We start from the raw sequence: 144179 nt of genomic DNA, 5'->3' as shown, positions 1-144179 counted from the left end.
ATTCCCTCATTAGCCCAGAAATGTGGGAGTGTGATCACTGGTAAATGGGTTTGCCTTCTACAGAACTTAAATATTCCTTGGGTGGGCTATTCTAATTCTGGAAATGGGAATTAGAATGGCTATAAAGAAAAGAGGGCATTATCGAATCCATTTGGCCATCTCCTTAACCACCATCCTCCATCTAGGTTTTATTGGTGATAAAGCTGACATGAGTGGCCCATCTCTGTATCTTCTATATCCAAGAGGAGTTCTATCTGTGACCCCCTGAAAATTCAATACCCCTTCTATTCAGAAATTCTGGATTCACTCTCTGGTTTTCAGCTGGGACTTAAACACAGGCCTGACATCAAAGGCTTTATTCTTAACTATTAATCATCTTTGCCTACATGCTACAATTATCATACGGCTTAATTCATTTTATAAGCCAACATCTCACACATAACAGATGTTCAATAACTATAAATTCCCCCTCACTGTCCTATGAATAGGGAGAGAATCAAGCAAACTAGAGGTTTTAACCAGTTATATAAGGTAATTATTAGATGAATTAGCTCTCAATATGTAGGGCAAAATAATTTTTAGTTTAATAGGTGGTTCATTTGTTCATTATGATTGGTCCCTTCATTTATATGTACAGCTATTTTTACTTCTTCAAGAAAATACAGGTAAAAAGAATAAGAATGAATTTGGTTTTGAGTATGGCATTCATGTTTTAAAATGAATAACATAGAAGAATGGAATTCAACTACACCCCCGTATGTCTTGGAGCTAATGCTTTCTTTTTTTTCCCCTGATGCAGAATAGAATAACTAAAGGAGATGGAACTGCCTGGACCCTCTAATAAAAATGCCAGTTCAGCTGATAGCCATGATTTTTACTTCATTGTTCCCAGCATGAATTCATACTTGTATCTTAAAACAGTTACATATAATATTTTGGCATAATTCTAACAGACAGCATCTAATTATTATATTCCATATAATAAATAGTCAAGGTTAAGATAAAATTTTACTTGGTTTAAAAAAAATAGTGGACAAAATACTCTCCAGTGTTATTAGGCTTTCCTGGAAAAGATAACTACTAACACTTACTAACTAATGACAAATTCTCTGTTATAGCTGGTGATAAATTTTACAGATCAGTAGATATTTCTCAGAACTTCAAATGCAAGAAGAGATCAGCCTTCCCTAAAGGGATTAGTCTGCACAGCTATTGGTGTTTTTGAGGAAAAACAGTGACAGATGTTGTATCATTTACTCTTTTGTTGTTGGGCAGATTTACATAGGCTTTGCACTACCACGTAGCTAATGTTAAAACCAGAATTTCCACATGTAAAAATATACACTGTGAATTTAAGGAGCATGAATACCTGCTGTATCATCTTATGCTGTAATAGTTAAGCATAATGTGGAAATTTTATGCTTTTGGAAAAATAATTTGAAAAGCCAGTCCTGGTTTGATTTTCTCAACTACAAATTTTTCTAAGCCCTTTCATACGTAGATTCCTTTGATATTTGCTCAGGGGTGCTATGATTTTTGAGGTAGGATCGTGTGATCATTAAGAACTAGGCTCTGGCATCAGAAAATTTGAGCCTGAGTCCTAGTCCATCCCTAGTTCATCCATATGAGATGCATGACCTTGGGGACGTCATTCAACTTCTCTGAGATTCAGAATATTCATCTGTAAATAATGTGTATAATAACTGAGGCTGCTCAGTTATTACAAGCTTTTGTGAGAAAAGTCATTTTAATTTCTTTACATAATACTTGGTATAGAGTAATATTTATCAGCTATTATTATTACCTTGTATGTGTTAGGATTTGAGCAGAAATAGCACATTCACAGTGTTGAACTGAAAAGCATTTAATGAAGAGGCTATATAAAGGCGTGGTCAGGGAATAAAGAAACCAAGAGAAAATGGTTGATCATTCAGTAACCAGCAACAGCAGCTAATAATGACCATCCTTGTAGGGTAAAAAGGAAGGACCAGATATTATTAGCATCCAGGGAAAATGGTAGTCTTGGGGGTCGAGGGAGGTGGTCACTGAGTAAGTGCTGTGGCACATGCAGGGGGACACAGCCAGGGACATAGTCACACAGGGACGTAATCACAGTTGGTGGGAGGGGAGAGAGAAACCTATAAATCCTCCTTCTGCTCTGTTAACTTGTTTCAGTATATCCCATTAGTTATACCCAATGGAAGCCAGATACTAAGAAAGTGCCCTAAGGAAGTCCAGAAAAGTCAGCCCTCGGGGGACAGGACAAGACAGAGATGGGTATAAAATGACTAGAAGGGACAAAGAGAGAAAAGCCACCATAGGTGTAAATTTAACAGTTTCCTGAGGCCCTGTATCTCCCCATGCACAGATTGGGACAGGAGGGCCTGTTTGCCAGGCAGACACTCACTCTGTCCTGTCGAGGACATGGCTGCAGCCTCCATTCAGCCTCACGGCATCAGACACCGAGACTCTCTCAGCCATTTGGAATTCTTCTTTGAAATCAAAGGTCTTGAGGTCACAAGTCCACACAACTTCCCTGTACAAGAAACCTCAGCCTGGCCTGGCAGAGGAAAATCATTGCCAAGGGTGTTTTGGTGTGAGGACAAGGGCATAGGCCCACTTGTGTGATTCTCTTAGGTCATTTCCAGTTCCTGCAACTCTGAGACCAGCAGCCAGACCATTAGCACATTTTCCCTCTCCACAGTCTCTCCCAAAGACACGCTTTTGCAAACACAGTAGTAGTAGTAGTATTCAATTTTCTGGGTCCTTAACAGAAAATGCTGAATAGAAGAGGATGAATTTATTAAGTATAAAATACTTGTCAATAGTTGCCCTCTACCTCAGTAAATCTTATTTAGGAATGCCTTTTATGTGAAATAATTGGTAGTTTTAAATTGTTTCATTCACCAAAGTGTTTCATAGGCAATAAGATAAAGCATGATATGTGATTAAACAGAAAAGGTATTTTCATAACGTCCCTTATTCATTGCTTTAGAGCAGCTAAGTATCATTTAAAGCAGAAGATTGAGGTGAAGTTTTCAATCTAACACTCACCAGCTCAGAGAGTGCATTTAACCTCTCGGAGTGGCCAGGCTTTCATTTGTGACATTATGATATTAATACTTGCCCTGCTCAAGTGATGAAATCACATGACAGATATGGGCATTTTTATGTAAATTATAATTTATTTGGAAAGCTCATTCTTTTGACTTTCTTTCTTTTTTTCTGGTAAAATGTACTCTTCTTTCCTTTAAGTAAGGAGAGACCTGGGGTTTTTGCATACAAACACACACATGCATAGAAGAAGTTACATAACACTAGACAGGTAATAGATATACTCTTTTAAAAATATATTGAATAAAAAACATTTAATTTTTTCTTTCACTTTTAACTCTGAAAATTTACTTAGCTATGATATGCATGCTAATCCTTTTTCTTGAGATATGATTTTATAGTTCCTTGCTGAGTTAGTAAAGAATAATATTGTTTCAAATAATTTGATTGATAAAACTAAATAATGTTATGCTAGTGGTATAATTTATTTTTTAACATTTTGCCCTCATCATAGAAGGAGAATGATATAATACACCAGGTGGAAATCTACTTACTCCTTAGGGTTCAGGAATGCAAATAAAATAGCTATGCAATAATATAGTCCAGCTGTGCTTTGGGGTTTAGCAGAGGCCCCAGTGGGGTGTGACATCTGAATAATTTCTAACAACATATTTTTCCAGCTGAAATTTGTCATGTCCAGATACAGGATCTGCCAAATTACAAAACTTTACACAGATGCTAGATTTTTTTATAAAAGGGATTTATACAAGTTAGGAATTGTTCAGTTACTGCCACTCCCTGCCCCCTCCTAAAAAGCAATCTAGCAACTGAAAGAAATATTGTCCAATGAACCTACAAAATAAGCATATTCCTTTAAGAGTTCATCTTAATTTCTTTACATGAAACTCACCAAAACCTCCTAATAGCAGATATTTGCCTATGTGAGTTTGTATGCCCAGTGCATATGCACATGTGTATGCATCTGTGCGTTTGTGTGTGTGTTTTCAAAATATGGATAATTATTAGGAAGACTGAAAGCATTTAGGGCATGTACATTCACATTTTCACCACTGTTCAAAAAATCTCATGCTTGGTGATTCTGCACCATTGATTCTTTCACACCACTGCCTCAGACAGTTCTGTAGTGTAAGGTGTTATGAACTGTGAGTCAAGTGGACTGGGTTCAAGTCCACAGTCTCCCTCTTGCATTCTTTGTGGCCATGTGGACAGTCGTTAACTTTTTGAACTTGAGTTTCTAAAATGAACAAAGACATGTATAGAGAATCTTCAGTGCCTTCTGAATTCTAAAAGGTATTGAGACTTATTCTAATTTTAGTATCCAATTATCCTTGGCTTACATTGCCAAAAATCTCTCTCTCTCTCTCTACATATATATATATATATATTTAATTTTAATAGACTTCATTTTTTTAAGAGATGTCGTCTGGCTCTGTTGCTCAGGCTGGAGTGCAGTGGTGCACTCATAGCTCACTGCAGCCTCGAACTCTTGGGTTCAGGTAATCCTTCTGCCTAACCCTCCCAAGTAGCTGGGACTACAGGCCCATGCCACCATGCCCAGATAATTTTTTATTTTTATTTTTTGTAGAGATGGGGGTCTCACTACATTGCCCAGGATATCTCAAACTTTGGCCTCAAGGGAACTTCCTGCCTCGGGCTCCCAAAGTGCTGGGATTACTGGCGTGAGTCACCAAGCCTGGCCAATAGACTCCATTTTTTGGAGCAATTTTAGGTTACAGAAAAACTGTGCAGAAAGTACAGAAAGTTCCTATATACTTTCTATCTCCCCTAATAGTTTCTCCTGTGATCAACATGGGTTTTAACAAATGCATATTCATGCATCCACCATTACAGTATCATACTGAATAGTTTCAACACTCTATGCTTTATGAATAGGTGAAGATGTCTCCACCTATTCATCCATGTTCCCCTTCCCCTGAACCTTTAGAAACCACTGATCTTTTTGCTGTCTCTATAGTTTCGCCGTTCATAGAATGTCATATGGTTGGAATCATTTAGTACATAGCCTTTTCAGATTGGTTTCTTTTTCTTAATGATATGCATTTAAAGTTCTTCCATGTCTTTTTGTGACTTATAGCACATTTCTTTTTCTTGTGAGTAATATTCAATTGTATAGATGTACCACATTTTATTTATCCACTATCCTATTGAAGGACATTTGATTGCTTCCAATGTTTAGCAATTATGAATAAAACTGCCATATACATTTGTAGGCAGGTTTTTGTGTGGACATAAAATTTTAACACATTTGGGTACTTACATTGCACGATTGCTACATTGCATGTTAGGCCCGTGCTTTGCTTTGTAAGAGACTGTCAAACTGTGTTATGAAGTTGTTATAACATTTTGTATTCCCACCAGCAATGAATGAGCATTTCTGTAAACAAATGTTTTCATTTTAAGAAATATAATCTAAATAAAGTCAGTCAAAATTGCTTCTGAGTATGAATGGTTTAATAGATAAACCAATTAACATAAACTTCCTTTATATTATAGGAATTCTTGTTTATACAAGAAAAAAGTCATTTGATATATGTCCACTTGTGTTGTTTTGCAGACTTTTCCATCCATTAAAATAGGTATCTAAGATATTCCACATGCACGGAAAAGTTTGTTTTTGCATAAGATCCTTTAAGAACACTGTGAGCTGTGTGTGTGCTAATGTTTAATACATTTCACATATATTTATATTACTGCAAGCTGTGTATAAAATTGATGAGCCTCCAGAATTTCTACAACACTTTTGAAATAATCACAAATCATGTTGATAATATTTAATCTCAGTACTTAGCCTGTACTTGATATGGATGTTTTCGGGTGGTCAGATTTGTCTTAGAGAGATCCAAGAATTATAATTTAGGATTCCATTTTGTAAGAAATTAAACTTTAAAGCCTGAAATCTAAACTTTTAAACATAATACCCTTTTACAACATAGGCCTTGCTTTTCTCCCTATCTTCATTTATTTCTGCTCCTCCTCATATCCAAGGCTCCATATATAAAGAAATACTTAACATTCTCCATGGATAGAATGTTTACTTTAGTCTTAAGTTCTGAAAGCCAGAAGTACACAGTGCATTTGAATCTGGGTCCTAGAGTTAAAGAGCTTTCTTGACTTCCCACATCTGCAGCTACTTTCATATTTGAGATTGGGTAGGTTATTTAACTTTTATTTGCCTCAGTTTCCCCATTTGTAAAAAGTACTTCATGATGTTGTTGTAGGGATTAAATGAGACAATATCTTCAAACATTGCAGCACAGCAGAGAGATACCAAACAGTAAGTGTTAACAGGTATTATCATCATTAATAGTGTTGCACCTGTTTCTATTGACTGACTTCTCTTTCTTTGCCTTACTCTTTTACAAAAGGCACTCAGGTATCACCTCCTCTCAAGAAATTTTCTTTAGCAACCCTTCCTTATCCCCCACTAACAGGGTAAGTAAGTTCTTATAAGGTGGACCCTTCTCTTTCCCTTTATCCTAAAACTCATCACCCTTTATCTCTCTTGGTAGAATAAAAAAACTCTTTCCCATAAGTCCTCAGAAAACATTTCCTTCCATCACTTTTGCCTGAATTAGGTCATATATTCATCCCTGAAGGACAGGAGTACACATTGTATCTATTAGATTAGTTCAGCTGGGACATATTCTGGGCAGGGATTATCTTCATTTCATTCACATGAGCTCCACAGAGATAGAGGAAACCAAAACAAAACTAGAATTACCATTACTATTTTTTTAAAAAAAAGATGAATGAATATGCTAAATATAAAAATAATATCCTCATTTTTCAAACTCTCAAAACTGGATCTGAAAATATCTTTGACCTTGGATGCTATGGCATCTATGAAAGAGGGTGACATGCTTAAGCATTTATCCCATTTCTACCTCTTTGAAATAAAATCCAAATTATGTCCATGAGAGCTAGCCTTCTATATGTACCATGTACGTCGCATATACTACTTTGAATTTCAATATGAGCTTCATGAAGGTCCAGCTTTTATTGTTCACTGCTAAATCTCTAAGCCGTAGAACAGTGCCTGACACTTAGTGGATGTTCAGTAAACATTTGGTTAATGCATTAATATTTCCAATGCTTATGGTTTACCAGTGCAGAGACCACAGATGAAGAAATTGGGGTAAAAAATTTACATTTTCTGTCTTGAGTACTAGGATGTCCAAAAGCTCTTTGTTTATGACTAATGTACATGGTATTAGAAAACATGGAGCAAATAAAAACTATGTGTTCCAAAGAACTTGTTCAAATCATGTGAGCAGCTGCATCATACGATGACTAATGAAGAAACTGGAAGCAGTGAGGCAAGGACTTTATACCTGAGTACTGGAGAACAGGATTAGTCCATGCAAGGCTATTCTTAATGCAATGATCTTGGTGTTAAAACCTAACTCACAACATAGCACTCCTCTGCACAAAACCCTGCAATGACTCCTCATGCACATTAAAAAAAAGTTCTTAAAAGGCTTATGAGGCCTTCAGAAACACCTCCACCACCACTGTAACTTCTGGGACTTATTTTGTACTACTCCCTCACTCACTGCCCTCTCATCACAGTTACTTCCTGGTTATGCAACTTGCTGTTGCTCAAACAAACCAGGTATTCTGTCATCATTTTACATTAGTGATTGCCTTTGGCTGAAATACTTTTCCCTTACATCATGCAAAACTCTTTGTTCAGTTACCTCTACAGAAACCTTAATGTGGCCACCCAATTGAATGCTGCATCCTATTCCTCCTTCTACCTTAATTCTGAGCATCCCTTACTGCGCTCTACCTTTATTTCCACAGAAACATTACCTTCTCTCAAATTATTTAATGCATTTTTACCATTATTATTCATTTTCTATCTCCCTCATCAAAATGTAAGCTCCAATGAGGTATTAATTATTATTTTACTCACTGATTTGTTCTGAGTACATAGAACAGGACATGACATATATAATATCAATAATCTCAATACATATTTATTAAATGAATGATTAAATGAGCTTACACTGTATTAACCGTTTATTCACACCAGTATCTCAGGCTTGTCTTATAACAGTAACCCAAAAAGTCAAATTGAGTCTCCTTTATTTTCCCATATGCTGACTATTATTTACCTAGGTCTCTTGTATTGTAGAAAACATGTATGCCAAACAAAATGTATTCTGAGTAATTTTTAATACTCTGATAATTTTCCTGCATTCTAAAGGAAACCCAACTGTCAAATGGAATTAAAAAATGCTATAATAGGCTACTTCATAGCCACTTTGAGTTTCTGAACATTTGCCCAAGTTCAGATACATAAACAATTTTGAGTAGAAGCTCAGATGTATGCTTGATTACGTTATTGTATGACCCATGATGGTTGAAACGAGTTTTTCCAGCAGGACTCTGCTAGGAAGGACCGTTTGCTTGACTGCAGAATGGTATGTCTTTATCTGAAGAACAGGAATTTCTAACAACTTATGATCCTATATTTAAATATATTTTTTAAAAAAGCACCATAGTTTTGTTCTGAAGAGCTTCATTCCTTAAAGACATTGTTTTGTTTTGTTTTTTTAAATTCTTCTTTAATTTATATCTGTTTACTGTATGCTGAAAGAAAGAATATTGACTAAAGTCTCGAATGTCATAACTTTGAACTGCTTAGATAGCTTGATTTTCCTTAGACCAGGCCATGTATGTTCACTGGGTCAGGCTCTCTGGTGGCCTCCTGTCCTCCCTGTGACATCCCATTATCTCTCAGAAATCTCTCACCTGAATTCATCCAAGCTTGCCTCCGCAATGTTGGGAATTTTTAATTGTCTCAGTCCTCTATTTAATTCTTCCCCTCTTTAATTAACCAATTTTTTCTTATTCCTCATATAATTTATTCATTCCTTTACCCAATCATTTCACTACATATGAAAATATATGTAGAGCAAATCCTATTAAGCAACAATCATGAATAAAAATACTATCCACCTCCATGATACTTTATTTATCCATTTAATCTCATGTATAACCATTTATTCTTTAATCCATTCAATATTTATTTTAATAATAATTGAGTCTTCGTTTTGTGCCAGACACCAGGCACAGGAAATACATTCATGAATAGGACATATATTTCACAGAAACTATGTATTTGTAGTGTTATGCTACTATGTTGTGCAATTTGTCTCTGCTGGTGGTGACAGTAGCTAGGGTGACTCATTTGGGAGGCACCAATTGAACATCCATTTTCCAGATGGCCTCACTCACATGGTCACTTTATGTAGCTAGGTTATCTTTCTCACAGCATGGTGGCTTCAGGATATTCCAAAGCCTTATATGGTGGGTAGCTTTTTCCAGAGCCCAATAACAGAATCTCTCAGCCTTCTTAACTTTTAGACAAACAATGGCATGGTGTGACTTCTTTCTACCAAGTCTTGGGTAATTTGTTACAAGCAATAGGTGACTAATTCAAGAGCTGTATTTCAGACTATTTCCTCTCAATCCCAAACTCATATTCCTGCTAGTTCCAAACCCCACAGAAACATGGTTGCTCATAAAACATGAAGTCTGAAATAACACAGACTTGATTTGTAGTCACAGATCCGTAACTTCCTCATCACATGTCTTTGAATGAATCAGTGGGTGGTTTTGAGCAATCTGTTTCTTTATCTCAGGAATGTTGGGCTAATGACATTTATTTCATATGGATATTGTGAGGATCAAAGGGGACAATCATACATGTAAGCTTCATTGTCAACTCTGTTCACGTCATCACATATCCCTTTAGAGGAAAATCACTACCTGCTAAATTGATAATGGAATTGGGGAACAAACGGGAAGCCGAGCAGCTATAAGGAGACAAGTGATTAACTGCTCTTGAGGCCCAGACAAGTCAGGATGGTGGCAGGGAGAGAGAAGGATTAATAGAAGACCTATTAGAAAACTAAGAAAGACAAATTCTTCTTGAAATCCACCAACATATCTTTAAAATTTTTATATTCCTCTTCATAAAGTGCCGTATCTTCAGGCTAAATATTTCTACTTCCTTTAAACATTTCTCATATATAATTTTGTGTTATTCTTCTGTAAATATAAGTTAATTTATCTAAATGTTTCCAAATAAAAATACTCAGAACTGAAAGTAATAGTCTAAGCATTTACTAATCAGTACAGAATTGGGCTGTTGCCTCCCTTGTTTTATCTACAGTAGTTTCCTTAATGAAGTTTGAAAAGACTTCATCCTCTTGGTGATAAAATCAACCTGATCTTGAATGTACTGATAACCAAAAAGCTGCTAAGGCATTTCCTCCTTTTTTTGTACAGTGAATTCTGCTGACTGCACATATGAGAGAAGGTCTCACATTTATCCTTGCTTAGTTTCACCTTGTAACGCATGCCCATCTCCTCAATTTATAAATATCTTCTTGTTTTTGTGTGTGTGTGTGTCCAGATTTCGTCCACAGACATATTTATTCTCTTCTTTACGGCTTCTCATTCTTTTTAGTTTACTTAACTTTACCGAAAATATGGTTAGATGCATGTAAGCCTGTATCCGTATGCAGATAGGGAGATAAAGGCAGCTTTAATATAATCAGCATCAAAAATGTATTTGAACGTGTGTAAAAATCATTTACATAAGTCTAAACCAAATAATCATACAAGCATGATTCAAATTTGTTGTATTTATGTTTCTTTCATAGCATGCACTGATCTAAAAGTCATTCATTCACTTGTACTTTTTTAAAAATATTGCGCTATGGACTCTGCCAGATGCTGGGGATACAGCAATGAACAAGCAGACTGGCTCTGTGTCATTACAGAGTTACTGACAAGCAAACGATGGCAACTCATGACATGGGGGTGATTCTATCTCACTGACTTAAACTTCACATGGATTCTGCATGTGTAATCAATTTTAATTGTTAAATTAATTGAAACCTCATCCCATTAAAATAAATTTCAGAACATTTTGTTCCATTACCAAGATGGAACCATTTATTTTTACAACTTTAGGCTGTTTCAGAAATGCCATCAGTTTATTTCAGAATGTTTATTTTTATAACATATAGATGACATTTTAAGTTTTATTTTGCATAGTTCATATTTATGTAAAATATATAATCAATTTAAATCTAGCCTGTGCCTCTATTTTGTACATCACCACTTTTTAAGTGTTGATGCCATTGTAATGATTGCATAGCTATGGCTGGAAGAACTATTTCATTGTAAGTTCTATTTTCTTTTTCATGTTGGTTATAATTTTGCCTTTGTGGTGTAGGTAGATTATATCCAAGTGTCTACTTAGAAAGAGAAAGGTCACTGAAGATGCAGGGTGTGTTCATTGGATTACACTGACTCAAAATATACTATATACTACTACAGCTGAGTGTATAAAACAAGACTGCAAAGAGAGCTTAAAGGTATTTGGTCATATGTGCTTCATGTTGTTGTAGAGGAGGTAAGTGAGTTATGGAGATACTAGAGGATTTCTCCATGGTAGAGCAGAGACTTGGACCCAGATTTTCTGCCTACCATTCAGTGGTGTTTCTACAGTTTAATTTTGATACTAGGAATGCATACAATTAAGGGTGTGAAAAGGTACAGATGAAACAAAATTGTCTGTGTGCAGGTCCTAAGTGATGGTTTCACGGGGTTCATTATGCTGTTCTCAACTTTTGCCTTTATTTGAAAATTTCCATATAAAAGTTTAAAATATAAGTAAAAAGAGCTCATTTTTCATTTAGTGTGCTATAAGAATATAGAGCTAACAGAGTATTACATTTTTGAGGAAATTAAGTACAGATTACAAAATATTTACCAATTTAAAACACTCACTCATAACCATTCTAGCAATGAGAAACTAGAAGCTATAGTTTCTACAGCATGCTATAGAGTTACCATTTCTGCTTTTGTAGAAAGTTATCTTTTGGTTTTGTTTTTATACTAATGGAATTTCAGTACTGTTAATCAAGTATTATTTCTATGAAGCCCAAAATATGAACATGTGATGTTTTATAGTCCATATTGGTTCATTTTACGTTCAACCTAGTAAAAGAATAATCCAACAGAATTATCCAGTTGAGACCCTACATTAAAATCTTAGAGTACAATGAACCCAAATAGACTGATAGAAAAGATGTATTTATTGAAAAGTAAATTCTAGGATATGTCTTCTGATTTCTACAGATTTGGTGCAATCTCTTACAAAAACTTCTAAGAACTTATTGCAGAGATACATAAAGATTCTGTATGTCTGAAGGAAGATTGGGCTATTAGTTACACTAAATGCATTAAGGCCATAAAGAAGGTTAATGCATTTTAGAAAGTTTCTAGGTCAAGGACAACAAGAAAAAAAAAGAGACTTTCCTGACATACTTTAACCAACTAGAAAATTTAATAAGCATAACTAATCATTCTCCATTGAGTTAGGGTTACTCAATTAATTTCAGGACAACAATACTATAGAATAATTTGTGTAAGTCAAGTGAATCCGAAGCTGATAACAGTCTTGAGTGCTGATAACAGTAACAGCATCTTCCTCATGTCTTATCCAATATCTACCGCAAAGAACAAAGGAATGAAAAAATTTCACCAAGAACCCTAAAGACAGTGGATTGCTAAACTCTTTTTTTCCAGAATCAGGACTATTTTTGTAGTTTAAGGCACCAGCAATTCATATTATTTTAATTACTCACTTTTAAGAGCATGATGTGTCATGAAACCTGTGGCTGTAACTTTGCAGACTTCTTTTTTCCCCAGAGTTTACAAAATGAGCAAAAATATACTAAGCCACTGAACTTTACTGACTTGGACTTTCCAGATTTCTCCTTCAGAACCACAAACCCTCAGTATGTCATCTGAAAAGATCCAAAGGTTGCCCACCCAATATACACATCCCCAAATTCCCAGTCTGAGCAAGCACAGATACTTGACGAGGAGCCAAACCCAGGACAGCATTCCTGGGCTCTTTAGAACATGAAATTGCCTAGAATTACAAATAACATGCAGGGACCCCAGACCAGGGTTCTTTCACTCTTTACTGGGCTCTGCAATGCACAGGGAAACAATTGTGTTTATTCATTCATCTGTTCATTCACTTAACGAGTACTTATTGAATACCTCTTCTATGCCAGGTGCAGGGAATACAGCACAGATAAGACAGAAATCAAGGTCCCTTGTCTTCATGGGATTTATATTCTGGTGGATGTGAACAAATAAACAAACAAGATTTTAATTAGCAATAGAAGAAAATGTGATCCCAGCTCTGTTCTTACCAGTTGTGTGAAATAGACAATGTTTCTTAACTTTTTTGATATATTTATTTTTATAATGTCGATAAAGCAACATTTATCCTAGGCTTTGTGTGGGGATTAAATTGGATTATGCAGCAAAGTGAAAAATAACCAATTCTTCACTTGCATGTTTGGATAGGATATATGCTAGGATGCCTGCAGTGCATATTTGTAATGTGAAAAAGATAGAAATAACCCAAACTTTTTCGGCGGGAAAGGGATCAATAATATATATCACATTCACGGGGTACAATGCTGCCCAATTGCTAAAAGGCAGATACTAGATTTTAAAAATATAATTTGAGTTTAAAAAGTGGTAGAAAATATACAGTATAATGCTATTAACAATGTGACATTTGTGAACATATATGTATGTGTGTAAAGACATTTTAAAGGGATAGGAAAGATATATATCAAATTTCATGATGAATTCTTTCAGGAAAGAAAAGGGCAATAAAGAAAAAGAGGATCGAAGACTACTACTGCATCTTAACCTATCGTGGACTAATTATTTTATTTTTAAAAATAAGGCATATGATAAATCAAATTGAAAATAGCGTGAAGAAATGTTCTAGGGAGATAATATTCATGGTATGAATAATTGAGATTCTATATGAAAAAAAATAGTCTTGTGAAAGGAAAGCTTTTTGTGTATTTGTGGACAACGTTTCCGCATGTCTCTTATTCTGAGTTTGACAATTCATTTTCCCCTGGATTAGCAAGGTTTTGTGCAATGGATGTGCTATTGTTATTTTTTGTTTGTTTGTTTTGTTTCGTTTTGTTTTGTTTAGCTCTGGTTTTTGAGGTAAAATACATTTACTTAGAATAATCAAGTAGATTTTCTCAATTTTTCATTTCATTGTATTTTTTTCATGTTTTGTTTAGACATTGTTTTCAGCCAGAGACTTCATCACATCTGGGATGCAGAACAAAATTCCTGACTGCTATTCTTGAGCTTAATTCAAGAAGTCAGGGTGTTCCAGGGCATTGTTACAGAACAGTTGACATGGTTTCTCCCTTCCATCTTATTAAAAAGATGTGATTGACTTTTACAGACTCTAAGTGGTTGTTTTTTGTGGGCTCTTTATATTACTAAATATACACATTTTTTCTCATGTCAGCAGCCTAATTTCTTTTTAGTTCTCATAGTCTTTAACTTTCACTGAACATTCACAGTTCATGCACATAGTCACTAAATGAGGTTGTTAAGTTTCCATTTTCCATCTCACATAAATAGCCACTCAAGCAGATGTGGACTGGGATGGGTGTCTCCCAAACCAAAGCTATTTGGCAAAGATCTGTCTTTTCTTTCACAAGCAGAGGGAGAGGCTACCATGTTCCTGTGCTGTATTCACTGCATGAAAACCAGAATACACTTAAAATAGGAGTTACTATTGTGGTCACTAATCCCTGGTTGATGCTGGAAGGTCTAATGAAATATGCAAAGTGTTCGTAGTTTTATCGCAATATCTTTTCCTTGTTGGGTTTTTAACAATTCAATGGAACGTCTTTGTCTATTTTCTTTTGGAACACGTTGCTTATGATATTTTGTTATATCTCATAAGGGAACATCACTAGAGCAGGTTCATTTAATGAAGCAAGTTTATAAGAATACATTCAAGAGAGTTGAAAAACTCTTACCTTCTCTGTTATCTCCCAATGACCAGATGATAGCTCCAGAAGCCTTACTCTGCAGGATAGTTTGCCAAAAATTAAGGGCAATGTTTAAAAGTAGTAGGTTTATTTGCTTGCATGGCTTTTCATTTTGCCTCACCAGGTCACATTTTCCATGCCACACCCAAGCCATGGTTTTGCAATTACTTAACTCTTGATGTAGGAGTTAAGATTACACTAGCCCTGAAAAAGATTCCAGAGCCCTCCTAGACCCCAACAATATTTTAGCCACTGGAATAGAAGAAATAGTTATTGGAAAATACGTAGGACTCTCTCAGCAACTAAAAGTTTTTTTTTTTTTTTAAATCCTATTGAATCAGTAATCCTGATTCAAGAGAATGTTCCAAACTTATACTTTGTAGGAAACTTCTCTAAGTTTTCCTCACTTCTCTAACAAATTCTGTTTTACATTCTCTTAGCATTTTACATGTGTAGATTCCACCGTATTATCTGATATTTCTTCACCTTGTCATTAAATTGCTCTGATGCTTAATGAGCATGTTTAATTCAACCGCTCATACCTTCACTGTCAGCATTAACCTGAGACAGATACCATGTCTTTTTCTTCTATGTCATACCATTCAAGTAACAACTATTGGATACTGACAATGTGTGAAGGAGTCAAAGGAAGAAAACATTGGTTATAATCACCAAGAATTCAAAATCTTACAGTCTAATTGAGGAAACAGTATAATAAGGTATAGTTTTTATTAGAAAAAACAAAATAAAATATTTAAATAATTTCTCATAAATGTAGAGAAGCTATACCATGTTGTTAAACAAATCCTCTTAAAATAATTATTTGGGGGACTCAACATAGGGAGAAATTATTAATAATTCTAGTTGGGGATCAAGTTATACCATTTGAAGAATGTAGAATTTGACTTGGGAGAAGTTTTAATTAATTCATTCAACACATGTTTTTTGAGTAGCTAGTCTTCATGAGGCACCATGATAAACACTAGAATGAACAGAATTTACCAGATGAAGAGAAACGAATGAAAAGTCAATGAGCAGACCTGTAATTGCAAGCATGCTTGAATAACAGTAATGGAGCAAGTCTAGTGTCCATTTATCTGTCAATATATTCAGCAAACAGTTATACTATGTCTATATGTTGGAAAAACTAAATTATAGGAGAAAGAGAGTGTGGCTAGAGACTAGATTACAGAAGAACACAGGGGCTAAGTCAGCGAGGCTTTGTGTGATATCCTAGGACATCTGAACTTCAAGCCATATCCAGTGAGAATCTTTGAAGAATTCTAAATTGGTCAGAGATCTGATCAGAATAGCCAACTTCAACGCTCACCTTTACCCTTGAAGTAATGAAGATGAAGGATGGGACAGTTAGAAGTCCAGGATTCAAAAGGTTGGCTTAAAAATGAGGTTAAAATGGGTCGGAGACTACCACGAACATTAGAATAAGCAACAGAGTCAATAAAAGCTTGCTGAATAGATGATATAATAGTTCTCTCCTAGTTTCTTGACTTAGAGAGGAAAACATGAAAATTGGAAGATTTTGTGTTTTTGTCCAAATTCCACTGAAGAGGAGCAGGGACACGAGAGCCAAGAAAAGCTCCTAGCCACACCACATGGGCACCTGCTGTCTGCAAACCCACGTCCAAAGCTTTGACAGGATGGATGGGGGAAATTGGTTGGCCTGAGGTGAATCTCAGTGAGCCCTGGAACCACTTAGTCAGAATTAAATAATAATTCTCTTTTGGGGAATGTACCTGTTATTATAATTATAAAATAATCGAGTTCTGCAAACAATGGCCTATAGATTCACAGCGGGAAGTTCTGTTCAACGTTCCAGAAAGTTCTGCCTGACTGTTTTAGTACTTCAATTATAGAAAATATTCAGAGGTAATTGAGAGTTGTAAAATTTGCATTCTGAAATTCCCTCTTCCTATGACTTACTGTGAAAACATTGACATCGCAGCCTCTGCAGCCCTTTTCCTCATCTGAAAACTTCTATGTCCCTTTAAGCTCTAATATCTTATGTCTCTTATGATAATATTTCATAACCATTTAATTTGAAAATTTGAGTAATCCTAATGTTTTTAACATCTCTTTTAAGTTCTTACTATGTTATCAACTTGACATCATTCAAATGAAGCAGTCTTTTATTACACTGTTGACACTAGTCTTTGATTGATTCCTTTCCCATTGTTTTGGCTTTGTTTTATTTTTTAATAGTGACTTCTCTTCATCACTGACAAATTCTTCTTATTATTTTTAGTATAGCCTGCCTTGGTCTTAAATCATTCCCTTCTTGTTCTTTAACGCTTAGTTAAATTTTATCCTGTTAAGTAGTTATTTCCTGATTTTTATATGCTCATGTAAAACTACCTGCCAAAACATTCCACCTAAATTCATCCAACTTGACCCAATTAAGCCAAAGGTATTATGCAATTAATCATATAATCTAAGATACAGACATACACAAATATATCCAATATATTGGTACTTACTGGTCTTGTTTATGTATCACAATATTAGCTCCTTAGGAGATTATACCTAACCTAATTTTATTAAAATAATGTAGCATTGATACAGATCCACATTTCTTATAGATGTGAACTAAATATGGGGCGATGGTGATGCTATACCTTGCTACAAGATTTGTGTCCCATTATCAGTTACTGAACTAACTTAAGTTTTTGCTAGATGTCTTCTGTAAACATGAATAGACGGGATTACATTTATGGAAGGAAAACATATACCCAAAGAAATAAATATAAATACACATAAAAAATCTTCGTTACCTAACTTACACCTTTTTTTCCTGATAATAGTATATTTTAAGGGAATATCTGATGAATACACAATGAATGAGATGAAAACATCCAATTTAGCATTTTAATGCAAATATCATAGCACTGAAGAGTTACATAAAGTTTCAATTATAACATTTGAAGAAGCCTCATTTTATTTTGTTGTTCCTTATTGATGTATGAAGGCTTGATAAATATGTGTCTACAGGATGGGGGAGACATTAAAATTTTGTACCAAAAATAGGCTTTTCCCACTAACAGTGGGTCAGTGGAACATGTCAGCACCTATCCCCAACTACAGATCCCATACATTTTGTTTTTTGGAAGATGAGGTTGTTATTGACCCTGGCATAAGTACACATTATTGGGGTTTGGTTTATTCAAAACAGCATATGCTACACTATGCTAAGTGGAGGTTTAACTTGAAAATGATGTTGAAATGCTACTTTGGTTACAGACGTGGGAGAAAAAAGAAGACTCTGTCTTTCCAGTGCCAATGCCTTCCACATCAAGGGGGCTGGGTCAGAGTGGTTACTGGTGTCTTTCCTTTTTTTATTTTGCACCTCAAAAGACTTTCTCTCCCACTCTCCCTTCGTTTTTTTCCATGCTGGAGAAAGGTCAAGAGATCACAAACATTAGGCCAGTTTAGATTGAGAAGGCTTTTTTTTTTGTAGATTCAGGAAGAGGTGTCCTCTCTGGAGAGACACTGCCTAGGCCTGATTTATTCTTGAAGATCATGGTAGAGTTACGGAGTCATACATTAACCTGCTGAGATTTTGTTAGTAATCTGTGTTTGATTCTTGATCTGTGTTTGATTCTTGTTCTATATTCCCTCTATTTGAAGAAACTAGGCTCACACTTCACACTCAGGAAAAGTCTGTGTAGTATATTCGGGCCCAGATTTCCCTTTCTGACATTTTTAAAAATCTAAGCTACTTGAAAATAATATTGTGGGGATCAAAAAAGAGAGGAAGAAGCAGCCAGATAGAGGGGAGACAATTTTGCCCCAATCCAAAGCAGAGGCTCACTGTTTCCATGAGCAGTGCAGACAAAGAGCCTTGCATCACCCAGGGAAATGGACAGGATGCACAAGGAAGGCTGCACCCTTCCCCTGGTACTCCAGCCCTATTAAATTTCACTTTGCTTAAGAAGACACAGAAGGATAGAACTTCTGGGCAGCAAGGCTCCCTGAGATCTTGAACAATGGATGTCTAAGTGCCAACTCAGCATGGATAAAGGGCCCTTGGGCCTTGAGTAATCTAAGTGGAAAGAGGGGAATAACCTAATAACTAAGCCTTAACTTTTTTCCAGTTCTAAGATATAAGGCCTCATTGTCATACTCACTGTGATTTAAAGAGAAACATATTATATGACAAGACTTACATGTCCAGTTTGTGGAAGAAGATTCGCATCAAATACAATGGTCAGTATATGCCTCTATGCTGAACCCATTGGTAAAACCAAAATACTTCTTTCTGGTTAGTAATGAGAAGAATAATTATTATTACAAATAATGGTATTAATTCATTAGTTTAGGCTAATTGTCCTGAAGTTTTGTAAAGAGAACAAACACCACAATATGCCAATTTGTCCCATGTTAAGGGACACAATGCAGCTATAATGTGCATTCCTTATGGTAGGTTCAACACATGTCCTGCCTTGCCAGAGGCAGTCCTGGTTCATGCAGTTGTCCTGGCATAATTTTTAATAGTATCCACTTTCACATTCAAGAGTGCCTTACTTTGAATGATAAATGATTTGGTCATCCTACACATGGAACATTCCGGCTTTGGGATAATTACCAGTTTATCATCATTTCCCTGGACATATATAGTTGCTACTGCTTCTTCATTGTATATAGGCAGTACTTTCTCTCTATTAAGTATGAAATATGTAGTAATCTGTTATTAATAAGTTTAAGTATTTATAAGAAACACTAAAACCAAACAGCCAGAATAGAAATAAGTTGCTATAAATTTCTTCAGCTAGTTTTTAAGTTTAATAAGAATTACTCATCTGGGTCTGCAGAAGAACACAGAAAAATTAATGAGAAACTTCAGCCTGGCTCATTTTCTTATTCTGTACAAAAAAGAGAAAAGCCTGAAATATCATTTGATAATATGCATGAATTAGTACAAGATATTGTACAAATTACTTGTATTTCTCAAATAACAGAACTTTAAATTACTTAAACAAACAAAAAAACTATGGGTGGCTTTTTGATGCCAATGCCAGAAATGTTGGATGCAATGATATATCCTGTATTCATATTGTTAGGGGTGAAAATGCTAAACACCTATTTGTCCAGCATGATAATCAGGCTTCATGAAATCTCTTGGGGAGAATAAATAAAAATTGCAATCATCGGAGGAGAAATTATTTTTTAAAAAACATCATGAAACAGTTTTTCAAAACAAAGTTTTAAAAATAATGCCAAAATATTTTATCAAAGAGTACTGAAAAGGCAAATGGAAAAACCCACTGGTACCGTCAGAATGTTTTTCTCTATCAATACTAAAGTTAAAAAAAATTAATATCAACATGAGTGTGTCATCATAGTCTAGAGTCATGGTTCCATTTGAACATGTATCTATTAAATGAGGAAACATGTTTTGGGGCAAACTTTTAAAATGAGGAAATAAAGTGTTGATTATCGTTGAGAACACTTCAACTGCTCCACACAAAAATGCTTTCTTTAATCATTTATTCAAAATGAAAAATTCATAATTTGGAAGATAGTTTAATAGTCTTGTTGAACTTGTGAGCTAGAGGAACCAGTATCTAGAATAATATATCAAACTGGACACATCAGAAGAGAAACAATGTTGTCAGTAAAATAAAATTATAGGAAAGCCTCATTCAAATCTGTATAGGGGAATGTATAAAACTCTGGAGAAAGTCTGGAGCTTAGTCAAAGTTTGGGGAAAAAATTGATGTTTTAATTTGTACTGACAAATCATTGCATTCAATTATAATGGAATAATGCAATAAAATAAGTAAATCACTTTAGCTCCTTTTTTGTTCAATGAAGAATCCTGTATATGTGCTTGCTATTATACATCAAATAAATGGCAAAGAAAATTAAATAATGTATCTGAAGAGATGGGAATTGAAATAATTAAAATTGGAAGAATATTAAAAAATATGACACTCAATGATCTCTCAGGCTTCTGAACTCTACAGTTGGCCATTTATCTGTTACTAATCATTTATTACCTTGAATAATGCATAATGCATAATATCTTGTTGATTTTATTTCTCAATACCAATAGGGTGAAGTACAATTTATATATATATATATATACACATATATATATATGCGTGTATATATATATATATATATACATATATATATATATATATTTTTTTTTTTTTTGGAGACAAGAGTCTCGCTCTGCCCAGGCTAGAGGGCTGTGGCACCAGCCTAGCTCACAGCAACCTCAAACTCCTGGGCTCAAGCAATCCTCCTGCCTCAGCCTCCCGAGTAGCTGGGACTATAGGCATGTGCCACCATGCCCAGATAATTTTTTCTATATATTTTTAGTTGTCCAGATAATTTCTTTCTATTTTTTTGGTAGAGATGGGGTTTCACTCTTGCTCAGACTGGTCTTGGACTCCTGAGCTCAAACGATCCTCCCTCCTCAGCCTCTCAGAGTGCTAGGATTACAGGCGTGAACCACCATGCCTGGCCTACAATTTATAATATTCATATAAATGCAAATCCTACATCTCTTCTATACGTTATTTTGCAGAATCCTGCAAAATAAGTTTGCTGGCATGATTGTAGCTCAGTAGAAGATGAGCACCATCAAATATTCTGGAAGTCATCCAGGAAATACATACTTTATATAGGTGCTCTTTCACTTAACAGCAAATAGGGAGAATCTTCAATTCAAAGATAATCATGATGCTATTTATAATTGTTAATACACAGACATTGGAAACAACACACATTTTCAATGGTAAGGCTTAGGTTCAGTAAATTATAATTAATCAATACAATAAAATATTAGATGGATGATAAGAGTATTTTATAAAAGTTTTAATAACATGGGAAAATGTTACTCTTGTTACTCTATGACATTAAATTGAAGAAAGTAGGATACAAAACCATATACATTAATACAATATGATGTGTGTATATAATTAAAGGAAAACTTTTAAATGTTAAAGTGATTGCATATAGCTAGAAGTTATTAAGTGACTATATTATTGTGTTTTGCTCTTTATTTTCTCCTTTATTGTCTATGTTTTCTACAATGGATATGTATAATTCCTGATTCTAAACATACGTTCATTGGTCATGGACTCTTTTACACACTTGTTGACAATACTGGAAAATGAGATGCTATGGTCGGCTGCCTCAGGTGAATCCAACCAACAGGCTAAGGTTATAATTAACAATGGAGTTAAACCTATCAACAATTATTGCCATCAGGCATTATCTTATCACCAATAAAGAAAAGCATTTGACCCAGTTTAAAATGTCCTCATGGGATTTGGGAATTTGACACTGTAGTCCCAAAAGTCAACACGTATTTTCTTCATTGGTGATTAGATAATTGTTGGTGGTTGGAATCACACTCTGAATGTTTGGTAATAAACGTGCTGTGCTGAAAAGATTAAATAAGATATTTTAAGAAACAAATTTCACCAGTGGGTGCCTTGTGGTAGATGATAAATAAATGTTAGCTAATCATTGTTTCTCTAAAATTTATACTTAACTGTAGAAAGTTGTCTGATCTCTTAAAGGACTGGGACCTGGGCCTTCAATAGATAATATATTTAGTACATTATTCATTTCCATGGATACAGCCTTGGGGTTCCACTGGATGACAAATATCAAGCCTGAACACTGACTAATCAGCTTTAAGATTTTGTCTATTGCTCTGCCTCAGGGGAAGCGGGGAGCAAGAGCAATATACGTAACCTAAACTTTTGTACCCCCATAATATACTGAGATTTAAAAAAAAGATTTTGTTTATTGAGCGTATCTTACCACAAACCTGCCAGATTGTGTATTTTCTGAGGAGTAACGAGTAGCTGAATTTCCAAGTAACCTCCAGAAAGTAAGGCAAAATGTAACCAAAAGTTGAAGCCAAACTTCTAGCAAAATAAGACAGCAGACTGCATAGTGATAGACTGTGAAAATCAAACAGCCATAGAATACCTTAGCTCTTCATTTATTCATTAATTAACATTCATTCATGTAATCATTAATTAAACAACTATTTGTTCAGTCTCTATTAAAAGTGAGAAACCATTGGGATATATTACTGAACAAAATAGGCACTGTTTATGATCTTGTGGAGTTCATAGTCTAGAAGGTAAATTATCAATAATGAGCTACGATTCTGAGTACCAATAAGACCATTTAAGTGTTAACTTTGAGTCCAACTGAAAATAACAACAAACTCTGAAACAGTAGAAAATAACCTAATGTATTATATTCTGAATAATGTATGGTTGTTTGGACATTGGACTTTTGAGCTGCAACAACACTGATAAAAAACACTTATTCATTCTACAAATATTTATTCGATCCTGATAATCAATGTACTAGCGGTTGTGAACACAAAGAAGAAAAGACAAAGTCCCTCAATATAGACATAATAGGCTCATGAAATAATCTTAATTGCTACTGTTATTTTTAATTTTTTTTTTTTTTTTTTTTTGAGACAGAGTCTGGCTCTGTTGCCCGGGCTAGAGTGCCCTGGCATCAGCCTAGCTCACAGCAACCTCAAACTTCTGGGCTCAAGCAATCCTTCTGCCTCAGCCTCCCAAGTAGCTTGGACTACAGGCATATGCCACCATGCCTGGCTAAATTTTTCTATGTATATTTTTTTAGTTGTCCAGATAATTTCTTTCTATTTTTAGTAGAGACAGGGTCTCGCTCTTGCTCAGACTGGTCTCTCACTCCTCACCTCGGCCTCCCAGAGTGCTAGGATTACAGGTGTGAGCCACCGTGCCCGGCCTATTTTTAAAGATTAGGAATAAAGATGATGTAGAAAAGAAAACAGGAGAAAAAGCAAAGTCGCTATTTGTGGATCACATACCTTGGGCCTGAAACTATGCTCTGCACTTTACAGGTTATTTCACTTAACACCTATAATTGCTAAGTGTATATATAATAATTAGTCTATATTCATGATGAGAAAACCAGGAATCAGAAAGTAAGTAACTTGCTAAAAGCTATCAGCTAATCCTTGGTAAAGCTAGAATTTGAAACTCAATCAGTGTTACTTTTTCACCTATACCTTAAACCATAGCAATGATACTATTTTCTTTGTGTCTTGAAAATTTAAAAATGTCTACTGTAATGGAGTAATTAACTAGGTACATCATCTACACCATGAGTGATAATTGCCCATAGATATTTAATTTCAAAATAATAACTGGGATATACAGGATCTTCTATGAATAAGTGAATTAATGAATGAATGAATACTAAAATTTAGGTAATTTTAAAAATGTCTCAATATCTCCCAGCTTAGTTTTATATGGATTTTCTGTTTTTCACATAACTTTATATAATAGTAAGCAAAGATTTTTAAAATTAGCACCATTTACACATCTCAGGGAAAATCAAGTATTGCTTAATGACCAAGGAAAGAGTTGTGTTTTAAAATCTAAAAAAATGATACCTTTAGGTCATGATTTCTCTTGGGGAAAAGAAATCATGTTAAGTTCTATGTCAATAAAATCTGTGTTACAGTTAGCCTATGATTTCCACTTATTTCTTTTGCTAATATTCGAGGGTTTAAACTGTGTAAATGAAAATGTGTCAGTGATTGAGAGCTTGAAGAAACCTAAAACTTTAGAGTCTGTTGTTAGCTTAGGCGTAGAGCTATGCAAAATAGTTTTTGCTCCTGGCAAAAACAATGGGAAAAAAGCATTAGTCTCCCCAGTGCTCCAGTGTGATTTTTGGTACTTCCCACTCTAGGGAAGTCCAGAAACACAAAGTGAGATCAGAATTTTTCACTAATTTTTGGCCCTTCTGATTTTCTCCATCCTGGCAATAAAATGTGGAAAACATATTTGCTCAAGGGCAATGTGAACTTTTTCTGAACCTCTCAAGATATCCACTTTTAGTCATAGAAAAACAGAACTTTTTGGATCTTTCTTAAGAACTATTGAAGCCACTAATGAATCATACAGTGACTTCTCCCAGTCACGCTCAATCAGAATTCATTCTCCTTTCTTTACTTATCATATAAGTAATATTATGCCAAGGTCTGGATTTACAGAATGCTTAACAGAAGACATGAAATCATTTTTGTTGCCAGAGTGAAATGGCTTATATTCCTAAAACTGTCACTTTTCTGTCTCTCAACCTACTTAAGCCAAAACTACATTGAAATAGAATGAAGTTAATTGACTGAATAGGATAAATGCCTTTTTAAAATGTCAATATCACTTATCATAATTGTTTTCGTTAGCCTCCAGAGTTATTTCATCATTTGATGGTGGCCATACAAAGGAGTTAGATATTATTTTATTTTATGAATGGGGGAAAAAAAAACCCTGAAATGAAGACAAGAGACAATATTTGTTTGGATAAGCGCTGTACTATGTTTGCTAGAGTCCCAAGAGTTTTTTCAAAGATTAAATGCTTCTCCTAATACAGTGCTTCTCAAAGACCAACTTGATTAATAAAAATGTCAATCTGTACAATGTCTAATCACAAAAGAATTTACCCACATATAATGTAAACAGAAAGATCCCTCTAGGAAAGGAGGAAGACGCTGAAGGGGAGTCAACAATATCTCTAGAATGAAGGAAAGAGCAAAGACAGTAAAGAGGAATGACTCTCCCATCCATCTTTCCCCAAACCCTCTGCTTCATTCTTAAAGGGTCATACTGAGCCGTTTCCAGCATTATATCTTGCTGTTATGACTACTCAACTGGGGTTGCCATTCTGGGCTGTGAAAGAGAGCCTTAGATATAGGCACTTTTATTTCTTTCCACTCGATTATCTATGGAAGCCTTAGATTCTCTTTCTGAGAAAGTAATGGGCTAATAGCATTACTCAGTGAATTTATTTGTTTGAAATATCTTCAGAAATATCATCTTGAGATTTATATTTTTCTTTGATTTTTTTTTAAATGAGTTTAAGCTTAACATGATAGAACACAAAAGGTGAGCTACATGATTTGGGCACACATTGATCCAGACCATATGTTCTACCAAGCTTAAGTGTGATGTGTGTGGCTGACTGTTTCCATTGTGCTGTGACTTGAGAAGCATCAGGTTCCCATTCCAATTTCCTTATATATGTTTCAGTTCTTAAAAGTACAAAGATTAATTGCTTCATTTTTATTTTTTGAAAACTCTCTAATTTGCTTCTCTATCTTCAAGAAATCTCTAAATTCATCTGTTCCTAACACAGGAACATATATCCTAGCTTACAATCCATCAGAGAAGATTGTTACACTTCCTAGAACAGAACATTACGAGGTTGAAAATTTCCTTTTTTTTTTTTTTTTTTGAGAGAAAGTTAATTTATTTTGGATAGCTATACTGAAATCATCTTATATGGATGGACTTACATTTTTCCGCTTTGTGTCCAAAACTGTTTGCTTTATGCTTCCCTCTGTGATTTTAGGGATGCTGATTTGGATATAGTTTCTCACTTCACCGGAAACAACTGAAGGTGGCAGGTGAATTAGGCTTGGGCTTAATCTTTTGGTGGGGACAGCCAGTGGCTCTATTAGTTGATCAGATTCTTTCTCTTGTCACAAGAATAGTGTCTTTTTAAAAAAATATGTTGAGCTCAAACTATATATGCAATTTGGTGTTCTACTTTTTCATTTAATATTTTATTATAGAAATTTTCCATGTCATTAAACTTCTGGAACATGATATTGAAAGCATGATTCATTTTTAAATGGCTACATACTCTTCTTTCTGTATTATATAAATATACCACAATTTAGTTAACCATTTCTGTACTGCAGGACATTTAAGTTGCTCTCAATATTTTGCTAGTACAAATAGCATAACATTGAACATCCTTATAGTTACATCTTTACATATACCATGTGTGTTTCACACTACATGGGAATACCCTAGTGCAGGTGTTAGTAAACTTTTTATGTAAAAAATATTTTAAGCTTTGTGGCCCATATAGTCTCTGTTGCAACTAGTCAATTATTTGAAGTTCATACAACTTTCACATGTCATGAAACATTATTCTTTTCATTTTTTTTAACCTTTAAATGGTTAAATATATTGAAATCATTCTTAGCTCATGGGTCACACAAAAACAGGCTGAGGATGGATTTTTCCGTGAGTTGTAATTTATCAGCCTCTGACCCGGTACATTGGTGAGGAACCTAAGACTTGTGCAGCCTTAGGAAAAATGCAAACTCTTGAGCCTCAATGTCTTCTATTTTACAGGCAGAATAATAATGTAAGGGTTAAATAAAGTTAAATTCTTATTGTGTACTCATTAAAGTCACTTTATTACTGGGTAAAACTTTTCCGGGAAGGGAAGAAAACATGTATCACCTGGCTTCGTCTTCTGTATGAACAGACAATAGGCAATAACCTTTAGTTAATAACCTTTCACAAAGCCTGAAGTCTCTTTCTGTCATTCTCTTTTCTACCCCAAACTATGCTGGTTCTTCTAGCTTTGACTTAAAGAGATGTTTTCCTCCAACTCTTTAATCATGTTCTCAAATTCTCTTAAACCCTCTGAAATGTTCATAATCATAATCTCCGAGATTGTGATGCCAAGAATAGACCGATTTTTATGACAAAGTCTGCAGCCATGCATTCAAAGTTTTTGCATAACCACACAAAACATTCCCAGAATAAGAATTGCTGGTTGATATTTTCTGAAAATATGAGTATCATATCTAATGCTTTTTCTTTCCAAGGGGAGTAAGATTTTTACATATTATTAAATATGCATCTTGCTATTTATGATTGTAGTGGTATTAACTGTTTTATATTAACTAGAAGTCCTGTTGTTGTTTTATAGGCTATTCTGTTTGATTTATGTTTCTTTAAGTACTTAGTAATGCTCTCAAGAACAGCCTTTTTACTTTTTAAAATTCTTTTTTAAAAATTATAAACTTATTTATAATTCATTTATAAAATATCACTGCCCATTTTTTGATAGGGTTGTTTGATTTTTTTCTTGCTGATTTGCCTGGGTTATTCATAGATTCTGGTCATTAGCCCTTTATTGGATGTATACCTTGTGAACATTTTCTCCCATTCTGTAGGTTGTCTATTTGTTCTGTTGATTATTTTCTTGGCTGTGCAGAACCTTTTTAATTTAATCAAGTACCATGTATTTAGTTTTGTTGTTGCTGTGATTGCCATTGGGGTCTTCTTCATAAATTCTTTTCCTAGGCCAATATCTAGAAGAGTTTTTCCAACATTATCTCCTAGAATTCTTATGGTTTCATGCCTTAAATTTAAGTCTTTTATTCATCATGAGTTAATTTTTGTGATTGGTGAGAATATGGATCCTGTTTCATTCTTCTGCATGTGGCTATCCAATTTTCACAGCACCATTTATTGAATAAGGATTCTATTCCCCATTGTATATTGTAATCTGCTTTGTCAAAGATCAGTTGGCTGTATGTGGATGGTTTTATATCTGAATTTTCTGTTCTGTTTCATTGGTCTATATCTCTATTGCTATGCCAATACCATGCTGTTTGGGTTACTATAGCCTTGTAGTATAGTTTGAAGTCTGGTAGTGTGATGCCTCCAGATTTATTCTTTTTGGTTAAGATTGCTTTGACTATTTACACTCTTTTCTGCTTCCAAGTGAAGCATAGACTCATTGTTTCTAGATCTGTGAAATATGATATTGGTATTTTGATGTGAATTGCATTGAATCTGTAAGTCACTTTGGATAGTACAGACATTTTAACAATGTTGATTCTACTGTTCTATGAACATGATATATTTTTCCACTTGTTTGCATTATCTGCAAGTTCTTTCCTCAGTGTTTAGTAGTTCTCTTTGTAGAGCTCTTCACCTCCTTGGTAAGTATATCTCTTGGTATTTCATTTTCTTTGTAGCTATTGTGAATGGTATTGAGTCATTGATTTGACTCTCAGCTTGACTGTCATTGGTGTATAAGAATGCTACTTATTTGTGTACATTGATTTTGCATTCATGCTCTAAATTCCCCTTTCAAGAAAGCTTTACTTACATCTCACATATTTTGACATGTAGTTCTTTTTAATTCGGGTCTATACATTTTTTATTTCCTCTGACATTTCCTCTTTGAACCATGAGTTATGTAGAAATGTTTTGTTTAATTTGCAATTGTGTGCCAATTTTCTGCTGTCTCTCTATTATTATTTTTTAGTTTAATTCCATTATGGTTAGAGAACATATTCTTTATTATTTTAGTTCTTTTAAAGTTGTTGAGATTTGTTTTATGGACCAGGATTTGATATATCTTGGAAAATGTTCTACTGGTACTTGAAAAAATGTATATTTAGCTATTGTTCAATGGAGTGTTCTATAAATGCCATATTATTATGGTTGATAATGTTCAAATCTATACATTTCCTGATTTTTTGGCTAGAAGTTCTATCAATTTCTGAGAGAAGGTTGTTGAATTTCCCAACTATCATCGTGATTTTGTCCTTTTATGAAGATCATTTAGATAATGTTTTAATCATTTCATAATTTAGAAGACTTGGTGGAATGTGATCTTGAAAGTTTTTCTTTTACCATTACAAATATTCCTCTCAGAACTTAGAGTGAGGGAGTAACAGATACTTGATATATTTCACATAGCTAGTGACAAAGTCACTTGCACAAATTTGGAATTGGAATAAATAGTAAATTTCGGTGAAGGAAGGAGTGTTTGGAGGCCTAGGAGTCCAAGAGGATGCTGAAGGATTAAGTCCTCTGTAGTTCTTCTGTAACATACACATATTATGTGGAAAATTGCACAGTATCACTTAATAGACAAAATTGACTTGGCTTTCCTAACTTTTACACTCTGTTTAATAGGCCCATTGCTCATATATAAGTCTACCTTTACCCCTTCATCACAGTGATTTCTATTAAATTTAAAATGAGAAGTCTCTTTCCTCAGTTCGAGCCTTTGTGTTCCACAGCCACCAAAGTCCTATTACTAACGGATAACTTAGAGAACATTCTTCCTGACAGTGTTATTATCTAATGAATCACAGCTGATTTTGTTGGCTTAATAGTCTCAGAAGAAAGTTTTATAACGTGTCCAGGGTTCAATAATTGCTGAATCAGTATATCTTTACATAAGAGGAAAATAAGAAAACTCTGCTGTAAGCATGTTGAACAAGGTTTTAATTAAAAGCAGTCATACAGCTGGCAGCAGCCTCTGTCCCAACTGTGTTTTTACAAAACTCTCCAAAATATTTTAAAGTAATCTCTACCTTTACTTATTATAAGAGTTATATTCTCCAGACTAATATGAACGAGAATCATTTTCAGCTCATATAATTAATAGGGTAAAAGATTTACTTACATGTTATAGTCAGCCAGCAATGGGCGTGTGTGAAATAAAAAGCCCACCCCTATCTCCCAAGTGTATGACCTCAGCTTTGGAAAAGATAATAGAAACAGCTTATGTAAGAGATTAGTTCCTGATGTTTATGGACTTAAAATCCACATAATGTGCTGTTTATTCAAAAACAGAAATCGAATTTACTCTCATAGTCAATGCCTTATTTACATGTACACATTATGTCATCTTTTTAAAAATTACCTCAAGTATAAACTCTTGTTAGTAGCTTCCAATTTCCATCCCACTGTTATCTTCTGGCAACATTTTCTTTTTTATCCTCTCTTACCCCAGCGTGCAAGTGGCAATCTGACATTATAAAGAAAAGCCTAATCAAAAAAGCCTGCATCTTTTTCAATTTCCAAAAAGGGTCACTAAGTTTGAGGTTTTATAAGCCGTGTTAAATGTCTTCCATTCTCGGGTGACTTTGATAAATTACGTTAAAGAAGTTTTGTTATAAAGAAACAAATCCCCAGGATATATAGTTCTCTCATTGCCTCATATCCTTATTTTTCACATGATTGTCCTGGGACTCTTTGAGAACATCTGGGAGAGCTCTGATTACAAAATCCAAACTGTTTTGAGCATAGAGAAGTTTGTAATTCTGATTTTCTTTCATGCTGAATTTTGTTGGGCTCTCATCCTTTTTTCACTGTATTCAGATACTGACCATGTTCCAAGATCTTTTTTAAATGGGTTAAGCCAACTTCAGTTCCATGTAGACAGGTTTTCTCATCACTTAAGGGAAAATCTGATATAACAGTTTTCATTACACATCACAGCTGATATATCATAGAGGGCGAGGCAATTTAATATAAAGAAAAACAAGAGACATACTACAGGGATCTTGAGTTGCAAAGGCAATTTCTTTTCTTTTTACTTTATGAATTTTCTTTTATTGTGAGAACACTTACATGAGACCTACCCATTTAAAAAATTTGTATGTGTATAATGCATTATTGTTGATATTGTATAGCAGATTTTTAGAATTTATTTCTCTTGCTTGATTGAAACTTTACCCACTGATTAGTAACTCCCCAGTTCCCCTCCCCCAATTCCTGAAAATCATCATCTCATTCTTCAATTCTGTGAATTTGTCTACTTTAGATCCCTTATATAAATGTAATCATGCTGTATTTGTCTTTCTGTGACTGATTTATTTCACTTAGCTTGAGTCCTCAAGGTTGATCCATGTTGTTGCACTTGTACATACCACATTTTCTTTATTCATTCATTTATCCATGGATGTTTAGGTTGTTTCCACATCTTAGCTATTATGGATAGTGCTGCTATGAACCTGGGAGTACACATATATCTTTGAGATCCAGATTTCCATTCATTTGGGTAAATATTTAGAAGTGGAATTGCTAGAACATATGGTAGTTCTAGTTTTAATATTCTGAGGAACTTCCACACTGTTTTCCATAATGATGCCACTGTTTTGCATTTCCACCAACAGTGTACAAGGGTTCCAGTTTCTCCACAGCTTTGTTGAGGTTTTTCTTTCTTTTTTTTTATGATAGCCATCTCAACAGGCATGAGGTGATATCTCATTGTCGCTCACTTTCTGAATTTCTGAAAAGTATACCTGTAAGGGTAAATCAAAACTGATCAAATTATTATTAATTTTGTTCATTACCCTTTCATTTAGAGACACGTAAGTCCAAAGTTAGGCAAAATTGGGGTAAAATTCCATAAGATTAAAAATTTCACATTTTTTTGTGATTCTCTTCTGTTATTTCAATGTTGCTGGTTGGATCAAAATGGCTTTAAAAGGCAGAGAAACAGACACTTGATAATTAGCAATTTCTCTTAATGGTAAACAACAATATTCACAATTATATTAATAGTTTCAACAGAATTTATATGGCTTTCGTCAACTGGAAGAGAACTTAATCCTAATAAAATGCCATGAAAGCACTTAAGAGGAAGGCATTATAGAATAAAAATTTTAGGCACAGGAGGGCCTCGGCCATTATACAGGCTATTATACAGGTTATCAAACTTTAGTGAAAATCAGAATCACCTAGAAGGCTTGTTAAAACACAGCATCACATTTCCAGAATTCCTGATTCGATAAAGCTGGGCTGAGCCCTGAGCATTTGCATTGCTAATGAGTTCCCAGGTGATTCAGGTGCTGCCAGTTCAGGGACCACACTCTGAGAACCACTGATCTAGGTAGGTAATGCCTTCTCATTTTCAGATGAGAAAATTGGGTCAGAGAGAGCGAAACTTGCCAAGATCTACATAGCTTCTTAGTAGTGGAACTGGGATTAAGATCCAAGTCCCCTGGTTACAGTTGAGTTTTCCTTTTCTTGCTATATACTTCTTTGGAGCAAGACCTGGATGGAAGGAAAAGACTTCTAAAGATTGAAGTTAAGAAGGAATGTTTCCAGTGTCTAAGAAGCAGGGGCTCTGGTGCAGGTACAGCAAGTATAATATATAATTCAGCTTCACTAAAGGGTAGACTACATCAACTAGAGTAGGGGTGGAGCATTGAGCTACGACAGGATCGGTCACTTTGGCAATTGTATATATTGAGTGGAATTGAGGAAGAAGATCACCAAACAGCTAGAATGTTGCTGTAAAATCCAGTTGAAAGGTGAGAAAGGCTATAACTAGTGTTAAGGGAGTAATAATGAAGTAACAAATTGTCTATTTGTCATTAGGAAACTAATCAGTTCCCTCTTTTAAACTAGAAAAGATCCTCAATAATAATTTCAGAATAACAAGCTGAAATTCCTGATTGAAAAAGACTACGCATGTAAAGACATTAAAGATACGAAAACCGGATAGTGTAAATGCAGAACATATCTTCATAGGATATTTTTTGTGGTTGTATTCAATTTTGAAAAAATTTTTAAATTGACAAATAAAAATTGTATATATTTATGGTACACAACAAGATATTTTGAAATAGGCACACAGTGTGGAATGGCTAAATCAAGATGATTACCTTGACATACTTACGTCACATACTTATCATTTTTATTATTATTTTATTTAATTGACCAATAATGGTTGTATATATTTATGTAGTACGATGTGACGTTTTGATATGTGTATACATTGTAGAATGATTAAATCAAGCCAATTAACATAAAAAATATATATGCAATCATATTTTAAATATCAGGATTGACTCTTTAACATTGCATCAGAAATACACTCTCAATATCCCAGCATTATAATGAGTTGGAATGATCAATAATTTGAAAAGAAACATTAATTTCCCAAACTAGGTCTTAACCTTTTTATTAATAACTCAAAATAGGTATAAATCATATTCATGTCATCTGGCTCCTGATATCCATTTTAATAAATTATTTAAAAAGATAAGAAAATTTAATACTGCATTTAGAGATCTAAATATATTCACGGTAAGGAGTTGAAGATTTTAAACTTTAGAGACAATTTTTAATGAATATATAAATCTTCAATTTTAGATTTTGCCAAAACAGCACAAAGGATTTTGTTTGAGAGGAAATTAAAGGAGGGTTTTGCTCAAGAATTTCATTTCCTAAATCTAACTTTTGTTCGTTATTTTTTACCCAGAAAAAGCCAGCACAAGATTTCAGAATTAGATTCATCTGGCATCATTTTCTACAGAAAGACCAGAATCTAAAGGATCCGTTGTGTAACTAAAATCCTGCTGTCTTATTGGGTTTGAATTCATGCCTGTGGGATGTACTTTGATATTCTATCCCGTATTTTGAGAGTGATCAAGGAGTCACGAGGAATCATAAGGTAGGAATAATGTTCCCTGAATTTAAATTGTTTTCAACATTTCTGCAAAATTTGTACAATTTCCACTTGCTCGATGGATTAGTACAGATTTGGGATTTGCCTTTTGTGTCGGTTCAGATCCTCCAGGTTGAATATACCAGCACAGAATTATTTTGAGGGAAACACCAGTGAATGATAAAGGGTAGAGAGAATAGGAGTAGGCAGGTAGAGGAGGCCTGATACCTGAGAAAAAGAGAGTACGAAGAGTTTCAGACTATAGTACATATCCAAGAAGGTCTGATGGAAAGCACCCAAAGGAAAGATTTTCCATTAGTGGAATCCTGCATGGGGCATAAATGGCCTGGCACCTGCCATGCTCTATCACTGGTGTAGCCCAGGTAGATCTCTGTGACTAATCAAGTATGCAACAGCTAAAGCTATGAACTAACTATACTTCTCCCAGCAGGTTCATCTCCTACAGAATGGCCTTAGTATGCCCCTCACTTTATGCAAATTTCCACATGTATTTGGGAAGCAGCTCTTCCATGGTGCTCCTGGGTTTCTCAAACTATAGCACCTGTTGCTGCAGTGATCTCAGGGCTGTGACTAATGTATGTATCATTGTTTCACTCCTCTGCCCTAGAATAAAGTAGGACCAAAGTAGATGACGACCCACCAGTGGCCAGTTAGTCTCTTTGAGGAATAGTGCCATACCAAAATCTCACCACTGGAGGCTGGCTGGAAGGTTGGACAATCAGAGTTATCTGTAGTATTAGTAAATGGCATCCATTGGGTCAGTTCACAGTTTCCATCTTTGCCACCATGGCTACTGTTTTCATGGTGCCCATTGTGCCAGCTCTTGGGTAGCCAAAGACAAAGGCTGGCTGAACCATTTTTTCAACTCAGCTGTTCAGTGCCTCCACTAGGGTGGCTACTGTCTGATAGATTCAATATTATCATGTGATAACAGAAATCTTCACCCTTCATGTCCATTCCCATGTGTCCATTCACATGACTACACTCACAACATCTCTGATCTTCTAGTTATTTTCCTTCCCATGTGTCTGTAATGCAGCCCCTATTTATTTTTGGCTTGCACCCATATGCCATGCTGACCCCTGCATTTAAATAAAAGGCTTTTTCATCTTCTTTCATCTGGTTGTACACTGATATGATCATACATAAAATGGAAAATGAAAGAAGGTCACTGATGCACCTCTGGTGGGTGGCGTAGAGATCTGGGCTACCTGACCATGCAGGTTACTCAGGCTCTCTGTTCCTGCTTGGGCTCAATTCCATTTTCTTCCCACAGCAGAAAGCTGCTGAGCCCTTCTGATATTATGCTTGGCAAGTCAGGCAGAACCTAGCTTACAATGAGCTGTTTCAGAGACACTGTCACTTGGTACCCTGTGATCAATTGTTCTATATCTGCCAGGGCCCAGTAACTTCCTCGGAGCTACTTTTCAAAATGAGTGTAATTATCTGCTGATGGTATGGCCAGCATCCAGAACCCCAGGGGCCTCTGTTATGATTCTCCCACTGGGACCTGTCATAAGGCCACACTGCATCTCTTACAACCACTGACTCTTCTAATTCAACTGGGCTGGATCATATGACCCACGTGGCAGGGATTTTTGCACTGTAGCCTGAAATTGGTGCAGAACTTTGACTTCTCTTGGCTCAACTCGGAGCTGAGGGCTTTTCATGTCACCTGGTATATCAGCCAGAGAAGTAAACCTAGTGGACAAATTTGTTGTTTCTGGTACCCAAGAGCGCTTCCAAACATTGTGTTTCTTACTCTGTAGCAACGGATCAAAATACAAAAATTATCTTCTACTTTGTAGGTGATCAGCCTTTGTAGGTGTATCAGCCTGGTCCTGAAAACTGGTCCTTTTAAAATTTTACTAACTTCTGTTTTCTTGAGTCTTCGTAGGGTTTATCTCAGTCCTTCTGTAGTACTTTATCTGACCAAGCCTCCAGAGTCTTTATAAACTCTTGCTCATCCTGACTGAGCAGCGAAATATCATCAATATAGTAGATCAATGTGATGTCCTGTGGGATGTCCAGATGGACCCTATCTCTTTGAACTAACTTGTGACAGAGTTTGAAAGCGTCAACAAATTCCTGGGGCACAACTGTAAATAAATATTATTATTTTTTCCATGTGAATGTAAATAGTCTCAGTTGTTATTTATTAATTGTGCTATTAATAGAAAAGAATACGTTTGCCAAATCAATGACTACATACCATATGCCTGAGGCTCTATTTACTGGCTCTTGCAAGGAGTATATCCCCAGCATGGCAACTCCGATCAGGGCAACTACTTTGTTGGGCTTTTAGGAGACTACAGTCATTCTTCAGGACCTGCCCAGTTTGTTTTTTTTTCCGGGGACCAGAATAGCATATTAAAGGAATATTATGATGAGGATCATCACCATTGTACCTTTTAGATCTTCAAGGATGGCACAATCTATTTCTCCACTCTGGGGTGATATATATATATATATTTTTTTTTTTTTAAGTTAATAACTCGGTGTGAAGGGGAGGAGGAGTCATAGACTACCATATGGTCTTCCTTGCTATCATAGCTCTTATTGCAAAGGCTTGAGATCCAGTGTGGGGTTACCCCAATTACCAAGCATGGCAATCCCATTTATCCATCCAGTGACCAGGAAAATGAACTCAGTAGTCCTACTGAAAGCTGGAGTTTATCAGGACTACACCCTTTATTACCTGGACTCTGTATGTCATCCCTGTGATGGGTTGGAGGAGAGCACCACAAGGCTTTGGTTTTCATGTATCATAGGCTCTCAGAACCAATGTCCAATACTCTACGAAATGTCTGGATATTTTTCTTACTCTAATGCATAGACACCCAAGTAAATGCCATAGTTCCCTTTTTAGACAAATAAGAAAAGGAAACCATACATAGCAAAAGCATAATAACTATCTTGGCATAGATGGAATAACTTATGTTACTTATGTTATCTACCTTAGGGATTCATTTATTTATGCAAAAAAATATAAAAGCCTGTTTTGGCATAGATCCTGTGCCAGATACTTGAGCTTCCATAAAAATGATGGAAAAGTGTACAGTGGCAAGGCCAGAAGGTTCTGAAATTTGCCAAATTTGACATTTGACAGACATATAAATTTAAGTAACTATTTTTAAAGGTAGTTGTTGGTAATTTGAAAGAATAAGAGCATATTCTATTTCAGACATTAGTTTGTATTCTTTTAAAGAGCATTGAGGTCTCACTTATATGATTATTATTCATTTTCTTAAAATAATTTATGGGTTCTAGACTGTTTATAAAGATTGAGACAAAGACATTTAAGTAAATTAATAAATTAAAACAGTGTGAATATTTACTTGTAGCTATCACGTATGGCACTGCTCAACTACGCAAAGCACCATTCTCGGGACTGTGAAGTGCCTGACATCCTTTCTGGTGTGCAGGTCAGACCCCCACAATTTTATGTAAGGGCCGTGTAATTTTGTTACCTGCAGTCATGGTGTAGTCAGAGCCTATTGTGCACAAAGCAGTGAGAACATTTGCCTCGTTCTCACATTTGGATGATTTGAATTTAAAATTTTGATAAATCCAAACAAGGATATATTTCCCATATATGTAATTTTTAAAATGCAAAATGAGCTTTCAAAACATTTATCTTGTGTTCTATAACAAACAGTACCTTAAAAATAATTCAACAAGAAACAAAATAAACAAAAACAGAAGTGTTCCAGGGTTCGAAACATGCCAGTGAGATACAGCAATTATCATCATTTCCATCTATCATTAAATAAATTAAGTGAATTACAAAAGGCCATATATGCTAGATCACAAATGCAGCTTCTTTAATGTTAGTTGGAGGTCAAGTTACATCTCTCTGGGGAAATGACAAAGAAAACAAAAGAATGTTCTATTCCGACAAAGCAGGTACCAGTGTTTAGTTTCATAAACACTCATTGTGCTCAATCCTAGGGATATAGAAATAAATACAATATCCCCTTTCATGTGCAATTCGTACTCTCGGAGGAAGACCCGAAATGTAGTAATTAATTATAAGTATTTTTATGCATTATGTACATAATATAACATGTATTATATATTCTGTGCAGTACCATGATAATTGTATGTGACTACATAGATCATAAGTCCATGAAACAGGCACTGTACAGGGGACTCTACCCTGAAGAAAGACTGAGGATGAGTACCACTGAGCCTATGGCAGTGGGCATCTTATTAACTCCCAGGCACCCAATCTATCCCATCCTCAGTGTATAGGGTCCATTTGGTTGAGGTGGAATTGACCTCTACCTCAGATATAAGTGGATCCTAATTGGTATGAACTGATCCATATCATCTTATTCCCATCACCTCAGTGATCTCACAATAACCCAGTAACCCAAGTCTAAGCCAAACAGAGTGAAGCCCAGTTTCTATACTAGAGAGATTTGGTCAGACTGTTCTAATCAGACTGAAGTTCAGAACTATTATTTGCATGGGGAATAAGTCTTTTCATAGGTGATACCGAATCTAGAGGTGAGGCGTGGAACCTCTGTATGCCAGTTTTCTACCATGAAGGAAGCCAGCTTGGGCACGTAGCGCTCAGATGTCTACATGGCTGATTCCTTCAAGTCTTTGTTTTAAGCCAATAAAAATCCATCATGATGGCCAGGCTTGAGGAAAGAGGTAGAAGTGTGGGTTGGAATGCTACACATTTTAGAGCAGCATTTCAGAATTCCAGGAAAAAAGAGATGAAAAATCAGAGTACTGGAGGATCAATGTAGGCACAAGCCATGCAGATATAGTAGAAAAAGAAAACAAAAATGTAAGAACAAAACAGGAAGTGTACAACTGCTATTTGGCTGTTCTCAGGCCTGAATATTCGCCCTTTAACCTTTCTTAGAATCTTGGTGAATGTCAACTGCTGGAGAATTTTGAAGAGGGAAAACAGGAAATTCTGAAATTTGGGGCAGTGTGAAAGAGGAGAGGGGAAAATGAAACAAGAATAAAATTAAGAAAGAAACAAACAAGAGACTAGTTATTTAATTATACTTCTGTAATACATTAAGATGGAAAAATGACGTAAGGCATAAAGATAGAAAATATTATAACAAATTTGGAAAAATACTTTCTCTGCTCTTTGATATACTTTCGTTTACATTCTTCCATTAGATATTCCAAATCGCTGCCACCTCCTTAAAGCCCCACTAGCTTGACGAGTTGCCCACTCTAAGGAAATTGTTTCTCCTAACACAGAAATGTGAGATCATTAGAACCAAAAGACTCAACATTCTACAATTCTAACAGTACCTCCAAATACAAGAATCCTGTTTCTCTTCTTTCAAGTTTCTGAAGAGAAGCTTCCTCATCTCTTTCTTGAGGCTAAAATCCTCATTGGTATGCCTCATCTTGAGCTCTTGGTTTATCCATTTTCCTTTCAAACTTTTATTTTCTACAGAATACTCTTTTTCAGCTTAGACATATGCTTAATTTTCACCTTTAAGAAATTTTTCCAATACACTATAATTTTTTCTAGATGACGTTTTGAAAAAAAAAAAAAGAAAGAAAGAAATGCCAATACCTCCTTCTTCTACTCTTACAATACGACTGAAGTATTACCGGAGAAAATAAATGATCTGAGAGCTAAATCTAAAGGACTTGACCTATTATGACATTTGATTTTTTAATTATTCCTTTTATGCCTTTGGTTTCTATGACATTTTCTTTTGGTTTTCTTCTTAAATGTCTGATTTATCTGCTGGAATTTTTGCCTGTTTCAATTTCTGTGTTTCTGCATTCACATCTGCTCTCAGTCTACTCCTCTCCCTTAGGAAACTTGAATCCCCCAAACCTACAACTTTAATCTAATAACTTTCAACTTTGTGTCTTTACTTTAGACTTTCCTGCAAAGTGCCTGACCCATAGAACCTATTGGCCTACCATTAACAGATACTTGCAATAAAATTTTACTGGAGGTATGTTTTCTCCACTCATCACTGAGCTTTGGTCTCTCACTTCCTGCCTTTGTCAGGGGCACATACTCTCCCAAGCAAGAAACTTGGGTTTCAAATTAGCATCTACTCCTCGTTACCTACCTTCAGTTAATTACTAAGCTCTTTTCATCTCTTGCATGTCCTACTGTAATAGCTTCCTGTTCAACTGGTCTTCTTACTCCCAGCTTTACCTTCCTTCATCCTTTTCTTCACATGCTGCCAAGACAGATCTCTCTAATAAATGTAAAATATAAGTCTGATCATGTTATTTTCCTGTTCTAAATTCCCCAACAGCTTCCTGTCACCTGCAGGTGATGGATGGGAAACTAAATTATTGCTAAGCGTCTCCAGCGGGCATACAAGAACCTGCATGCTTGTCCCTCCATAGCTGTCTTGTCACATCTAGCTTATTAAGTGAACTGCTTAAAATTCTCAAAACACTTAAGGCTGCTTGAAGCTTTTGAACTTTTGTGCAGGCTATTCCTTCTGGAAAAACTGACCTTTTCTTTTTCTTTTTGACCTTAGAAAACTCCTATGCATCTTTCAAAACTCAGCTAAAATCACCCCAAAATATGTGATCTCTGTCCACTTTTCCCTTACTGCATCATCACTGTTATCTTAAACCTAATTCTAAACTTGTAGTTACACGCAACATTGCAGTTTTTTGTTCACTTTTTCTCCTGTTATCCCATGACTTTCTTCAAATTAGGGACTTTGTCTTGTCTTGTTTCTATTCTCAGAACCTATAATAGTTTGATTTGTATTTCATCATAACAATTCTTAACAATAGGTTTGTTGAAATAAATTCAATTCCAATGCATTCAAGATTTCTTTAGAAGAAATGTTATATGAATCCACTCTACTTAGCAAAGAAATGAGAGAAACTGCCCAGTAAAAGGTTATATGGATATCTTTATTATTATGTCAGCAATTTGAACCAAGGATCATATTTATGGCTCAGAGACTATTTTATGTAAGCTTCCAAAGGAGATTTTATATAAGCTTAAGATTATGGGAGAACATGGATTTATTTTGGGGCTGTACCAAAGAATTAGGATTTCTTCTATGTGTCTGATAAAGAATACAGGCCTCGTGGCTCATTTTCAGTAATGAAACAGAGGAATAAGGCTCAGCTGTGTCCTGGTAAAAATATATCAAAACATAGTAACAGTTACATGAAAAGTAGCAGATGGATTTAGGGTTTGAGCCAGAGAATAAGTATAGAATAGAGATTTATTATAAAGCAAATGTGATGCCTATAGCATAGATACCATTTATTGGTTTAGTCAGTTGACAGTGAGCAATTTTGGTGGAAACTAGGACTAACCAAAGAAATCCCATAGATGTTGCTAAAGCAGTAGGCATAAAAGAACTTATGTGCAAACACCTTTATTTTGTATAATGAAAGTATTGCCTTTGGGAATAAATTCCAACTGGCTTTTGGTAGAATTTTGATAGGATTCAAAGTGACCAAATCATATACATAAAGGCAAATAGAAATTAAGGATACATATTTCTCTTGGAGTTGAGAAGTTGAGGATTTGGATAATTGGATGAATTACAAGGTTTGAAATATGGAATACCTGTATATGGACACCTGTAATAGTATTTATTTGTACACCCAGCCTCTAAAACCGCTTCCTATTTTTGGTCACTTCTTTACCTGATGAGTCTTGATGGGGGCACAAACTGACTTCCATAGAAACAAAAACTCTTTTCTCTAACTCCCCTTGCAGCTAGAACACAGGTTCTGTTGATAAGATGCAACTTTACCAGATTCTATAATAACTCTTTGACTCAAGCATTTAAAGCAAATAAACAGGGCTAGTGGAAAATCCATTCTGGCAAGAGTGGAGAAGCAAGTAAAACTGCATCAAGTTCTAGAAAGGCAATGGTGATGGTTCTATCAGCCTGTCCACGTTCCAACATCCATGTGTTCCATCATATAACAGCTGCTACTGTACCCTGTGGTGACTGAATAAGGATTTTTATAGGATCGATCCTCTGACATCACTTTAGAGATTGTTCCTGATGATGTGATATTTAGAACACTAGTTCCAAATATTCTATAATAAATTTATTTTCTGCCTACATTAGCCTGGGTTGACTCATGATGCCTAACATTAAGAATATTGCATAGTCATCTACCTTTCTAACAAATCCAAAACTGTAATCTATTGATTATTTACTAAATGCAAAGAACTATGCTACATGCTGGGGTGAAGGGGTAGGGGTGGAGATGAATACCAAAATGTAAGACATAGACCTGCTCTCTAGGGGCAAGAAACAATTATAAACTGTGGCAAGATGATTTTAGTGCTAAATCGAAGTACAAGCCTTAAAGTATGGAAGAAGTAACAATCATTTCTGACTGATGGCATCACAGGAAGCTTCATGGAAGAGACATATTTTTAATTAAGTCTGGAAGGATGAGTAGGATTTTTGATAGGGCAATGCCTGTACTGAAGTAAAGATTTGCACTGAGGAATGCTAGACTTAAGAAACAATATAATCAATAGCAAAGAAGAGGAAGTAAAAAGTATAAGGACATAAATATATACTACTGTTTCATTCAACTATGATGAAGTGCCAAGGATAATGGTCTACTTTAAAGTCAATTATCTAATTAATTTTCAGAAGAAAGAGAGTTCTCCAGCACATTCATAGGAGGATCTGAGCTTCTCCCACAAGTCTGAGTTCTGAAGGTCACATTCCAAGACCTCTGGGAAGTGTAAATATTTGGTTCTTTGTAGACCCAAGTTCCTTGGGTAGTACCAGATGTGCTAAGTTTGCCTCAGTCTGGTCCTTGTCTCATGTTGTCCAGAGCTACACAAATCATAGGTCAAATGATGATTTTCAACATTTTTTTGGCATGAAAATAATTTCTTCAAAATAAATAATACTAAGGATTCCAATATTTAAAACAGAACAAGAGAATCTTCTCTGACAGAAGGACAGAGGATCTCACAGCCTTGCCCTCTGGGTCTCCTCTTCATCGTATATACACTTTGACACTTCCCCTTGGAACTTTTGAGAATTTAGAGAACCAAAGTTCATAAATCACTGGATTATGCAAAAATGGAATCCCATAGCAAAAATGAGAAATTGCCTTCGGAAGAGACATGATGAAGGAATCACACTGACATATCCTCGGTTCCTTAATGGTCCAAACCAAAAACCCTTAGAGTCACATAATCCATATTGTGATATAAGATGCAGAGGATGAGCAACGAAGCTACATATACAAAAAGTTCATTGAGATTCATTAAAATTAAGAAGGAAACAAAAATATGTTATAATTTGGAGAATAAAGGCATTTTTGGATAGAAAGCAAAACCTAATTGGATTAAAGACTGTTCTGAAGGTAAAGGGAAAAAAATATGATGTTATTTAGTTTATTGTTAAAAACCAAGATACAACCATGGAAAGTTTGTTGTCACTGGTTGTGGAAGAAGAATTGAAAATATAGGCACAAGTATGTTTTTCTTGTATTTATTTAAAAAAATCAGTGATAATTATACCTGAAGTAGAGCTTTTCAAGGCTAACGATGTAATACTATAATGAGTGAACCTTTGATGTCTTTGACTTCAGGACACTAGGAACAATACAGGGAACTATCAATGTGACAAATCTAGTGCCAGACCACCCAGGAGTTAATTGGACTCAGCAAAGGGTGTGCTCTGTTTGGATGATATGTGTGCATTTTCTGAGAGAAAGAAGTTTTCAGAGTGCTATACACAAATCTATACACATATGCCTTGAAGCACATAGAGTGCAAGCATGTTTATTCGTTCTTCTGTGCCAACCCAGGGAGAGTAAGACATTTATAAATCTCTTTTAAAGCAACAAATCAAAGTGCTTTCTTGAGAAGGATCCTTTGGGGAATGGTGTTCAAGGATACTAGATTACCACCCGGGAACCACACAAAATTAGCTGAAGATTAATCCATTTTTTTCCCTTTGCATTAAGTCGAAATCATACTTCTGTTTAATTCTAGAAGTCATAAGGAGACTAAAATGTAAGAGAAGAATAGAAAGTGTGCCAAGATATAAATGATGGAGATAAGTGTTTTCATGACATTGAAAGAATTTCCATTTTTAAAAAAAGTGTGTTTTTATTTATTTATGTATTTATTTAACCCTTACCCTGTTGCCCAGCAATGTTTCAGCGGCAGACAAGGGCCTGAGCTTCTAGTAGGGTGAGACAACCAATAAAAAGGGAAACAAATAAGATAACCTTTGACTACAATAGCTGTTACAGAGGAAATGAACTGGGTGATGCAATAGTAACTGGGAGAGGGTTTCCTTCTTTTAAAATGTTTTAGTTACTTTGATTTTATCTTCATTAGAAAGAGGGTTGCCAGGGAAGGCATTCCCAATGAGATGCTATAAAAACACGGTGCTGAATGAATGTAAATTGCTTGTCATGTGAAAGTTCTGGGGAAAGACTAGGCCAGACAGAGGCTTGCACATCTAGAGCTCAGTCTGGCATGTTTGAGAGAAGAAAAAGGGGTGCAGTGAGTCCGGTAAGGTAATGGCATATGAGGGGGAGGGGTAGAGAGCTTGAAAGGGGTCAGACCAGGGGTAACATTTTAGACCATGATAAGGAGGTTGAATTTAATTCTAAGATTATCTGAAAGATTCTTAAGGGTTTTAGTTGGGAAATGACTTAGCCTGCTCGGCTTTGTAAAAGAACACGTCAGTTGCTGTGTGGAGAATGAAAGATGATAGCAGAACATACAGAAGCAGGGAGATTAACTAGAGGCTACTGCTGCAGCCCCAGTGAGAGGTGATGGTGGTTGGGATTGGGAATGGCCACGGAAACAGAGAAGGAAGCCTATTCCAGAAGTACTTTGGAGGGGAACTGGAGGGACTTTCTGGCAGTTTTTATGTGGCTACTGGGATGAGGCTTCACCAGGGCAAAGGGAAGGCTCTAGAATGACCACAAGAATTTTGGCTTAAACAACCATTTGTACTCAGCTTCCATTTACTATTATAAAATAGGAAAAGGTAGGAAGGATAAAAATGTTTGTGGAAGAAATCAAGAGTTCTGTGTTAAGCCTGAAGATGTTTCTGGAACATTTAAGTCAAGATGCCAAGTAGAGTGACAGCTACCCAAGCAGGGCTCCCTCCTATACTCTCACAGCTAAAGCATTGCCAAAGGCCAGCAGCAGCGAATCTGCAGAGAGAGGGAGCACATCTTTAAAACGCCACACAAAGACTCAGGATGTGCTAGAGGCAGTGCTGCCGTGATTTGATTCAGGTTTTAGTGTCAATGCCCAAAGTATTTTCCAAATCTACACGTCATTTACAGTCTCCAGGATTTATAAACATTAGGATTTTCCTCCGTCCATGCATTCTAATCTATAATGTGTAGCATACTTTTGTTATGTCCAATTGAAGATGTTTTATTCCTTACCCTAACCTCAGGTGGCCTGCCTGCTGTTATTTTCCAAAGATTAATCCTGGGGGTTATATTACATAAGACTGCTCTTTGTTTGACCTGTAACATTCCTTCCCTCCTAACAGACAGACAGGATGTAGCCTAAGAGGAAAGGGTTCATGAAGCTCCAGCCCTAGTACAGCTGGCGTCCATTCTCTGCCTGTCGCTGCCAACAGGGCTGGGAGATAGCCGTTCTGAGCACACTGGACTCTGCAGCTGGGAAGGTGCAACTCTCTGGGACTAGCTCTAGTTGGGCCCCACAGTGGGTGGCATGTTTATCTTTCCCCTTGAAAAACAAAAGGTCAACTGGGAACACATGTTCCTATGACAACAAGAAATTCAAAGGGGATGCTAAATCCCAGCAAATGTGGACACAAGGGAAGAGGAAGAGAAACTTTGGCCCGATTTGGGAGGAGGTGACTTGGTAGTACATTGAGTCTCTTTTTATTTCAACTGAATTCCCATTTGAATTTACATGTGATGAAAGACTTTGGTGAAGAAAATATGTGAAAAAATGAACACTGCTCTAAAGAATGTAGTCTGTATACTAACAAGGGAGGTCCTAATTTGGTACAACAAACCAGTGGTCTTATGTTGGTAAATGATACTACTGATTTTCAAAAGAGAGATTTCATTTTGTTAGTATTGGAAATGACTTAATCTAGTCTGCCTTTTGTTCTACTGAAAGATGACATCTGTAAATACTATACTTAGAAAAAAATGTATTTTGTCATTTGCAGTTTTCAATGATCCAATCCATTTTATTCTGCCATGATTCTATTTTTAGTGTGTTACCTAATTTATGAAAATGTGAAAATACTTATCAATATTACATAGTAAATAGAAGGAGGAGAAAAAAACAGAATGAGACAATCAAATGGAAGAAAAATTCTATTCGGAATTCTTAATACTGAAAAGGAACACAGAGTGTGTGAGTTACAATCGTACAGAAGAGTAACACCTCCAGAACAGCATCTTGTGTCATTCCTTTCGATGCATAAAAATGGAAAGAAATACTTCACAAAGTATTAGTAAATATTCTCTTATAAACTATCTTAGACATCAAGTAGAATTTTGTTTTTTGTTTTCAAAGTTACAAATCTAGCATGTGCTTGTTTGTGAATGTGTCAAAGCATACACAAGAATAGGGAAAAGTGAAATTCCTTTCACTGTTGTCTCCTCATTCTCGCTGTAGAAAGTACTCTGTTCAAAATTTGTTGTGTCACTTTCCAGAGTTGTTCCAGTCGCACTTTACAGGACTTGGAGAGGAAGCAGCATGAGGTAGTGGAAAAGTACCAGTAAGAAAAGGTACTTCCCAGGTCTGCCATTCTGTGGCTTTTGGAGAATCGATTAACTTCCTTGGAACTCTGACTCCTGACGTGTAAAATGAAGTGGCTCCCAGGAAGGGTGAGGTACGATTTATCTGTGGCCCCAGGGACTACTGGAAATCTACAGGGATAGTTGGCAATTTTGTTTGTCATAATGACATCAAGAACTACCTGATGTTTGTTTTCCCAGAACAGGGTTGCTACACATCTCCAAAGCACAATAAGGAATTTTTCCACCCCAAATGTCAGGAGTACCTTCTACCCCAGAAAAAGCTAGAGCCTTACTGAGGTCTCTTCCAACTAATAAAACCTAGCACAGAAAAGTTTTTGGTCAGGTTGACCAATATTAACACTGGTTAGCTTATAAAAAGATTTCCTTTTTTAAAAAAAAAAATTGTTTACATCCCATAAATGTTTTATTTATATTAAAATGATTTTCTTTGTGTTCTAACTCCATAGAAAGAGTTGTTTTTAAGTCTAAAAATAGCTTATTATTTTGGTGATTTCTCAGCTTGTATTTTTCCGTAACTTACATTATTAAAGTGTTCTGCGGTAGAACCAGTTTTGATTATTTTTTCCTTCCGTTGTTTTTTCATATTATGTACATATCATTAGTTTTTAATTTTTTGTAGAAGTTTGCCTCTTTTATCACACACACAAACACAAAAGATAGCACTATAATAATACATGTCAATGCATACTACAGCTTAGAAACCTCACAGTTGATGCTACATCCAAATGATTTTTAAATGATTGTTTAATATTCAGTTATTTTCTAAATTGCTCCACATGCTCCATGGGGGCTCAGTAGTCAAACTCTTCCATTAATTTTATTTCAAGAAAGTCAGGTTTATAAATTGACCTAATAATAATACTGATAATAGGCAGAAGGAAGAGAACTATATTTTATATTTGTGTACTGAAATCTATAGCTTATGTCCTCTGATGCTTTCACAAAAAGCATCTTCTGTGATCTTTGCAACAAATTTGAGAGGCTATGTAGGCGAAATAGCATTACTTTCATTTTGTAGATAAGGAAGAAAAGGAACCCTGCAGAATTAACTTGGCTTCCAGAGCATCGTCTTATACAAAACTCATTTTCCTTGGGGGTTTAAAAAACACCCATGTAAACTTTATTTTTTTCAAATACACTTAATCTGGCAAGTCTCTTTGACACAGCAATAAATAGCATTTGCTATCTTTGAGAGACAGCCAGCTGGTCTCCTTCCTAGTCCTGAGGTAAACAGAAGGCTGTCTGCTTGCCTTGATTCTGCTCCGCTAATTAGAGGATTCCTGTCCTGTGTCACTTTGTGAGGACCTTCTGCAAGATGGCAGTTCCCTTTCTTCCTCAACCTTCTCGCAGCCCACTGTTCGAGTCTCCTCCTAGAGTGCCCTTCTCTCTTCCATGGGTTGACACTGAGAAAATCATAAAGAGCTACAGAGGAAAAGCAAAGGAATATTTGGGCAAGGAATTAATCCACACATGCAATGAGAGCCACGGGGAGTTTTCATTTCTATTCAAATTTAAACTAAAACAAAGATCCAGCAAACTCCTTTGACTTTAGAGGCTTCAGTTAAATACTGTTTACTAGTTTTTTAGTTAAAAATCCTAAAGGTCAAATAGATTTCTCTCTCTCACCACTGCCACCCAACCTCCACTACAACTTACTTAGTCAGGACTAAAATATTAAAGCTTGAGTTTTCACAGCCCCATTTACTCCCATTTTAGCTAAAGAAGATTTGATCTTACTGAGAGATTTCTGGACATTTTTAGGTAAATGGAGGTTGCAGCAGGTCAGGGGATAGAATAGTGGCCATGGAGACAAAATATAAGGTCAGTAAAACCAAAGGCCAATGGAGAGTTTAGGGTAGTTTAGAAAGGAAGCAGAGAGAAATTTAGAAGAGCCACTTCTTTATGGGAAATGTATTAAAATAAGAGATATGATGAAAAGGCATTTATTAGAAGTTTTTCTAAGTGTGAACAATATATTCTTCATCTCACCTTCTTTGGTAATTTTAAGAGAGGCTCCAGTAAAGATGCAAATTGCTTTCAGCTACTTCTTGGATGACAGGCTGTTGTTTGTTTGAAAGTCATGTTGGCACTAGACTATGAAAAAAACTAATTTTTATGTGTATTACATTTGAAGGTTGAAATTTTCTTTGTGGAAGAGTCATTAGTGCATTTATTACACATTCAAAAACATGAATGGCCTGCTCCTCAGAGTTGGATGTTTTTGCATGACTATCAGGCAAGACTAAGAAGTAAAAGATATATGACAATGAGACACAAATATAAACCACAAACATGTCTATAGTCATTTTTGTTTGATTTTACCTTGGATAGTTTTTTTTTTCTCTTTTTTCCCTTGAAACTTTTCTGGGTACTTATAATCACTTATGTATTAAAAAAATGGAAAATTTGGAAAATAATTGTTCATGTTTTTCAAGCTTATTCAATATTTGAATATCCATTCTGTTTCCAGAATGTGGGGATTATAAAGGTAAACATGAAACTTTCTCAGCCTTTAATAAGGAAGTAGTACAAAAATTCACTAGCACATATCGTATAAGATTAAATAAGGAAAACGCCTGTTTCACACACACTAATGTAAGTCTACACAAGTAAAAGAGCTAAAATAGAAGTTCTCCCTAAATCAGCTTGTTAGCTTCAATAATTATTCACCGAGTTCAAGTTCTGAAAGAGCCTAGGAAAACAAGACATATGTCCATTTCCCTCTTACCCCATAACTTTACTAAAAACTCATCTTTTGGTAATTAGGGTTTTTCCAAAATATGAATTATTTATTTCTCCCTACAGTCACATATGCAGACCAGAAGTCTCTACCTTCCCGGAAATGAAGTGGTTTTCAAGCATCACCATTTCTACTAAGAAAACTTCCTGGAATTTAGAAAAATTGGATAGAAACTCCCCAAAGTCTTCTTAGTATCATTTCTTATCCTGTCCAGATAGATATTCTTGATCAGCATTTTTTACATCTTTTCCCTTTGGGTAGTTTGATAAATTGCTGCTATTATGCCTGCTCAAGGGCCCTGTTCTGAAAAATGAAATTAAACTTAAAAGGATATTTACAATGATTTCTACAATGGTAGCAAAGCCAAGGATCTATGTATTTTACATTCAGACTAGTTCTGAAAACTTGGCATCATCTGTGTCTCTACCTCTAAATCTGAACAAATATGATAAGCAATTAGCGCCTATGGCTTTAAAAATAAACCTTGGAGGCCAAACCACAAAACACCTTTTTTGAAATGAACATATCATTGAGTATTTTGTAACTGATTTGCTGTCAGTCATCAGCTAAATCTCTTACCTCACCTTTGACTCTCTGACTTCATTTGGTTGCTTTAGTTGAATTCTGTTCTCACCCCTGGGGACCCTCTGCTGCCTTCTCGAGTGACGACTGTTCCTTTCCACACCCTCAAAATCCTAGACCTGGCTCTTTTCTCTCCTGATCATTCTGACCAGGTATCCTCTCTGCTCTTCCAGACTTTCTCCTCCATACAAATACCTTTCTTTGAATGTCGTTTCATCAAAATACAAAAACATACAGTTAGATAACAGGAATAAGTTCATATAGGGTGACTGTAGTTAACAATGTATTATATATGTCAAAATAGCTAGACAAGAGGATTTGAAATGTTTGCAACACAAAGAAATGATAAATGATCCAAGCGACGGATATCCTCAACGCCCTGACTTCATCGTTATACATTCTATGCATGTATCAAAGTATCACATGTACTCCATAAATAGAAATATTATGAATTAATATATATTTTTTTAATTTTAAAAAGTCAATTTTCTGTTGCTGTCATCTACCAAACCCTAGGCCACTCCATTCATTTCTTAAAGTTTAGCTCCTAACTCAGCAATTGTTTCCAGCATTGCTCATGCGATAATTCCTGATGATTTCAATATCCACACAGACCTTTCCAATTTTCTGCCTCTCTGTTCCCTGATATCCACCCCTCCACTGACATCGCCATTCACACTATTTCAGCTGATTACTATCATGATCACACACTAGCTTCCTTACCATTCCCTAAGCACTTAAGCACAATCTCATCTCTGGGTCTTTGTACTTGTTTTGCCGCACCCTTAGAAATGCTTTTCCTCCACATATCTGATGGCAACCTTCTGGCCATCTTCAAGTCTCATGCAACCTAATAATGTGCCTCATTAAATGACCATTTCAATAGATGAAACAAAAGCATGTGAAAAAGTTCAACATGCATTTTTGATTTAAAAACTCTTAGCAAACTATGAATAGAAGAAAATTTTCTTACTTTGATAACAGTTATGTAGTTAATGGGCGAATGTTGACATCTTTTCCTTTACAACTGGAACAAAAAAATAAGAATTTTTTAACATCATTTTGGAGGTCTTGGCAAATGCAGAGAGCAAGCAAGAAAATGGCAGCAATAGTGACTAGAAATGAAGAAAGAAAACTTTCATTATTCATGGAGGACAAGATTGCATTGTAGGAAATCCAAAATAATCTACAGAAAAACTATCAGAATTACTAAGAAAATTTGGTAAGATTACCAGATACAACATCAATATGCAAAAATCAATTGCATTTTTTACTCCAGCAACAAACAGAAAAAAAATGGTATAAAAAAGATATTTGTACACTCATGTACACAGTATCATTTTCAAAATAGCTAAAACATGGAGGCAATCCAAGTGTCCATCAACAGACGAATGCATAAGCAAAATGTGGTATATGCATATAGTGGAATATTATTAAGCTTTAAATAATGAAATTCTGAGATATGCTACGACATGATTAAACATTAAAAACATTATGCTGAGTGCAATAAGCCAGTCACAAAAAGACAAATACTATATGATTCCACCCCCATGAAGTACCTAGAGTAGTCAAAATGATAGAGAAAGAAAGAAGAGCGGTGGTCGCCTTTCCAGGGGCTGCAAGAAGTGGGTAATGGGGAGTCACTGTTTCGTGGGTATAGAGTTTAAGTTTTGTAAAATGAAAACAATTCTGGAAATGGATGGTAGTAATGATCACACAACAACATAAAAATGGTTAAGATGGTAAATTTTATGTTCTGTGTATATTACCACAATAAAAAAATATGAAGAAAAACCCACAATGAAATAACAGTACACATTTTCTAGAAGAGCTAAAAGTAAAGACTGAGTGAAGTAAAACAAATACATGCTACTGGTAGTAGGATAAATGGGTTCAAAATCTTAGAAAAAATATTTGTCATTAACTTTTCAGGTCAATAATGATCATACCCTTGGACCCTGCATTTCCTTCCTCATGCATATATGCAACAAAAATGTGTACACCAGGAGATAGCAAAGGATACTTCATGGCACTATTGTAGGTATCCTCCACAGAATGTCTTTGAGACTAATATTTTCTCATGTACTACTTCTTGGTCAATAAAATGAATTTTATCCAGTGCTTGTATAGGTAAATTTATAATTCCCTCTGTATAACTCTACAATATTTTAAACAAGAGTGTGTTTGGGAAAAGCCTCAAGTTACATTGTCAATAGAACTGGTAAAACATCAGAGTCACTTGTCAGCATTTTGAAGTGTACATGGTGTCAACAAACGGAAATGCTTCTCTGATTTTGCATTCGCTGAGCAGCATCCCAACATAGACTGTAATGAGCCATTCTCTGCCAGTGTGTATTTTACTGAACATGTTTGGACAGTGTTTTCACTGGAGTCTTTATATTTGTAGAGGAATGTACAATGGTTCTCCTCCAAAGTAAGGAGGTATTGATGAAAATTGTGGAAAAGGAAGCAATGGAAAATGAACAAGTATATTTATTTACAATGGCAGATAGTATTGCCTACAAAACAATTAGTTTGGGGCTGACATATGACACATAAAATTCTCACTTAAAATAATGAGAAATACCCTTCTAGTTTGTGTTTTCACACAGCCTGTGTGATATGCAGGAATGGATTATTGAGGTTAAGCAGATAATAACTGCATTTGTAAAAGCTCCAAACTGGAAAACATCTTCATGTCCATAAGCAATAGAATGAATAAATAGAACAAAACTGAAGTAACAAGATACATGCAATAAGTATAAATCCAAAACAATATTGCCCCCAAACACCCAAACACAAAGGAACAAATGTATTATTTACTTTACATATTGTTCAATATACCAAAAAAAAACCATAAAAAGAAAAAATATATAGTGTTTGAAGTTAGGAATGTAACTAATTTTAAGTAATAAGGAGAGGAAGTAATTTGGAGGTAGCATGGCTAGGGGCCCAAAAGGGTGCTGGCAATGGTCTGTTTTCTGACCTAAAAGTGGTTGCTTGAATGTTTAGTTGATGCTAATTCGTTGAAGTGTATATTTATATAGTCTACACTTTTCTTTAGGTATACTCCTAAATTAAAAATGAAAACATCCTGATTGCAACAAAACTACAAATACCTCGTAACAAAACTGGTAACATAAATAAATTGCCAATATGAAATTAACTATAAGACAAAACCAAAATAAATTAAAAGATGACCTAAGTCCCAGCATATATAAAGGCATCCTACAAATTGATGAAAAATGACCAAAAAGGAGAGTCCATGCAACTGCCAAAAGAGACAGATCAGCAATTCACAAAAGAAACAATGCAAAGGAAAAGAAGTTATTTAGAAGCTGTCAACCACACTTCAAAGTCACAAAAGTCAGGAAAATGCAAAATAAAACAACAGTAACACATTTCAGTAATCAAATTTGCAAAATTTTATAAAATGCCTGTAACATGCAGGTCTAGTTATATGAGGAAACTTTCTTACCCACATTGGCAATGGGTGAGTGAATAGCCAAAATTTATCTTAAAAATAGTCTGACACTATCTAGTATAATTAAAATTCCATAAGCCTTTTGTTTGATTCTACTAAAATGACAGCACCATATATAAAGAATAGGTACAAGATTTTTGTTTGTTTGAACCATTGCTTACAATGACAAACATTGGGAACAATCTGAGTGCTCATAATTAATGGAGTAATTTTTTGTCTACTCATCTCATCTGAAGGGCTGGTCATAAAGTGGTCTCTAAAAACATTGCCACACAAACCAAATCTATCTGTATGATGGTTTGTAAATGACGTTCTTCATCTGTTACTCTCAGCAATATTGGAGTGGAGGAGGTTGGGAGTCAGCCGGAGAGGTTTTCAACTTGCTTTTTACCTCTTTGATTGCTTTATTTGTTACAATGAGTATGCATTTATATTTTTTAAATCTAAGAATTTTTTTAAATGTTTCCTTCATGGATCAAATATATGGTACTTTTCTTTTCCATGTAACCTCATTCTTTCATCTTCACTCATTTAAAGCTCCTAGTACCAGTTGTTACTTGTCCACTTCATTAACTTCCCTTGAAACTGGTCTACCTATGCCAGCTTTTCTGTTATTATAATGGTTATTTACATCCTACAAGCATTTAAGGCAGTGTTAAGATGGCTCTACAGCCCAAGTTTAAAAGGGGATTCTGGTAAATCCTTCCCACTTACAATACTTTTATCTGTTAATTTGCTGTAGTTCACTTCTCTACTTTTATTTACGTCAAGATTTTATCTAGGCTCTTTATGCTTTGCCAGCACCCAAAGGCACACTTTTCTCTTGATGCATTCCAGTTTCCATAGTACTATTTGCTGGCTTGATTTTCTAAGAGACGATCCTTTTATTGAATTACAAAGACTCTAGATTTAACCCAAGATAAATTTTGAATATCGCTTGGAGTCATGGAAAACATTAGACACTGTGAAAGGGTGGCCCTACCTCTAAGTTAAAAGCAGCCTGTTTGAACTTCCAAATGTACATTCCACTTCAGTGTACTCTGTCACCATAAGATTTCTGTACCCTGGGCTCACCTTGACAACCTAAATTCTATTCTTCCTAGATCAGTTTCTTTCTTCTGGGAATTCAAGTAGAACACAGACTTTAAGAGCACCCATTTTTCTCTCTCTAAAAGCAATATTCTCATTTTAAATTCCAGGCTTTCAAAATCACAATGGTTCCAAAGTGTCCTGACAAGTCAAGCACAGATTCCTTTTATGGCCCTCCATATGCAACAAAGATAGTTTAAGCCAGTAAAATTTCATATGAAAAACTCAATCCAACAGTTGTCCAAAGGAATCTGCCTCCTGGTATTCCTAAACAATGATTAGAAGAATCCTATAGAAAATGGCCAATCTGTACCTACCATTAAATTGGAACTAATCAATCAACACTGAAGTGCACATATGGAAATAACATTCATTGGAAATCCAGCAGGTGGGAGGGGGGAGGAGGGTATGGGTAAATTCACACCTGACAGGTACAATGCACTCTATCTGGGTGATGGACACACAGCTTCAACTCAAATGGTACCAAAATGTTTGTACCCCCATAATATTCTGAAATAAATATATATTAAATAAATAAAATAGTCATCAACTTAAAAAAAAAAAAAAAGAAAATGACCAATCTGAGTGTCTCCCATCTCTCCTTCTCAGTGCTCACTAGCTTGCTTTTCACTAGCTTGCTTTGGTTATTTTCATGTCTTTCCTGGTTAGTACTGTAGCCTTGTCTCTGAGCTTTTACCTCTAGTCTTTCTCACCACACTAATCCTTCCATCACATTTCTGCCAGTTATTTCTCCAAAAACAACAACCCAAGCTTCTCATTTCCCCCCTTAAAAAATAATTTTGATGTTTCCCCAACACCTACAAGAAAAAGGGAAAAAATCTTAATGTTAGGAAAGTCTCTCTAAACTCATTTCTGCCCATCTTTCTGATCTTGATAACAATATTCAGGCAGCATTGCTCTCCCCAGACGATGGCAGGCTTCCTCACACGCTCTTGCATTTGGATATACTGTTTCCTTTGTGGGAATGCCTTTCTGACTCTGTTCTGCTTGGTGGATTCCAACTCATCCTTTAAGACGCCATCGAAGTGTTACAAGCTCTGAAAACCTTCCTAACTCCTTTAGGCAAATAATTCTCCTTCATTTTTGTTCAGAGTTCTATTTAGCATGTATCAGATTGCATTTTAACCATCTGACTACACACCTGACTCCCCCTATAAATCAAGAGCTCCTTCAGTGCAGGGATGATAATCTTACACCCACAATGTCAGTTCATTTCCTGACACGGAGGAGTTCAGTGTGTGCTTATTTTATTTAGGACTGCAAGAACAACTGAATAAATGGAGTTCTTCCACAGGAATTATGAGTCTCCACATTTCAGAAAGCCTCTTGTTAAAACTTTCACTAAGCAAGATCAGGAAATGAATCAAGGAGATGTCTCAGTTATTTTGTTTAAAGAACATCCTCCCATGAACCTCTGCTGAGATTCCGTGGAAAATGACATCAATTTCCTTCATTTCAATTGTGGACTACACACTATTGCCAAAACAGTCTACTCTTAAAAACTGAAAATTTGGTTTCCAGACTGCAAAATATCCCCAACCTTGACTATTTTCATTATTACAACATCAAGGTTGCGTTTTTTCTGCCACTTAAAATTGGATTTTACTCTAGGAGTTTTTAGAGAGACTACCTATGTTGCTGAATTTGGGTTCAAAATCCAAATTCTGCAGCTGCTCAGTTTGTGATATTTTTTCTTCCCCACTATAACTATGATTTATCTATTACATTCATGGTGTATCCTCCTAGAGTATTAACTTTTATAGGTGATACGGTAAAATATATATGTATATGTGGAGAGAAAAAGATTTCAATTTCATCTGATATGTATACATTTCAGGTAAGGGATCTGATGCTTAGAAAGCCTAAGTCATTTAGTGTGCACAACTGTCCTGGTTTGCCTGAAACCAAAAGGATTTCCTAATGCAGGACTTTCAGCTTTAAAACCATGAAAATCCCAGGCAAATCAGGAGGAGGTCACTCTTTTACTTATCTGAGGTCACACAATAAGTAGCAGATACAAAGTTCAAACTCATTCCTACATATGCCCCTAAATTCTCTATTCATTCCACGTGCTGCCTCCTTGATTCAGATTTTGTTCATACAATTTATTTCCACATCATACATCACATTATGCAAATTATGAAAGTTTTCAAAAGCAATAGATAAATGAGATTCTAATGAAGCATTTTAATGGAATTATAAATTAATAGCATAGTTTGCTTTTAGCTACAGATGTTCATCTTCTAACTACATGTCAAAATTACTCACTAATAAATTTATTTTGCATGTTATAAAACTTATAAACTATGTTTTTATTATTAAAAGACTAGTTGTTAGGACTCTCAAATTAGACTATCACTCTCACTGTGACAATAAATTGTTCTTAATTTTTGTGAACATTCATGAAGTTCTTAATGTCCCTCAATGTGCCCCCATTTATTCCCCTAAACCCACCCCCCTCCATATTAGTTTTAGAAATTTCTACATCTGGAGAAGAGGGGCAGAAGTTACAGCATTTGCATTGATTTGAAGAGAAAAGGAACAATTTAATGGGTGGGTTATGGGAAAAAGTGTCAAGTGTAGGGGAGGGAGAAAACTTCTTTTCACCCTCTGATGGTTCACTGAAAATCAAGTGATAAAAGGAAGATTCTCAGGAGAAAAGGCATACAGATTTATTTGATCATAGTTTTACATGACATGAGAGCCTTCTGAATGAAGACACAAAGATATAGGACAAACTGTCCATTTTTATTCTTAGGCTCAACTAAGTATTGGACAGTTGTGTAGAAATATGATTGGTCAAAAAGGGTATGACCTAATGGTAATAGACTGAGTAGGGAAATCCAGGAAGGCCTGTGTGTTCAGATTTTTCTTGCCTTCTCTGTGTGGCAGTTCCTCCTTCTGGATATGGGGGAGCACCCTCTCTGGAATGGGGGGCTTATGACCTGCAATCAATCAAGGTAGATCAGATAATTTCATAACGGCCACTTTTTACACAGAAAAGGCAGGGGAAGTGTACACTAATATTTTTAGGTTTTAATGCAGGCTTTGGGGAAAAGGGGTTCTGGGTGTTTGACCCACCTTGGGGAAGTGGGACTCTAGTTTCTGTGGCTAACCTCAAGGTAGAATGAGGGGCCAGAGACAGGAGGGCAGGAGAAGGTCAGAGGGAAACTTTTGTTTCTGAGGCTGCTTCTGAAGCCTTAATTTTGGGGTATTGTTCTCTGAGCCTTAACAGAAGACAAATTGGATGAGGAGACACTAAAAAGGACAGCAGATATCACTGAATAGTTCTAGCCATATTCCCCAAAATATACGTGGTCTTAATGTATATTCTCTTGTGAATTTTTTTATCAATCTCTGTGCATTTATAAAGAAATGTGTTACTCTTTCTTGCCTATGATTTCTGAAGCTTCAATTTTTTTATTACTTTCTCTCGAGGAATACTTGATAAAATTCCATAGATATGATTATATTTCCAATGAGATTTTGAGAATAATCTGGAACTCAAGTGACTTAATATTAGAAAATATTAACTTGAATAGAAAAAAATAATCTTTATAGCCTTATACATTCATTCAACAAACAGTAGCATGGTAATGGAACAAGGTTTAGATCAAGTGTTAAGGAGTTTGTGCATATGTTTTCATTCCACTTGTGATTATGTGAGTGACCCTGAGAACATCATGTAATTTCTCTTTCCAGCTTCTCCATTAGTAAAATGGAAAATAAAATAATTGTCTTACCTTGCCTGTGAGCACGGAAAGAGGTTCATCCGCATGACCACAATGGATGCTAGAAAGGAAAGAGTTTGGTAAACATGAATAATTCATGTATAGGTATTCTAAGAGGAAGAGCTAAATGTGCATTCTAAGAGAAGCAAAAAGGCTAGGAGGTAATATTATTTGAGCACAGATCACAAAACACTTGAGCTCACTCAAGAGATTCTTACACATCCTCTGGGTTGCATATATGTAGCACACTAGTACTTCTTACACTTCACTGTGAACACATACTACCTGGAGATCTTGTTAACATGTAAATCATAATTCAGAAGCTCTGTGGCTCGACTTAAGCATTTACAGTCTGGTGATGTTAATAGCGCAGGTCAAGGAGCCATGCTTCAAATAGCAAGGTAGAAGGCTATTTAGTTCCCGCAGTGATTAGAAGGACAATGAAGATGAGTGGCCATGGGACATAGTCAAGAGTCATTCTGGCATATGAGACATTACAACAAGAAATTAATTCAAAAATTGGAGAGGGGCTGTTTTAGTCCATTCAGGCTACTATTTTTTAAAAGGCCATACACTGAGCGGCTTGTAAACAATAGGAAATTTATTTCTTAGTGATCTGAAGGCTAGAAAGTACAAGATCAAGATGCCAGCAGATTCAGTGTCTGGTGAGGGCCCACTTTCTGGCTCATAGATGGTACCTTCTAGCTGTGTCTTCACGTGATGGAAAGAAGGGGCAAGAGGGGACTATCTCTGGGGCCTCTCCTGTAAGGGCTTTAATTCCATTCATGAGTGTTCTCTCCCCATGGTTAGGATTTCAACATATGAATTTTGAGAGGACACAAACATTGAGACCATAGCAGCGGATATTAATTCAAGGTAGTAACATATGACACAGAGACCAAACAAAACAAAACAAAGCAAAGCAAAACAAAACAAAAACAAAAATAAAAACAAAATCAAAATGGTGAGGAACAGCCAAGAACAGATTGTAAAAAGTTCCAGGTAATTTGTAATTTATAAAAGTTTAAGGTATATAGAACACAGAGGCAACTTATTTTAAAAAATACCAAGGCAGTGAGTGTGGTGCACAAAATCTGTGTGGAGAAGAACAAATTTGAGCAAACTTCTTAAAAATAAAATGAGTAGAGACAAATGCAGCTGGGTCACTTTCAAGGCCTTATAAAGAAAAGGGGAACTTTAAAAATTTTGTGGTAACATCTACACTATGTAAAGAAGACCCAAAAACTATTAAAAGAAAGGGACACAGGATTAAAAGCCTTCTGAGGAGAAAAGGAAAATTAAGATTTTTTTTAGGTGGCGGCAAGACAAAAAGGCAAAGAGAAAAAGTCATTATAGCAGTTACGGGTCATCTCTTTGGAAAAAGGAACCATTGTTCAGGAAAGCAAAGAGAATAGGGAAGTCCATCAGAATTCACTGGGAAGAAAAGAAGAAATAAGGGCGTTATTTAGACAAGTAATTAGAAAGAGAGGCTATAAAAAACAAATTGAGTGGCCCCCTGCTGTGTTTTGAACTGAAGTGACCAGAGGAATCAATGGAGGAATTGAGGAGAAACAGGTCCTGAGTCAAAAGAGAAATGTAGAAAGAGGGAAAAAAAGAGTCAAAAGAGATAGAAAAATAGCATTGAAAGGGTACCTTTATAAAGTCATAATGTTGACTATTTTTATGATTCATTGGTAAGAAGGAAAAAGATGACATCAGCTCAGGTTTTGACAAATTCTAGCTACATTAAAGACTGATGGAAAGGCATTGCATCATGAGAATAAATTCTTTTCTTTTCTTTTCTTTTTTTTTTGAGACAGAGTCTCACTCTGTTGCCCAGGCTAGAGTGAGAGTGCTGTGGCGTCAGCCTAGCTCACAGCAACCTCAAACTCCTGGGCTCAAGCAATCCTTCTGCCTCAGCCTACCGAGTAGCTGGGACTATAGGCATGTGCCACCATGCCCGGCTAATTTTTTCTACGTATTTTTAGTTGTCCAGATAATTTCTTTCCATTTTTTTGGTAGAGACGAGGTCTCACTGTTGCTCAGGCTGGTCTTGAACTCCTGAGCTCAAACGATCCACCCGCCTTGGCCTACCAGAGTGCTAGGATTAGAGGCGTTAGCCACCGCATCCGGCCTATGAATAAATTATTTTCAAAAGTTGGAAAAAGCAACATAAGTAAAAAACATGGTAAAATAAAGTGGCAGGGTAAACAGTAAAGACCAATGACAGACCAGTTAGAAAGCTTGATACAGAGAGCAGAGGAAAGGAAAAGGAAGATGCAGATGCAGAAATAAAAACTCTACACAGCTGGTAAAAGTTGAGAAGTTTCCACTTGTCTGTGGCACAGACACATTGTGGTGTATCTACCCCTGCCATGGGGAGTAGAAATGGACCTTTCCCTCTCTGTTGCTTCCTTTCCCACCTTCTCACCCTTACTCATTTTTTAGCAATGCATCATCCCACTTTATTGCAAAAGATATTTGAGGATGTTATAAAAAAGATCCATATAGTAGTTAAATATATACAAAATAGCTTTTATTCAAGATCTATTATAATAGGGGAAATGAAATTTCAGTATTATAGAACTAGACTCTGTTACAAATATAGCAAGGACAAGTGAGGATTTATAGCCATGGGGTAGGTTGGGACTTAGTGGGGGTAGGAGCAGGTGGATGGAAAATTTTTAAGAACAGATATTAAAGATAGGGAGAATTCTGGCTAAACAGACCTACCAGGATCCTTGCTGAAAGCAAGCCAAGGTTATTAGATATCACAAGGGAGATGGTGGGAGATGAAGAACTTGATCAAATTTCTAGGGTAGGAGATTCTTACTAAGTTGACTCAGAAAGTTTCTTGCTAAAACTGGGCTATGCAGCCCTGAGGACAAGGCCCAAAGATGAAGCCTAGTTGAGAAAAGGACTTAGAGGAGCCTGAATAAAGTTTGGTCGAGGAGAGAGTCTTTGTCAACTGCATGTTCAACTCATATTCCTTCTTCTCTCTTCTGGCCATCTCCATTTGGTCTCACTATTTCTTTTTGTATCATTGCAAAATGTCCTTTTTTAAAGACCTTTTTAAGACCTTTCTCTTTTCCCTTTGTTCTTCAGGTTCTGTGAGATGACTGATTGAGCTATCTGATAAATGAATTTGAGTTATGAAAGTCATGCTTAATAGTAGCTTCTATCTCATTCCTTCCAGATATGTTGGTAAGACCAAGTAACATTTGCTTCCAAGTCATAAAGACCAAGTCATGTTTACAGGGTTGTAAAAGAGAAAATTTCATTTTGAGAGATATTTTCAGCTGTATGTACTCTCTGAATAGATCAATGTTATGTGATAGGCAGCACTATAATTTTTAAACATCTAATTGGGCTTGGTCCATATCCAATTCTGCCATTACTCAGTGTTCTCAAATCTATTTCAGTTTATCAGAGGAAGGGAAGGGAAATTGTCCAAAAGCAAGTAACCACTTTAATCATTACTGATTATGGTGTACCTCATTAAAGCTAGTTTTGAGAAATGCAGAAGTAGGTCAGAAATATAATGGCTATCATGTTTAGCACATAAAGCAAAATGATCAAACATTTGGTATAATTTAAAAAGTAATAATTTTATAATAGAGGAATACATATTTAGAAATAGGATCTTTCATAATAGTCATGATAGTAGACATCATACAGTGATGTCATTATTGCTCAAGACATTTTTGAAACACTTTCTGGGAATTTATATCAGGAAAAATTCATGTCAGATAAGAAAATGATTCCCATAAATTATTATGCCTGCATATTTGGATATTTCCACCATAGCATCTGGATCCTTATTTTTAAAAATAAACAAATAAGAATATTTATTGTTGAAAGTGTATCACAGTAAATATAGGTTAAAGTATCAACTTGAAGTTTTGGAATACAAACCTTAGTTATGTTGAACATAGTTTTTGATTTGAATTGCTTGAGGATTAAATTTCTTCCTTTTTTTAAGGTTTCAATAAGTGTTATGTATTTATTTATTTGTAATTATTATGGGTACATAACAGTTGTATATCTTTATAAGGGTATATGTGATATTTTGATATGGGCATACAACATGAATTAATCAAATTAAGGTAATTGGGGTTCTTATGGGTAGTGTTTTCTACTGATAGGAGTTGTACAGGGCAAGGAAGGAAATAAAACTTGATTCATGATTTTGTTGGAATAAACAGGATAATATATTTCTTTTCTGATTTCTTTGGGCATGAAAAGGAAATAGTTCTGTAGAAGATTAACTTGGAACAACATAGTAACATACTCACTGTTGCCAAAGCAGCAAGTATATAGTAAACTAAATTTCTGGCAATTTTGAAGAGTTGTTGTTTAAACTAGAAATTACAACATGTTTCTTTTCCAGCATGAACAAGATGGAGCTCTTATACAGGTTTATCACTCTGATGTCCAGTTTAGTAGAATTTGGGTATCATGTTGCATGTCTATCACTGTGTTAAGTATTTAACAATATTTTTGTGTTCTTTCCTCCCAGCACAAATCAAAATTATTTGATATGAAATTATTTTTCTTTATAAAAGGAGTATTGAGCATAACCACATGTATAGATGATTATATTTCTTTGTTGTAATTTTTCTAAATTACAAATTCTCTGACTGATTAGAAATTATAACAAGCTCAATTTAGAAGATATCAATAAAAAGTTTCTCTCAACAATTTCCTTTAAATATTCATATTAAATGTCCTCCTGCTTTGCATTTTACAGTTAAGGGTTCTTTGGTAATTGTTTTGGTAGAAGCCAAGGAGAAATAGAACAGTCACTGGGTTTTGAACAAAATGCTCTCTTTGCCTTTTATCTACAAACACAGAGTCTATATAATATCCACCCCTGGCAAAGAAGTTTACATTCTTTGAAAGAGAAAAACAAATCAGGTATATGTATAACTTGGAGTAATAAAAAAAGGTATGCACTGTCTTTTTGAGGAGGTGGTATAGCCATGTGGTTAAGACTGTGGGTTTTGGATTTACAGACCTGGTATCAAGTCAGTCCTTTTCACTGACCAGAATGGTGACTTTGAAAAAGCTGCTTACACTCTTTGAGCCTTGTTTCTCAAATATCAAATGTAGGCAATAGCACCTTCCTCAAACTGTCATTATGAAGAATTATTAAGCTAATACATGAAAAATGTCCATCATGGTACTATGCCTAACACATTGTTAGTAATTCAGAAAATGTTGGCTACTTATTATGTATTACCATTAGTCAAGGTCACTTAAAACTTAATTTCAGAACCTACCAAAGGAGAAAAGAAAATAATGTCATCTCCCTTGCCTCCATTTGCACTTTGTCAAAAAGTGGCATACAAATAGCCACCTGGATCTGCTATAAAAATATTTATAAGACCAAATGTTCCTAGGATAGGATTCATTCATTCAACAGAGAACAGTTTAGGTAAGGTTTTGATCCCATGCAAAGGAGGGGTCAGATTATATTTTATTTGGAAACCAATAAAGGGTTTGAAGCAGTCAAGTGGCGTGATACGTTTAATATAATCATGTTCTCTTTTGTGTGTAGAAATACTTGAAGGACAGCAAGACTGGAGAGGACAAGGAAGCTGCCACAGTGACTGAGGCCAAAGACAAAGGTAGTGAGCAGAGAGGGAAATGGATAGATTGGAATACATTCTGGATGCAAAGCTGACAGACATTACTGGTCACTAGATTTGGGGGAAGAAAAGCATGAGTATTCCAGGATAGTTCTTCAATGTTTAGCTTAATCCATCAGAATAGATAATGACACTATTTAATGGAGATGACAGAGAGAAGCAGGTTGAAGAAGAAATGAATTAGGCATTCTCTGGAGGTGTTGAGTTTGAGATGCTGACTGGACACCCAGAGGGGGCTGTCAGGAGGAAGTTGAACATACAGGTATGACATTTAGGAGAAAGAACAAGTTAGAAATAAAAACATCAGAGTCATCTACGCATAGTTGACATTTTAAAGCCGCTCTATTGTATGAGTTCGACCAGGAAAACTAAAAGCCAGCAGGAAGCTCAAAATGCTTGGACATTTAGAGGTTGAATAGAACAGAAAGAACCAGCAAGGAAAATGAGAGCGAGACTAGCCAGGAAAGAGTAGGGAAAGCAGAAACCTGCAAAGAAAAGGCAATTTATTGCCGAAGGGCAATAAATGAGACGGTATGCAGGAAAGCATCTAGGGCACTTCCTGACACAAAGCCAGTACTCAATAAATGCTATTTCCTTTCACTTTCTGTTTTATTTCCAAGAGATAGTGGTGTTTAGTGGTTAAGAGTGGAGATCTGGGAGCCAGTCTGCCTGAGTTCAAATTCTTCCTCTGCCATTCCATAACTGTGTCACCTCAGGCAAGTCACTTAACTCCTCGGTACCTTGGTTGCCATGTTTTAAAATGGAGGCAATATTAGTGCCTGATTCATAGAGATGCAGCTAACGCATTGCGATCGATCAGTAATGTTAATACTATTCCCTTCCTATTTACTTGTTCATTTATTTTTATTTGCTAAATCTTATATTTACTGTGAATCCCTTTCCTACTTAATTTTTCTATGTTATCCATTTTTAAAAGTAGCAATAATAAGAAAAAAAAGTATACAGTAATAAGCATAAATTTATTTTTAATTTCCATAACTTATATTGATTGAATGACTTAATACTTAATTACTTATATAGCCATAGCCAGTGAGACAATAAACAAATAAACAAAACCCAACTTCCTCTTCACATTGTGCACATATCCACTTTTTAAATGCTTTTAATTTGTGTGGCACAATGGTATATTTTGATATATGTATACATTGTGAATAATTAAATCAAGCTAAATAACATGTCTATTCCCTTAACTACCTATGTTTTTTTGTGGTGAGAACACTTAAAATATACCCTTATCAATTTTGAAATATACATTTTTTTATTAAGCATAGCCACCATGCTGTGCAATAGATCACTAAAACTTATTTCTTCTGTCTAATTGAAGCTTTATTCCCTTTGATCAACATTTATCCTTTCCCCATTACCCCACCACCCCCTACCCCCAGCCTCTGGTAACCACCATTCTCCTCTCTACTTCTACGAGATAAACTCTTCTAGACTCCATATATAAGTGAGATCATGTAGTATTGTCCTTCTGTGCCTGGCTTATTTCACTTAGCATAAGATCCTCCAGGTTCATCTATGTTGTCATAAAACACAGAATTTATTTCTTTTTTCAGACTGCATAGCATTCCATTGTGCATATATAGACCACATTTTCTTTATCAGTTCATCCATTGATGGACATTTAGGAGGATTCTGGATCTTGGCTATTGTGACTAGTGCTGCAATGAACATGGGAATGCAGATATCTCTTTGACATAAGGATTTCAATTCCTTTGGATGTACACCCAGAAGAAGGATTACTGGATCATATGGTAATTCAATTTTCAGTTTTTTTAAAAACCTCCAAACTGTTTTCCATTATGATTATACTAGTGTACATTCCCACCAACTGTATACCAAGGGTCCCCGTTTCTTCACATCCTCAACAATATTTGTTTTTATCTTCTTGATAATAGCCATTGTAACTGGTGTTAGGTGGTATCACATTGTGGTTTTAATTTGCATTTTCCTGATGACTACAGATGTTGAACATTTTTTCATATGTCTGTTAGCCTCTTATATATACATATATCTGTATGTCTTCTTTTAAGAAATGTCTGTTGACATTTATCTTAGTCCATTTGTGCTGCTATAATAGAATACCACAGACTGAGTAATTTATGAATAATAGAGATCTATTTCTCACAATTCTGGAGGCTATAAAGTTGAAGAGCAAGACACTAGTAGGATGGTGCTTTGTTGCTGTGTCCTCATAATGGAAGAAGGCAGAAGAAAAAGGGCTGAATGCTGTGTGAAGACTTTTATCAGGACCCTAGTCCCATTCATGAGGGAAAAGTCCTCACAAATTAATCACCTCCTAAAGTCCCACCTCTTAATACTATCATATTGGTGATTAAGTTTCAACACATGAATTTAGGGGGACATTCAGAGCACAGCAAGGTCCTTTGCCCATGTTTTGATTGAGTTATTTGAGTTTTTGAGTTATTTGAGTTTCTTATATATGTTGGATATTTGCTCCTTATCAGCTATATAGTTTGCAAATATTTTCTTCTAATCTGTAAATTCTCTCTTTACTCTGTTAATTATTTCCTTTTCTGTGCAGAAGCTTTTAGTTTGATGCAATCCTGTTTATCTATATTTGCTTTTGTTACCTATACATCTGGAGTCATATCCAATAAATCATTGCCCAGACAAATATTGTCAAACTTTTCCCCTATATTTTCTTCTAGTAGTTTTACAGTTTCAGGACTTAAGTCTTTAATTCATTCTGAATCGGTTTTTGTCTACAGTGTGAGATAAAGGCCCAGTTTTATTATTCTGCATGTGGATATCTACTTTTAAAGAATGCCGCTATTTTTATTGTTTAGAGTCCAGACAGGACACAGAACTCGCTCCAGATGGTTCAAATGAGAAAAACAATGTACTTCCTGAGGTATGGGAACAGTAAAAGGAGCAAACAAGGCATGGTGGGGCGCCCAGAGATTAGCCACAGCGGAAAGTAATTTCCTCCCATAGGACCAAAGGGACGAAAAGAAGAAACGATGTTGCCAACATTCATTGAGGATGAGAATTGCAAAAGAGCAGCTTTCTAATGGGAAGAAGGAAAATAATTATTATCAGGCAAAGGGAGGGGAAGGGGGAGAAATGCACAATGTCCTCTCCTCTCACCTTCCTATCTCAATCCACTAGCACCACTGGAGATTATAAACGGAAGCCAGCTGGCAAGGAAGCTATGGTGAGGCTGTTTGCAGAAGTTAGGCCTAGATGGGGCAGAGAAGGGTGGATCACAGACTAAAGGGACAAAGAGAGACCAAATATGTGTTGATATTCTCTAGTGTCATGTTCATATCCAAGTCCCAGTAAATAATGCCCCAATAAAGGTAATTCTTCCCAGTCTCAATATCCTCCTCCTCTTATGCTGGTAGTCTATTCACAGTCAATGCCATCAGCTTCCAAGTTGTATTTATGTCATCAAGGTTTCGTAGCCATCAAACTAAATGGTGTCTCTTTAGTACTATACTTCTAATTATATATTTATATATTTATCTATTTTATATGTATATCCAGTTGAAAGAGTATTTGTAAATTATAAAAATTAAATGCGTGATCCAAGCTCTTTTGGAAAATAAGCCAAAGATTTTGTTTGTTTCCAGGATCTGGACAGAATTCCCTGATTTGACTACATCCCACAAGAATGCTTTCATTCCTGGTTTTTACTGGAAACTTTTAAACTGTTGACACTACGGATTTTAAAAAATAAACAGATGGGCATGTCTTCATGACTTCACTTTATATTGAAAATATAAATATTCACAGAGATAAAAAACAATGTCTCTATTTTGTTATTGTTTGTAAATAAAACTTTCCCAATGGCATTTTACCCATCCATCCTTTGCTTGTTTTTTGGGTTTTTTTCTTTTTTTTTTGACATTTAATAGGTCTACGGCTGTGGTGGGAAATTGCTCAATCATCAGTCATTCTAGGTAAATTAGAGTTTTTAAAAAAATAAAAATGAAAGAAAAAATTTTATAAACAAGCTTTGAGGTCAGGATACTTCAGTATGTGAGCTTAGTGAAATTTATCACAATTATGGCAAGATGAATAAAAATCTTTTTCAATGAAAATAATTTTTCCTTATTTAAAAAAATGTTTTTTTCCTCACATTACAGGGAAAAAGGGGTATTTGGCATAGAGTAACACTGGACTTTAGCCAGAGTAGAGTTTATTTGGAACTGTGTCCCTCCTTTAATCTGCACAAGTTCAAGCTACAGCAAAATTATATTTTCCCAGTCTCCTTTTAATTTCCAATGGTTTTTGCTGAGAAAGAACCTCAGAAGATACTGACTCCATTCACCTAAATTCGATACAGGGCAGGTTAGAAATCTGTATTATTTAAATAATATCAGAAAAGCAGATTGCTCTCTCTCTCAGTATCATATCTGAGATTAAAGAATTTATCTATAGATGCAAAAACTCACCATCTTCCCAGTTAAAGTCACTTTATAAAGTAAAGGAACACATTTGCTTTCACATACTAAGTTAGTAAACACTATGTTGCCACTTTCAAATGAGATGTATTCTTACAAAGTTTTTTAAATGGATACTCTATTATCACAAAATTGATGGTAAGTATAAATTACATTTTCCCAAACATATAATCAGAGACAAAAAAAAGATCTTTCACGGTGCATCAATAAGTAATGATTACATACCAAGTGAAAAGTCATGTGGTCAAAATTAATAAAAGCAAATAAATTATATTAATGTGTTCCTTTTTTCTATTTATCAGGCTTTTTTCTCTTTTTCATGAGTAATTTGTCTAACATAATCTGATTAAATTTATATTTGGGGGAGAGTTATTATAGTCTAGTTGGTGCTTTGCTGATGTCAAAGTCCTGCGTTTTAGGATCTTACATTTTCTCTATAGAGAGCAGAGCCATATGAAAGAAATAAATAATGAGACAGAGGACTATGACAACGGCCTTTGGGTGCTGTAAATATTCATAGAGTAATGTGAGCCCACATAGTCAGTTAGGTTTCTTGGGGTACCTGAGACTTGAGCTGACCTCACAGTGAGATTGAGTTAGTCAGTATATAGAGCACATGAGTAAATTTGTTTGGAAGAAAATCCTCTAAAGTAGTAGTCTGGCTCCTTTGGTTTCTTTCTTTTTTTTTTTTTTTTTGTGAGACAGAGTGTCACTTTGTTGCCCTGGCTAGAGTGAGTGCTGTGGCGTCAGCCTAGCTCACAGTAACCTCAAACTCCTGGACTTAAGCGATACTACTGCCTCAGCCTCCCGAGTAGCTGGGACTTACAGGCATGCGCCACCGTGCCCGGCTAATTTTTTTCTATATATATTTTAGTTGGCCAGCTAATTTATTTCTATTTTTAGTAGAGACGGGGTCTCACTCAGGCTGGTCTTGAACTCCTGACCTCGAGCGATCCACCCGCCTCGGCCTCCCAGAGTGCTAGGATTACAGGCGTGAGCCACTGCGCCTGGCCTGGTTTCTAAAATATTTTTAAAGTAATAACTCAGATTTAGAACTCTTTTATTGTATACAAAATTATTTTTTGAATACTAAGAGCCAGGTATTTCCATGTGATCGATCGAGATATATATATATTTTTTAAATGTGAAGTTGGCCAGTTAAAATATATGTTGTGGCTATGAAATAGAGAGATGTGAGCTGGAATCTTGGTCTGGAGAAAGTCTGCTTTGTATTCCTCACTCTATAGAAAGATTCTCAAGCCAAAGAACAAACACAAATAATTCCAGCTGAAATGCCATTTATGTAAGCATCCAATTTCCAGGCCAGGATATTGTAGTATTTTCTAATGCTATGTAATATAGCTTGGAATATATTTTAATGGTATAAATACACTCTTTAGTTGAACAGATAAGTTTTTCCCTTATTTTTGTAGCTAGTATCAGAATTTATTTTGCAAAATTTGCAGCTCTAGTCTTTTTAGCAAAGTCATAAAAGTCCTCCAGAAAATGGCCCAAAGTTTTTGTTTTCCAAAATCACTTTCTCTAGTGATAACATAATTCTAGAAAATAATATTTTAGTTTGTGATTTCTCTCACAACCTATAGGAAAAAATTACCAGCTACTATGTTTTTCTTACTAGATTCTTAAAAGAAAACTTACTGAGAGAAACTGAATGCCAGCAATATAGGTTTCTTTTTTTTATTCTTCCATTTAATTTTTCAGATAAGAACATTAAAGTCTAATATGATAAAAATCATTTACCCAAATCCTCAAAGCTAGAAAGTAGTTTGCTATAAAAAATTTCATTTATTTCACTATAGGGAGCTATATATGTTATTTAATGCATAAATGCAGTTTTGTTACTCAAAAATAGTATATTTGAAATTCATGAATAGTGCTTTCAGTTGTGAGAATCTTTGAATTCTAAGACACTACAGGAAAACCTTGAAAGAGAGGGACAAATGAATTATAGATGCAAAGGGGAAAATTCTCAAATTAAAATTGATGGATTGGTAACCATTATTCTACTCTACTTGTATGAGTTTAATTTTTTGGGGGGGAAGCAGATTCCATGTACAGATTATACAGTATTTGTCTCTGTGCCTGGCTTATTCACTTAACATAATGTCCTCTAGTTTCATCCATGTTGTTGCAAATGGTGAAATTTCCTCTTTTTGTAAGGCTGAATGGTATCCCATTGTGTATATTCCATTGTTTATATATATTCATTTTTAAAATTTATTCATCTGTTGGTGAACACTTAGGTTGTTTCCAAAGCTGGCTGGGGGAGGAGGTGATTGGAGAAAGGAGAGATATTGGTCAATGGGTACAAAGCTAACGGAATAAGTTCTGGTGATCTAGTGCACAGCAAGATGACTATAGCTAATAATACATTGTATGTTTCAAAATAACTAAAACAGAGAATTTAAAATGTGTTCACTGCAATAAATAGTAGTTGAGGTGATGGATATGTTAATAGTCTCATTTTATCATTCCACAATGTATGCATGTATTGAAATATCACATTGCACACCATAAATAAAATTAAAATTTTTAAAAAATGATAAATTAGAAAGGAGTATGTGCCACTAAAAGTAGAAAAGAGAGGATTTTTGCTGATTTTTTTTTATTTGTTTGTTTTGGCAGGAGGGTATGACAAATCAAAAGGATGGCGCTATTAGGCAGTGCTCTGAGAAGACCTGGAAAAAAGTTTCAAAGAAAGTTTCCAAAAAAGTTTCAGTAGATTAAACCCTGTATGATAAATTTAATGATTAGTATATAAAAACATGTCAGCATTATTATGAGTTTACACTGGTAAAGATAAGGATAATCTCTGGCTAGATTTATAAGTAAATGCAGTGCCATCTCACTTTAACACAATTTGGGACTAAAAGAATTGCAGGTAGCACAGGGCATCTGAGACGCTGTAAAAACATAAAAATTAACATAATGAGCACGATGCACACTGTCTAGGGCATGGACGTGTTTGAAGCTCTAATGCGGGGGGTGGGGGTGGGGGGAGCAAGGGCAATAAACGTAACCTAAACTTTTGTACCCCCACAATATGCTTAAATAAGAATTAAAAATAAAATAAAATAAAATAAAAACAAAACACAAAAAACAAAAAACAAAACAACAACAAAAAAACATAAAAATTAACATTGGACCGATAACTTGTATATGAGGGGAAATTCTCTATCACACTAACTTTCTTAAGAGGCCCTAGTGAGTGGCGTAGGGTGTGAGTGGAGCAATGACAGATAATATGATGCAGAGACGGTAAATGGCTCAGCTAAAACCACTTGACTGATGGGCTGGTGCCGCCAAATTCCCACGCAAGGGCTGCTGTAAAAAGGAAATCTATAAGCCCCAGAGTTAGGATAACATCTGAATTTAGGTGTGCCTAAGTGAATTATGCTGTTATACAGAAATGCATGGGAAATGCCAAAACTGAAAAGTTGCATGCTACTGATACTGTCCTGATGGCCTGAAAACAATGGATTTTATTCATCTGCCAGTTAATAAGAATTAGACACACACACATACATATATATATACACACATATATATAAAGAACATTCATTTCATTGGCATTTAAGCTCTGACAACCTCTAAGTGTTCAAAGCACAGATTAATTCAACCCAGGGACCTTCTACAATTTAGCTTAGAGCTCCCAAGAGAAGTCTATGTAAAAACACAAATATAATTTTGTCTTTATTCAAGAAAATTCTCAAAATTAAACTTAAAAAAAGACAATGTTTATGCATGAAAGACACACAGCTTTTATTTGATAGTTCCTTGGCAGATGTCAGAAAAAATGGAAGTTGGCATAAAACAATCTCTGCTCTGGGGGTGGTAATAGAGAGATTAGAAAATGCACTAGACTTGCAGTTAAAAACATGGATTTCAGGGTGAGGATACCTTTTTATCATTTGCATTACTTTGGGTAAGTCACTTTACACCTCAAGATAAATTTCCATCTCTTAATCTACACAGTTAAATTAGTAACACCTGCTTTTGCTACTTCATATGGTCTGATGACCTCATTCTCTATTCTGATTGGGCTCTGGAAACATGTGTTTGTCCCTGCCTGATTCATTATCACACAGCATCTGAGTCTTCCTTTTTAGCTGCTTAATGCAATGCATGCTGCACAGTAAGCATTCAACAGACATTGCAAAATGTAATTGAGCACTGCACACAAGAGAAAATAAATAAGATACAAAGATTTATTGAAATTTCAAAAGTGAAAAATATTAGAGAAGGAAAAAGTAGATGGAGAAAGGGAAGGGGAGAGACATAAAAAGACATTGACCTGATCATTTTCCATAACATTATAAATTTGCTTATGAACTCAAGTAAATCATGAAACAAGTACTTTTAGCTATTAGACACTGGATTAGCCTATCATACTCTATAACTGACATTGTGTTGTACTCTCTTCAAACTCTCTACAGTTAACCATCTAAAACAGTGCTGTCCAGGAGAACTTTCAGCAATGATGGGAAGTTCTACCCACATAACTCAGAGATATTGCAGGTTTGGTTCCAGACCACTGCAATAAAGTGAATATCACAATAAAGTGAGTCATGCAAATTTTTTGGTTTCCCAGTGCATGTGAAAGTTATATTTACACTATACTGTAGTCCATTAGGTATGCAATCACATTATGTTTATAAAAACAATTACATACCTTAATTTAAAAAAACTTTATTGCTAAAAATGCTAACAATCATAGCCTTCTGCAAGTAATATTTTTGCTGGTCAAAGGTCTTAACTCAATGTTGATGGCTACTCACTGACCAAGGTTGTGGTTGCTGAAGGTGGCAATTTCTTAAAATAAGACAATAATGATGTTTGCCATATCTATTCATTCTTCCTTTCAGGAAAGATTTCTCTGTAGCATGCAATGCTGTTTGGTAGCATTTTGCCCGCAGAAGAACTTCTTTCAATATTGGAGTAAATCCTCTCAAACCCTGCCACTGCTTTATCAGCTCAGGTTATATAATATTCTAAATCCTTTGTTGTTATTTCTGTAATATTCACATCAGCTTCACTAGGAGTAGATTCCATCTCAATAAACCATTTTCGTTGCTTATCCATTAAAAAACACCTCCTCATTCATTGAAATTATAACACTGCAGCAAATGGAGTTACATCTTCAGGCTCCACATGTAAGTCTAGTTCTCTTGCTATTTATACCATATCTGCAGATACTTCCTCCACTGAAGTCTTGAACCCCTCAAAAGCATCGATGAGTGTTGAAATTAACTTCTTCCAAATGCCTGGTAATGTTAATATTTCAATTTCTCCCATGAATCATGAATGTTCTTAATGGTACCTAGAATGGTGAATCCTTTCCAGAAAGTTTTCAGTGTACTTTGCCCATATCCATCAGAGGAATCACTCTTTGTGGCAGCTATAGTTTTATGAAATGTATTTATTATAAAATAAGACATGAAAGTCAAAAGTATTCCTTGATCCATGGGCTGCAGAATGGATGTTGTGTTACACGGTATGAAAAGAACGTTAATCTCTTTGTACATCTCCATCAGAGCTCTTGGGTGCTAAGTGCATTGTCAATGGGCAGTAATATTTTGAAAGGAATCTTTTTTCCTGAGCAGTAGTTCTCAACAGTGGACTTAAAATATTTATTAAACCATGCTATAAACAGATGTGCTGCCATCCAGGCTCTCTTGTTCCATTTATAGAGCACAGCAGAGTCACTTTAGCATAATTCTTAAGAGCACTAGGATTGTCAGAACGGTAAATGAGTATTGGCTTCAACTTAAAGTCAACCTTACTAAGAAAGTCAGCCTATTTTTTGAAACTTTGAAGCCAGGCATTGACTTCTCATCTCTAGCTCTGAAAGTCCGAGATGGCATATTCTTCCAATATAAGGCTGTTTCATTCCCACTGAAAATCTGTTGTTTAATGTAGCTTACTTTATCAGTGATCTCAGCTAGATCTTCTGGATAACTTGCTACAGCTTGTACATCAGCACTTGCTGCTTCACCTTGCACTTTTATGTTATGGAGACGGCTTCTTTCCTTAAACTTCACGAATCAACCTCTGCTAGCTTCAAACTTTTCTTCTGCAGTTTCCTTATTGCTCTCAGCCTTATAACATCGAAGAGCATAAACACCTTACTCTGGGTTAGGCTTTGGCTAAAGGGAATGTTGTTGCCGGCTTGATCTTTTATCCAGACTACTCAAATTTTTTCTTCCATATCACCAATAAGGCTGTTTTGCTTTCTTGTCATTCATGTGTTCACTGGAGTAGGACTCTCAATTTATTATAAGAGCCTTTCCCTTGCATTCATGATTTGGCTCACTATTAGGTGCACTAAGGCTATCTCTGGGCCTATCTTGACTTTCAACATTCCTTCTTCACTCAGCTTAATCATTTCTAGCTTTTGATTTAAAGTGAGAGATATATGACTTTCTTTCACTTGAACACATAGAGGACATTGTACGGTTATTCATTGGCCTAATTTTAATGTCGTTGTGTCTCAAGGAACAGAGAGGCCCCAGGAGAGGGGGAGTAGTCAGAACACACATGACATTTATCAATTAAGTTCACCATCTTATATGGGTGTGATTCATGGCACACCAAAACAACTACAATAGTAGCATCAAAGATTATTGATCAGAGATCACCACAACAGATATAACAATAATAAAAGTATTTTAAATATTGTGAGAATTACCAAAGACATGAAGAGAAAACATGCTGTTGGAAAAATGGTGCCAACAGACTTCCCCAACACAGGATTGCCACAGACCTTCAATTCGTAAAAAACATAGTATCTTCAAAGCGTAATAAAGCAAAGCACAGTTATGCCTGTATATGTGCCTTGTCCAGTATATTTCACAGTAGCCACTAGTTACATGTAGCTGTTGAGCACTTGAAATGTGGCTAGTATAATAGAGGAACTAAATTTTTAATATAATTTAATTTTAATTAATTTAAAATTTAATTAGTCACATATAGTTTAATGGCTACGGTTTTGGACAGCACAGAAGTTCAACTTATATGGTCAATGAATAGCCAAATTTACCCTTGTAGCAGAGGAGGGCTTCTAAGACAGTGTAGTAGGCCAATATAACATGTACCTGAAAAAAAGAATCATTGTTAAAGAGATTCCAATTTTTAAAAGATTTTGCTTTCTGCAACTTGTGACTTAACACATCTCTTTGACAGAACTTTGCATTCTTCCACCAGAAGTGGAAACAGAATTCAGTTGTGTTCTCTTGAACACACTCATTCTTTCTGGGACTCAGTTTCCTCTTCTGTAAAGTGAAGTGGTTGGACTCCATTAAACCATATTTAAAAATTTTTTTCAGCTGCAGAGATTGGGAGTGAATTTACATAAATCACTGGGAAGAACTTGTGTTTGATTTTAAGTCTCATCTGCTAAATCCTGATGTCTCATCCATCAGAATCTCTCCCACATGTTTTCCTTTTCCTCTGTGCCTCTGACTCTCTCTTCTCTGTCCATAGTTCAAAAGATTTTTCCTGTCTGGTGGATTTATCCTTCTGGGTTTAAGCTGTCAGAAAGCTTTGTTTAGACAGAGTCCAGACATACTCATGTGTTGCTTATGCATTCTAATTAAGAAGGACAACTCCAAATGGATCAAGGTTATCTAAAAAATGAATTAGAACTTTAGTCAAAGATCGGAAGGGGGAAAAAAAACATTGTAAAATAAACTCGGTATAAAGAGTTCCAAAATTTAAACCAAACTAAGATGGGAAGCATTTTTCCCCCCCACGAAATCAGATTAATTCTTATTTGAAGGGTTCTTTGAGCATAAAAGAGCTATAGCTGCAAAAATGCAGATTTTCTGACGTGGCCACCTGGAGTCCATCGAAGAAAAACAATTCTAAAAATGCACTGGGGTCCCTCTGGCTCCCCCGGTTCTTTGCACCCTGATAAAGAAAAAGATTACACAAGCGCCACCTTTTGGAGAAAATAGCAATAGCAGCCAAGAGGTCACATTTAATGACCATTAACTCTTTCACCCTCAAAGGGAAAAATGAAACGCCAAATATCATTTAAATCTTATTATAATGTTTAGAAGTTATATGCCAAGGAGGTATATTTGACTTAAAACTAAAATTAAAGGCTAAATTAAAACCTGGATCTTGCGTTCCTGATAATTAAAATGGCAGTAAGTATAGCTGATTTTATTTTAAAAAATTAAGTTTGAAATAATCACAAAAGAACAAAATACTACCTCAAATCCTGATGTCATAGTTTTATTTTATCCTTGGTCATGAATACAAATCCACTGGGAATATTAATTCCATTTACTCCATCCTGTTAAGATAATCCTTAACTTGAAGTAGAGTGTCCCTGTTTTTAATATTTAGAATGGAAAACCAGAAAGGCAAATGCCTTTATTTTTCTAGAAAAGAAAATCCTTATTTATTTTATCCAGAAACAGGAAAAAAATGGCACCATTAATCTGCTTAGTTTTAGGGACTTGGAGAAAAGAGTCAAAGGCTTTTGAGATCCCACAAAGCTTGGGAGAAGATGTAAGGAAAATTACTGCTTACTATGCATAAACACCTTTCATACATCCCAGGCATTAAGGCACGCCTTCCACTGAGCAAAAGATTCTGCAACTAAACAGTAGACAACGCTGACCTTTAAAATACTTCAGGGATGGAGTTGGGGAGATATCTGAATTTCGTTTTAAGCCATATTGAGATATCCACAAATTTGACTTGGAAATAGTTCCCATTGGACTGGTATATTGAAGACATAATCGTAAAATAATGCTCCTCATTTAGAGTCTCTAATTTCTCTTCTCTCTCTGAAGAACCTTTCTCACATCATAGACTAACAGTCGAGAGACTGATTGCTTCCATGTTTTTCTGAGTTCACACTCCCAACATTTTTTGTTTGTGCAACAACCTACATGCACAAGAATTAAAGGGTCATTTTTCAGTGCTCAACTTAAGTTGTGCTCCAAATCAGATTCTTCATTATTCCCTAAGAAAAGGGTCATAAAAGCTGCTGTGATTTTAAAGTATAAAATGAAACCTACCCTTGCAGCTATAATACTTAAGTATAAAATGAAACCTACCCTTGCAGCCATAATACTTCAGCACAATCCTCACTGAATAGAAATATACTATATTGATTTTTATATCACTCCCTTCCCCACTCTACTCTGTAAATTTTAACAAAATCACTTGCCCTTAAAGTAAATATGTGAGAGAATGATTATTAAAACAGCATTATGTGTTTTTATGCTCTCCCAACAGGGAGATGATAGAGTTGGAGTTAAAATTCCTCAGCACACCCTGCTGTGATTGTCACTCATAGCTCTCCCTTTCCAAAAACCTCAAAATAGCTTATTATGCCACGTACCATCTGTGGAGTAATAATTAGGCTTACCAGAGTACTTTTTGTTGGACAATCCCTTTGGCATAGACAAAAGCCATAAAACCCAGCTTTTTACACAAAGCTATCCAGCTTTTTTTGAATGCTTTAAAGATCATAACTGTAATATCACTTGACAACTTGGCATGCTCAGAGCTGACTAATGGGCACTTTTGCGTATGAAGTTTAATGCATTTTCTTCTCTTTTTGGACAACTACTAGGATTTGGGAATCAAAATGATGGTATAAATCTACAGTCATTGAACCCTGAAAATTAATTGAGGACAGACATTTTAAAGGTATCACTTAAAACTGATTTTGCAAAAGTAATTTGAAACTTCAAATGAAAAGTAAATATAAAGACCTTCCAAAGAAATTTAACACTTTGAATGAGCTTCCAGGAACCCAGAGACAATGTCATATTATCATTCTAATTAGAATCCCTATATCTAGTATATTCCTATGGATGCACAGAAATTCCATAATTTGGCTACATGTCCACTCCATTTGGGGTTGCTCTTGTGAATTTAAGTTATACCTCAAACTATCACCAATGCATCTAATGTCCTCAGATTCCTCCATACTATCAATATAAAGTATAGGAATTATTAGCAATGACTGGAGGAAATAAAAGAAGATTTAAATATTTATAGATTAAGATCAGAATAGGTTAAAGCCAGGTTTTTGAGGTCAAGAGAAAGGGATGGATCTTAAGTCTCCACTCTACACCTTTAGACACACACAAGCACACACACAGTAAAGAATATATGCTCCTATAAGCAAGTCTAAGATAAGGTCCTTCCGGACTGCAAGGTTATGATGGTGCCCTGTAGAATATATGAAAAAGCTCCCCATAATTATTTGATAACTTCATTTTCTCTGACCTGTAGCTTCCAGTAAATCTTTGTTTATTCTGAATATGTTTAATTAAAATCCTCCTAGGCTGTGGCAACAAAACACAGGCATGGATTGCACTTTGAACCTATGTATTCAGAATGTTCCTGATTGTTTTTAGCTCAGTTTAAAAACTGATCTAGGCCGGGCGCGGTGGCTCACGCCTGTAATCCTAGCACTCTGGGAGGCCGAGGCGGGTGGATCGCTCGAGGTCAGGAGTTCGAGACCAGCCTGAGCAAGAGTGAGACCCCGTCTCTACTAAAAATAGAAAGAAATTATCTGGCCAACTAAAATATATATAGAAAAAAATTAGCCGGGCATGGTGGTGCCTGCCTGTAGTCCCAGCTACTGGGGAGGCTGAGGCAGTAGGATTGCTTGAGCCCAGGAGTTTGAGGTTGCTGTGAGCTAGGCTGACGCCACGGCACTCACTCTAGCCCGGGCAACAGAGCGAGACTCTGTCTCAAAAAAAAAAAAAAAAAGAAAAAAAGAAAAAAGAAAAACTGATCTAATTTGTGGTATTTTTTATGTACTTTAGCCTTCATATATTTAAGTAGAGGAAGCAAATATCTAACCAGGACATTTAAAATTTCTTTTTTAAATTCTTTGTTTTGCTTTTTTTTTTTAAAAAAAAAAAGATCAGATACATGCACATGTACATGTATGTGTATGTATGCATATATGTGTGCATGATGTGTGTGTGTAATTTGGGGTTCTCATACTTTGCCACATTGTGTGTAGGAGGGGTAGGATTCAGATAGTCTTGTGGCCATTGCCAGGAAATGGATAGCTTTTTTGATTTCAGTAAAAAATGCTACAAATGAGTGCATATAATTAGAAATTATTTATATTCTGAAAGGGAGAAATGGTTAAAATACAGAGGTTGTTTGTCTCCTCATAATTTTAAAAAATAGAGAAAAATAGTTTGATTCTTAAAATTATACAGTAAAAGCATGAGTATAAAAATCAGAGAAGTTTGAATCTTATTTCTGATATCTTGTGTAATATCTAAGATCTTGTGATTTTTGAAAGTGATTAAGCTCCTGAAGCTCCACTGTTCTAGCCATAAACTTTCTTGCTGTTTTTCATAAACACACATTCCTTCCTTTCAAATGCTTTGCAAACAGGCACTTTTTCCAGGACGCCCTTACAGATAAACTCCACCCAGCTTAATTAATCACAGTCATCCCAACATACAATTTAAAGTCCTCAACAGAACAATGCACTACTAAGATTTGGCCCATCCAAGATATTTTATGATAGTAGCTTTCATTCATTCATTCAATTATTCATTCATTCATTTATTCCTCACTCAGTCATTTTTTCAACAAATGCAAATTAAGGCTGTTTCTCTGAAACAGCTGGAGTAGTGTAGAGGATTCAAGTGTGCATAATTGTCCTACTGAGTATCGCAAAATCTTGACCAGCTTTCTCTATTCACTTCACACTACTGCATATGAGCTAGGTAGTCAGAGATGAAGAGGATGATACCCCCAAAGCTGTAGGGTGTATAGCTGTTTAACTCTTTATGAAATGCCTTTCATTTGCTTGATCCTGGCAATTTCATGAGGTCATTATTCTCAAATCAGAAAGGCCCAGAAACATGTCTAGGCTGGTAAGAAATGAAGCTGGCCTCAATATTTATGCCTTAGAAGTAGATTTACTCTGAGGGCGCTGTATTTAATTTTGTACTTGTAATTTTTTACTTTATTCTGTAAAGATGGCCCCAATATTTATACGGCTCAAGCCAGACCAAATCTAGTTTTGTTTTGTTTCTTGCGCTATATTATGAAGCTATTGCTTTTAGAAACAGTCTTTAAAATATACAAACAATAAACATTCGAGTGCAGATGTCTTTTTTATAGAATGTCTTTTGTTCTTTTGGGTAGATGCCCAATAATGGGATTGCTGGATCAAATGGTAGGTCTACTTGTATCTGTTTAAGATATCTCCATATTGCTTTCCACAGAGGTAGCACTAGTTTGCATTCCCACCAGCTGTGTATCTGCACTCGAATGTTTATAGCAGCACAATTCACAATTGCAAAGATGTGGAAACAACCCAAGTGCCCATCAATACATGAGTGGATTAATAAAATGTGGTATATTTATACCATGGAGTACTACTCAGCTATAAGAAACAATGGTGATATAGCATCTCTTGTATTTTCCTGGATAGAACTGGAACCCATTCTAAGTGAAGTATCCCAAGAATGGAAACATAAGCACCACATGTACTCACCCTCAAATTGGTTTCACTGATCATCACCTAAGAGCACATTTAGGAATAACATTAATCGGGTGTCTGGCAGATGTGGGGGGGAAGGGGATGGGTGTGTACATACATAATGAGTACGATGCGCACCATCTAGGGGATGGACATGCTTGAAGCTCTGATTCGGAGGGGAGGGGGGGCAAGGGTAATTATGTAACCTAAACTTTTGTACCCCCATAATATGCTGAAATAAAAATAAATAAAATAAAATATACAAACTAGTGATTCCCACCTATGTTGTGCATAATAGTTGTCTAGAGGTATTTAAAAATATGTAATTCCCAAGTTTCCACAATGCAGAGCTTCTGTTTGAGTAGTATAGTTTGAGTAATTTAGCTTCCTGTTTGAGATATATATATATATGTGTGTGTGTGTGTGTTTGTGTGTGTGTATTTTTTATACACACACACAAACACACACACACACCCCTGTATACCTGTATCCCAGCTGAGACTGCTAGTCTTTGGACCACACACTTAACATCCAATACAAGGGAAGCATTTTAAAATTAAAAGGAGCCTTGTGTTATTGGTCAAATGCTGAATCAGCAAAAAACAATTGCAATAACTTGTTGTCTTTATTAGATTATGTTCACTTTTTTGTTTGTTTTGTTTTCTTAAGAGTGGAAGGACCTAGAGCCCAGTCTTTGTTAATGTACTGGTTTTCACCATGTCATTCGTTAGCAGAAGAGGTCATGAAAAGTATTAGAGATGGGAGTTCCTGTGTCAGACTGCCTGGTTTCTAATCCTGATTCTTTCCTCTCACTGAACTGTGACTCTGGAGAAGTTACATGGTCTCTCTGTGCCTCAGTTTTCTCATTTATAAAATAAGGGTAATATTAATAGTCACTACCTCATAAATAGTAGTGAGAATGAAGAATTTATGTAAAAGCACTTTGACCACACTAAGAATTCAATAAATGTTTGCTATGATTTGATATTAGAAATATTCTAAAAACATCTTGCAGTAAGTCTGCAACTGCATAGATACAGGCAAACTTTTTCAGTGTGCAAAGAACAATAATGTTAAAATTAAATAGGTTACATAACAGTATTATTCACAATAGTCAAAAGCTGGGAGCAATGAGGTATCCACTGATGAATGCATGGATAAACCAAATGTGGTATACACATACAATGGAAGATTATTTAGCCTTAAAAAAGAAGGAGATTCTAACACATGCTGCAACATGGATGAACCTTAAAGACATTATGCTAAGTGAAGCAAGTCAGTCAGAAAAGGACAAATGTTGTATGATTCTATAATACATACAGAAAGTACCTAGAGTAGTGAAATTCACAGAGACAGAAAGTAGAATGTCGGTTGCCAGAGGCTGGGAGGAGGGGAAACAGGGCATTATTGTTTAATGGATATAAAATTTCAATTGGGAAAGATGAAAATATTCTGGAGATGGATGGTGGTGATAATTGCACAACAATGTGCATGTACTTAATGCCACAGAACTGTACGTTTAAAAATGATTAAAATGGCAAGTTTTATGTTATGTATATTTAATGCAATAAAATTAAATAAGTTAATAATTATAAAGTACTTAGAATAAGCCTGATACATTGTAAGTACTAAATAGGTGTTTATTAAATATACGTTTAAAAAAATTTTTAGAGGGATACAAGAAGGAAAAAAAAGGAGCCTTAGAATTTATCTGCTGGTGTCGCTCTTCATTTTAAGATAAGCTGAAATTTTTGCTGCTTTGTTGGGTGGCCTCCTATTCTGAAATGATGGCAGCTATAACAGGCTAGGGAGAGGGTAGAAGATTCAGTTAGGTTAAGCACTCTCTTTCAAAGTAGCCCTTTGAGCAGACATTTGGAGGTATTGATTACACTCAGAACTGTTGGTAGTGATTTTGCCGTTAAACCTCAGTTCCAAATTCACAGAGGTCATAACAAAAGTCTATGTTGAAGTCATATAGATTGGGCCCAAAATAAAATGTAAATGATCCCCACATCTTCACGATGTAAACACTGATAGACAGCACTTTTAATGCAAATGCCAACTCACCCTATTTTTTTTTAACTCCTGTCTCAATTTTAACCTCTGTTCCTTCCATAGGACCCCTAATTCCTGCCAACCACCTGACTCTACCCCATTCCAATAGTTCCTAGCCACCTGTCTCTCCACTCCTCCATTCCATCTGCCATAAAACAGGCACTGCAAAACAGTCATTAAAATCTTTAGAGATGCCATCTGCTCCCTAGTATTGTCTGTGAATCATTCAAGGTTATAAATATTACATTTGCATTGTGTGGTCTGGGACCTCTGAGAAACTGGCTCAAATAATTTAACATCATAATTATCATCATGGCCTAGAGGACTACAACATCCAAATAGTATTTCACCAGTGAGAACAATGGCTTTCAAAGAGTGCAATACCCTCTTTCCCTATCCCATGCCACTATCAAAGAAACCCAGTCCTGGATCAAATATTCTGGAAGATACCACCCCCTTTAAGTTTTAATAATAACCAATTTCTACTAAGTAGAAAGTTACTAAAGATGATCATTGTACTCAACTAGGAATTAATTAAAAAAATGGAAAAAAAGTTTTATTTTCCTGCCCATTCTTTCACTAAATAACAAAGATTTCTTTAGTCTTTAACATTTAGCACTATATTTTTTAAATAATTATAAATTTAGAGTATATTTTATGTAAATATTTAATTTCCAACATTAAATCATATTTATAACCAAAAATACATAGGAAAATCATTTAAATAATTGTATGATGTACTAAACTGTCTAAATGATTTAAATGGTAAGTATTTTGTATATATATAATGATTTGCTTTCTTCTAAGAGAACTTAAGAATATGTTATTTTTAAAAATAATACAAGGCCTCATTTTGTGTATTATTTTATAAAATAAATCCTAACAGGATAATATGAATAGTTCTGGAACCAAAATGTATATTACATATTACCTCAACAACAAAACAGTTCTATAATTAAGTCCTAAAACTTGATAGAATAACCCAGCACCACCACCTGCTGTTTGAAACAAAAAAATTCAATTTAGGGTATTCAACTTACATTTATGGAAATGGGAGCTCAGAATTTGGTGCTAGTTATAAATCGTCATAGGGATACAGACCATTATCATCATCTCTCAGATTTGAAGGGTTTTAAATAATTTATTTGTGAGCATGTGTGCAGATTTTTTAAAACACTGATACTACAAAGGAGGAAAGATAAAGGCAACAAAACAAGTAAAGCCGAGTCAAATAAATACTTTCAACCTGAGTACTCTGCTGTACTTTAACAATATAAAAACATCATTTTTCTGCCACAAATTCCCTACAGCTTTTACTCTTACTGATTTCATAGACTATACGTTTCTATTCTTCTGTATATTTATTACTGTTAACAGGTATATTGTCAATGTTAATCAGAGGGAAAGGATGGCCTTTGCAATTAGAACAAACTTAAGTTGAATTCATTCCACCCCTTTTACTTATTAGCTTTGACTTCAGTCCAATTACTTAGCTTCTTTGAACTCAAGACTGAAGATTTTTTTTTTTTTTGATTGGGATATCCACGTGGACTTTGTAAGGTTTTATGAGAGTTTGAAATCGTATATTTAAAGTACCTGGGACACACACATGCACTGAATAAATGGCATCTCTGATTATATTTTTTATTCCAAAATTTTTGCATATTGGAAAAATTTTAAAACCTAGGCCTCTTCCACATTTCCAAGTGAAAAATTACTAATATTTCTGTTTCTGCAATGGAATTAGGTTAAATTGATTTAATTGGTTTCATTTATGATCTTTAGAGTTCCCCATATGTACCTTGAGCAAGATAATGGAGCACTGCCACTAAAATCCCCAAATCTGGGAAGATCAAATCAGATCAGACCATGGACAGATGTCAGGGAAATCATGAGAAGACAAAGAAAGTTTATCTTTTAAAATTAATGTAAAGAGCGGGACTTGAGTCAGATACCCACCAAACCTGATAGAAATATCAAATCTACAGAAAGTAAGTTTTAGAGTTTGAGCCTGCAATCCAATCGGGGGTTATCATGACTGCAGGAGGAGCATAGACAGTCTAAACATACATTCACGAATATATGTGAACTCATCTGATAACGCGGGTCACTTCGGAAAGCATGACTCTCTCCCTCATGGACAAGCCTCCAACAGATTTTAAGGAACAGACTTTTATCCTGTTTTCTGACGTAATTTACCCATCAACCCTACAGAAAGGAGTATTCTTTTTTGAAACTCTAATACACACTTAATGATGCTTAGGGAATTAATACTGTGAGCAGGACTATCACTAGAAGTCTTCTGAAAAATCTAATTAGGTAAGAAAAATGAAATAGGCCTATGCCATGGAACCCTTCAGTCCTACATAAAATGAGGCAATGGATGAATGAAAGAGTAACTAGACAAATGAATGCAGAGAACTCAGAAAAAAAGTTTACCAGGGAAGAAAGCAAAATTCTCCCTTACAATAAAATTTCAAGTAATAAACGTAGAAGGAATGATAGAGATAGAAAAGTCATCATTTGGAAACCACACAAGTAATAATTGTTTCAAGCAAGACTCGTCAGTGGCTTAGTGGGTAAAAGTAGAGTGAGAAACAGGATAATTACATAATCTCAAAGTAGCTCTCAACAAGATGGCTATTAATTTCCCAGGAAAAATGGCAACTCCGCATTGGATAAAATTGACAGACATTACCCGTACCAACTGGACAAAGTTAAACTATTGTCTCACTAATGGGACATCATGCTGTGCTGAGAAAGACACATCACTCCTGTTACATTCCAGCCAAAAATGCATAACTTAAATCTAATAATAAGGAAATATGCGACAAACCCAAACTGAGGAAACTTGTAGAAAATAACCAGTGTGGGCTCTTACAAAATGTCCATGTTGTGAAAGACAAAGAAAAACTGAGGCTGTGCTCTAGATTAAAGGAAGAGAAAAAGACAGGACAACTATACACAACACGTGATACTGGACTAGTTACGAACATTAGTCATACAGATGACTGAATTTAAATATAGCCTCTAGATTAGCTTGTAATGTCATTCATATTAGTTTCTTGATTGTATTCATTTTAATGTGTTTAAGTGACATAAAATGTACACTAAAGTATTTACATGTAAAGGGCATCATGTCTGTAACTTACTCTCAAGTGTTTCAGAAAAAATACATAACTATAGTTATATTTGTATCTATGTTTATATCTACATTCACAGCCATATCTATCTATCTGTGGACAGAAAATGGAAGAGGAGAGGAGAGGAGGGAAGAAAAGGAGAGGGCAGGGGAGGGAAGTGAAGGGTGGACAGGAGAGAGAGGGAGAGGGAGGGAGAGAGGAGAGGGAGAATGATAAAGCAGTCAAGAGTGGTAAAAAGTTAACATCTGGGGAATCTCGGTTAGAGTATATGGGAATACTTGGAACTAATTTTGCAACATTTTTTACATCTGAAATTATTTCAAACTAAAAGATGAAAATGGTAAAAGAAGAAGGAGGGGAGGAGGGCAAAGAGAAAAAGAAAGTGGAGGAGAAGGAAGAGGAGAAGGAAGAAGAGGAGGAGAAGGAGGTTACCTTCACAGATCTTATACCAAAGTTCTCTCATTTCCAGAGGTTCATAACATTAATAAGTGTATATTTAGTGAGTGAGGACAAGTTATATGGAAAAAGAAGGAGAAAGAACCAGAAGCTGGAGTTTGGGGTGAACTGCACATCTAATTGAGTGTAATTCCTGTGCTATAATCTCTAGGAAGGCAAGAAATAGGCTGATTTTTGCTCACTATTGTTTGTCAAGTCCTAATATAAAGCCTGGCACACAAGAAATGTTTGACAAATATGTATTGAAGGAATAATGTATAATATCTCATTTAATAATTTATTTAACTATTATTCTCCTCTTTTGCAATTGTCTTAATGTCTTCTTAAAATCTGTCTACTAAGCTTCTAGGTATCATAACTATTTAATTATTCAATCTGAATAACATTTTTAAAAAGGGAAAACAGGAAGAGCTGTAATCTGAGTATTACTTAGCAATGAAACATGGGCAGGTTTGTTGTTACTTACATTCTTTTTTTCCCTAGGAAACAATTGTAAACTTCTTTGAACATTAATTAATAGCCTTAAACAGCTATCAAATGGTTGTATAAAAATAAGGTGGGGGTAAAGTGCAGCATCATATTTCAAATCAAAATCCAAAATCTAGGCATCACCTACTTTTTTGGCACATGGGTTACGAAACTTAAAACCACCAGAATATTAGAAGTGCTGGAGAACTTTAAAGGGGTCACAATTGAACTGGACATGTCAACCAGCCTGAGGGGCAATGCGGGGCCAAGAATGTCTCAGACCTGCCTCGCTAATTTCATCTCTATTCTTGGTGACATCTGCATTTTCTCTTAAATTATAATTAGACAGTGTGCTGAATAGGCTCAGCTTCTGAATGCCAACAGTTCCCTTCAGCCCAAGGCAGTTACTTAAATAGAAGTTTTCAGGCTGGTGACAAATGGATACCTCTCCACACTCTATCCATAGCTGATAAATCCAACAGTGAGCCCTTGACCCAATGCCAACCAATCCATACAACCAGTTCTACCCATGGGCAAAATATCCAAGGACATGGATGATGGTGCTTATGGTGGGGTTTTTTGTTTGCTTTGTTTTTTTAACAGGATTGTTGAGACATGCTTGACATAAAATAATTGCACATATTTGATCTGTACAATTCAATAAGTTTTGACATATTTATATATGTATATTATACATACATATTTATACCCATAAAACCATCACTACAATCAAGATATTGAATAAACCTATCACCTCCAAAAGTTTCCACATGCCTTTATAATCCCTCTTTCACTCCTCTCCACCTTCCTCCCATGCATAGCAAACACTGATCTGCTTCATACCACCACATGTTAATTTTCATTTTCTAGAATTTTGTACAGATAAAAAAGAATCCTACATGTATCCTAGTTAAATGGCTTCTTTCACTCAGCATGATTATTTTACCAACAGTTACATACATGTTTACGTAACATAAATTTCTTTTTTTGTTGTTGACTATTATTCCAGTGTACAAATATACAACAGTTTGTTTATCCATTCATCTGCTGGTACACATTTGGATTATTTCCAGTTTTTAGCTATTACAAATAGAGCTGTTATGAACATTCTTGTGAAAGTTTTTGTAAGAACATATGCTTTCATTTCTCTTGAGTAAATAGGAGTGAAATAGTTGAATTTATGTTTAACTATTTAAGAAACTGTCAAACTATATTCCTAGGAGGTTGTACCATTTTACATTCCTAAGAGGAGTGTATGACAGTTCCAGTTCTTCAATAACCTAGACAACACTGAGTATGTAATGTTTTCCCCTTGGGGTTTTACTTTTTATTTCTCAAACAACTAATTGTTTTGAGCATATTTTAATATGCTTACTTGATATCAGTATATTGGTGAAGAATCTATTCAAATCTTTTGTCCATTTTTAGTTAGATTATTTGTTTTCCTTATTGTTGAGTTTTAGGAGTTCTTTACGTATTCTGCAGACATATTCATTATCATATATATGCTTTGCAAATGTTTTCTCCCATACTGTACCTTGTCCTTTTATTTCCTTAACAATGTCTTCTAAAAAGCAGAAGTTTTTAATTTGGGTGAAATCTAATGTATCAATGTGTTCTCTTATAGGCAATGCTTTTAGTGTTGTATCTAATAAATGCTAGCCTAACCAAAGGTCACAAAGATTGAGACTATGTTCTCTTTTAGAAATTTTATAGTTTTACATTTTATACTTAGGTCTAAGATCCATTTTGTGTTAAGTTTTTATATAGTTCAATGTATGAATTAAAATGGATTTTAAGTTGTGATGATGTTTCTGTGCTTTTGTCTTTTGCATATGGTTATCCAATTGTTCCAGTATCATTTGTTGAAAATATTATTATTTATTCTTTGAATTCCCTTTGTACCTTTTCTTAAAAAAAAAAAATGCTTGCCCATATATGTGTAGGTCTATTTCTAAAATCTCTATTTTATTCCTTGTGAAATTTATAATTCTTTTTATCAATTTCTACCAAAAAATCCCAAAAATACTAGGACTAAAGACCCATGAGGATAGTATAGCTCTCAATTTATCTAAGTCTTCAGCAATTTCTCTCTACAATTTTAGGTAATTTTCAGTGCACAGGTTTTTTTATGTGTTTTGTCAGATTTTTCCTTAATAACTTCATATTTTTACTGTTATTGTGTATGGTAAAGTTTTTTTTTGTTTCAATTTTTGATTGTTGAAAGTATAGAGAAATACAATTAATTTTTATATTGACCTTCTACCCTGTAAGCTTATTAAATTCACTTATAAATTCCAATATCTTTTTTGTAGATCCCATTAAAGTCTTTATTAAAAAGTTCAAATAAAGTTTTTCTTATTCCTTTATAACCTGAATCACTTCATTTTCTTTTTCTTTGTCTGACTGCACTGGCTAGAAATTTCATTTTAATGTTGAGTAAAATTGGTGAGACTAGACAGCTTTGCCTTTTTCCCAGTTTTAGGGGAAAGCATTACATCTTTCACCATTAAATATTATATTAGCTATGTAATTTTTATACATGTCTTTTATCAGGTTGCAAAAGTAACTTTCCATTCCTACTTTGCTAATAGATATTATTAGGAATGGATGTTGGATTTTATCATATTTTTTTGCATCAATTGAAATATTCCTTTGGTTTGTCTTTTTTAGTTATTTTATATAGTGAATTAAATTGATTGGGTTTTGAATGTTAAACCAGGCTTACATTTCTAGAATGAACACTACTTGGTCATGAAGTATTAGCAGAATGCCACAGATATCAAAATCAGACAAAAACATTAGCATAAAAGAACATTACACACCAATACTTTCATAAATATATATGCAAAAATTCTAACCACATTTTAGCAAATAAAATCCAGTAACATATCATGACTCTGTGTGGTTTAAAGCAGGAAGAAGTCAAGGTCCAAAATCAAAGGGAAGAGAGACAGAGAAAACTTGAGTAAGGACATGGTACAAAATGAATTTGTCTGTGATGACTCTGAGGTTGAATCACCTTCCAGTTCTGTGTTACAGTTATTATAAAACTCAGCTATTCTTTATTTCCTTATTTCACTAAAATTTCTTCATTTTGATTTTTATATGTATCCTTAGGAGAAAACCTCCATTCACTGAGGAATATTGGTGGGTCTTTGCTCCTCGAAACCAAAAATGTTTAACTAACGTAACATGCTTGATTATCTTTTTGTGATTTGAGTGTTCTTGGATAAGATGTTCAAATATATCAATAATGTAGAGTTTATGGATCTATTTTGTGTTAGCAGCAAAGGCTTAGATGGGCCTTTAGGCTTTGAGATACATCCTGTTGCTTTGGGAACTCCCTGACCAAAATAGGAACTTTCAATTGCTGACTGACCAGTGCTGTGTATCCCAATGCATCAAGAGCCCATAATGTCACTGGTTAAGAGTTTCAAATAAAACTACCAAATTGCCTTCCTGTCTGTCTTTGCCTATTATGGATTGTATATTGTTATGGTGATAGAATAGGTCTGAATTAGAAAGGTGTTATGGACTAAATGTTTGTGTCCCCTGAAATCCTGACTCCCAAGGAGATGGGGCCTTTGGGAGGCAATGAGGTCATGAAGGCAGAGCCCTCATTAACGGTATTGGTGCTTTTACAAGAGGAGATATGAGGGTTTGCTCCCCTGGTCTCTGCTCTCTACTGTGTGAGGGTACAGTAAGAGGAGCATCTGCAAACCAGGGAGGAGGCCCTCATCAGACATCCAAGCTGGTCAGCACCTTGACTCTTCTCAGTCTCTGGAACTGTGATAAATACATGTTTGCTGTTGAAACCATCCAGATATTGTAATCTGAACTGATTAGGATGGAGGGCTCATGAAAAGTGCTTTTCTGAGATTTAGTTTAATTAAAATTTTGTGAAATCTTTCTATCAGAAGTTGCCCTTTAGGACACTATTCTCTTGATATAAACACATGAGAGGAGGTCAATGAAGCTTCCTAGATTAGTCCTAGATTTACATCCTAGATTAGTCCCTGTTTGTGTTCATTATGCTATGTGGGTGACTCCAGGGAGGCCATAACTATTGAAGAATTCCCCACAAATGGCAACTTGTGTCACCTACAACCAAATGTGTCAGGAAGGCTAGAAAACTAACGTAAGGCAGGTCTGTCAAAACCTGTGTCCTGCGGAACGGCTCCTGTGCAGCAGAGGTGCTTTGAAATTTCCTCTGGTTATAAAGCACAGTAGGTCCACAAATAACAATGATACTCTAAAATTAAGTGGCAATCTTAATGAGGACATGAAGATATATCATAAAGACCTACTGAAGTATAGTACTGAAATAAAGAAGTTTATTTACCAGAATTCTCTAAACCAGAAATCTTTTGGGGCTCAGAATCAGAATGAACTATAAGGAGAAAGACATCCTTATCTTCTTGAAAATAGGAATCTTCACAAATTTTTTTTTAATTTTTTAAAACAGAGATCAAACATCCTTCAAAACCATCTTATGCCATTTATTCTAATGACATATTCAATAGGTATCATTGTAATATTTGACATACACTGAAATGATTTTGCTGGATAATAGACATAATACTTCTAATTATTTGTCTATTCACCATATACAAATTGAGCCCCTATAGAGTTCCAGGCCTAGAGGCATTGAAGATACAGCAGTGAACAAAATGTATATTAGGAGATGAAAAATGTGATGATGGAAAAAAAAAGCTAAGAAGAAAATTAGAAGTTAATGGGGTAGGTTCTATTTAAATAAGAGCATTTGAACAAACTTCTAAACAAAATGATGGAGCAAGCCATGTGAATATTGGAGAGAAGACTGTTCCAGGTATGGAGAACAGCAAATGCCAAAAATCCAAAGCAGATGTATGCTTGGGCCAATGTAGTAGCCAGTATGGGCTCAAGTGGAACACATTAAGTATCAAACTTACACAATGGGGATCCCTTGGCCTTCTACCTTCTATCAAAGGCACTTTATCTCTCTTTAAATTCAATAATCTCTTTGCAAAATAAACTACTTTAACTTCTAATTCCCCAAGTACCTGACATCAGCTGCTTTTCACATACACTTTTGCAACATGTTTCTAATCTTTGAGTACATTTAATACCACAGAAACAATTCCTTTGTATTTGCTGTAGGCTTTTTTTCTTTTTTGTTGTTTTGTGTCTATGTGTCCACCTGAGAAAGGCAATGGCAGGTACAAAAGCTCTGTTCTGTTCAGATTGAATTCATAAAATTTCAAGGGGGCTTAAATTTCAACTTCCCATCATTTTCTTAAAACTATAAGAAAAATAAAAGGAACGAGCTGAATTTCAATATAAGAAAGATAGAGAAAAGCTGCATATTTGGAAAATTTTCCTGAGAGCCAGTTTAGAATGGTTAGGAATACTTATCATCGCAAGAACAAATAGAACAATGAACTTTATGCACTTCTGTTAATTTACTGTGAAAGCTAATTGGTAAGCAACATTGTTAAGAATTTCCTCCTTATACCCGTTGTCTTCTATAATGCACTTTAGCTTTTTTTTTCTGTTCGTAGGAGCTATTGGATATTCTGTTCTTGATGTTTTTCAGGGAAAATAAGGAGCAAAACAAACACTTCATGAAAATTATTTATATTGGCTAAGTTAGGGAGACGTTTGTTTATACAAAGCAATCAGCACCCACAAAGATGATGCAAAACACTATTTTGGTAACGCTAGGTTTTTACCAAAATGAGGAGCTAAGTTTCCTCTGCTCTGTGTCTGTGACTACTCAGACAATTCATTGGTTGTGTGTGGGCTTTAGCCTAAGAAGATTTTATATCTCTAGTTTTAAAGGCATGCTTGCAATTTCATTTGGCCCAATTCCATGATAAGTAATATGGACCTACCTTATCGTCTCAGACTGGATACTTCTTCCTCCTTGGTCATAGATTTCAGGAGTAGAGGAGAAAAGCAAGAAATGGTTAGGGGGTGAAAGTCAAAACTCCACTCAGAGATAAAGCCAGTAAAGGGATGGATAGAATTAATTATATTGCTGCGGGGGGGGGGGGGGGGGGGAGGTTCTTCAGTAAGAACACCTGTGCCCTGAAGAGCTTCCCATTTAAGACACTCATAACAAGCAGCTGACTAAAAGTACCTTTGAGGTTAAACCCGTGAAAAATACTGAGGATTCTTGACCAAAATAGTAAAGGAGTTACAGCTGCTATAGAAACAGACAAATTCTCCACATAACCTCTCCTAACTGTTGCTTTACAAATTCAGTGTAAAAATTAATATGAGGGATACACAGTACACCCAGATTCTTACTGGCCCTTTCTGGCTGTCAGAGCATCCCTGGAATAGTTATAGCATCAAATAGCCTGTAAATATTCAGATTCATGATACCATGAATACTTGGCCTTCAGGTCAAGTTAGCACTTACCATTCTCATTGGAAAAGGCAAATGTTTATAATAGCTCCACTTAGAAGATGTAACATAGGATATTGAATCATGTGGCTTAACCTGCTAAATTAAAAATAAAAGTCATTTGAACATGACGTTTAAAGAAGCATAATTCAGTTAGAATTCAGCTTTCTGAATATGAGAAATAAAGCATAACTAGAATTGTGTTGTCTTCTCATCTTGAGAGTTAGAAGGATATATATTCCTTGTGAAAAATAGTTATTTTGGATTTTGCATGCCCAAGCATTTTTTTCTGCCTTCTTATTGTAGGTAGTTCAGGTGTTCAGGGAATTCATGAATCAAAAACATAAGACAATCTTTCGATGTTATAGAATATTTCTATCACTAAGTATAACTCAATTCCAACTTCCTCAGCATCCATCTTTATTACAAAAGGCCCAATAAACACTGAAGTTGGAAACATTTGTAGATTCTTGAGAGATTTGTAAGGTTCAGTTGGCAAAAGTCACATAAGTTTGAACTTTTGTCAAAAATATTGATATTTAACAGAATTGGAATGAACTTTCATCATGGTTTGCTGGCACTAGTATAAATAGAAAAATATTTTTCTTGTTTTCTTTTTGTTTTAACAGTGACTTAAACATTTATTTTTTTCATATTGCTATCAAGGTCTTTATCTTAAAATCAGGGATATAATACTGCCTGAGTTTCTATTATGCTTTTGTTGTTGTCTTCCCTTGGCCATATTTCTCCAAATATTTTCTTCTTGTTATTGCTTTATTAGGGTTATTTAAAATATATATGTCACTTCTCCATTCCACATGTGCAGTTTTTACTCCATTTCTGGGGATTTCCCAGTGTACTGACCTCCTATGTCTTAATAGGCTCTTATTAAATCTTCAGATTTTCACATAACTGAGTTATAGACAGTCTTGAAGCCTAAATAGTATTCAAAGCCTGAGCTATGTTTTATGATTAACTGTTAAGGTATTTTAAATAAACCTCTCAATCTAGTAATAAATCATTTATTGGCAAGAATCTAGAAGACATTAAGGCAAAGTAATAAACCTAGGGAAAATAGGTCATCCTGATTGGATGGTTTTTGAAGGGCTATTTGACCCTCAAGTCCCATGAGATTCTTAAGAATACTATGTATTTCCCAGAAGTAAAAACATCCCCCCGTGGAGGTATAAATTGCAAGACATTCCTGGTAAATGGTATAATTATTTTAACTTGCAGGTTTCCAGAAGAAAATCAATGCTGACAAAAAACCAACAGAGAGACCAATATAAGGAAATACAATGTAAATGTGAAAAAAGAAAATAACTTTCACTCCAAATTGTTTTCATTACCATAAATATACTCCTATGTACATATAAGCAGAAACATATCTAACAAAGATTCAATAATATAAATTAAAGAAACTAACATAAGTTGAAATTGCTAGATATAAAGCTATTTCGAAATTAAGCAAAAAGTATTGTCTACTTTCTAATCAGAGGCAAATGCTCAATATATTTGAGATATAGTTTATCAGAAATAAATATCAATTGAACTGTTCTTGAAAAAGTGTCTAGAAAATATGACATGTGAATGTTTTACCTTCCATCTCAATTGCGTAGGGTGTGGAGAATTGAAGTTGGCAAGGCCAGAAGCAGCCGAAAGCACAGGCAGCCCTTCAGCAAGCTAAGTTTCTAAGATCAAAACTATTCCTTACTGTCCTGTTTCTGAAATTGTCAATTGGAGTAAGTGAAAAGATGCAAATTTATTGACAATCTACTATATGCTTGTCATCTAAAAATTACATATAGTGTTCAACCCAGCCTCTCAGTTAGTTTGCACCATGCCTGCTTTACTAGAGAGATTAGTTAAGTTTCTAAGATCAAAACTATTCCTTACTGTTCTGTTTCTGAAATTGTCAATTGGAGTAAATAGAAAGATGCAACTTTGTTGACAATCTACTATATGCTTGTCATCTAAAAATTACATATAGTGTTCAACCCAGCCTCTCAGTTAGTTTGCACCATGCCTGCTTTACTAGAGAGATTAGATCATTTTCCCAAAATTCCTCAGCAAATAACTGACAGAACCAAGATTCATCCTCACTTCTGTGTGATTCTGAAGTCAGCACTCTTTCTCTTAAATTCCATTGTCTTGTATTTCAAAAAGACTGAGGTATTCTGTACCATGGAACACTGATCTTGATGATCAGGTCACCTGTGAGATGGGAAAGACAAAGAAACATTCCACGGGGAGAAGAGAGAAGGATAGGTAGGTTCCCGCAGGGCAGGTGGTGGACAAGCGGGTATTTATGTGGTACCGGAAGCAGCTGGGGTGCACTCAATACAGGCCAGAGTGGAAAACTGGTGCAAGGAGAGGTTGCTCAGAGTGGAGTACCTCTGCTGAAGAGCTGGAGGGATCTAAGGGAAAGCAACAGAAACAACTCTGCAATAACCTAATTTATCCCAGAGCCAGGTGTGGTTTTGCGTCTCCTTGTCTCTGTTATGTCCAATGTTTCTTGGGTGGTTGCTTGCATGCTTTGTCCAGTAGCCTCTATGAGGCTGAGGTTAAAGCTAGAATCTTCCTTTTTTCTAAAGAGGCTTAGGGTGCACAGTGGTCAGATAAAGCTCGACAGATGACTAAAACTTCAAGAAGGCCCAATAACACAGAGAGAGACACATGGTTTGTGAATGCATGCATTAGTGGCAAAGCAAGAATTTCCTTTGATGGAAATGGGGTGGAGCATTGAGTGCTAATGTGCATGACTGTCCCATACCCATCCTGCCATGAAAAAAGGCATAAAAGGCAGGAATCCTATGGTTCTGGCATCCTCTGTCCTTGTAGAGTCCCCACTCTTGAGAGCTGCAGAATCTGACTTTGTAGCTCAGGGCGCCCCTCTGTTAGAGTAAAAGATGGAACCCGGGAGGCAGACCCAGTTTTCGCCGTCTGGCCTAGTTCAGGCAAGATACGGTCACTGCTGATATTTGTTGTAAAGTACATTATAATTAATAAGGTCTAATCACATGTCTATCTAATTTTATTTTTCAAAATACTCTCATGAGGAAGGAGAAATTTTTTAGTTCCTAATTAATCTTCAAGGTGTGGGAGCAGAGGGCTAGACCTGTTAACTTCTTTCACAAGTCATCACTGATGAGTTTGGGACCAGAATGTGTATCTCCTACCTCCTGCTGCCTTGTGCATAATACTTTATAAATAGCACCACGGGCTAAATGCATAAATGACCTATGAGAAAGTCACATTGATCTTCACCTTTTTCCTAATGGAAATTTCCCCCAATATTGGGAACTTTTGGCTTCCCATTAAGTTTCAACACATTACAAAGTAAATGTAAAAGGGGATAAGATTTTATGGGTGGAGAAAAATCACAGAAACTTGAAAAAATTTCTTTTCAAGTTTAAAAATGCAAGTAATCAGAAAACAGTCTTGGAAGATATTCTAAATAAGGAGTTGAAAGACAAATTTGATCTAATTAGGCAAGTGTGAAGAAAATATCCAAAAAACAAACCATATGCCACGTAATAGTCTGGAGGTAAACAAAGAAAAGCTGCCTGGGTGTTTAGAAATGAGAAAATCATAATTGTATAATAATTGCCACCAAAATATTCACCACTTCAACTCATAAAACAAATCTTGCTGGCTTGGGAAAAAGGTAGGTCCAGGGACAGGGACAAGGACCCGGCACACAGCCAAAGCACTGTCAATGTTAACTGAATGGATGAATGAATGGGTGGAATTATTGCTGTAAACACAGTTGAGAAGAACAGGAGATGAGTTCCCCAAACATAGATCTTATTTTGTATCTTCCCACAATTTATTCCTTAACAGTTTTTTTTTTATGTTTTGTTTTATTTTGTTTATAATGTCTACTTTTCTGTAGCTTATGAATCTGTAACTTTCACAGAGCCCTGCATAGACTGACATGGGTTCCAGTTAGAGTGGAGGCTTGGCACATGCGATGGTGGTGGTAGGAAAAGCTAGAGAGAAGGCATTTGTAGAGACATGCACAATATTAGACCTGCAGTACTAATAGTTGCCACTACTTGTTTACTCAGAGCTTTGCCTCTATTCACTAATTTAATTTTCAGAATTCTGGAGGGTAGATGTTCCTACCTCCAACTTATTTATCAAAACATAGAGACAGACGTACCATGTAGAAAGGGGAGCAAGGCTGAAGTTCTATTATATGTCGGCCTGAATTCAATGTTCTCTGTTGTCTCCACTAGACCACTCTCACATAATAGGAAGAAAACAATTCTCCATTTTTCACATGAGTGGTGATATGACTAATGTCTGAAGATTATAAAACAGTTATGGACCCAGGTATACTAAATTCTCTTCTGGGTTTCTTTACATTATACCAAAGCCAGCCTTTGGTTTATTAGTTAAAGATAAATTTTAAAAGCGTGTCATATAGGCAGATTTAGCATTTTCAATAAAAGCACTGGTTGCATAAGTAAAAGACAAATGAGTTGCCCTCACAGAGCCCTTGCCTCTAATATCACATCATTGAAGGTAACTGCTGGTTTTCCCATAAAAGTCTTGGTAGCACTTAGCCCTGAAAACTTGGCCGAAGGCTCTCTGCTGGTGTCCTATGTCTATGTCCCTGGCCATTCTAAATGCCTGGGCCATCAGTTTTTGAAGTTTGCAATCCATGTGCATATCTTAAATTTTATTTTTAATGCTAGATTCCATAAAATACAGGTGTGGACTTCTAATTCTTGAATTAATAAAAATCACAAACTAAAGCAAATCAAATTTAATATTTTTCTTCCCTGTTTGCAATATTATAGTATGACAGTAGAAAGCATCCAAAATTGTGTTTAAAATCCTCTATCCAGCACCTGAAACCATCCAGAATGTAAAATTATTCAACAGCTTTTTAAAAGATTTCTCCAAATTTTACATAATTCTACCCCTTGCTGGTTTTCACATATTTCTTGGTATAAATTTGATCTCAGGAATATGGATATTTTGATTTATTTAGAGAAAGAAAATAGTTTCCTGATTAGTTATTTAAATAATTTTGACAAAGCTGCTCTCAAAATTATCTTAAAGTAAATAAAAAGTGATTTTGGAATACTGATTTGGGTTCTTCTAATTTAAAATGAAAAGGAAAAATAGAAACTGGCATATGCTTATAAACACTAATTGTAGACTCAGGTTGCTGAATATTCCCCGAAAAGCAATATAACAGTTTTTCCTTTGAAATAACAAAATAATGGCATTAACAGCCCATAGCCACAGTGAAAAACTGGAATAACAAAGAGTAGGGGAAGAAATTCCAAGGTGAATGCCAAAATGCCAAGGTAAAATGCAAAGAATGATGATAGCTCCTCACTTTTCAAAGATGAATTTTCCAGTTCTGCTGGGGATAAGTATGGGCGTGAGTTACACTGGTAGAATGCCATTATTTTGCCACCTCTAAAATTTGCTGAGAAGAACAATTACAAATCCTATATGGTAGTCATTCTTGAATATTTGCTCTCAAATCTCATTCTTTACCAACTCAAACTGAGGACACTGCTGTTGGTTGCTAAAATGAAAAGATGTTCTGGTCCCAGAAAACTGCTGTGAAATCCCAGATGCTTGGAATTCAAAAAGATGGCATTCATGGGAAATCAAACATAGAACTGTCCTGGTTAGTAGGAAGAGTGAGACACCCTTTGCTGGCTTTCAAAAGGTGTTAGAATTGTGTTCATGTCAGCCTTCTTGTATTCTGGGAGATCTCACCTTTATAGTCATTGTGTCTTAAAAGTGGCCCTATTAAATGTAAATATCTGTGAACCCACCATAAGCCTAATTGGTTTCGTCTCCTATCTTGTACTGACTCTGTTAGGAAGTAGCGATGTCTAGAGGATAAGTTGAGAATTCTAAGAACAAGCTGAAGGCCTAGTGTGAAAGATCCAATGATCAGACAGCCACATCTGATGGGTGATGGCAGAGGCAAGGGGGAGAGCTTGGGGCAGGGTGCGGGGAACAAAGTCATATACAATGCTCATTTTTCAGCTCTGTTTTACATCATTATTGATTAAGTAATAGGAATTTCAAGGATGAGAGGTAAATTGTTAAATCTGATTTTACCTCTTAATGTTGTTAAAGAAAAAATATCTGTGACACTTGTTAAAGGATGGTAAGACAGACTTTATTCAGGACCATCGAGATAGCTATAGGGACTACTGCAATGGGTTTTGCAATAAGGGAAAGAAATTGGGCTCAACTCCAAATAACAACAAGAAAAAGTGAGAATTTACAGCCAAGGAGCAGTGTTTGGGGTCAGTGAATGGAAACATAAAGAGGAAACATTAAGAGTAAGAGGGGATTCAAGCTAAATGTTATGGGATTCTTGCTGGTGGGAGGCCAAGGGGATCAGATGTTACATGGGTGGTGGTGGAAGATCAGAAACCTGATCAGATATGCAGGGTGATCTAATATTGAGGGTGGGGGATTCTGGCTAATCTGACTTGTCAAGATTCTTATTAATATCGGACATGGCAGAAACAAACATGGAAGCCCAAGAGTCAGGACCTGGTTGAGAAGAGAGTTCAGAGGAGCCTGATTAGATTTTGGTCAAATAGAGAATCTTTGTCAACATCCTCCCCACAAATGTATCTTTATATTTACTATGTTAATGGAAGCACAAAATATTCTTCTAATAGGCAATGATATATTAATATTTGCACATCATATAGGAATACATTTTACTTTAATAGAAGTGGAGCTGAACACCCATTAGAAGGACTTATATTAAATATTACTTGGGATGGGGGATGAGTAGAGCTTCCTTCTGTACTATAATTAAATGAACAATCAATCAGACGACTTAAGTTCTAGTCCAACCATGTGAATTTAGACAAGTCACTTATCTTTTTCCTGAACTGTTGCCCTAGAGTTGGGTGTGCACTTTGTAGGCAAAAGGTCTGCCTCAGGCTATCATGCCAATACTTTTACCAAACATTTTGCTGCAGTACATCAAAGATCACCATATCTCCAGGTTGCAATATCTATTTACTTGCCATTCACTGCCTGACTACTAATCAATTATCATATATTTTGTTATAAAATGATTAATATCCAGGCGCTAATTTCTGTATTAGCTAGTTGCTATAATAAAAGTCATTTTAAAATGTAGTAGATGTTATAAGACAGCAGTATATTAGTCATTCTCATAAGCAGAGATGAGTTGTCAGGGGTTGGAGGCGGCCGCTATCAACACTTGCCTTCAGTTCTTGCATCCAAGGAAAGAGGGTGATGTGGAAGTTGGCACATAACTTACACACACATTCCACTGGAGGGGAGGAATCCAGTCACAAGGCTGCACTTAAAATTAGCTTTTATTACTAAAGGGAATAAAAGAAGAAGAAACACTGAGATAATTGGCAGTCTCTTCCACAGTAGACTTCAAGTCCAACACCAAAGCTAAAATGGAATATTTATAATCTTTGAGAACTATAATCCTAGATGCTGGTCTCTGTTCTCTGCCCAACCTCTGTCTTTTAGTTTAATGTTTTCTACTTTGAGGTAATTTTTTTTTTTTAAATAGCCTTGGAAATAGAGGACAACGCTTGTGAACAATTTCTGCTACCAGTTTGTGTATAAGTGCCACTGTTTCGTCAGTGGAGGCTGTTTACTTGGATGTGTTCCTCCACTGTTTTTAGTTTGTGATGCAAAATTTGTTCTGTTTTATTTTCAGTCCTTAAATGCTTCACGTTACAAGACTCTCAGTTGATTTTAGATTATAAGCCATGGGCCAAAGGATCTCTCTTTGTTTTCTTTCTCCTTTGCTTCCAGAAATGTTTCCTTCAGCTTAGGTTGATATCTTTCTTCTAGTTAAGGTTGCCAGAACAAAGCATAGAATGCTATTTAAATTTGAAATTCATAAAACAACAATTTTTCTCTTTTAGTATAAATATGTCCTATGGAATAATTGGGACATATTCATACTGAAAAACAAAAGTAGTCATTGCTTATCTGGAATTTAAATTTAATTGGCTATGTTATGTTTTTGTTTGCTGGGAACCTTACTTGTAGGACAAAACTGAAAGCTGAAAGAAATAGCTATTGGTTTCCTCCTAAAATAATACATGGTCTATAATCCAACTCACAATGAGCATGATAGTGACGAAAGGTTTTGCAAGAGTAAAACAAGTTACCAACTTTAAACCTTGAAATAGTCTGGTCCTCATCTCCCTCCTTCAGATCATCCCACCCTGCCAATTCCATATTTTAGGATTTGTTATTTACAGAATCTCGATTTGGTTACAAAATTTGTGTCAGATAGAATGTTCTGACTGCAAGTACTGAAAATTCACCTAAAAACAAATCGCTTGAGTAAAAGGGGGAATTAATACCTGATTTGCCAAATGTCCTGTCACAAGGAAGCTCAACAATTAATGCAGTACTTGAAGAACGGTATTAGGAAGCAGGCTCTGTTCCTTCTGTCTGCTCTGCCACTAATGATGTGTCCCATTCTTTCCCCTCATTGTCACAAGATGCTTGCCGCATTTCCGAGGTCATATGCAGATAAGATCCTATTCAGTGGACCAAGAAGGATTATTTCTGAGTTGCTTTGTAAAAGAAAGGACACCTTTTCAAGATGACCTCAGTAGAATTCCCCTCACATGTCCCCTCACATGTCTAGCACTGAGCTATTTATATCCCCAAATCAATCACTGTCCAAGACAAGACACTATGCAATTGGATGAAAAATATTGATAATGCATAGATATTTATCAGTCCTCTGTAAACTCTGTAAACAATAATGTTGGCTGCCAGAGGCATAGAAATAAAATGTACCAAAGATGTCCAAAACATGAGTTAGTTGTGCCATCACGATTCATAGTCACTAGTTCAGCAGAAATTCGATAATTTCACAATAAAGTCATGGCTCATATTTGTATCTTCTAGACATATTCAGTTGGTAGCTATGGGGTAGGTAAAGAGGCATGAAAATTGATGTTAGCAAACAAGAAAATAACATAGGGTTTTGGATAAATTCTTTCACTTCTCTGAGCTTTAGGTCCTTCATGTATAAAATCAGAATATTTGTCTCAAAGGATTGTTACAAGGATGCATTAAATGAAAATACAGTTGACTCTTGAACAACACTAGCTTGAATGATGTGAATCCACTTATATGCAAATTTTCTTCAACTTCTGTTGCCCCTGAGACCACAAAACTAATCCCTCCTCCTCCTCAACTTACTTAACCTGAAGACAATGAAGATAAAGACCTTTATGATGATCCACGTCCACTTAATGAATAGTAAATATATTTTTTTCTTATTCTCTAAATGACATTTTCTTTTCTCTAGCTTACTTTATTACAAGAATATAGTACATAATACCTACCACATACAGTTAATCAACCAAATACCTACCAAAACAGTTAATCAGTAACACTTCAGGTAAACAGTAGTAGGCTATTAGTAGTTAAGATTTGGGGGAGCCAAAAGTTATACACAGATGTTCAACTGTGTGGGGGTAGCATCCCTAATCCCCACATTGTTTAAGGGTCAGCTGTGTAACTAACATGGTTTGTGGTCAGAAATTCTTAAATATGAAACCCCCTGAGCTATTGGAGGAGTTGGGATAGATTTCAGACTATGCAGAAAGTTCATGGTCGATTCCCCTTACCTAGATTAATTTTTTCCAGGGTACTTTTTGCCTTCTAACTAATCCTATAATTTACTTATTTCTTATTCCTTTTGGTCATCTCCTACATATCCTACCAGAATGTAAATTCCACAAGAGCTGGGGTGGTTTTTGCCTGCTTTATTTAGTAATTTTTATTTGAGCATCGTATGGCATATAGTAGATGCTTTATAACTCTTCGTTGCATGGGTAAATGGATCATTGTCCTTTTATGGATGATGACACGGAGGTATAGAGAACTTAAGCACATTGTCCAAGATCACCCATAAAATAAGTGGTAGGATTAGAAGCCGGACAGTCTGCCTCCAGAGTTAAGGATGTCAACCTGTATGCCCTGTTGCCAGCACTGTGCTACAGTCACTGTTCTGGCAATACAACCAGATTTATGTAGCAAAAACCAAACTGTGGGAAAAAATTAATAAATAGGATACTTCAAGTAAGTACATCAATAGCAGCTAAAACTAAAAGAATGGAAATAAAAATATAACCTAGAACAGATGACATAGGACAAGAATACCTTGGGACCCACAGTTCCTACATAAGGAATAATTAACATCTATATCAGAACTTTGATACTTTATAGAATTACGTTATATTTAAGTTAATCATGTAGCAAATACATTCTAATTATGGCCAGACTAATAACTAATTTATGCAACATGGTAGAAGAGATATAAACTTTTAAAAATTGCCTTGTTTTAACAAAGATCCAAATCAAGCCTGAATAAGGGAGAATTATTCTAGCATCCTAGGAACTTCTCTCTTCACCTTCTCTCTAGCCTGTGCATAGATTGGAGGAGTCTGACCTATGAAATAATATTTCCCAGAGTACAAGCACAGCAGCGATGGATGCAAACAAGGTAATAAAATTTTCTGGATTAAGCATCACCAAGTGGGCCAGCTGAGGACCACCCAGCAATGATGGCAGTGGGAGACAATAGCTTTTGTGAGACAAGCCAGAAATCTCACTTTTTTTCTTTTTTCTGAAACAGTGGAAGTGAGTTTCAAGGACCAAGGCCAGGAATATGTATTGTCCTCTGAAAGTGCCCCTGACTGTACTTCTGGTTACTGTCTGGAATAATAACGGTTACATCTGTTGGTACGTGCCTCTCATTTGTCCTTGGTGGTCTCCTCAACTTTCCATTATTATAAAACCAGGATTCAGTAACTATCTTGGTAGTGACCTTAGCAAATTGCCATAACCTCTTTGACCCTTCCTTTTGTTATCTGTAAAACAGGTATAATAACTCTTAGCATGGAGTGTTTTCATAGATATTTAATGAGTTAAGTGTTTAGAGCGCCAGATATAGTCCTTGATATTAGCAAGCAATAAATAATAGTAGCCATTATTAACGCTATATATCTGAGAGGTAACACATGAACCTGGCACATAATATGTGTTCGTTAAAAGTATATTAAATATATGAGTCTGACTTTGAACTCTTGCAAGAGAATGAATACCTTTTCCCCAGACTCTTATCATATTGATGTACTCCAAGCTGATGCTTAGAACATTTGTTCACTCTAAATATTTATGGGGATTCAACAGTGAACAAACCTGGTGCTAGCACTAATAAAGGTTAGAGTCTGATGAGAATCCATAGTCTCTAATTTTGTATTTTTATAGTTGGTAAGGTTGTCGGCATGGATATTACACTTTGTTTTCAGTCATTTAAATAAGCTCCTTTCTTGGTCTGTGTTCTAGCACTAGCCTCAAGCTGACTGTTCCTCTTGCCTGCTCTTAGGGATGACCGGCATCCTAAAGCATTTTCTTTATAAAGAAAATCCAGGAAGTCACATTTGGAAAGGGAGGTGATGAATTTTCAACTATAACAAAATGGCTGTGTTTCAAAAAATTCTGACTGTGGGAAATCGTCTTGGGCACCGCTTTCTTCAGAGGCTGGAGTTACAGACCCAGGTGCTGAGTTAAGCTGCATCGCCATCTAGTGGTCAGATGATGTGGCAGCCAGATGCAGAGCTTTCAATGCGTGTGTGAGTGGGTTTCCCATGCCAGAACTCAAGAGAACTCGAGTTGCCTTGTTTACCTCCTTTATTTATACACACACACACACACACACACACACACAAATGAATCCAAGAAAAAAAATGTATTTCTAATCCTTGGAACCAAAGAGCTGGAAACTTTCAATGAGGGAATAAGTCAACTGTTCAAAACAAATGCTGCTAAATACGTGGACATTTCCCCTTTGGCAACTTGCTCGCCTAGTCTTTTCCTATAATGACACCAGAAATGATGCCACTGGATTTCCACTTATTTTTTACCATTTGAAAGAGCCTTGTTGGTTCCTGATCTCTGGGCGAAAGCATAGAAATGTATGGGAAACTTTTTCAGTGTTCAGTTTTCTTTAAGATTGTGTTATAGAATTTGAATTGGATCTATACTAGCTTTTCTTCCCCCCAGCATTGGGAGAGGACTTCCCTTTGCAGTAGCTAGATGCAGATGGAGAGTTCTGGTGCCACGACATTGGTGAAAATACTCACATTATACAATGGGCAAGACAGTATAGAGGTCTCCTCCCTTATCGACCTACTTCTCTAGTTACATTTGACTCCATCCTACCTCTTATCTCTCCTCGCTGATAGTTCACTTCTCCCTGCTACCACAGGTCATTTGCACAGGCTGCCTACCTGTCTGGAACACTCCTCTCACCTGCTCACTTTCCCTGCCACTCTCTCCTCTAAACACACACTTGTTTAGGTTATATTCATCCTTCAGATCTCAGCTCTTTGGGAAACTCTTTTGAACTCTAAAGAGCACTTAAATCCTTATACGTATGCATATAAGGATTTACACTTAAATCCTTATATGTATGTATATAAGGATTTACTTGAACTGTCATTCCTACAAAAGCATACACTAGCTTGTAATTATGCATACATTCCTATTAGTGTGATTATCCAGTTAATGTTCATCTGTCCAATTTGACTCTAAGCAGCAAAAAGAGTGTGTCTTTTTGCCAACTGTTGTATTATCAGCACCGAACACATGCATGATAAATAGTAGATGCTCAATAAATATTTTGTGAATGAACATATAAATCCTTATCTAATACTGTCCCTGGCATATAATAAGCCACATATACATATCTTAAATAAATATATCAACTAAACAGATTAATATATGTTAAATAAATATTTATAACTTTATGAATGAATTGAAATTCTGTGTGGTAGAGTAGAATGAACATGAATTTTACTTACAGTCAGATAGGGTAAGATTTATTAAATAACTACAATTCTTCAAATAACTGGCTGAAATTGGGCAAGTTACCTTACCTCTCTGAGCCTCAGTTTCTTCACCTGAAAAAGAGGATAACAACTTCGAAATCTGCTGTCAAAGTCAAATGAGATAAGGTATAGAAACTGCCTAGACCTTTGCCTAATAGATGGTAAACTTTCAATAAATGGAAGCTACTGACGTGACTTAATTTGTATATCACATATGTTAAATCAGGATATGTTGAGTTCCTCACAACAAACAGTGCTGAATGAGTAATACAGATTCAATAAATAGTTGTACAGTAAACAAATGGATAAATTCATTTTGAGAATGACTTGAAAACTATATTGTTGTGAACAAAGTACCCGTATTTTTCGAGTATGCCAGAACAATGCAGAATCCTACCACTAGGTGTCGATAAATATACACTATAAAAACAAGGCCTGGCTTTCTGGATTCTGATCCTAATGCAATTTTTTTGTTCAGATAGTATTAGGGCACTACAGCTATTTATAAACAAAATGATGTGCTCAGTCAAAAGCTTCCAACTATCTAGGAGTATCTATCAAGCAAATCCAATTTTCACATTCTACCATGTCTTTCTTCTTCTTTTTTAAATACTGGGGAATAAAGAGCCTTTACTTTAATTCTCATGATCACTTTATGAGGCATGCATACACATAAACAAGGAAGCTAATGCTTACATAGCTGGCAAATGGCTGAACTGGGAAAGGGAATTTTCTATGATAGCTCAACTCCCTTCAGCTTGCAACAACCAAAATAACTGGAAAGGCCATTCAACATTGTGGTTCAACTTCCTCGACTGTTTTCCTACTTCATCCATGATGCAGATTTCTTCTGTTTCTGTAATTTTGCCCACTCCTTCTACTAGGAATTGTACATATCACACCCCATCCCATTTAAGCCCCTAGATGTCCAGGTGAAGACTTAGTTATTTCTTCCTTGGGCCTCAAAAATGTTTTGTTTTAGTCACCACTCATTAGATATGGATTCCCTGTTAGTTTATTAGTTTGCTGATATAACAAAATCCCTCAGACCTCAGGCTTAAACAACAGAAATTTATCTCCTCACAGTTTTCAGGCTCAAAGCTGAAGAACGAGGTGTCAGCAGGGTTGGTTCCCTCTGAGGACTCTCGCCTGGGCTTGCAGATGGCTGTCTTCTTCTTGTATTTTCACATTGTCCTTTCTGTATACATGTCTGTGTTAGGTGTTCTTACAAGAACACCAGTTACACTAGATCAGGGTCCACCCTAACGATCTCATTTTAGCTTAACTATCTCTTTAAAGATCCTATCTCCCCCGAATGCAGCCACATTCTGAGGTGCTGGAGGCTAGGGCTTCAACATCAGAATTTTGGAGGAAAACATTTCAGCCCATAACATATACTCTCCTAGCACATCAAAATTCTTCAATACTACTTATCATAACTATATTTATTAACAAGTACAATTCATTGTTTAATGCCTGTTTTATGCCTAAAGGTTGCAAGTTTCCATAGAGCAGGACCCATGTCTGTTTGGTTGAAGAAGTAACCTCAATATCTGCAACTATGCCCAACGTCTAGTACATAGTAGGTTGTCTTCTTTACAGTGTTGCCATTAATATCATCCTCTTATTATTTTCTACATAACTCCAGTGTCCAGCACAAAGTGGCTCAGTAAATATTTAATTTAATAAAGATATGTAATAATCAGCAGCTGAAACGAATGTTTTGGATGCTTCCCCCCACACCCCCCCTTTTTTTTTAGCCATCTACTTACTCTTTTTACCATGACAACCCACCCTGATCATACACTTGCATTAGCAAACAGAGGACGGTTTCATGGAGTCAGGTGTGCTGCATAACAGCAAATTAGTCTCAGCTTAGGTTTGACAGTGTGCTTCAGGTGGCTTACCAATTATAGACCTGTGCCGGTTTACGGAAGCAGGCACCCACAGAGCCACGTTCAGTACTCCCATTAGCCCCAGGCAATGAGTGTCTGTCCTGGCTTGAACTGTTCCTCTGTCAGCTGCAGCCTTCTCTTCAGATGAGAAGTCTTTAGGGCAAGAATACACAACCATCTGTAACCCAGATTCCCCATTTTTCTAGACCTCTCTCCTAATTCAGGACCCTGAAGTTCCCCGCCAAAATGGTCCTTCACTTGCTGCTGGGGTTTGCAAAGTCCCCTTCCCCAGATCCGTCCTACTGAGGTCCAACCCAGTCCCAAAAGATGGCAGGAGATGCCTCTGGGTATTGGACAGAGCTAGGTATATAACAAAGAGAGGACCCAGACATGCAGGGGACAGGAGCCCCCTTTGGATCTCTTGTCCTTATTCCCCAAAATATAGAGGCAGGCCTGAATGGTTTTGTATATTTTATACTATGATGTTTTACTCTATGGAGTCACAGTTATTGAACATGTCCAAGGCCTGGAGCCAGACAAGCCTAAAGTTGAATACCAGTTCTACCTCCACCATCTGTGTGACTTTGGACAAGTTACTTAAATTTTCTGAGCTTCAGTTTCCCCAACTAAAAATGGATTTGAAAGAAGTTAAATCAATCATGTGTTTATGATCAAATTGTGAGTGTGATATTTCCTGTTGTCCTGGAATAGATTGCCAGGACCCAAAGCTGAGGATAAAAGAGATATTATGTATCCCACATTCAAATGAGACATCAGTCAAGTATTCACCAACAACTGGGGCCAGATACCTCCCACAGGACATATGGAGACACAGCCAAACCCTCTCTGCTACCCCCATCATCACCCCACTCTTCTCCCTCAGTCTATACTAGCAGAGTCCTGGGAAGAGTAATTAGAGAGGCATGAGGAATGCAAGAAGTAAAATATAATAATTGAAAAATGTATGCACAGCAGAAAAGCAATAGGAGAAACACTGGCAATGAAATATGGAAAATAATAGATGTGGTGTACTTAATGAGCCATAAAGTGAATGGCAGCAATATGCAATGTTTAAATTTAAAACATAATTCTTTTCAGGCTCTTGCATCCATGAAGTAAAACCTCCTTTTTAATCATGCTGGGCACATGCACTAAGAGAAACATGGATGAATTTTTAGCCCTTGACATTTAGAACCCAAAGAAAAGGTGAAGAGATCATCAACCAACTGAGGAATGCCATGTAAAGAGGACTAAAGAAACAGCATTCAAAGAAGGAGGAAAAGAAGCAGAATAAAAACAACTTTTTTCTCTTCTTCAAGCACTTGAAAGTATGATTTTTTCAGGAACCTATTGTACAGTCTTTAAAAGAGACAACTTTGGAGGAATTGAATTTCTGTAGCAGTAGTAGCATCGAGGCCAGTGATAGACAATTACTAACCAGAAATATGCCCTGAATATCTAAAAGAAACTTTCCCATTATATTATTCTGACATTTTCTATAAGACTGTTGTCTATAAGCTAAAGTACATGGCAAACTGTCTTGTTACCAAGATGAATTGGTTGGGAAAAAGGTCTCATTGTAAGTAGTTTATCCAAAATAAGGCAGGTAGTTTATTGATCATAAGACTGAAATAGAGCAATTGAATACCTAATTCTAGTGGGAATGTTTAAGCTTTGTGTCCAAACTCTGGCTCTTCCCTAATAGCTGAACCATTTTAGGTCAGTCACTAAAAATGTCTGTGCCTCAATGCCTTCTTAGAAGACCGGGGGATAACAATGTCTACCTAGTAGATGTATCGGGAGGGTTAAAAGTGATTTCAAAGGCAAAGCACAAAGATTGTGTCTTACAGAATAAAAATGCTCCATCTTTGCCAGTTACTCTTGTCCCAGTAATTTTGAACTTCTGCCCTACAAATAAAATGGGCAGTAGCTCAGTGCCAATTATAGAACCAATAATAATTTCTGACATGTTAACATCTCTTTAAATTTAAGGACATCAAATTACTAATTATAAGAATTATAATTGAAAATTGCCATAATTTTACTCACATATTGAGAAAAATGAGGCCTAGAAAAGTCAAGTTACTTTTTTTTTTTTTTTTTTGGCACTACAGATAGGACCAGGAATCAAATCTAGCTTTCTCCTATTAGGCAAAAGTGAACTCTCCTTTTAATTTCATTAGTAAATGATTAAAGAAAAGAAAAATAGCTTTGTCATAAATGTACTAGTAAACTGATAAAGCAGTTAGTTTTTATTTAACCCAGAAGTCAATAAGAAAGGGTCTGCTTATCTGGGTGAATGATGGTGTTGCTACACCATAATTCACTTTGCTGGCTGGGGCGCCAGCCCTCACCTGCTGAGATGACAGCTGTTCACAGCTCCCAGCTACCCCCATCTCTGGAGAATTTCCCTCTTCAAATTTCTACCGCCCACCCCTTCCTTCTGCAACTCACAGCTAATGACAGACTGACCAGGGAGAACAATGGTCACGTATTTGCCTCAGTGCAGGAGCCACTGTGAGGTGCAATTTACACGCCAGAGCTCTGTTCCCCATGACATGAGGCTACAGCTCCTCTTCAGCTGAGACCGTGTCCTTGCTTAGCTCCTTCCCTGACCCTATTTTCCTCTCTCTTTCCTCTTGAAGGCTCTCCCTGTGGAAAGCAGCTCCACCTGAACTCCTGTGGCAGGTTCTGTTTCTAGAAATCCAATCTAAGACACCGGAAAAATGAGATGATTAATAATTAATTTTATTTTTGAAAAAAAAAATCTAAGAATGAAAGTTAGGATTCAAATTTGTAATAACAAAAGGGAAAGCACTTAAAACTTAGAGTTCTAAAAGAATGTTAAATTTTATATTTGTTATTTGAAATTAGGCAAATTGTGAAAATGTAAATGAGATGTTAAAATGTTTAAAGCATTCCCACTGCATTTATCACAGATCAAAGTGGCATAGAAGGCAAATTTGCCATATAAAATATCCCATTAAACTTTTCAATGTTATTAAGAATAACGCTGTTAGGGAAACATTCTTTATCTTCCCACTACCTTCCCTCCCCATGCTCTTTTAAACTTCCTGTTTCGTCTATTCCCCAAGTTTGAAGAGAACAATGGTGACCCCAAGTGGCCAATAAGGCAATTTTTGGTCAAAACTCCTAAATAACAGAGATAACCTGCCATCCTAATATACATAGATTTTTCATTTTTTGGAGCATGAGTAGTTTGCACAACATGTTAACCTCTATTGATATACTGTAAAAGATTTCAGAACTCAAATATTCTCTTTTTAGTACAAGACTAAAATAGAGTATTGCTTGGAACACCATCCAAAGTCGTTAAGGCTAACTGAGATCATTCCAAGAGGCATTTCAAATCTGAGAAGAATGAGACAATTAAATGAGAGAAATTAAGGTCTTCACACATTAAATGACATGATCTCCAGTTTCTATGGTGTTTTGTCATTAGGTGTGAAGGAGCTCAGGAAATTTCACCCCAAAATATGACTCCTTGGTATAAAGAGTATTTTGAATTAAAGTCCCTTAGAAATGACTAGGCCCTTGGAAGAGGATTTCTCTCTATCTGCACAACCAGCTGGACCCATCAAAAGAACAATGGACATACCTTCTGGTGCAAATCATTTTAAACATAATATCTGTCTCTCAGGTTAAAATACAAGTCAATCCATTTCCCCCCATATCCATTCTTTCTCCCAAGTATCTATTCATCCTCCCTCACAACTGTTCATTGCCCCTAAACAGAATTATTAATACCTATATTCCTCATCTTCCCCTCTCCTCTAAAAGCAGGTATAAAAATATCTGGATCTCCCTGGGATACTAGGTAATCACTCTGTGATCCTCCCCATGCACATGGCAAATAAACCTCTTCATTTTGTTTGCATTCCTGAATTGTGGGTTGATCTCTCAGTGAACTTTCAGGGGAAAGGGAAATTTTCCCCTCACCCTCACAGGTGAAAATATGTTTTCATATACTATTTTACAACTAAACATGAAGAATAACTCATTGCTAAACACTGATAAAAAATACAATGTCTTATTTACCTCCTTTCTTTTAACCAAAGCAAATGCAACTGAAACTAGTACTCTTTCAACATTTTATCATCACATTTATTTTACAAATTCAGAAACAGAGGTGTTTATAGATAAGTTTTGAAGTTACTAGGGAACAGGAAATCATGTTGAGGTCCTCACCAACTGAAAACTCAAGAGGAGAGTTTCAGGAGGGGGTCAGGAGATAAACAACAAAACAAAACAAAACAAAACTTTAGCCCCAACTGGTCACAATGAGATTTGTCAATACTGATGAAGGGTACTTCAGACCGTAGGGCACTGGCCACAGGTGGAATGAGCATACCTTCCCCTTTGCCCTGAAGACTCCCAGGCCTATCTCTTCAGTATTGCAGACAACCTAAACTGATAAAGAGAAAACTAGCACAGGATAAAACAAATTGGTTAACCGTGAGTAAGATTTTGCTGTTAGAGACTCTTCCTACTCTGGTTTTAGAAAGTTGAGGATGCAAAAAAAAAAAAAAAAAAAAAAAAATCTGCTTTAAGTTATCAGGGATCAAAGAAGTTCGTCCAACTTGAAATTAATGGGTTACTTCTCTTTGTCTATTAAATAGTTTATTCTTCATAGATGAAGAGAGAATTTATTAATTAATATCTTACTGTTAAAAAAAATTGTGTTAGAAGAAACTCTGTTATAAACTAAGTGATTTTATATGATTTTCTGGTAGAAAATATTTGATCAGTTGATTGTCTTCAGATTCCAGATTTCCACCAGCCAAATATTGTTTATCTTCTCTGAGGGCTTTGGCAGGTTTTCTCTCCTTAGGAAATGAGTTGGAAAACATCAGTGAACTTCAAAGCAATGGCTTGAGGTTATCATCTGATTTATGAAATGACTATTTCCATCATTTATCAGAACACTGAGTCCTTCCTGTGGAATAGCAATCCCAGTATGTAAACAGAATCCGGGAACTGCTGATTATCACATCACTGTAAGAAACAACTGAACCAAAAGGTCCCTACCAAAATGATAGGAGTCTTAACGTCTGTGTAAAGTCCAGGAGAACATTTGATGAGTGTAAAATTTTGGAGATTGGGAAACACTATCTTGTTTGTTTGGAATTTATGTTCAGTTACACACTTTTCCAAATGAGGGCATTAAGAGTCTCTCTAAAATTTCTATTGATTGTCCCTATTTCTCAATTCTTCTTACTCTCAACAACAGGGAGTCAGGAACAGTGAATCTTATTCTTATTTCATGTTATTTGAGCTTGGGAAAGTTGCAGAACCTCTGTAGGCATTAGTTTTCCCACCCCTTAAATGAGAACCATAGGCCAGGAAGCCTAAAATAATAAAAACAAACAAAATAAATAAAATAATAAAATAAAATTTTAGATGCTGCCACCCCCCCCCACCCCTGAGATTCTGATGCAGAGATCTTGGTGAGCTTGGGAAATAAATACATAATAGTTTTAGAAAACTGTCTAGATGATTTTGATCATGAGCCGGGTTTTGGCACTGCTGAATAATGTCAGATGATCTCTAAGGACTTTTACAGACTTATCAATAGGAGGTCTATTCTAGAGTAATTTCCTCACCTCAAGGATGCCAGTTCTCCAAAGGGCAACTTCTGAATCATTATCTGTAGGATCAGTAGCATTAAATGTCCATTCATCTTAATAGGAAAGGAGGGATAAGAGAAGAGAGAAAAAAATTAAATCAATGAAAGCTGCCTTTAGGGGGTTGTCCAGCCACCAGACAGAAAGCACTTTTGATTTTCCCTCAGTTGTGTGTCATGCAAATGTTTCAGCCACAGTCCCATTAGAATGCAAAAGGTATACCTAAGTGGGGTAATTGAGGGAAGTTTTACAAAGGTACTATTCTACTCAAATGTGGACTGAGTGAAAGGAAACCAGGAAGTGATGGTGCAGTGCCCGGGCTAGCACACTCAGGAGATATTACCAAGCTGGGGCTAAAGGGGAAGGGGAGGGAGGCAGTACCTGAATCAGAGAGATTTGTCCTTACCCAGTTAGAGCTGTGGCCTTCAGTAGAGGGACAAAGCCAACTCGCAGTAACCTGGCAGGGAGAAGTCAGGGGACTGAATCCCTGGCCTCAATTTCCTCCTTTTTCCAAAGTGTTTTCATGCTTCCCATTGACTGATTCCAAACAAAAGAGGGAAGGTGAGGATCTTGATCACATAGTGCCTCCGTAAGGTCAGTCTCCTGGGACACAGAGCAAGATGTGGAGGGACATAGAGGGACAATGGTGATTAACCCGCACAAAGACCTCGCTCTTCCCCAGTGGTTTCAAGCCTTCATGGTTTGAACGTCTGATTCTTCTCCAAATGTTGTTTCTCACCTTATTCATACGTATGCTTCCTGTTTAGCTCCAGAACCCAGTTCAGATGTCATCTATTCAGTGAAGTTGTCCTTGCTCCATGCCCATGAACCCATCCATGTGTGACCTAAGAACCAACTTTTCAAATTGCTCTGTTCACATTATGTTATAAGCCCATATCTAAATTATTATTGAATCTCCCATATTTTCTATAATCCATAGCAAAATATCTTTGAGGATTTGTTTGAATCAAATCAAGAGATCTGATAGAATAGACTGTTAACATATTTTTTTATTGACACATAACAACTTCCGTAGCTGGTTTATTCTTTCTCTCCCTTCAATACCCAGCTGAGAAATCACATATCATAAGAATAATATTGCTTGGTAAGCATGGAAAAGTAGATGAATCTTACAGAACAGGCTACTGGCTGTTACTCCCAGCTCTGATATCTAAAAGCACCTTACTCTACCATATAGCTGAATAACCATCTCCAGTGATTATACCCCTTCTTCATTTCTGACTCACCATCTTTTATCTAATCTCCATGTCACTGAATTACCCCAAATATGACAACTCTATATAAATGTGCTATTGCTTCCTTTCCATATATCACATTTTCAGTCTTGTTTTCCTGTGGGTAAATTATTATCCTGTGGATAAGTTCAATTGCACTGAACTTGCAAAGCCCCTGCTAACACTGGCAAACCATTTCTTAGAAAGGATTACTTTTGATACACACACTTGTTTTTGTGAATTCCTTTGAAAATTTATTTCAGATACTTTTGAATAACTTTATTTTCAGATTATGGTCAGATGAGATCTTGTATGCAAAAGCATTAATGTAATAACTGATTTATAGAAAACTATCAATAAAATAGCAGAAACCATTATTATGTTGATATCATTAACAATAGCTTACATTTGTAAAACTGTAGTATTTTACAGTTACTTTTAATATATATTCTTTCCTTTACTCCTGTGAAGTAGATATTATTAGGACTTTCTTATTGTTGAGAAAATTAAGATTAAATGATTACTTGAGTTTCTCAAACAAGATCATTACACAAGAAAAAAAGCAGCAGATCCCATATTCAAATTTAAATCTGATTCCAAATCTGCTGACATTTCACTATACTATTTCTCTCTGGAGCAACTAGTTTGTGCACTTTTGTGCACTTATTATGTACTAATATCACATTTTCTTTCTCATACCTATGAATTCACGATGCCCCAAATATGGAACCAAAATCTCTTCAGCCTAGGGAACTTTTGAATACCCAGGTAGGGGCTTCATGTGTTGTTGTGACAAACCAGGTTATCTTCTTACATAGACCCATAGTTCTAGTTACAAAACTCTTGAATTATCTCAGTAAGTTACTGCTTCTCTGGGTCCATGACTTAATTAACTACAAAGAATTCCATTTCTTCTGAACTTGGGGATCTCAGTTGTTGTTGCTATTTGTTATGGGCTCAACTGTGTCCTCCCTACCCCACCAAATTCATGTGTTGAAGCTCTAACCCCCAGTACCTCAAAATGTGACTATATTTGGAGGTAGGGCTTTAAAAAATGAGTGGCCTCATTTTAACAGGGTAGACTGCCTTAGTCTGTTTGGGCTGCTATAACAAAAATATTAATATCATAAATTGGGTGGCTTATACACAACAGAAATTTATTTCTCACAGTTCTGGATACTGTGGAGTCCAAGATCAAGGTGCTGGCAGATTTAGTGTCTAAGGAGGGCCTGTTTCCTGGTTTATGAACAGCCACTTTTTCTCTGTGTCCTCACATGGTAGAAGGGATGGAGGATGTCTCTGGGGCCTCTTTTATGAGGACACTGATCCCATTCATAAGGACTCAGCCATCATACCATTACCTTGGGGGCTCAAATTTCAACATATGAATTTGGGGGACAGAGACATTCAATTCACTGCAAACTCCCTCTCCAATATTCAAGAGACAATATTGCTTTCCTCTTTTGAGTCATAGAAACCCAAAGTGTTGGTGAGCTAGTCAGCAAAATGGGGTTCTCTATTTTGCCATTTCATGAAAGCCAAAGAAAAATATTGGAAAGAGAAGGGCTGGGGAGCTCGTGAGTCACTATTACTCTCTCTTTCTCAGTGGTCCCAGAATACTAATCTTTATATAGCTACAGCTGAGTCAGTGACGTGCAGCCCACTGGGTCTCCGTAGGGTGCTCCCTGCTGAAAGGGGTTGATAGGACCATGAGGCAGAGTTGGGGAGGGGAGCTTGGGGGCTGCATGGCACATTAAAACTACAGTGAAATCACTCTTGTAAAGCAACTGAGCCCAAAGGGAGTACAGCTGTTTCTGCTCCTTGTGCAAAGTCTCAGACTGCCACAGCTTGCACAAGTATCTTTCAGTTTTATTTCTTCCATCTCCTAAACTCTGATTTGCAATTTCAAGTTTTACCAGAGGAGGAATAATGGGTCTTGGAGGCTCCTCTGTTTTATATTTACTTTCTGGCTCCCTTCTGTGTTCGTTAGATAATGAACAGTTTTCCTAATGCCTCATTTTCATGTCTTATTTTACATTTCTCCTTTTTAACTGTACATTTTATGACATTTCCCTGAGGCAAAATAACCCTAGCCAAAGTTCCTGTAAAATGGTTTTGTATATATATCAAATCGTTATAAACAACATTATGGTTTTAGACACTTAGCCCTTTCTAAATGAGTACTGAGTCTCCTATTTATGTATTTTGCATTAACATCGGTATAACAAAGTCTTTTAAAGCATATGCTTATTCTAAAAAGTATTCTCTGGATATAAGGAATTCCCATTTCCATTCAATCATATATGAAACAATTATTTGTTGAATATCTACCATGTTCCTGGCACTGAGCAAAATGCTGGACACACAACAGTTTAAAAGACAAAATCCTCGCCCTTAAAGAGTTTATACTTTATTGATGGCAAGATGGGGGAGGTTAATGGAAATAAACACTCTGTTTATCTATAGCAGTTACTCTCAAAGTGTGGTCCTAGTACCAATAGCATCTGTATCACCCTGTATCACAAGGAACTTGTTACACATGCAAATTACTAAGCCCACCCAAAACTGATTGAACCAGAAACTGTCGGTGGGGACCCAGCAGTCTTTGTTTTAACAAGCTCTCTGGTTGACTCTGATGCACACTCAAGTTTGAAAACTACTGAACTAGAATATAAGTTGTAAATTTTGGGTGGTACAAGAGGACATGAAAAAAAGGGCCAACCAAGTCTTGTGGGGGCAGGAAAAGCTTCTCAAATAAATGGTTTCTAAAAGGAGGATTACAGGGTTTGTTGGAATTGGCCAGGCAAGGTGAGGGTGGGCAGAAATTCAAGCTTGGAATGAATCAGGCTAGCGATGAAAAGTAGCAGAGCCTATTCAGAATTCAAGAGGAGTTTAGAGGGGCTGGAACTGCAATTGGTGGGGAGTGGGGAACTGTTTACACCTCTTATCAAAGATCTGGCAAGGCCTACCATTTGTCATATCTGCGCACAACAGCATAGTAAAAGCAAGAGCTGCTGTCAGACGTGACCAGTGGGTTTTTCACATCAGGAAGATCTAGCAAGTCAGAATAAAGTGAGTGGGGAAAGAGACACAGTTGGGAGCATGAGGTTAGGAAGCCTCTGGAGATCCATCTAGGCAGACAGGCAGGAAGCCAACAGGAAGGACAGCCCAGAATACATGTGTGAGCTCAAATTAGAACTCTTCTCAAGAGGATAATATCTTAGTCTCTTTAGGCTGCTATAACAAAATCCCAAAAAAACAGGAGGCTTATGAACAACAGAAATGTAGTTCTTATAGTTCTCCAGGCTGAGAAGTCGACGATCATGGCACTAGCGGATTCTCTGTCTGGTAAAGGCTACTTCTTGGTTCACGAACAGCTATTTTATTTTTTCACTGTGCCCTCATGTGGTGGAAGGGATGAGGGATGTCTCTGGGTCCTCTTTTACGAGACCATTAATCCCATTCTCAGGGCTTTGACCTCACCTCCCAAAGGCCCCACCTACAAATACTCTCACACTGGGGATTAGTTTCAACAAATCAATGTTGATGAGACACAGACACTCAAATCATAGCAGTGGCCCTAATCCATGGCCCTAACCCAATCTGAGTGGTGTTGTTAAAGAAGAGGAGATTAAGACACACAAAGGGACAGCAGAGTGTGAGCACACAGAAGAAAGACCACCTGAAGACACGGACAGAAGGAAGTCATCTGCAAGCTGTGGCGAGAGGCCTCAAAGAAACCAATTCTGCTGACACCTTAATCTTGTACCTCTAGCTTACAGAATTGTGAGAAAAGAAATTTCTGTTGCTTGAGTCATACAATCTGTGGTATTTGGTTACAGCAGCTGTAGCAAACCAAGACATCATCCTCTTGAGGATGGATTGTGTTAGCCTTGTGCTATGAGTATGAACATACTGGAAGGGGATGGCATAACTCATGAACTGAAATCCAATTTGTGAACATACCATATGACTTCTGATGCTTCTGGAAATAGTGTTAAATGAAGGAAGATAAAATGCTAAGAGAGGAGTTCTAAAATTGATTGGATTAGTGGTATTTCATATCTCTTCCAGATTCCTTATTTCTCTGTCTGTCCTACAAAGTCTAACATAGGGTAAAAGGCTGGAGGTCAACATGAGTATCTTATATTTCTCAGCCTTTAGTATGTAGAATGCCCACACACACATTGCATATTTTCTGTCAGAAAACGCTTCTATGTCCAGTCTCCCATGTTGTCTCATTGCCTTTTGATACTGATGAGTACATTTTTAGCAAAGTTTTTAGAATGTAAGGGATGATTTTCATGGAGATTTAGTCCCAGAGATTAATGGGGTTATCCATTGTGTAAAGAGTAATGCCTTTCAGTGGTGACAAAGTAATGCTCAACAGCTTTCAAGCCACTGCATCCATCATCGATTTGGGTTGTGTGTTGCTACTGACGTGCAGTTTAATATAGAATCCTTCCCAAAACCTCGTGACTCCTTTTCCCAGGCTGACCTCAGTGGCATGTCAGCCAACATCTGGGCACCACAGCTGTGAGGTTTTCCAGAAGCCTGTGCGTATGCCTCTTTTCAGGGGCAATTTGCTGAATGGTACATATGCTCATTTGACGAATGCACTGTGGCACCACGGCCACTGGCCATAGGATGATGGGTCCTATAAAATATTTGATTGTCTATTTAATTATTTTAATCAAAGGAAGCATGGCATTGACATTTCAGTAAGTCAATAAAAGAACAAAGTTGGACCCTGCCCTGGACATGAGTACTCTCACCCAAATAGAAAACAGATTGATTAACAAAGGACCTTTCTGAAACGAACCAAAGTCATTATGTGTCAAGACAAACTACAGTTGTCATTCTTCTTTTAAGGACTTCCATAGAAGGCCAGAGGTATTCCAACCCCACGCCCTCTAGCACTCCCTCCCCTCAAAAAAGGCTAAGGGATTTTCACAGCATTTTGCTAATAGTTTTGTGTTTAAAGTGGATGTTTAAAAGCATTCTTTTGTAGTTCTGTCAGTAGTAACCAACAAATCACCCTCACTTAGAAATTACAGAGGCTTTCAAGATACATGAAAGAGGAAAGAGCTAGCACTGGAAGGAAGGGGCAGCTGTAAATAAGACCCCTTAGGCACACAGCTATAATGAGGACTGTTAATGGTGCCACATCATGCTCTTGCTTTCTGTTCACTCTTTCTGGACATATTACTTAGGAGTTCTATAATCTTTTGGGTTTGAAAAATTTATAGTTATGGGACCAACACCCAGCTCCACACCCTTCTGAATCCACATTCAACTGTACAATGAATTTTTACATGATTAATGATTTTGGATGCCAATGAAAAGGAATGCTTTGCTAGTATCCACAGATGCCCTCAATTCGCTAAAATAATATGCCTATACACCAAGTTTCAAAATTGTTTGAGTTTTTTGGCCCCACCTAAGTTTTCCTTTAGGTTTTTAACATAAAATCTTCCGATATTTTTTCTTACTATAAAAGCCATAATAATAAGCTCTGATGTCTTATTAAAAATTCAAGGAATACTGGGATTTTGTTCTATTATTCTGAGGTCTGTTATGACACTTTACACCATCTACTTTCAAAAGCATGATGGAGTTTATACTTACAATATAAAGTAAACAGAATTATTTTCTCATTTGGGGAATATATTTTAGAGTGGCTATTAGGAATATACAATATCGCTTTTATCGGCTTATAAAAACCAGAAAAATTAAGGCAGTATATATTCTATGTTCTATTTTTATTTTTAATCATCATATTTTTGTTGTTTCTGTGATTAGCCACATTTTCCTTTTTCTTTATTTTATAATTGTAAAAAGTTTGTTGACATCTACTTAAATTGCTTATGACAAAATTTTTATTTTCTTCAGAGCATTTTCCTCATTCTAGATAAAAAATTAATTTAGATGGTTGGTTTAAAAATTGTTGTTGTTGTTTCACTTTGTAGGCTTCATTGCAGCCTGAACACTAAAATTTACAAATATCAGTCATCTTTACACAAAGTTACCTCTGACTGAAATGTTTCTCCTCAATCTTTCTCTTATTCCAACTTAGGACATTCTCATGTCATTGAAGATTTTGATATCCTATAAGGTCCTCAAAACTTTGTAGAAAGGTACTTTCCTTCACTCATAACTAATCTATTTAATAGTATTTATGCATGTGATTTTAATTTTCTTCTCATGTTTGGAGGTTTTCATAGTAATATTGCAGAAATGGTCTGCCCAACCATGAACACTTTGCAAGATAAAACCAGGCCAAGGGACAAATGACAGGCAACTATTAAGCCTATTAAGGAGAAACTGTTAAGCCTAGAAGAACATTTATACACACTGACTTTCTGCACAATGAGCTCAACACAGCTAAAATAATTCAAACAGGAGATTTTCCATGGGAACACAAATTAATCAGATTGAAAAGATGACAACCAAGGAACACAATGAAATGTGTTCTGTGGTATGTTAAGGCACCCTCCACATACTTGTGTTCAATGGCACAGTAAGACACACAGTAAGGCACTCACACACACAAATGATTAAGAGAAAGAGAGAGGGAGAGAGAATGAGTCCATATTCACTACTAACTGCTAGTTGGGAAGATGAGGAGTGGTTGTAGGGGTGGCAGCCTTAGCCTGAGGTAAGGAGGCTACAGAGAAGGGCGAATTGAAACAAAAGTTGAAAGGCTTGCATCCATGAGATGAGAAGAAAGTAGGAAATGCCAGAGCTACCCATTAACAGACTTGGCTTACTTCACAGTTTTGCCAAGAACACAGGAAACTCTGTTACTTCTAAGAAAATATCTATCTCATCCTAAGAGAATTATAATTTGACCTGTTAAAATTTTGTCTGGCTCTTTTGTTTTATAAAATTATAGGTATGAGTGCTCAAGTCCGGTTATTCCAACCATTTCACACTTTCCCGATTAACAGTAGAGCAATTATCTATCTATTAGCAAACATGCAATTTTTACAACTACTATCACAGGTAACAGGACAGTTTGTAGATATATTAAAAAAATGAATGAATCAATGCTAAATTTTGGTGTTTTCAGTCACTCAATATCTTCTTCATTCTTTAGAGATCCAGCAAGCACACTTTGCCTTTTCATGTCCCCACTCCCATGGAGATGTGGCCAAGTACAAATTTGTATGTTTCTCCTCTTGCAAGTGTGTCAGCTCCCACAGAAAACAAAATGTACATCATACAGGTTGAAGACTAACCAACTGCTTGGTTAAGATACAAAAGGAGTAACAGATTCCTTTTATTTTATTTTATTTTATTTTATTTATTTTTGCCTTTAGGAAGTTTAAATGTTATAAACACATAGAGAGAACTGAAAATAAACATGATTCTAAAATTTTTGTTACTATATATTTATTTTTTTAAGCAGACAAGCATAAAACTAAGGAATTACTCAGATGACCAAGTCAGAAGCAAAAACACCTGGCACAAGGAAATGAGAAAATAAAATGGGGGTCTCAAGTGGAAAAATTGCAATGGGTTAATTTCTGCTGGTGTTCGACATGTTATTCTATAGCAAACAAATAAGAATCATGTTGGGTCTCCATTTATCACATTCCTTTAATTTACTAAGACTGCATATTTAACTAAATTGTTAGCAGCTGGTTGTCAACTTAAACCTAGCTAAACTCCTGGGAGCAATTATATAACTTCTTAAAATCCTACCCAGTGTGCACCGAGTTGATGTTGCAAAGAGAAAGATACCTCTTCTCAAAGTATCTTATTTCAGGCATTCAAATTCACTTCTGAAACCTAGGGGACATTTCTTCTAAACACTGTGTTGTGTACTGCTTAGGGAAAGGAAAGTTTCCTCTCAAAACTTCTTTGTGCTCCCTCCACTCTGATAAAATTTTTCATGTGTTCCTTGGCCCATGCCCACAATATGCTTGGCCACCCTTGATCACAGAGGTCCATAGCAAACCACTTCTGCAATCCCAGGATGGGATTTCAAATCTTTTCTTCTCCTTAAAGTCTTCCATCTTTTTCAATGTGCCCCTGGTCCAGGTTTCTTGTTAGCATGTTTAAATGGAAGCCTGATGGCATTTTTCTTAACATAAGCAAACAACAACACATGAAGTCATATTCTCAAGCTTTTATAATAAATATTGGTAAAATGTACAACCTGAAACATATTTTAAGACTTAGACATAGATTTGGTCTTTTATCTTTCTGTCTTTTCAGGAAGGGGGGCTCCTTTTCTGCCAATAAAATTGCTTTGTGTTTTAGAATTTTGGGTGAGCTTGGCTGTTTCACCTTTTTGCTCAGTTGAATAGATCGCTGAGAGAAAATCAGATTTAGGGGCTTGAATTTTCCCATTTGGTAACTTTCATTTCCTGGTAATATCGGATAATTAATAAATGGTGTGTTTTAATGCCTTGTGGCTTGAAGAGCTTTTGGGAAAAAATACTTCTTGTGTCCTCTGAGTAATGGCTTAAATGAAAGAACATGCTCAAAAGAATGCTTTATCTCAACACATAAAACACACTAAATATTTATGATTTTAACTGCAACACATCATGTGTATACTCGTTTGTACAATTATATACATATTTAATGGGCAAGGGTAAAAGATGACTTTAGGGCTCTTCATAATTCATGATAAGCAAGTTATTGAAAATTTCTATTAACTCAAAATGAAAATTTTAAAAAATCCTTTAGGAAAAAACACCTTAATATTCTCTATGGTAAATGACATTTATGCGTGTTTGTCAAATAACTAGATACTATCGTGCATTGCCTTTGGATAAAAAAGGAAATACAATTTCTTAGACTTTCTGCCTCTTTACTAAATGGATAATTCAGAAGTGGAAAATGCATCTCTATTTCTAAGTTGGCTGTTTACAAAAAACACATGCTAATGTAACAGCGTATGAGGAATTAAAGCGAAAATGTCAAATACGCCGTGACATCCAAAATGCATTTGGCTGTTGGCTTTTTACTACAGGGACGTTCATCCTCCAGCCTACCGCTTCTGAGACCAAGTGTTTTTGAGCGTTGGGCTAAAAATAGCCAGCCAAGCCTAACAACTAGCTTCTGATTGGCTCAGAGCAAAGACCACTCAGCCAATGAGAGCTTCTGGGAACCAAAGCAATTCTTTTGTGTGTGAGATGCTCAACCCACGTCAAAACAGCTTCAGGCTGTAGAAATGATTTTGGTTGAGATTTAACAAGGTAATAATGCATTTCAGCCCTCTGAAAGGTTTGAAGCAGAACAAAGAGGGTAGTGAAATCTACAAAACAAATGGGGCTCTCAGGCTTTCTTGGGATGAATCATCCTGGTGCCCGAGCTACAAACATTTGCAAGCTCAGAAAAGAAAGAGCACTAAGGATTTTTTTTTTATTTCTTCCTAAGATTTTTAACTTATTTTTTTTCAGGCATTTTCTCTACCCAAACAAAAAGCAATCAAAAACGTTGTATTTTGACTACGAACAAGTTGATTATGTTGATTTGTTGATAGCACAAAGCTACTCATCCACGATTCCTTTAAATCTCAGAGAGAAAACAAAGATTTACGTGTTGTACATAGTAGGTAGTAAAGCTCCCCAAACTTTGGGCTTTGGTTTTAGAGCAGCAAAAACTGCCCACATTCTCAATGAATGCTGTGACAGCTCTCAAGGTAAGCAAAATAAAGCGGGACTTGGTTAGAGAAAGGCATTGAGCTTTTTAGGTGGTTTTGACCAAGTTCAAGGCTTTGCGCCTCTAGGGGTCGCTGTTGCACAGCGGACGAACCTCTTCTGGGCATCCTTCCCCCTTTAAGCTTGAATAAAAGGAGAAAATGGGCTTGGTAGGTGCCTTTCAGGTAGGACAAAAGGGAGTGGGGAGTCAGTGTTTGAAACCCTTAAGCATGGTTTATGGTCATCAGTGTGGGACAAAGCATCCCATAACAATACAGATTACTTCACATGGAAGGGAAATTCCATAAAGGACAAAATGTTGCTACAGTAACCCCTGAAAATGTTACATAACACATAAGAGCTCATGAGCCATTTCATGGCTTTAAACTGGCTTTATTGTATGGGTAATAATTAAAAGATGGCGTGGTGCTTTATAGGCTCCAATTTTTTAGGAAACACACAAGGAAACCTATATAGGTTACCAAGTCCAGAACACTTGGTAAAGAAATACAGGTAACAGACTGTTTAAATGTTCTTCTCCCAGAAAACTATGAGTCCAGTGTATTTTTTTTCTCTTGAATATACCTTTTATGATAAACAATTAGTAAATGAAAGCTTAATTGAGCTTTATTCCTGGTGTGGCACACAAGACCTAAGAAAATCAAACATCTCAGTAAAATGGAAACATATTTTTATTTTCTGATCAGGTACAACCAAGCGGCAATACTTCTTTAAGAGTTATGTTTAAGGAAATGCATAATCTGTCATAAATTATTGTATTTGTTAATTATTGGTCCCAACTGTGTCTATGAGCCTGTAATCTTTTTCCAAGAAACGTGAGTGTGGAGGAGAGGAGCTCCAGAGAGAAATATCATAGTCATCAAACAAATAATAAAAAAAACCTAGAATGGTGTACACCTCTTCTTTTCTGTTACATTCAGTTTATGATAGTTTCCTTTGATAATAATAATAAAAGAACAGAAAAAGAAAAATCACCCACGAATTACATTCGTAAACAACTAAATCCCCAGAGATTTGTCTATATGTAGTTTTCAACATGCAATGTCTGGAAAGAATGTGGGTTCTGTTTCCTTACAGTGCTTTTGTGTGTTTTATAGTCTTTGCTTTGTCATGTTGGCCTAGAGCCAGTTGAAGGAATTCATCACCAAATGTGTAGCTGCAACATGCATGAGAGAGAGTTTAGTTTAGAAGTAGGATGAGATGGTTGCAGTGGAAGAGGCTAGGCTATGAGAGATTTGCTTGCCTGTCTCCCTGAGCTTGCCAACAGCTGAGTTGCTCAAGCCCCAGCCCAGACAGCTGCCCCTTGTCATTATCATGGTGCTCATTGAGAAAACGAGATGGGAAGAAGGAAAGCAAATCTCCTCTCCCACCTGCCTGTATATCTCTGAAGCTGGAGTCAAAAGCACACAGGTAAGTTGCCTTCCTCACCTTCCTGGAGTCCTGAAGTGTCCCTCATAGGAAATCAAAGCTACTCTCTTTCCACAGCTGGTTATCACTAATGAATGTGAAGCCTTACATTACCATCTACGTAAAATGTATGTTTTTAAACCATTATTATTCTATTTCTCCCTTGTTTCCTTCCATTTTTTACCCATGTTTTCCATTTCAAGGAGTAACTGTCTCCATGCATCAGGTTTATCACTTCAGAGAGGGAGTCCCTTTCCTTCAGGTAGGTTGAAGGCTCCCAGTCTCTGGTGCTATTTGAGAAGGCTAGAGGAATCCTCGAAATATGGTGGAATGGGCTCGTAGAGTTAAAAACAAGTTAGTTTAAGAAAAATAATGCAGAAGCCATTTCTTGTATATCTGTGATTTAAATCATACAAAAACCCATCATCTACACTTTCCAATAGCTATGTTATTCATTACTGCATTTGATCCTCAGTACAATCCTATAATAGAGTTAAGACAGGTGTTTATTATTTAGCATTAACAAAGCAAGCTCCTTTCACTTTTATGTTATTCTTCACAATACTGTCTGGGATATGTCATTATTATAATCTCCATTTATTAAACATTTTAAAGTTTTATAAACACTAAGTTGAGAGATTTGGCAAAGCTCATTCAGGCTCTGTGTCCTGTGCCAGAACAAAATTGATAATTGAGATACTTTTCTGGGTAATTTTATCCCAAAATCCTTTTCTTGTCAGAATTACCTGTTATATTATTAGTTTGGGAAACAGAATCACAGGCTCTGGAGAGAGCACTGCCTTGGAAGTTAGATTTTGAGATTAATTGTTACATAAGGACTTGGGATTTGGCTGGTCGTAGATACCAAGGAGAAATTGGTCACAGCTGAAAAGCTAAGAAACAGAAGCCAAGGGATGTAAAAGACAAGATCTCATATATGTACCCTGCATAAAGAGGTCTGATCACCAGGACCAAAAGCCTAGTAATTCCACAATTAGTCAAGTTACTGATTATTAATTGTGGAAGTGGTTCTACAAATAAGTCTATGATTGTGATGTTACGAATTGACAAGGAGTCTAGAATCTTGAGAAGCATAGCTAGAACTGGAAACTATTAGTAAATCTGCAATCTAGAAAATCACAGGTAGAGCTACAAAGTTGGCGGGAAATCTTGGTTGTAAATTGTCTGAGTCATTCAGAATCCAGACCCTCACAAAGGGAACTGAGGCACCAGTAACAAAGGAGTCCATATTGAGGAAAGAATTACTTCTTAGTGATTGCACTAGTGTCTAAGTGCAAACAGCTGTGGATTCTTAGTTCTAGGGGCACTCCTATTGTTTTTTCCTTCATATTTGTCAGCCACCAGGTATCACTAATAAACCAGAGCACCCTTTTCTGTGAAGCCCAGAAGTAGCCTAATAATCTTTCTCAATGCAGTGACACAAGATACCATGGATAATCAATTGGGATTAAAATTTTGGGTCTATTTCAAGCAAATAAGTTAATATAGCCTATTGGAGAATTAGAATTATGGTTCTATAGGGTGGGGTAGCTATACATCACAGATTTCCCAGAATGGTTCCTATTTACATTTCTTCTTACAACGTAATTATTAATAGCACCCCATTCACTGTCAAAAGTGTCCCAGTACAGTCTATAAATTATATTGTCTCTTATTATGGAGAAATTGATAAGGCATTCAATACCTACTTCTGACTGATCATGTAATCTTAATTCTGGGTAAAAACTGTTAGTCAAATCACTGAAGAAAACACCATGAGTATTTGGTATGGAGATCACATTTATTTTATGCACACCCACAGTGTCTGTAAAGATTCTGAATCTCAGATTCTCTTCTGAGGGAAATGAATACCTACATCTAAAACTAAAATGGAGTGGGCACGGTGTAAGAAGTACTCAATGAGTTTTATGATCCATAGGATCAGATGCTCTGAAATGAGGTAAAGAATATTTTATCTAATATGGCTGGATAAAGTCAAGTTATATTACTATTAGCTTTGCACATGTATTTGTTCTCTGAACCAACAGTTACAGAACACCTATGAGAAAAGAGTGACTGTGTGATGCATGTGCTGCCTATCCCAGATTCCCACTCCCATGGCAGACATCATTAATCAATCATGGAATTCTTTCCCTCTCAGGACAGAGTCTGTGTTAGAATCCTCTGCAAGTGCTCTTGGAAGCCGTACCAGATAAACAGAACTTATACTAGGGCTGAAATCAAGTTTCTGTCCATCCTCAGCCTCTTATATTTCAGGTACTGTACTAGGTGGTAGAAATATAGAAATACACAGAAGCTATGGTTGTTTTGTGAGGCTTCTGATCTATTGAAGGAGGCAGACAAGTGAACTGTTCATTGCAGGAATAGAAGGACCCAGGGCTGCTTGTGCAGCAGGTCCCAATTACATCGCTGTCTCCTGATGATGGATCTATAGTACACATAAAATTATTTTGATGAAGCCTTTTTTGAAATGAATTAAACAGTAAATAATTCATTAAATCAATCCCCCTTCCCAATTTTGGCTTCATATAGCCACAGATGCAGATTCCACTATTTCTTGTTCAATCTGTTACTTCTCTTCAAACTCCTGTCTTAAATTAAGAACAAACAGCCTTGGCATCCTTGATACATCAGTCAGATTTTTATGTTTATTTGTTGTTTTATGTTTTTTATCCTGTAACCATTCAACTTTGGCTGCCATATCTGCACCTAAAATCTAAATCATGTCCTTGCTGTCTACAAAACTGAAAATTGCTATGGTATTTTAGCATGATTTCTAATGCCCAAATATCATTGGAGATGTAGCTTGTAAATTTTCCAACCCACAAGCTCTCCAGATCCATCTTCCAAATGTTTTCTCATTCTTTGGAGTCATTTGTAATTGTGCTTGCTTTTCTCAGTAAAATTTACTTGGTTTTGTGTCTGGTCCTCCACTAATTTTAAGCCTAATTTGCTGTAATATGTATCTATCCACCTTATACAGCTAGCTTTGGGCTCTATGCTACCTCCTCTATGTTAGTCTACCACTGTAACCATCTAGAATTACTTTCTAGAGAACCAGGAGAAGTTCCCTTCATTGCCAGTATGCCAAGTCCCATCCCAAGTACTATTGGTTGTTTTTTTCCTTACCTCAAAATTGTGTCCTCTCTATAAATCTTCATGGTTTTGTAGATCATAAATGTCCTAAAATAGTTGGATGCATGCTTCTAGGGGGGACTATTCATTATTATGGGTTCATATTTTTAACACAATTTCCACTGAGGCAAAAATATTTCTGAATCTATCTATACATGTGATATAGTTTGTAAATCTAGAGGTAGTTTTTCTTAAGGTAAATATTAAAAATAAATTTCAGTTATTTTTTTGTCAGGCAGAGGTTTTTCTTTTCCAGCTACAATTCTTTGATGGCTATGACTGATATTTAAGCCTCAAAATATTTTGGGATTGGTTCAGATAAGCATCAATGATTTTGAATTACTCAAAACTTTTGAGTCCATAAATTAAAAATGTATGAGCAAATAGTTCACGCCAGATTTTTGCTCTCAGATACAATCAGCTCTAGCAACAAAGCATGTGAATGACAAATGCAACATAAATTTTATCTGACCCACAGGCAATCTCATGCTTATGAACAGCTCCTTTTCCAAGAGTTTTTTTTTTTTTTTTTTAAGTTTCTTAGAACCTAGAATCTATTACTCACTGCAACAGTGCTATGCTGTGGTGAGGTACGTAAGCCCATCAGAGCCTGGTATGGAGTGCTATGCCTCCTAAAGATCTTTTGTCATGGACCCTGAGTTGGAAAACAGTAATAACAGTAGTTAATTATTCAGCTCTAGGTGCACTGCATGTATTAACTCACTTAGCAACAACTCTATAATACAGGTACTACTTTCACACAGAGTTTATGAGGACAAAGAGATTAAGTTACTTGCACACAGCACTCAACTTGTAGAAGAATTTGAACCCAGGCATTCTGGCTCCAGGGCTAGTGTTCTCAACCACCACTTCTGGAAAGGTCAGGGGAGGGGTGGAGAGAAGAAACTGCTCAGAATAAGTGTAGGAGTGAGGGGAGACAATACTGAGAATGAGGAATTGAGAACAGCTAGCCATGAAGGAGGGGATACTAAACATTGACCAGCTGGAATTTGGCATCCGTTTTTTCTTCCTATTCCCAGTTGCTTTCTGATTTTCTTTATTATTTCTCATTCTCATATCCTCATTTATTCTTTCTTTCTTTTCTTTTCTTTCTCACACCACTGCAGAGGCTACCATTGAAGGTAAATTGGGTAATAGGAAATACAGGATTGGAGCTGAACTGGGTCAGGGTGGCCAACAGTCCTGGTTTGCCCATGACTTAAGTGGTTTCTGGGGGCACCTGATGCTCAGTTTTAAAACCAGGAAAGTTCCTAGCAAAGTAGAACTAGGTTGGTCACCTTAGTGTGTATATGACAGGCACGTAGGAACAAGATCCTATGTAGAGACAAGGAGGAAGTGCAGTGAGGACCAGAATGAATTCCTCAGGAGCAGTGGCCGTGGGAAATTTGTGTGAGCTGAACTTCAAGCAGCTTGGGTGGGTTTTTTGAGCTTCAAACTCTAAGTGCACTGAGAACATTAAGCAAAAGTTTCTGCTTGATTGTTTCTCCCCAGTTCTTAAGTAGTATTTAGACAGATTAAATTTGGCCCCAACCTAGGTCAGGAGGTTTTAAAAGAGTGCGGAAGCTGCTTTTATCTGATGAAAGCAACCGGAGAAACAACACTGTGTTGAAAGTTTACTTGTCCCTACAGGAAAGAAATGTCTTATTCAGATTACTCAGTGGCATTTTATGCTGTTCTCTTGTTTCATGATGGATGGAATAAATAACATTTAAATTTCATATGTAGATAATGAATAGTTTTTTGTGATAATTATCAAATTTATCTTTTATTGAGAAACAACTTGAAATACTCTATGACATTTTATGCTGTCTACTATGGTCTAGTTTGCTCTGTGAGTATGGATTTGTTACTCATCACTTGAGTTACTTTCCTTATCTCTTTAAAATTATAATTAGTTGAAAGTTTTTTTAACATTTTAAAATATTACTAAATGAATAAACACTTGTTTAGCATTGTCGATCTTAAATGAGTGTTTTCTTCGATGAAAAGACATTTTGAAGACGTTTGCAATGAAAACAAAATTGCAAAGCAACACAAATAATAGCCTTTGACATGCATTATTGCTTTTGCAAGCATGCTTATTACATAATTTTAAATTGTTCTTAGAGATATTATGTTTTAAATAGCTAAAGTTCCTGGAACACTCTTTATGCAATATTTTTGAAGTTGAAAATATCATGGCATACTGATGCAGGCTATCTAGATAAAACTATAAAAAGCAATCAAATAACCATTCCATGTATATCAAGAAATCACGTTGTACATCTGATATATTTTATAGTCCATATGTACAATAAAAAAGAAAATACTTCAATCCTCTAAAAAAAGAAATTTGAAATGCCCATTAATTCGTGATTTTCATCATTAAAATTCTATATTATGTATAGGAAAGCCAAGTTTTCTACTGATTTATTTCTTTTAGAACTAAAAAACAATACAAAGAATAAGATCATAAATCTATACAACCTTTAACTCAAATCTTGTATTAGTCAAATCTTGGTGTAGGACAACTGAAACGTCAGTAGTTTATGACATCTCAGTCTGTTCAGGCTGCTATAACAAAATGCCATAGACTAGGTGACTTATAGACAATAGAAAATGTATTTCTCTCAGTTCTGGAGACTGAGAATTCCAATATCAAGGCTTCAGCAGATCTGGTGTGTGGTGAAGGCCCTCAGCCTCGTAGATGTCCTTCTTACTCTACCTTTACATGCCAGAGGGGTCTCGGGCCTCTTTCATAAGAGCAGTAATCCCATTCATTAAGGTTCCATACCTAATCACCTCACAAAGGACGCACCTCCAAATACCATCACCTTGAGGATGAGGATTTCAACATATTAATTTGGGGGGACATAAACAGTCAGCATAACACATTTAGTTAGACTTAGGCTGGCTTCACCTCTGCTAGGCTCTACTGGACTCAGATGGGTTTTGCTTCCCACGTCTTATCATTCTGGGACCTAGACTGAAGAAGCAGCCACTGTCTGGGACATGCTGTTTTTATGGTGGAAAGCAAAATCTCAAGCAGAGACAGAGCCTAATGCAAACACTTGGTGCCACAGGTCACATCACCTCAGCCTACTGCTGACTTCAGCTGTTCTGAGTCTGCTGCCAGCGTCACAACTCCAGCACTGGCCATGCTACTCTTGGCCTTTCTGCCTCAGGGCTTTTTCTGTAGCTTCAGTAGTTCACTCAGCCTGCACACAATCTTTGAAGAGCATTGCCTCCATGCTGGTGCTTTAGCTTCAGCCTTCCGTAGCTCTATCAGATGAGCAGCTTCTAAATGGTGCGGTATATGATACAACCAGTGTATCCTATCATCATGGCCCACTTCTGTACCTTTTCACTGTGAAGTAAACTGTCTTTCATTATTTTGTGCAGAATTTTAAGCCTGTAGATCACGCACTCCTTAAGGTTCCCAGTAGTGGTAACAGTTGAGGACATGCAGCCAGGAAAGGCAAACCCACCTAAAATGGGTGTTTATCTCTAGAGTAACAAATTACTGACACTTTGTGGACAGAAGGGGCCCAATCTAGTCAACTTCCAGTCAAGTAGCAAGTTGATTTTCTCAAGGAATAATGCAATACGAGTGCTCAGTGTTGGTCTCTATTGTTGGTGGATTGGACATTTAGGAATGACTCTAGTTAGAATGGCCTTGGTAAGTGAGAATTCATGCTGTTAGATCTAGGCTTGGCTTCCATGTCAGCCACCAGGGCCACTTTATTGATGTGCCCATTGTACCTATTCTGGGGTAGCCAGTGATGAAGACTGTCTAATATCAACTGGTTGAGACATTTTAAAACTTGATTGATCAGTGCCTCTTCTGTGGTGAACACTTTCTGATAGAAATTAAAGTTGTAAAATAAATTTCACATTTTTTCCCCACTTCCATATACCTATCAACATCTTTCGACACCTGATGTCCTTTTATCTGATCTTCTAGTCCTTTTCTATTCAGGCTCCTCCCTAAACAGCTTGCCAGGCTATTGGCCATTTCTGTGAATCCATCTGTAGCCTTACCTTAAGCTGCTTCTTGCTTTTTACAAAATGGATGAAAAAGTATATCACTTAAAGTTCTGCATATTGGGAAAATTTCCCCTCATCATTTTGTTTTAAAGCCGTTTTCTGATTGTGACTATAATGTAGCTACCATCTATTTTCAGCTTGTGTCTATATATTAAACTGACACATCTATAAATCAAGTTCATACTTTTCTTCTGTTTCCATTGGTCTTATGGAACCCCGAAGTATCACCTCGGGTGCATGTTAAGCGAGGGACACTGGTTCAACCAGAGTGCATAAAATGGAAGCTTAGATTTCCTATTCATGCAGCTTACTCACACTCTCTAGCCCTACCTGGATAGATCCCAGATGTATCCTTTCCATTTTATGGTGGACTGCTGCTGGGCCCACCTGAATTGGGAAGTTCAGGGTACATGGTCACTTGTTTGAATTGATGGTAAAATATTCCATCTCCACCAATGCCTAGGAGTATGCCAGAAGGGTTTTTTTTGTTTGTTTGTTTGTTTGCCTTAAAGGGTTTATAATTTTCTACTATAGAAAAAAATGACCTTGATCTGGAATGCTAGAAGTCAATGTTGTGATTCTCCCCCTGGCTCTTGGTATATACTACAAACTGTACCTTTTCCACAACCAACACCTCCAACAGTACAAGGTCTGTTGGATCATATGGGCCAAACAGCAGGGATGCTTGCACTGAAGCCTGGACCTGCTACAGAGCCTTTTCCTGCTCCAAGTCACACTCAAAACTAGTAACCTTTTGCGTTACATAGCAGATGGGCCAGACATTATTCTTAGGTGTGGGATAGGTGACCTACAGAGCTTGAAGAGGTACAAAGTTTTGTGCCTCCTCCTTTGTGGTAGGGATGCAAGATAAATCAATTTGTCCATTACTTTAAAGGAGACAACCCTGTACATTGAAGGCATGGAATTCTTAAAGTCTTAATGGAAGTGACAGGTCCCTTATTCTTTACAGATTTTTTCTCACTTTGTGCCCATATGTCATACCAAAACTTTGAGCTTCTTTCCACTTCCTTCTCAGTCTGCCTTGAGTGCAATGGAACAAGGGATGGCCTGCAGAATGTCCTCATGGGTCTGATCTCTTTGAACTATATTATGACAGAAGGCAAGAGAGGTAACCTAGCCAAGAGACAAAAATGTAAATGTATATTGTTGAAGGTTCCATGTGAATGCAAATGGTTTCTAATCCATTTTTCTGAAGGTATAGAAAAGAACAAAACTCTCTGGATGTGAAACTCTCCTCAGTGCCCATCCACCTGTGCCAATCATTTGTGGTCATTGAAGCTTCCTGATTTCCAGCAGGTAAGCACAGACATCTAAGCTCAACTTCTACAGACCTCCGTCATCTCGATTGCTATTAACAAATTAAGCTATGCGACAGTCTTTCCTATTGTCAGCTCTTCACCAAAGATTCATGGCAGAAAATACTAGCGAATCTTTTGTCTATCTCCCCAGCATATTCCTTATAACTTTCATGAATTTTTCATGTGCTGGGCTCTTTCCTGGGATAGATTACTCAGCTGGGTTTCCTGGTATCAGAAAATGTATGCCCACTTCTCTGAGCCTTTATTTTTCAATGCCTTCCCCATCTTCCATGATAATTCAGGCATTTCAACTTACTAAGACTTTCTCCAGGTTTCTGAGACCCACCCTAGCATCCAGTTTTCTCCAAGCTCTGAGGTATTTGTCAGGGCATTAAATCCTATGTTTTAAAAGAATGCCCCCGAGTCAAAAAACTTTCTTTTCCAGTCATAAGTTCTAGCCCTGGAGAGCAAGAATTTTGTCTTAGACCATTTGAGGCTTCTATAAGAAAATAGCCAAGACCAGGTAATTTATAGAGAACAGAGATTTATTTCTTACAGTCCTGGAGTCTGGGAAGTCCAAGACTGAGGGGCCCACATCTGGTGAGAGCCATCTTGCTGTGTCATCCCATGGCAGGAGGGCAAAGAGAGGGCAAGAAATAGAGACAAAAGAGGACCAAACTTGTTCTTTTATAAGAAATACCCTCCTTCAAGGGCAAGAGAGAGTATGCACGAGAGAGGGAAGCGGGTCAAATTCATCCTTTCATCAGGAACTCATTTCTGTGCTAACTAACCCCTTCCCACAATAACAGCATTAATCCATTCATGAGGACAGAGCCCTCACGACCTAATCACCTCTTAAAGGTCCCACCTCTCAATACTGTTGCCTTGGGGATTAAGTTTCCTACACATGAACTTTGGGGGATACATTCAGACCAATGCATACTCTGAAAATCCAATCCCACGGATACTATCCTGAATCCAGATAGCACATACTAGCTAATTCTTGAGGCTTCATGGGGTAGTTACCTCTTTTCTTACTTACCAGTACCAGTATGTTTTCATTCCCCATTTGGGTTAGTCTGAAAATTAAATTTCATAATTTTTAGCCTAGAAGCTTAGAGAGGGTGGGAGCAATTCCTGAGGAATGCACTGTTTACCTTATGTGACAGTGGCCTCAGAAGTATCTTCTTGCATGAGAAAATTTCCATGTCTTAATAGAAAATGGTGGGCCAATTCTGCATGCTCTTAGATTGTCGATCCTTGGGGGAATTCACTCAAATGTCCCCATCCTACACTTCCATGCCCCAAGTTCTCCCAAGGAGGTCTCTGACTTTAGCATAAGAAAACTTCTTAACTGATCATCTAGCCATCTTTGCAGCTCACCCTAAATAGGAGAGCCTGAATTTGCTCTCCAGCTATGTCCACTCTCTCTTGGCAAAAGATAATAAACTCTTTATAGGCCATGCAGCTTTCACAGTTAACATTTGAGCTATTTGTTAATCATGCTCAGTTTCTCATTATCCCACAATGCAACTTATAATAGTAATAATTACCCAATTCCATTGACTTTCTATAGCCAATTCTACTGTGTTTCTACATTCCTCACTCTATATTTTTCAAATGTCTGAATATTGTCCTGGCAAAGGCATTCACCCCCAACACAACATCCTCCAAAGTCACCATTAATGAAATTTTCATCAACTGAACTATTATCTTATGCCAGAAAATATCCATGCCCACACACCAATGTAAAGGGATCCTCATTGTCTGGTAAGGGGCACATGACCCACTTGCAGAACTCCTCCTTATTTACTAATATCACAGATCACTTCCAGTATCAATTAGTGTCAGTTGGTTCTTCTAGGAAGGGAAAGCCATGATTGGTTTAGAAGTGCAAAAAAGGTGCTGAATAATAATACCTGTGAAACTCCTGTGGTTAAAGTGTGGCTCCTATGAAAGGAGATAGGAGACCAGAAGATTGGGTAGCATGAGCCTTATGCAGCAATGCAGCTCCGAAGATCCCAGCCAACATCATGTGGATCTTTATTAGAAGGACTGCTCTTTGAGGAGTCCTGTGCTGCCTCAAAATTGAGGCTGTCTTGCAACACTACTGTATTCTTTGGCTGAGCAATGTCCAGGAAACATGGGGCCTTGGCTCAAAGTTGGGACATGTCTTGAAGGCACCTGCATCTAGAGGTTGTCATCTGACTGTATTCTCTTTGATAGGTTTTCTGTTGAAGGGCTCTCTGAGCAGCACACCTCCATGGCTGTCCTAAAGACTTCTGACTGATACAGAGTTATTGCAACAATTTGTTCAGACAGCTAAACCTTTCATTAAAACACAGAATAGCTCCAAAAGTTTGAAATTAAAGAAACTACCAATACCTGTTTAGTAATAAACTCCTCACGATTTGCTACTTTTCTCACTCTTCCTCTACTCTAATTACCTTTTAATATTCTTCCAATTTTATCCCGTTTTGGCAAAAGTGAGCCTTGCATCTTCATATTTCCTTGAAATAAAATTTGCCATTGTATTTTCTTTCTTTCTTTTTTTTTTTTTTTTGAGACAGAGTCTCGCTCTGTTGCCCAGGTTAGAGTGAGTGCCGTTGCATCAGCCTAGCTCACAGCAACCTCAAACTCCTGGGCTTAAGCGATCCTACTGCCTCAGCCTCCCGAGTAGCTGGGACTACAGGCATGCACCACCATGTCTGGCTAATTTTTTTTTCTATATATATTTTTTAGTTGGCCAGATAATTTCTTTCTATTTTTTTAGTAGAGACGAGGTCTCACTCTTGCTCAGGCTGGTCTCGAACTCCTGACCTCGAGCAATCCACCTGGCTCGGCCTCCCAGAGTGCTAGGATTACAGGCGTGAGCCACTGCGCCCGGCCCCTGTATTTTCTTTTTTATCGTAGCTGTGATACTGTTTTTATGTAAAAAATCTGTGTTTTTTAATTTATTTTTCTAGTGAGAGAAACAAAATGGCCAGTATGAAAAGAGGTTTCTCACAAACACACAGACATGCACACATGCATACAAACACACACACAAACACATACACACATAACTTCTGCAAACTTGTACACAATTTCTAACTGCTGCAAATGAATTCAGAGAAATAAAATAAATGTACTATTTGGTGTCTTACTTCAAGAAGCTCACAGTCAGCTAATCATAGGGCAGCATTAGGTTGCTTTTTCTTACCCTACCTCCCCTCTACCTCCTGCTATCACAAACATAACAATATCATTGTGGAAGATAAAGACCACATCCTCTTTCCAATTTCCTTCTAGTTCCTGCTAACAGAGATTAATTTGCCAGGATGTGAGGATGTTGATCTTCATGAAAGCTAGTCTCTTGCCTAATTAGGTAAAGTTTTCTCATCCATATTACTAGCTGGCTTCCTGCTTCTCCATAATGATAAATAATTTTGTGCTGCATGAAAAAAACTGTTCATTCAATCGTTACTAGAGCAAGCATTTCAATCAGAAAATATAGTATGTGACAAAGAACCTATCTCTTCTAATTTCCTAACTATACATATTATCTTAAAGTACAGATCTAAAATGACTACATCATAGCATTTAAAAACACTTTTAATCAGAATTTATTAAAGATTTTCAAGAAAGTAATGTCAAGTGTGAGTTTTTTCTTTTTGAATGAACACTCAAAAATACTTTTGGGTGAATGATGCTATTTTAGGGACTTGGCAGCTTTCTAACAAAATGATGATCTTAGCATTTGTCCCCCCAAAATATTAACTGGATCTGTGACTCTATAATACATAGAAGACACCCATTTTCTAAGACAGAGAGAAAAACTGTAAGCTAAAAACTGCTGATGGTCTAGAATAAAAATGAACAATTAGTTTTGTACTAAATAGGTAGCTATTATAATGTGGCTGGTCAGGAAAAATGCAAAACCCAGAAGATATGGCCCCACTCCCCCTTCTTTTATGAGTTCAACTTTGCACCTTTGCTTTACATATCCCACGTAGAACAAGTTAATGGGTACAACCACTCCTCATGTTTTTCTCGCCTACCCCAAACCTGGCTCTTCTTCTAAAATAGAACATGACTAATGTACTTTAGTTGGGAATGTGTGCAATTACATTGGTCCTCCTGGTTTGCTGTCTTGGAACACTGTGTAACAAAAGACTACTCACAAGGAACTCACCCTCCCTTTGAAATACGAAGTAAACTTCTTCCATTAAAGTACTAAGATGCTCAATAAAGTCAGTAGGAATTTCATCAAACTCTCTTTCTCTTAAGCATGTTAGTCTTTGGCCTATTTCATGTGCAATCAAAGCTAGACATGACCCAAGTCTTGGGCCAAACTGTGAATAAAAATAGCAAGTGAAAAATAATAATAACATCTCTTTGGAATGTTAGCTCCTTGAGATCAAGAGAATTTTATATGTGGTGAGGGAGAGTGCAGAGATTAAGGCAAAGGACTTTGGAGTCATATTGATTGTGAGGCTTTGTACATTTTACTTAACTCTTCTAAGTTTCAGTTTTCTAATCTATTTATAGTATCAATAATATCTTCTTTATGAGGTTGTTTTAAAAATCCAAATTAACTATGTATGTAAGCACTGACACACTGCACTTAGTAAATGCTTAGTGAATTTTTGCAGCGTAACATACAGCTCCAGAATATTGCATTTATTAATATAAAAATATTTGGCAGAAAGAGAATCTATGTTTTTAATGCCCTATCAAAATATATCAAGTTTCCAAAAAGTTGTTCAAAGTAGATTAGAGCAGTTCGCTGGAGGAAATACATGTTAGAAACCTGGGCCCATTTGGTAATTTAGACAAAATAATAATTAAATAACATTAATATCAACCTAATAAAATAGAAGTATTTCTCAATTGTTGTACAGAGTGAAAGAAAATGAGAAAGAATAAAACTCCCCAAACCATGGAAAAATCTGAATATCTCTTTATCACATGATTTTCCTATCTGAAAATATTAAATAAGTATGAGAAGTTTTAACAATTTGAAATACATGGCACACATACTCTGTTTAAAATATTTTGGCATGGAAGCCAAAGATACTTAAAAGCTTTGTGGGTGGACTAGTCTGCTCACTCTAAACAGCTGCTTTTGACTTGATACCAAGGTTACTAAGGACCTGGAACTTGTCTTTGTCCAGAAGAGGAACTTTAGAAAAGATGTGGGCTGTATTAATCTGGGACAAAATCTCTGTCCCTGGAGACAGATGATTCCTCAATATATCTGGATTACTTGTGGTTTTCATAATGTGGCCTAATGTTAATACTGTCCTCTGTGAATTTAAGGTCTAGCAACCTGACCTGATTTGAAGTAAGAAAGAGACTAAGTCTAAAAGCCTTATCCTTATGACCCTAAATGCTGACTGATGATTGTACACTGATGAAATCACAGACCAAGTCTGTCCTTGCACGATTGTATCCCCCGCCTGCGAATGCCAAGCATAGAGAAGGCTTTAAATGAATAAGTCAACCGTTTGTCTTCTTCCTTTGTTGGAGCTAAATTCCTAAGAAAAATATTAAGACTTCAACTGAGGGGCATGCCAGTTGGCCCTTTTTCTAGTGGGGTTCTCAGTCCATTCTAGAATCTATTTTCCAGTCTTTTCTCTGGCCCTGCCCCTTGGCCCTTGGCACCTCTCCTTTAAGTCTTGGACTGCATGATATTTATAAGAGAAATGGGCTCAATGGATAATCAGGTCCTTTCCACTTGGGTTAACAGCTCAACATAATTTCTCGGGTCCCCTATAATTGGTTATTCAAGAAGCACTGCGCTCTATCCCGTTCCCTCCACCTCCATCATGGGAATGGCTTTTGCAATTTTACAACTATGAAACATTATAAACAAACTGCAAAAGCCGCAGATAAAATTTATTTCTTCCCAGAACAAATATTAAATCAATCTCTATGCTTAGCTAAACCAAATAATTCCTGACTTTGCTATTTGCTACCACAAACACAAAACCCATAAATAAAAGCAACTAAAGAGGGTGGAGAAAGGATACAGTTATATTTCATTTAACATAAGCCCATGGTTTCATTAATTCTGACCTGAAGCTTAAAGAGAAGTCCCAATACCGCTTGCTAAATTAAACGATCCTAACTCAGTAAAAATTAACTTATAGGCTCTTATTTTCTAAATTTATTATTTTTTATCATTATCATCATTTTTCTTTCTGCCTATTTGGCTACCATATATCTTCTTTGAAGAAGTATCTGTTTAAATCTTTGTCTGGTTTTTTTTAATATTGTGTTGTTTGCTTTCTAATAATTGAATTTTGAAAGTTCTTTTTATATTCTAGATACAAGTCCTTTATCAGGTATGTGATTTGTGAGTATTTTTTACCAGTCTATGGCTTGTCTTTTCATCCTCCTAAGAAGAGACAAGATCCTGGACTTTGGTGACATTGGTATCTTTTCCACAAAGAAGAGCTGCTTCTGTGACTTTTATGGTACAAAAATAATTTGCTTTTTTAAAATGTTGATAAAGTTGAATTTATAACTTTTTCAATTAATCATGCATTTGGCATTAAATCTAAGAAATCATTGCCAAAGAGAACTTTTATAGTTTTAGATTTTATATTTAGGTCTATGATCTATTTTGCCATACCTTTTGTATAAGTTGCAAGGTATGGATGGTGTTCTTTTTTGCATATGGATAGCCAATTATTCCAGCACCATTTGTTGAAAAGACTATCCTTTCTCTAGCAAATTGTTTTTAGATTTTGGTCAAAAATTAATTGAGCACACATGGTTGGGTCTATTTCTAGACTCTATTCTATTATTATGTATTGATGTGTATGTCTACCTTTACTCAAGCCCCACATGGTCTTGATGACTATAGATATATGATAAGTCTTGAAGTCAGGTAGCATAAATTCTCCTAGCTTATTACTCTCCTACAAAGTGTTTTTAAAAACTATTTTGATCTTTTTTCCTTTCCATATGAACTTTAGAATTATCCTATAAGAGTAAAGCTGGCCTCATAGAATGTGTTAAGAAGTATATTCTCTTTTTCAAATGTCTTGAAGATTTTGTGTAGAATTAGAACTTACTACTTCTTCCATAAACATTTGGTAGAATTCATAAGTGAAGCCATATGTACCTTCACTTATTAACTTTGAATTTCTAGAGTGCTTGATCAAGAGGGCAAGAATTCATTGACATGAGGGCACTCTCTAAAGACAAGGGCCTTAAAACCTTGTCAAGGATGCCTAAGGATGGGGAGAACTTACTGCCGTGTTGACCATAAGTCACCACTAACACTAACATTGACCAAGTGGGATTTCTTGATTTGCCCTGGAAGAGAGGAGAGAAAGAAATAAAGGAGGTGCTGAAAGAGGGCTTGCTGGAATGGATATGTCAGGCCAGAAGACCCAGGAGAGGATTATGTTTCATGGGAGGGCCCAGAGGACACCAGGTACCAAAACCATTAGAATATACTGGTGATTGTGGCACCAGCAGCACTAATGAGTTCAGTACTAGCTGTTCTCTGCAGCAAAGAAGGTGCAGCAGTGAACTGTACTATATACCATACAATCGAAAAGTAACTGAACTCAGAGAGTGTGAACATGTTTCTGAGGACCCAGCTGAAGCACCATTCAGTGGAAATGATCTGAAATCATGATGTGCCATCCTTTAAAATGCAGTATAGGCATTAAGTCAGAGGTTTATGTACTGCTCTGTGTCCTCAGAGGGAAGAATACATGGAGTCTGAAATGCAAAGTATAGAAACAGAGGCGACCCCACTTAGTATCACAACTGGGGAGGGGAATAATGGCTTCTAGAGGGTAGAGGCTGAGGATGCTGCAAAACATCCTACAAGGCACAGCGTGGCCCCACTTTCATAGAGTTTCATCAGGCCCAAGATGTCACAGTGCAAACTTGAGAAATCCTGCCTGGAGGATACTCGTTTGCCAGAGGAACAGCAAGGGTAGAACTGAACTACACACTACTACATACTTTGGATCCGTATGGTGAGAAAAAAAAAAGAGTTACCATCATGGAGGAGCACTTGATCTTTATTAGTAGGGGGAAATGGGACTACTTTACACAATGGGGAAGGGAGAAATATGTGTGGAACTTGGGCACCTTTTCATACTACCTTGTTCCACTGTAATTATGAAAGGATATGAACAACAGCTCCTGCTAAGAAACGTATGGTCTCTGAGGGCTCAGATCCCTCAGAAATGAAAGTTTAGGTCACCACCCAAAACCGATGAAGTAATAGCTGAGAATGGAGAGTGGAGAAGAGATTGGAGGAGCAGTAGTTGCTGACCCAAGACCAACTGCGGCTGCGGGGGTTGTAGTTCATCCCATTAATCTCATTCTAAGTTTTCCCTCAGAAAGAGAGGTCCACAGGGTCTGTTGAGGAGCTGCTCTACACCATCAAGGGAGAAGTGGCACAAGGTGTGGACAGCTGTAACAGTGCCTGGGTCAGATCTCCCTTCAAGAAAGTACTTGCCATAGCTGACAACCTGTGGCTGCCTTGGTAGGATCTGCTTTAGCTTCTGGTTGCTGGCTTTGCTTTCTGTCTTCTAAATATGAAGTGCTATGCACACACATAAAGTTGGAAAAATAGAAAGGCTGATTTATTATTCACAGAAATTATAATATATAATTGGTAGTGGCTTGTCAGACATCTGTGGTTCTTGTTAGCGTACAACATACAGCTTCCTTATTAATGTTTTTCCAATCAAGGGCTGTTCATTTGCATTTCATTTCATATTTCTTGTTGTACACTCAGCAACAAAAAGGAAATGCACATTATGCATATTTAATTGTAACTTTTACCTGTAGAACTTTGTTGGTTAATCAAGGGAGATGAAATGAATAAAATAACCTTATGGGGGGATATATTTTCTGCATTTTGCTTATAATCCACATGTACCTGACATAACCTACCTCCAAGCATAATAGTTCTTTATTGGACTTCTAATCATCTTCGATCCTTGACCTTTTTCTAGTTTTTTTTTCTTATTTTTTTCATTTTTATAGCATTTTAGAAAACTTAATTTGTGATATATATTTTATGTATAATAATTGGATAAATATGTTTATGATTTGGAATATCCCCTTTTCACATGATTTTTTTGCTTTCATTGAAAAAATATTTTTTGTTGAACATATTTCCAGTATATACACATAAAAAGTGGACTTTCTTTTTTGTATTTTTTATTGGTGTATCATAGTTGTACATGTTTTTGTAGTACATGTGGTATTTTGGTACATGTGTATAAT

Source organism: Lemur catta, chromosome 6 (genome assembly GCF_020740605.2).
Source record: "Lemur catta isolate mLemCat1 chromosome 6, mLemCat1.pri, whole genome shotgun sequence".
Taxonomy (NCBI): Eukaryota; Metazoa; Chordata; class Mammalia; order Primates; family Lemuridae; genus Lemur; species Lemur catta.
Note: the sequence above shows the minus strand (reverse complement) of the source record.